The sequence below is a fragment of the Vulpes lagopus genome, chromosome 24, assembly GCF_018345385.1.
Source record: "Vulpes lagopus strain Blue_001 chromosome 24, ASM1834538v1, whole genome shotgun sequence".
Taxonomy (NCBI): domain Eukaryota; kingdom Metazoa; phylum Chordata; class Mammalia; order Carnivora; family Canidae; genus Vulpes; species Vulpes lagopus.
Genome location: NC_054847.1, coordinates 58,341,913 through 58,463,499, shown reverse-complemented (window position 1 = coordinate 58,463,499; position 121,587 = coordinate 58,341,913). Strand labels below are relative to the sequence as shown.

The 121,587-nt window shown below is 55.6% G+C and overlaps 3 protein-coding genes and 1 pseudogene across 10 annotated transcripts; 3 read left to right on the top strand and 1 right to left on the bottom strand.

Annotated features, from left to right (window-relative positions):
* The first annotated feature begins 7,171 nt into the window (after nt 1-7,171).
* Nucleotides 7,172-57,346, top strand: SLC66A2 (solute carrier family 66 member 2). Of its 4 annotated transcripts, none has more exons than XM_041739410.1 (6): nt 7,172-7,306; nt 7,814-8,097; nt 14,190-14,323; nt 22,111-22,164; nt 40,639-40,855; nt 55,665-57,346. In XM_041739410.1, the coding sequence occupies exons 2-6, from the start codon at nt 7,895-7,897 to the stop codon at nt 55,870-55,872; spliced, it is 816 nt and encodes a 271-aa protein (XP_041595344.1). In that variant the 5' UTR covers nt 7,172-7,306; nt 7,814-7,894; the 3' UTR covers nt 55,873-57,346. The 4 variants fall into 4 exon arrangements, with proteins under 4 accessions (XP_041595344.1, XP_041595345.1, XP_041595346.1 ...); XM_041739411.1 differs by having other exon boundaries at nt 7,245-7,359; XM_041739412.1 differs by lacking the exons at nt 7,172-7,306; nt 22,111-22,164 and having other exon boundaries at nt 7,409-8,097.
* Nucleotides 14,192-17,520, top strand: LOC121481846 (annotated as a pseudogene).
* A 3,291-nt stretch (nt 57,347-60,637) lies between the features above and the next one.
* KCNG2 (potassium voltage-gated channel modifier subfamily G member 2) lies at nt 60,638-121,233 on the bottom strand. Its single transcript, XM_041739408.1, has 4 exons — nt 121,198-121,233; nt 100,808-101,164; nt 96,375-96,474; nt 60,638-61,776 (listed from the first exon to the last, which is right to left on the bottom strand). The coding sequence occupies exons 3-4, from the start codon at nt 96,403-96,405 to the stop codon at nt 60,899-60,901; spliced, it is 909 nt and encodes a 302-aa protein (XP_041595342.1). The 5' UTR covers nt 96,406-96,474; nt 100,808-101,164; nt 121,198-121,233; the 3' UTR covers nt 60,638-60,898.
* LOC121481843 lies at nt 67,786-71,309 on the top strand. Of its 5 annotated transcripts, XM_041739407.1 has the most exons (4): nt 67,844-67,925; nt 68,508-68,572; nt 68,784-70,068; nt 70,338-71,309. In XM_041739407.1, exons 3-4 carry the CDS (start codon nt 69,472-69,474, stop codon nt 70,833-70,835), a joined length of 1,095 nt encoding a protein of 364 aa, XP_041595341.1. In that variant the 5' UTR covers nt 67,844-67,925; nt 68,508-68,572; nt 68,784-69,471; the 3' UTR covers nt 70,836-71,309. The 5 variants fall into 5 exon arrangements, with proteins under 5 accessions (XP_041595339.1, XP_041595336.1, XP_041595340.1 ...); XM_041739405.1 differs by having other exon boundaries at nt 67,786-68,935; nt 69,088-70,068; XM_041739406.1 differs by lacking the exon at nt 68,508-68,572 and having other exon boundaries at nt 67,804-67,925.
* Nucleotides 121,234-121,587: the final 354 nt, after the last annotated feature.

Sequence of the window (121,587 nt, the reverse complement as noted above, 5' to 3'; positions counted from 1 at the left end):
GCTGCCTGCTGCAGGGCTGAGTAGCTGCCCCTGTGCTCCAAGCTAGAACAGACCAGAATTGGCTCCTTCTGCTGGACAGTTGCAAGCCTTCAGCAGACTCCACTATCCCAAAATAGTCCCGCAAGCCAGATTCTGCCCCTGCAGTGGTCACTAGTGTCAGGGAGAGTCCTGGTGCTCCCTGATCTGCCCTTGTCCCAGAGTCCTCTCTAGGGCAACCAGCACCTTGAGAGCAGGTGTCCCCACTGTTGGCTGGCGCGCCGCTTCCTGGGATGGCCCTGAGTCTACCTTGTGTCCTGCCCTGGGCTCTGCCGATGTGGCTGTGGTATGAAGGTCACCCTTCCTGCAGAAAACGAGACCCATCTGCTGTCCCAGCTCGTGTGAGACAGATGCTCATGAGGTCGGTGTCCTCCCACTGCGTCTGCAGCTGGGGCCATGGGGCCGTCTTCCCTCACACGTTCTGTCAGAGCCTGGCGGTGGCTCTGCCTGTGTCCCACCAAGGCCTCAGGTACAAAACTGAAAACCCAAGGGAAACATGACGATTCTTCTCTTACAGGTGAACAATTTACAGTCATGATCCTGATGAGGAAAAGCAGAGGAAAGAATCCAGTGGGCCGGGGTTGGGGGTGGGGGCCGCATGTTGGGCAGGGTGCTGGCCCTGGTGTGGGGGAAGGCCCAGGGAATCGAGGGCTGCGGGCAGGCGGTCAGTTCACAGACACTTTGTCCTGAAGACCTCGAGGCAGCTGGCTTAGGGGAGGAGCAGGGCTCTGGGTCTTGGGCTGGTGAGCTCAAGCCCCATGGAGTAGAGATGACTAAAATATAAACCTAAAAGATTCTCTTTAGTATAAATTTACTCCTTTTACCATGTTTTTCCAAATGTAAAAATCGTGCCACTTTGTGTGGCTGCTCAGGTAAAGATCATCAGATTTTCTTTTTTTAAGATTTTACTTATTTATTCATGAGAAACAGAGAGGAGAGAGAGAGAGAGAGAGAGGCAGAGACACAGGCAGAGGGAGAAGCAGGCTCTATGCAGGGAACCCCATGTGGGATTGATCTGGGACTCCAGGATCACGCCCTGGGCTGAAGGCAGAGCTAAACCTCTGAGCAAGATCATCAGATTTAAAGAACCTGAAGGAATGTGAATAAAAACAGAAACTAAAAAAAACAACAACAACAACAAAAAAACCAGAAACTAAAGTTGCCTGAGGCATTTCTAGAGAATATTGTCATTTAAAACGTAGCCCAAGGGGCGCCTGGGTAGCTCAGTTGTTGAGCGTCTGCCTTCAGCCCAGGTCATGACCCTGGGGTCCTGGGATAGAGTCCCACATCAGGCTTCCTGCATGAAGCCTGCTTCTCCCTCTGCCTGTGTTTCTGCCTCTCTCCCTGTGTCTCTCATGAATAAATAACAAGAGAAACAAAAACAAAAAAAACATAGCCCAAGGTGGAAGGCCTTCAGGAAGCAGGGCCTCATGGGAAGCTGGGCTTCGACCCCGCAGGGACTGTAGGTCCTGCCCTCCACTTTTTTTTTTTTTTCAAAGATTTCATTTATTTTTTATTTTTTAATTTTTTTTTTCAGTCTGGAACTTTTTTTTTTAATTTTTTTTAATTTATTTATGATAGGCACACAGTGAGAGAGAGAGAGAGAGGCAGAGACACAGGCAGAGGGAGAAGCAGGCTCCATGCACCAGGAGCCCGACGTGGGATTTGATCCCGGGTCTCCAGGATCACGCCCTGGGCCAAAGGCAGGCGCCAAACTGCTGCGCCACCCAGGGATCCCTCATTTATTTATTCATGAGAGACACAGAGAGAGGCAAAGACCAAAGACCTAGACAGAGGAAGGAGAAGCAGGCTCCATGCAGGCAGCCCAACAAGGGACTCTATCCCAGACTCTGGGATCACACTCTGGGCTGAAGGCAGATGCTCAACCGCTGAGCCACCCAGGGGTCCCCCGCCTTCCACTTTCTACCACATTCATATTAACAGGGCCTGGTGCTTGTGGTAGGACTCCACGTACGTGAGACACCCGGAGCAGCTGGATCCCCAAATAGAGCAGACTCGCGGTTCCAGGGCTGGGAGGGAGGGTGCGGGGTGTGCGGTTGGACTTCGAGGTGAATAAATGTTTGGGAGCAGATGGGGAAGGAGCAGGCCCAGCACTGGGAACTGGCAAAATGTCATCCAACTGTTCACCTTAATGGAGCTGAATGTGTGTTGCATGAATTTTGCCCCAATTTAAAAAATATGAGACAAGGGGGAGGTTCATAAGCAGAAGTGTGTATTTCTGGAGATGGAGGGCCCTGTGTGCACATGCAAGTGTTTGCACGCATATGTTCGAGTGTTTGCACAGAGGCATCTGGGACTGCATGTGTTTGCACTCAGGTGTGTGTGAGTGTTTGCACACAGGCATGTGTGTCTGCACGCGTGTGTGCATGTGTTTGCACACAGGCATGTGCGAGCGTCTGCACGTGTTTGCATGCTGGTGTGTATGCACTAGTAGCTTAGCGCCCAGCGTTGCCTTTGCCTGCTGTCCTTGTGTGAATTTACACATCTTCTCTCCACAAAAGTTAGTAGGGCCGAGCCAGCAGCGGTGAGGCCAGCTGTGCTGGGCCTTGTGGTGGTGCCCATGCCAAGTCCACACAGATCGCCTGCGCCTGCTCACCCTCCTCCACGTGCTGAGTCCGCCTGGAAGCACATGTTCCTCTGCCACTCATGCCTTCAGCCGACTCCGTGATCCTTCCTCCTCTTGAGACAGGTTCCCTTTGCAGATGCCTATTTCTGCTTCATACAGCTCATTATACATCTCTGCTTTTTTTCAACTCCAAGATCTTATATTCTTTTTTTCAGTGGATTTTTAGCCAAGAATCTTAAAAAGAGTCATGTTCCAATTTCTTTTTTTTTTTTCCTTCTCGTGTGTGGCTGGTGTCTTATTACTCAGTTTGTATCTGAAACATTCTCTATTCCAATTATTAAGGAAGCATGTTGAGCATGAGACAGACAGCCTCTTATGCCTCCTCTGGTCTCTTTCCTGCTCATGACATGCCAGCTGTGCAGCAGGACCAACTCAAGGCAGACCCTCCATTTCAGTTTTTGAAAAATAAGTAGAATCCTTTCTGGTCTTTGAGCCCGTAGGTTGCACAGGCCTGGACTCTGCTTCTGTAGTAACTGAGCGCGCTCGTTCTGGTATTTTCTCTTTAGATTTGGTCAAATCCAGACTTTGTCTTTCTCTTTACTCAGTTTAGCTTCACTATGGGTTACCTTTCTCTCAGAATGTTTTATAAAATAATTTGAACAAACTTGTGACTCTGGGCTGTTCTTGCATCCTTCACTTACAAGCGTTTCTGGCGTTGGCTTGTATGCTAATGTCCTTCCGCCCAGCCTGTTACTCCAGTCCCTGGTGTGTGCAACGCCCAGGTGCCTCCTGGGTAACAACACCCTCTGCAGCCGCAGACCACTGTCCACACCAGTGTCACCACAGGGCTGCGAGCTGCAGGCCGGCTTCCTTGGTCTCACCAGTTTTCCTGGGCTGTCCGTCTCCCTGGTTGTCTTTCTTTCCTCCCTCCCTCCTCCTTCCTTTCACGTTATACGATCATTAATACATCTTTAAGAACTGCATGTATTTTTCTGAAGATATTTTAAAACTCAAAACACACTCTGTTGCTCAGTCACTAGTACCTTTCACACTTTCTGGTTAAGTTTCCAAAGGAAAAGCTGCAAAGCAATTAGTTCCAACAAGGCAGGAACAGTGCTGAGCTCTCAGGTGCAGCATGAAGACCAGGCCCCGCCTGGTCCTGTGGGCTGCGTCACCAGGCATCTCTTTGCTCCCTCCCCAGTAAGGCATGGAAATGGGCCTGAAGCAGGGTTCGTGAAGATCTCCTACATGGAAACCGTGTTGTTTTCTATTTTCAGGCAGTTGTTTTCTATTTTCTCTTGGCCGATTGATGAAGCTTTTTAAACATTTTTTTAACAATTTTTATAATTTTAGGAAGAGAGCGAGCACATACTCGAGGGAGTCGGCCCCACACAGCATAGGGACTGAGGTCGGGCTCCATCTCACCGTGACATCATGACCTGAGCTGAAATCAACAGTCCAACACTTAACCGACTGAGCCTCCGGGTGCCCCATGACTGATGGAGCTTGAAATAGTTCTGGAATGTTCCTGGCATTACCTGTCAACCCTGTGGCCCTGCTGCGGGGGTGAGGGGGGGGTCCTTCCTCTCCTCTGGGCCGGCTCCCACTATCCTGTTGGTCTTTCACTGGGGCCTCTGCATTTGCTTCTGGTGGCTGCTGTAACCAATCACCACAGACTGGCTGGCTTATTCCCTCATAGCGTTAGGCCAGAAGTCCAAAATCCATTTTATGAGACCAGAATCAGGGTATGGGCAGGGCTGTGCTCCTTCTGGAGGCTCCTGGGAAAACCCTCCTCTTCCAGCTTCGGGGCCTGCTGGCATCCCCTGGTGTAGGGTGGCCCCCATCCAGTCTTCATGCCTCTCTGCTCCCTCTTTACGCAGTCTTCTCCATGGTGGGTCACACTTCCTTCTTCCTTCCACTAACAGGGACACATGATATGACACTCAGGGCCCACCTGGACAATACAGGATGATCTCCCTATAGCAAGATCCTTAACTTAATCACACCTGCATTTTTAAGGAGATTTTAATTTTATTTTTAAAAAGTTTTATTTTTATTTATTTATTTTTAAGATTTTATTTATTCATGAGAGACAGAGAGAGAGAGAGAGAGAGAGAGAGAGAGAGGCAGAGACAGAAGCAGGCTCCACGGGTGGAGCCCGACATGGGACTTGAACCTGCGACTCCAGGATCACACCCTGGGCCGAAGGTGGTGCCAAATCACCGAGCCACCCAGACTGCCCTAAAAACTTTTATTTTTAAGTCATCTTTACACTCAACATACAACTCAAAGTCACCCCAGATCCAGTCACATGTTCCACCATCTGAATTAGCCAGGTGCCCTGCATTTTTTTTTTTTTTAATAAGGTAGCATTCATAGGTCCTGGGAATTAGGATGATGCATTTGGGGGCCATTTTCTGGCCTAGCATAGCTTGATTGTCTTCTTTTGTTTGGGAACGCAGGAAGCCTTGGGTCATATGCAGCATCTCAGATGAACTGTCGTCCTTTCTGCTTGATGGATGGTTCTAACCAGGCAGTGCCACTCTGATTCCAAACAGTTGATGTTTATTTATTTATTCATGAGAGACACAGAGAGAGGCGGAGACATAGGCAGAGGGAGAAGCAGGCTCCCTATGGGGAGCCCAATGTGGGACTCAATCCCAGGACCATGGGATCACACCCTGAGCCAAGTGCAGATGCTCAACCACTGAGCCACCCATGTGTCCCGACAGTTGGTGTTTAGAAGGACACTAATTAACTCTCTAGTCATCGGCTCACTTTACTGGAGACCTTTTTGGGTTGAAGTCCTAGACCAAGAATGCTGGACCCGGGATCCCTGGGTGGCTTGGCGGTTTAGGGCCTGCCTTTGGCCCAGGGCGCAGTCCTGGAGTCCTGGGATCGAGTCCCATGTCGGGATCCAGCATGGAGCCTGCTTCTCCCTCTGCCTGTTTCTCTGCCTCTCTCTCTCTGTGTCTATCATAAATAAAAATACATCTTAAAAAAAAAAATAAGAATGCTGGGCCCTGGCAATGCTGTCTGGTGTCGGTGCTCCACCTGACACACTTTGATGGAGCTGGAACAACAGGTGGCTATGGGCTGGTGATCAATTTGCTTGCATCTGCCAGGACTAACAGGATCAGCAGCTGTGACCCAGATACTCCTATGGCCTTACTACAACCTCCAGAACAGACTGAAACATTCCAGGGTCTTCAGAGCTCAGGGGAGGTGGTGGCTACAGAGGAACACCCATTTTCCCCCCTCTTAGTCCTGCCATGGCTTCCTTGTCTGTGTCTGTGGTGTTTTCCCCCCATACATTCCTGACGCTTGCTTCCTGGGGATATTTTGAGTAGCAATGACTCAGAAATCCCTAAGGTCAGCCTCAGAGGTTGGAGGGGACTGAGTGGGCCTGTGTTCTACTGAGGTCCTCCTGGTTACCCCAGGCTTACTTGGCAGTTAGTCTCACGTTGGAGCTGTTCCCATGATTTCTCATAAAACCTAGGGTAGGAAGCAGGAGGACAGGCTGCACCTGGGGTGGGAAGGCTGCAGCCAGTGTGGGGTCCCAGGGTCACCCTTTGTCATCACCAGGCCTTCCCTTTTGGGAGGTTTCAGGGCTGTGGTTGTTGAGACAAAGTCCTGGGGCCCTGTGGTTGGTCTTCTCTCCCCCCAATCCCACCTGCAAGGGTCCTGGGTCCATGGGCGGCTGGCTTCTCACCAGGGCCCTCGCTGCTCCTCCATCCAACCCGGGCCTGGGCTTCATGCACGTGCAGTGCACCTGCAGCAGGGCTCTGGGGCGCCCCTTGGTCAGGGAACTCCGGAGATCCTATTTTATCTGTCAGTGGGGACTCTGTGCCCTGAGAGGCAGTCCTGGCGCTGCCCTGGGCCACGGCACATGTGTGGAAGTGACAGGGGCCCAGGGCCCCAGAAGGGCCGCACTTCACCTCACCAGAGACCAGGTTAACCTCCTGTCACCACAATGTCTGACTGCTGCTGCCCCGCGGCTCACCGCGCATCCAGATGGGGAGCCCCCCTCACCCCGCGAGCCTTTCCCGCCAACCCCGCCAACCCCGCCAACCGGGGGAGCCCCTCACCCCGGAACCGCCCCCCAGGAGCCCCGCCCATACTAGGGGAGCCTCCCACCCCGGAAGCCCCTCCCACAGCCCCGCTACCCCAGGGGCCCCGCCCACACTCCGGGGCCCCCCTCGGGAGCCCCCCCACTGCCCCGGGAGCCCCCTCATCCCCACCGCGACTCGTTAGAAAGTGCCGCGGGGGAAGGACCGCTGGGACTACCTGGGGGCGCTCGGGCCCTGCCGGGTCCCCAGGAGGGGGGTCCCGGGCCCCGCGCAGACCTCGGCCAGAGACAGGGCCGGGTCCTCTGCTCCCCGTGGCGCGCCGCGTGCACAGCGCCCCTCGCCCGGGCACCGGTGTGGACGCGTTCACGCGCGTCCCTGGCTCTGTCGGGGCGGCCTCCCCGGGCAGGCGCTCCCCGACCGGGGCGGCGAGGGCCGGCGGGGCCACCGTGACCCCCAGCCCCGACCCTCCCCGCCCGCCCGGCGCTCTCTAGGACCTAACACCGCCCGGCCCGGGGGGCGGGACTCCCGTATTGTGACGTCACGCGGAGGCGGGGCTGCGGCGGCTGGACGGACAGACGGACGGAGGAAGCAGGACGGACGGGCGGGGCCGGCGGTAAGGGTTGGGCTCGGGATCCGCAGCCGCGTGTGGACGCGGGCGCAGCGCGGGTGTGTGTGTGGGGCGTGCGCTCCTGGCTGGGGTGCAGGGGTGCAGGGGTGCAGGGGTGCAGGGGTGCAGGCTGTCCCAGCCCCGAGCCCTCGGCCTCCGTGCGCCCCCCCGCCCGGCCGTGCGTCCTGGCCCGGGAGCAGCCACCTCCCTCCCCCGCGGGCGCGCTCCCCGGACTGAGCATGCTCGCCCCGGGTGGAGCGTGCTCCGCCCCCTCGGCCGTGTGCGGCCCCCCCTCGGGAACGGAGCCTCCCCCCGACCGAGGGAGCCCACAAGCCCTGGTCCCGCGTCCCCCGCCGTGCGCCCCGCACCTCCGTCCGCTGGGGGCCGGTTGCGCGCGGGAGCTCCCTGGGGCGCCGGTGCCGGAGGAGGGGTCGTGGCGCAGCTCTGGGAGCAACCCGCTGACCTCGAGGCTCCCCTCCCCCGGCGTCCTCACCTCCTGTCCTGTCCCGCCAGGCTCCGCACCCGGCGGCTACAGCGATGCGGGGGCGCCGGGAGGCCTGAGAGCAGAGACCCGCCCGCCCGGGGGACACCGGAATGGAGGCAGAAGGCTTGGATTGGCTTCTGGTCCCCTTGCACCAGCTGGTTTCCTGGGGGGCAGCCGGGGCCATGGTCTTCGGAGGGGTGGTGCCCTATATCCCCCAGTACAGGGACATCCGGAGGACTCAGAATGCTGAGGGCTTCTCTACCTACGTGTGCCTGGTGCTCCTGGTGGCCAATATTTTACGGATACTCTTCTGGTGAGTCGGGGGCTTCCAGAGAGACGGCTTTCTCTCTGTGGGGATTCCGGGTGGGGTGGTGGCCGCAGTGTGTGTACTTCTAAAAGGAGCTGGTGACGTGCATGACACTATTTCCCGGGGATGATGGTGGGATGGGAGTGGACAGTCTGACCTGTAACCTTCATATCTGCAGGTGTCACTCGTATGTCATCGTATGTGTTCCCACAGACTCCTGGATGTTGGGCAAGGTCCTGGGACTGGGTCCCTGCCCTCAGGGTTTCCACGGGAGTGGGAGGGAGAAACAGAAGTAGCGATGAAGACTAGCAAAAGATGAAGAGCTGTAGGAAGGGGGCTTCATCCTGAACACTGAGCCCTTGGGAGGGGACCTCGGGGCCTGACAGGAAAGAGTGCTCAGGAGCCATGTGCAGGGAAGGCTGTTCCCTCCGCCTTCTCTGGTGTGTGGTTTTGTTTTGTTTTAATAGGAAAGTCAACTTTCTGGTAATTCTTGCCACTCCCTGCTCAGCTTCCTCTTATTATCATTTGCATTGTGGTGAGGAACTCACTGCTAAAGCCAGACTTGTCTGGGAGGGGGAAGTTTCAGAGGAAATGAAATGATGTCTTATAGCTTTTTTTTTTTTTTTTTTAAGATTTTATTTATTCATGTGAGAGAGAGAGAGAGAGAGAGAGGGGCAGAGACACAGGCAGAGGGAGAAGCAGGCTCCATGAAGGCAGCCCGATGCAGGACTCAGTCCCGGGATCCCAGGATCATGCCCTGGGCCGAAGGCAGAGGTTAAATCGCTGAGCCACCCAGGGATCCCGTAACCTCATTTTCTTTAAGAGAGGGAGGGGGGTGGTGGAGGGGCAGGGGAATATCCTGGAGGGACTGGGCGTCCAGTACAGAGCTGGGGGGGAGGGGGAGCTAGATCTCATGACCTGTAGATCATGATCTCCACTGGACACATGACAGACTGAGCCACCCAGGTGCCCCTCCTCTTGGCGTTTTGGTCGCTGAGTAATCCTGTTTTTTGCTAATTCATTTTTAACTCAATCTTGCTGAGGTATGATTTAACTAGAATTGACCACTGTGAGTGTGCAGTTTGGTGGGTTTGACAACGTCCCCTTCCTGTCACCAGAGCTTTGCTCTGCTTCTTTCCATCCCATCCAGCTGTGGCTCCAGGCCACCTTGCACCCATTTTCACTGTGTTAGTTTTGCCCTCGTCTGGGGCTTTTATTTTTATTTTTATTTTTTTTATATATATATTTTTTTAATTTTTTTTTTCGTCTGGGGCTTTTAAAGGTGAGGTGACGAGGCAGCTCCTGCCAGGAGGACTTATCGCGTCACCAGGTTTTTCTCTGGGCAAGGCTGCCTTGGAACAAGGGGTCAGCGCTGCTTATATGTTTCCTTGGCACAAGTTGAAAACTCACATTTTGAAGGTTCCTCGTTTTCCTGTGGCTGAGGGCAGAGACCGCTCTTCAGGGTGGCACGTGGCTTCTTCCTTGTGAAACAGCCTTGATCTTGTCAAGGCTGACCGGAGGCAGGTCCTGAAGTCCAATGGTAGCTGAACGGTGAGCTGAGTACCCCGAGGGCTGCTCGGAGTCCCAGACTCAGGTGGAGGAGCAGATTTTCTCTCACAATGGGGGGGCCTGAGGTCAGCTTCTCCTGGGGAAAACCCCAGGTGTGTCCTTCAGTGCGCTCACCTTCACCATCACAGCGAGAGGATAGAATATGTGACGCACACCCACGTACCTTGGGTGGAGAGGTCAGAAGGGGACCCCGAGTCCTTGAATGTGGACCGGGAGTTCTCTCCCCCGCGGGCCTCAGACCAGCTTTGCGTTCCCTCCTAACCCGGTGTGGGCGGCTGGTTGTGTGATTCTGAGCTCTGTCTGTTGGCGAGTCTGTCTGTCCTTCCCCGAGTCCGTGGCCTGGGCCGCCCTGGGTCACCTCGGTTGGCTGCCTCTACCAGGTTCTAGGAGATGTGGCAGCTGGCGGTGCACCAGTCCCTCCTCGTGTCTCCCCGGCCCAGGGGTGCACTTTTCCTGCATTTCATGTAGTCTGGTACTTGGGGTTCCTGTGTGAACCTGGGATAGGCCGGGCTCCAATGAGGGCTGTAGGTGACATGTACCTCTGTGCCCCAGCCTGGATCCTGCCCCTCTGATGGTGATGCTCAGCCTCCCTTTTCTGTCTTGCTCCTGGGTCCTCCATGCTTCATGGATGGCTCCCGTAGGACTCAGTAGGGTTGGAGACTGGTCTGGAGGCTGCGGGGCTTCACTTCAGTGGAAGCATCGTGTGGAGGGGACCATGCACACATGTATAGGTGATGGAGGCTCCAGGTGACATGGAGCAGGGTCTACACCAGTCGTCCTGCTTAGAACTGAGGAGTGCGTTTCCTGGAGTTGGCTGACACCTCAGCTCTAGTCCAGGATCTGCCCACAGATGTGGGGTGCAAGACTTGGGAGCAGCTTCACAGTCCTGCAGCGAGGCCAGCTGGGCCATGTAAAGCCTGGGTTTCTGAAACTTGTGCACCTCTACTTCCTTTTGTACAATTCTCATCATCCTTTTGTAAAACAAGCATTCGGCAGATAATAGTCTGTGAAGTGCTGATGTGTAGGATTTTGCCTCAGAAGAGCAGCATCAGGAGAAGGGATTCATGGAGCCTTGGAACTGATACTCGCAGGCTTGTGATTTTGTAGAGGATGGGAGGGCGGAGGCCAGGGTGAGTGGACAGCATTGCAAGGCCTTCCTGGCCAGAGCCTTGGGCAACCAGGGAGATGTCTTGAAGCTCACTTGCATTGGGTGGAAACATTGTCTCAGAGATATAGCAGCGTAGTCACCTGTAGTAACACTGTGTCAGATGCAGTGACATTGTGTCCAAAATAAGTGGCAGGGCCTATTGGAGATGTAGTAACACTGTATCACAGGTGCCCTGACATTGTGTCACAGGTGCAGTGACATCTTGTCAGAGGGACTGCACCGCTGAGCACATAGTGACACTCGCTAAGATGGAGCAGTGTGACACAGGAAAGTAGATACACAACTTCTTTCCACTTGAGCTTTCCCATAACTCTGAAGACCTGAGGGGTGTTCCCTGTGGAAAGCAGCTCAGACGCGGTGGCTTGCCCTCCGCAGCCTGTACCGTCCTGGGGGAGACAGGTGCACACTGTTCCTGGGCGCCCTTGCTCTGGCTTGTCCCAGTGGGTCCATCACCTCTCCTGAGACATGCGCACCTGCACTCTCCGGCTGGAGAGGAGAGTAGACATTGCCGTCAGTTTAGGTCATTGGCTGTGAAGGAAGAAAAGCCTTCAGCAATTTAATATGTGAAAAATGGTATCTTTCTATTTTAATTAACTGTTAAAAATCACTGATGACCTGAACCTTGTTTCATATTTACTTTGTCTCTTGTGTATTTGTGGAAAGTTGTGCTTTTTGCAATTTTGTATCTCATTTAGCTTGTATTTCTAAAATCGGTTAATTATTCACCTCTGCTCCCTCCCTCCTGCTTTAAATGGTCTTGTTTTTATTGTAAACACTGAGTTCACCTGGATTCAGTTTTGGTATATGGTTTATGGGAACATGTAAACCTTGATTTTTTGGCCCACGGTTTTTCTAGTCATCATTTCTGTTGAGTGTTAAAAAAACAAGTGGCCTTTCTCACAAAATGGCCCAAGTTGCACATCCTCAACCTTAAAACTGGAAATAAGCTTGTGGTGAGGAACCCCAGAGTAACTTATTCTTCCCAGCCTGCGCAGGATGGAGGTATCCCCGTCTCATTTGGCAGACATTGAACTTGGGCTGCGCCTTTGTCTGACCTTTACCTAACAATGAGTTGACCTCGGGTCAGCTAGGTAACCAGTGGGATCCAGTTCCTAGAAATGACTAGAAAGGTCCTTAAGTAGAGGTTCTAGCCGCACGTTAGAGAAGAGACAAGGCTCAGGCCCTGGAGCCCCTGCGGTGGAGTCTGTGAGCCCCCCAGCCCATGCCACTGGCTTAGGAAGCCCCAGGGCACCCGCAGCTGCTCCTGGCTGCACCTCCTCATTACTCCAATCTGGCTTATCAGCCCGTTCTGGCTCTGGCCTAGCATTTCAGCTTCTTTCCTGTGTTTCCTGGAGCAGCTCAGATGGAGCAGCAGGATCCTAGGTGACATTTCCTGGGGAGGCCGGAGGACTCTGGTGGTCGTGGAGCTGTCCACTGTCTGCATCCTGGCTCCTCTGCCCTTCTGGGCCCAAGTGGCATGAGCCCGAACCTCTGTGACCTCCGGCCTGTTCTGTCTTTTGCTCAGGGGATGTGCACCAGGCACTCACCTCTGGGACCAGTGCAGAATGCTTGTCCCGGCTCAGGTGTCTTGGCCCTTCACTCCCCACGGAAATGCTGGCTTTTCCTGGTTGCCTGACCTCCCTGGGGGTCCTTACTGGAGGGTGGCTCCCCTCTAGGTGGCACCTTCTCACCGCTGGGCCAGCTTGCCCCAGGTGGGGCGCATCCTGTCAGGCATGCAGGGCCCTGAGAGGCCCTCAGGTGGGTTAAACTCCTGCAGCGAAGTGCGTTCACAAACTTGGGCTTGAAGAAGCTGCCCGAGGCACCAGGGCACACACGAGGGTCAGTTCCTCTACGTTAAGGAACATTGTTTTTTCCTTACCGTGTAGGTAGATCTTCTTACCGTGTAGACAGACTTTTGCAAGACGTGCTCTTGGGCTGAAGGAACGGCCGTGTCGAACCTCATCCCACAGAAGCCTGGCCGCTAAGGTCCTGTCGTGATTGCTCACTGCTTCAGTGTAATTCTTGTGGCCGCTGGCCGGCAGGTGGTGTCTCTGGGAGCACCTATGCCCAGGCCCAGGCCCGCGGGGAGCTCTTCCCCACTCTGTGTTGTGGGTACGCTCCTCCTGAGCCTTGGCTGTCAGCTCCTGGTAACCATCTCTCTGTGGGGGGAGCAGGGTGTAGACTCAGGCCAGAGTGAGGGACAGGAGGTGGGGCTGAGGGTGTTTCTTTGCATCTTCTGCTTTTCAGCAGCAGCTGGGAGAGTGGACTACATGCAGGGCCTCCTGGCTTCGGTGTGTTGACCACCGGCTCGAGTTTCAGGGATGTCCCTTCAGGTAACATTGTAGCCAGACCTGGTGGGTTTCCTGCCCCAGAATATTCAGGCTAGAACTGGGGTTGGGGCCTCAAAGGATGTCAGGTCAATCCAGGCCTAGCCCTGGAGAGGGGCCTGGGTCAACGTGTCATGGTGCCAGTGGTTCTGGTGGCCATAGCGGAGACCCAGCTGGTGTGTGGAGAGCAGTGCTATTCTCAGCCCCCGGGGCTTGGGGTCTGCTGATGGGTCAGCTTGTGCTGGTCACTAGGCTGTGGTTCTCACCGTCAGGAGCTTGAGTGGACAACACACTTCACCACTAGAAAAGCATCAACAGGAAGGCATGAGAGCTGGGCAGGAGGCCTGGGCAGGAGGTGGACAGTGGGTAGGAGGCCTGGGCAGGGGTGGGGGTTAGATAGTGGGCAGGAGGCTTGGGCGGGGGCAGGAGGTGGACAGTGGGCAGGAGGCCTGGACAGGATGTCAGGGCCTCAGGGGGAGAGGGAGGCTGTGCCCTCAGCTGCCTTCTCCTCCTCTGGTTGGGAATGCTCTGGGTCCCCAAAGTCTGCTCATACCATGGGCTGCTCTGGCCTCTGACCCTGCTGTCCCTGCTCATCTCAAGAGGAGGCAGGCTTCCTATTGCCCCTGGACTCTCCCAGGGAATCAGGTGGTCTTGGAGCCATGAGCTTCCCAGTGGGGGCTGGGGTCTCTGTGGCAGGCACCTGGCTGTGTGGCGAGAGAGCTTGGAGACCCACTCACACCGTCATCCGTGGCTCCCGGGGGCGGGGGGAATGTGGCTCTCGAGAGGTGTCCATGCAGAGGGCTGTCATGGAGTTTGGCCCAACTGTCCAGGAGTGCTCACACCCCGCCTGCCCCACCGTCTTCTGTGGACTGTGGAGGGCTCGGCACTCAGGGCTGCTGGCTGTGACAGATGAGAGTGCTGGGGGCCGCTCAGGAGGTGGCCGTGGGGCCTGGGTTGGGACCTGGGCAGGGAAGGGCCATGAGCCCCAGGTGTCCAAGGGCCCTCCTGACACCATGGTCTCTTTACCTCCCCAGGTTTGGAAGGCATTTTGAGTCGCCGCTCCTCTGGCAGAGCATAGTCATGATCTTGACCATGTTACTGATGTTGAAGCTGTGCACTGAAGTCCGCGTGACAAATGAGCTGAACGTAAAACGCCGTTTCTTTGCAGGTTGGTGATGTGCAACTTTGGGAATAAAGCACTAAGTCCACAAGCCATGCTTGCCCTGGGTGTGGGGTTGGCTGCTACCCCAGCGGCTCTGGCTGCCGCAGACGGATGTTTGTGATTTCCTTGTGCTCCGTGTTTATTTAAAATGTTACCACTGCTTCCCTGGAATTTGGGCAAATTATTAACAGTCTGTGTTCCTGGCCCCATGATGGTCACGTGGGGCTGCTGAATTGGGGTCGGGTGCTGGCGTCTCCTTGGCCCGACCAGGTCAGAGGACATCACCCAAGAGGACGATTTTCTCTCCGTGTGTGGCTTTGCCTCGCAGGTACTGGGGGCCTGTGGCCGAGGGAACTGGGCTCTCTCCCGTCCCGTTACACGTTCACCCACAGTCATGTTCATGGTCTGGCGGGGTCGTGGCCTGATTGGGCCCTTGGGGGGCAATCCAGCCAGACGAGGACATGCCGCTCTGTGACCCTGAGCCTTGGGGAATAGAATGTCCTCCGTGCTTTTGCCTTTTCCTTTAAAGAAGCTCCTGCTGGGCTGTTGTGTGTCTGAGGGTGGAGGGCGGAGGCCTTCCTCCAGTTCTCCAGCAGGAGGGGGAACACAGCCCTCGCTTTGATCCATGTGTGTTTACTGTCCACGCTTCCTCCCACGACCGTTCCCACCGGTTTGTTGGGCATGAGGCTCCTGGGGATGTGAGCTCCTGCGTTTCTATCCCTGAGCCTCTGTTCTTGCCGTGCAAGCGGATCCTTTCCTCTGTGTGGCTTCTGTTTTTAGAGTGAGGTAAAGGGAGGCCGATGTCAGTTTTCATAGAAAATAGGTCAGCCTGTGGCTCTGACGGGCAACCCTGGCCCAGGAGCATCCCTGCACCACGGAGACCACCTGTCTGCTCTGTGACCGTCTCCTCTTCGGGTCTGATCTCATTTCCCTGCTGTGAGGGGATGCAGGGCTGAGAGCAGGGCTGACCCCAGCCTGGGGGCGGGTGGCATTACCTTCTCTGCCCCCATCCCCCATGACCCAAGGGCCCTCCCTCACTGCAGTGCCAAGGTGCCGTGGGCTCGGTCGTTCTGCTCACCCACGGATGAGGGATGGGCAGAGGATGCATGCTGTCAGCTGTGCCTCAGGCTCTGAAATGTGAGACTGGGAGTCTGATCCTGTTGGAAATTGCACGAAGGCTCTGGTGAGTGGGTGTCACATATGGTGGCTGCGTGTGTCCAGGCCATGGCGTGGGGTCTGGGTCCAACATCTTGGTGACCTCGTTGAAATGCAGGTCTTCCGGTTGATTTGCAGGTGAGGGTGAGCAGGGCGCTGGGTTCTCGCTCCGTCTTACTGTCTTCTGTTGTGTATAAATCCCTCCAGGAGGAGTATTTCTGATGAACTAGAATGGATTCAGTTAAAATAGCAAATCCCAGGTTCTAGGGACAGGGCTGCCACCTGCATCGTAACAAATGACTCTCTGTGATGAGCAGGTGCATGGAGCCCAGGTCCGTTCATGGCTGGGAGCCAGGGCTGCAGAGATGATGAGGCAAGGCTGTTGGGGGGTGGTTGTCCTGGACTGTCTGGGGGCCCCGTGTCAGTGCAGGCCTCAGAAGGGAAGGGGATACAGGAGGTGGTCAGGGATGGACCTGCGGCACATGGGGCAGGGGTGGGGGCCCAGTGTACAGCAGGCTTGAGGGGCTGGAATTGTCCTCATCCCCCCCGGGGCCCTCATCTCCCTGTCCAGCCAGCGAGGATGAGGGGGCCTGAGCTTCAGCAGCTGATTCTGCCGACAGGTCAAGAGAGCAGGATGCGGGCTCTTGCCTGGACCCTCAGAAGGACTGCACCCTGGTTTTGGCCTGGTGAGGCCATGGGGCCCCTCGTTCCCAGATGCTGAGGTGATGAGTCTGTCCTAGGCCGTCAGGTTCATGTTGACTCATGGCGGTGGTGATGCACCCCTGCGCGGGGTCCGTGAGGAGACGCTGACGTGAGGCTAGAGTTCTGTGGACAGACACGCGGGCAGGGTTGTGATGGGCTCGGCCTTGCCCCTCGGCACAGCAGCCCCCGGGATGGCGGGCCTGCCCCTGCCTGGCTGGATGCCTCTCTACGGACTGTGTCTCATGATCCCTGGGCCCTAAAACTTTGGGTGGAAGACCCGCCCCTAAACCCCACATGCTGGGACTCGGCCAGATATGTGAGAATTCCTGAGACTCACCTTTAGTTCTCGAATTTAGTTTGATTTACATACTTTTGTGTGAGATACACAGCATGTCCCTAAGGGAAGCTTTTCAGTGAAATGTGGTTTCCTTTTCTTTCCTCAGCCAGAAGTGGGAGGGTGGGTTGTGTGGGTTGTAGAGACCCTGACTGCTTCAGGCTGGGAGCTGCGGGGTCATGGGACCCAGTGCTGGGCCTCCCTGGGGAAGGTTGTGGCCCCCACTGCCCAGCGCTTTCTGAGGGGCGTTGGAGAGATTGCCCTGTCAAGTACTCGGTGTGGGGATACTGGAGTAGCCGTGTGCCAGTGTTCTCATGGAGTAGGCGGACAGCCTGAAACACTAATGGAAGCTTCAATGTTTTATGAGCGTCTTTTATAGAGGTTTTTAATTTTGAAGGTCAGCAGTTTAGCTTGGAAGTTGAGATTAAAGAAATAAATGGAATCAAAGGAGAGCTCTTTTACTATACCTGCCAACATGGGCTGCGTGTGCACCACAACCGTGAAGAAGGTAGCCTGAGTCATCATCAAGAAGTACTACACACATCTGGGCAATGACTTCTACACCAATAAGCACGTGTGTGAGGAGATGGCCATCATCCCCAGCGAGAAGCTCCGCAACACGATCGCAGGCTATGTCACATAGCTGATGAAGCAGATTCAGCGGGGTCTGGTGAGAGGCATCTCCATCAAGTTGCAGGAGGAGGAGAGAGAAAGGAGGGATAATTACGTGCCTGAGGTTTCAGCCCTGGATCAGGAGATCATCAAGGTAGATCCTGACACTAAGGAGATATTGAAACTCTTGGACTTTGGAAGCCTGTCCAACCTGCAGGTCACTCAGCCTACAGTTGGGATGAATTTCAAAACACCACGGGGATGGTGCAGCCTGGGTGGCTCAGTTTTAAAATAAAATCTTTTAAAAAAACCAAAAAAACCACCACGGGGTGTTGTTTGAATCTTTCTGCTATGCTATAATATCTTCAATAAACCTTGGACAACAAAACAACAAAAAAAGGACTCAGAGGAGAAAAAGCAGGGTGTTTATTTATTTATTTAAAAGATTTTATAAACCCTCGTGTGTTTGCATCGGTGAAAAAAAAAAAAAAGATTTTATGTATTTATCCATGATGGACACACAGAGAGAGGCAGAAACACAGGCAGAGGGAGAAGCAGGGTCCATGCGGGGAGCCCGACCTGGGCCTCGATCCCCAGTCTGCAGGATCAGACCCCGGGCTGAAGGCAGACACTCACCAGCTGAGCCACCTACGTGCCCAAAAAAAGCAGGTTATTTAAAAAAAATAGATATATGAATTCTTATCTGATTATAAAGAGCAGTACATGCTTGTTGACATTTTGGGGAAGAGAGAGGAACGTAAGGTAGAAGCAGATAGTATCTGTGCAGGCGTCCAAAGTTGATAACTGGGAATGCAGGGACATGGTTGCAGACTATCTCCACCCACAAAGTTGGGATCTTTCCAAACTGAGGGTCAAATTCTTTTTTTTTTTTTTTTTTAAAGATTCCATCTACTTATTCATGAGACACACACACACACACACACACACACACACACACACACACACACAGAGGCAGAGACACAGGCTGAGGAAGAAGCAGGCTCCATGCAGGGAGCCCGACGTGGGACTCGATCCCGGGTCACCCAGACCATGCCATGGGCCAAAGGCAGATGATAAACCGCGGAGCCACCCGGGCTGCCCCAAGGGTCAAATTCTTAAACCTGCCTCAGTCCCCTGGGGGTTCTTTCTGGGCCCTTGATCATCCACCTTGGGCTGCCAGCCATGCCTGCGCCTCTGAGGATGGCCGGGCTCCCATGTTTTAGGAAGAAATGTCCTGGAGGAGCTGCTGTGCAGGCACCCGTAGCTGGAGTGAGGTCAGGTGTGACCTCCATGGGCTCATCTCTCACGTTTCCTTGTGGAGAACCTGAGACGTGCCAAGCCTCGGTGCGCCCCCTGTGTTGTCACGTCCCTGCAGCCACGCCCAGGCCCTGTTCACATTGTCCACCTGCAGGTTTTGGAGCAACTTCCAGAACCGCTGTGTCTGCGGGTGGTTCGTGCTGCATCTCTGCAAGACGAGGACTTTGGAAAGCGCCGTAACACCACCATCAGCTGTGGAAAGTGGATTTGATCATGATCCAAGGTGTGGTGTAGACATCCATGTCCGGTGGTGGCCTCCTTCCTGCTTGCCAGCGGCTCTGTCCTTGGGTCAGGTGGCAGGCAGGACATGGCACCAGCTCTCTCTCACCCACAGCCCCCCCCCCTGACATCCCTTGGTTCCCTGGAGCTGCTCTGCTGTCACACGGGGCCTTGACTGGGGGGGGGGGGGGCTGACCGTGTGCCCCCGGGGGCATGCGGGGAGCACAGGGAGGCCGAGCCCCCTCTGCACGTGGGCCATGTCCTGCGTCTGCAGGCGACACTCAAGAGGCCCTGCATGGAGGGGCCTGCTTGGCTTCTGCTGGCTGCTCGGGCGTCACGGCTTCCCATCCCCAGTATACCACCTGAAGGAACATGTACAACAGACACAAAGCCAGGTCCCAGGGTTGGGTCATGTCTGGGTTTGGCTCATGTGTTCTGCCCGGGGTGGTACCTCTCTCAGATGTGTAGTCAGCTGGGATGCTGTGGTGATGGGCACCCAGCACGTAGACCCATCTGTCGTGAGCCCGCAGGTGCACCCGCTGGCTGGAGGGCTCCTCTGGGCACACGCGTCCCCTTGGACGTGCTATTCACTTATCCAGTGGTGATCTCTGTTGATGAAAGCGAAGTGATCGCTTCCTTCTCTTTATTTGCAAGTTCTCAAAATCGTTTCCTTAGCATCTTGTGACAGTGATCACATTGTTTTTCTGTCCCGAGCATCCAGATGTAAGATCGCATATTGGATGGTGAGGCCTCATTTATGCCTGTGTGCCTCCAGGACCCTCTTCAAGTCGGCTCCTGACCTCTGGCCCAGACGAGTGGTCCCTTGGACCCCTGACCTCAGGGCGACGTGGAGCTCTGGGTGCACCCGGAGCTCTGGGCGAACCCGGACTAGGCCTCGGCCATTTCCCCAAGGAGCCCTGGAGGCCATGCTCTGGTCACGTTATGGGGTTGAGGGTGTCCTTGGCTATCTCAGAGGTGGGAGACGCCATGCGGACCTTGGTTATCTCAGAGGTTGGGCACGCTGACCCCTCTTGCTGAGTCTACACCCTCATTGCGTGGCTGATTTCCATGTGCTCCCCCAAGGCCCCAAGGGTGGGGAGTGGCAGGACTCAATTCCCCGTCTCCTCACCAGGGTCTTGGTCAGGGAGCTCCAGGAGCACTGTCTTACCGGGGGTCCCAGGACGACGCCCTCACCATTGGATTGCCTTGCAATCAGTGACCAGGCTCCCTGTGGTCTCAGGGATTGGCACCTCCGTATGGGCGTGCCACCATCGAGCTGGGCTGGTTCTGGTTTGTTCCATCTGTGGCTCAGTCAGGTGGTCACTAGGGAACGGAAGTGTCTGGGGAGGTGGGTGGGGGTGGAGGATGGAGGTGAGGAGCGTGCTGACCGCGGTCGAGGTGGTGCAGCTCTGAACACCCTGAAAACCACTGCCCATTATGCTTTAAACGGATACATTTTTATTGTGTGTAGTTATGTCTGGAGAAAACCGTAAGAAACACGGGGGCGGGGGGATCACATCCAATTCTGAGGATGGACACCGAGGACCGCCCCCCGCCCCAGAAGGTGTTCATCTGTGAGCCATTCTGCATTTTAAGGGTTGGTTGGTGCCCCGGAACGTCAGGCCCCACATCCTGTGGGTCTTGCCTGGGCCTCCTCCTGGGGCCCTGGTCTCCGAGTCATCCTGTGGCCACTGCCCCCCCGCAGCCCTTGCGCACCACTCTGGGGGGTCCCTCCGTGCAGTGGATCCAGGGAAGCCCCTGGATGCAGCTCACAGCTCTCTGGTCTGCCCTCTACTTGTCCTAAACCGGTGGCCCTCCCAACAGAACTCATGCCAGGACTTCTTTCTGGTCGTGTTCTGTCCCGGTTTCCGTGGCTGCTGGACGAGTAGCCCAGCATGGGGTGACTTGGGAAGATGGTGAGATGCTCACGCATTGCTGTCAGCAGGGACCACCCCACAGCCATCTGCCGGGTCCCTTTACTCTGTCCCTCCCTCTGTCCCTTCTCTCCCCACTTGTGTGTGGGATGACCTTAAGTGGCCTCAGCTTTGTACCACGTGGTGGCCTAGCTCTGCGCGCACAACTGTGACCTGGGTGGGCGCTCTGTCTTTAATGTTGTCATGGCAGTCATGCAGCATCGCACCTGTGGCCTGGGCCTATCCCCCTGGAACCAGCAGGCAGGGACGGGGATGCCTTGGGCAGCGGGCAGTGACCAGGCTCCAATATTGTTTTGGATCCTCAGTGCCTGGTTTGCAGGACACGTTCAGCGCTGAAGATGGTGGTTGTGGATGGTGCCCCTGTGGCTCTCCACCCATCCACCCTGCCCAGTCCTGGGCCTCTGCCACACCCAGCCGTTCTGGCGGGTTCCCAGGCTCTGCCCGTGTCTGGGCATGGTGAGGCCCGAGGAGGGGACAGGGTGTGGGTGCCGTCCAGGCCCGCATCCCCTGCGTCCCCTCCCCCTTCCTCTGTGGAGGAAGTGTCTGCAGAGGTGAAGTTGGTCTCAAGCAAGAAATAGAAGGAAGGGCTGTGTCAGGCCAGGCCTGGGTGTTCAGAGCCCAGCACTTCCAGGCTGTGGTGCCAGGGGCATGGGAGTGTGGGCGGCGGGGACAGCAGGACGCTGTCCAAGGAGCCCTTGTGGGCTGGGCAGCCAGTTCCCTTGGACAGGGCTGGGGCACCTGCAGGCCCCAAGCCGTGGAGCCAATCCAGTGTTCAGCTGCTGACATGCACACTGTCCTTTTTAGAGGTGGAGCCTCGCCACCTGGCAGATAAACCCATGCCCCGAGTGTAGGGCACCTACCATCATCTTCCAGACAGAGTCCCGGCTGCAGCCTGGAGGCTCGGAGTCTGGGTGGCCTCCTGGGCAGCACGGCACAGGGGTGTAGGGTCTGCGGTGTAGCCGGGCCACGGGGGAGCGGGGTCCCCCAGGATAGGGTCCTCTGGGGCTTGCTGGTGCCATTCTGGCACCGTGGACTGCGGCCTCATGTGTGAGCTACGTGCCTTTCGGGTCCCAGGCTGAGCTGGCTCCCCTTCCACATGGGTGTTTCTGTGCGTCCCCAAGGACGCTTGCTGGAGCAGCCCCCAGAGAGCCTCCTGGGGCACTGCGTACTCGCGTCTTGGGGTGAGTAGAGGTGGCCTGGGCTGCCTGTCAGCGCAGCTGGACTCCATGGGCCCTGACTTCAGAGGAGGGGAAGACGAGGTAACCTTTCATGTTCGCCTAGATCTCCTCCTCCTTCTCCAGGCACTTCTGTTGGAAGGAGGCTAGGTTTGGAGGAAAAATAGTTTAGAAAGTGAATTTCCTAATAACCGGGAAACCAAGACCTTGCCCTTCTGTTGCAATGTTTTTAGTTTTTTTGTTCTTTAAAAAAGAAACGCAAAGAGGGCGGGAGCCACAGCCGCTAATGAGTGTTAAAACCAGTCTGTTTCTGTCTCTTCCTTCTTTCTGTTTCTTTAAATGTAGCTGCAGATAATAAGGACGAAGAAGTCAAGGTGCCCCCCAGGCGGTTGTATCTGGGTACGTACTACCGCGCGGGGCTGCCCCAGGACCCCTCACCTCCCCAGCCTGCTCAGCCCTTACCAGCATGCTCCCAGCCTGTGACTCGGTTTACTAAGTGTGGCCATGTCTCCAGCAAGCTAACCAACCCAGAGCCTGCTGTTCTGAAGCATGAGCTAGTTCCTAGAGCCTGCCCAGCGTGTGTGAGCGCTGGGCAGAGGGTGGGGGGGAGAGAAACCGGGGACGCGGGAGTGAAACAGGTGAGGGTACAAGTTTGTGTTAGATTCATCCCCAAATGTTTTACTCCTTTTGATGCTATGGAAAATGGAACTGGTTTGTGGCTTCGTGTCAGGTGGTTTAGTGAAATCTTATAGAAATAAAGTTGAGTTTCACATATGGATCTTGTGTTCTGCAGCTTTGCTGGCCTCATTCATTAGTTCAAATAGCTTTTTGGTGTGTTCCTTGGGATTTCTCTGTGTACAATCATATCCTTGGGATGCCTGGGGGAATCAGCAGTTGGCTGCCTGCCTTTGGCTCAGGTCATGATCCCGGGGTTCTGGGATCAAGTCTCACGTCAGGTTCTGTGCAGGGAGTCTGCTTTTCCCTCTGCTTGTATCTCTGCCTCTCTCTGTGTCTCTCATGAATAAATAAATCTTTTTTTTTTTTTTTTGAAAAAAGATCATGTCCTCTGTGCAGAGAGGTAGTGTTGCTTTCTCCTCTGCAATCTGGATGCTTCTTCTGATTCTTGCCTCGTCCCCCTGGAGTCAGAGGTGGCTGCACTGTGAGCCTGGACCTGCTTGTCGTGCTCCCGGGCTTCACAGGAAGGCGTCTGTCACCACCAGGCACAGTGTTGGCGCGGATCCCACGTAGCTGCCTCCTGTTACATGATGCAGGAACCTTCCTACTTTGAGTTTGTGGAGTGTTTTTTTTTTATCATGAAACGGTGTTGAAGTTTTTTTTTTTTTTTTAAGATTTTATTCATTTATGCATGACAGACACACACACACAGAGAGAGAGAGAGAGGGAGAGAGAAAGGCAGAGCCAGAGGGAGAAGCAGGCTCCATGCAAGGAGCCCGACGTGGGACTTGATCCAGGAACCCCAGGGTCATGTCCTGGGCTGAAGGCAGGCACCAAACCACTGAGTCACCAAGGGATCCCTGGTGTTGAAGTTTGATGCTTCCCTATCTGTGTTGAGATGATTGTGTAGTTTTGTCTTTCATTCTGCATTGATTGACGTTGTATGTTGGACCAACATGGCATTCTTGGGATCAACCCCATCTCGCCGTGAGCTAAGATCCTTTTTATAAGTTGCTGGATTCCACTGCTAGGACTATGTCAAGGATTTTTGTGTCCAGATTCATAAGGGATATGGTCTGCCTTTGTTTTTTGTTTTTTTTTTTCTTTTTAATTCTTGTGAGGACTTTGGTTTCAGTATCAGGATAGTACTGGTCTGGGAAGACGGGTTGGGAATGGAAATGTTCCCTCCTCTTCTATTTTGTTTTAAGTTTGTAAAGGATTGCTATCAATTCTTTTTTTTTTTTAATTCTTTATTAAGACATTTTTTTTTAATTGAGGACACTTGGGGGGCTCAGTGGTTGAGCACCTGCCTTTGGCTCAGGGGTGACCTGGGGGTCCTAGGATCGAGTCCCACATTGGGCTCCCCAGAGGGAGCCTGCTTCTCTCCCTGCCTCTCTCTGTGTCTCATGAATAAATAAATAATATCTTAAACAATTTTTTAAATTGAGATATAACTAACATATAACATTAGCTTCAAGTATATAGTAAGTTTAGTATCAGTCATCAAAAAATTTTGTTTATGATGACTTAAGATCTCTCGCTGAGCTGCTTTCAAATACGCGGCATAGTATCATGGCACAGTATTGTCAGCCACAGTCAGCGAGCTGTGCCTTCCATCCCCGTGACCTGTTTATTCTGTAACTAAACCTCGTACCTTGTGACCCCTCACCCGTTTTGCGTAGCCGGAATCCCCCACCGGTCTGTCCTCTGTATCTGTGGGCTGTCTCACTTCTTTAGATTCCACTTATAAATGCAACCATCTGGAGTTTGTTCTCCTGACTGACCTGGCTCCCTTAGAGTGAGACCCCCTCTGGGTCCCTCCCTCTGTCCGCAGATAGCAGGACATCTTCCTTTCTGATGCTGAGTACGATCCTGTTGTTCATACACACCACGTGTTCTTGGGGTGCTTCCCAATCTTGGCTGCTGCAGATGTAGGGGTGCGTGTGTCTGTTTGAATCTATGTTTTTGTTTGCTTCGGATAAACCCCTCTTCATGGAATTGCTGTTGTAGGGTATTTCTATTTTTAGTTTCTTGCAGAACAGTGTCCGTGCTGTGTCCTGTGGACACAGCAGCTTGCACTCCCAGCAGCAGCACACAGGGCTCCCTTTCTACCACATCCTCGCCAGCACCTGCGGTTTCTTGTGTTTTTGAGAAGAGTCCCTCTGGCAGGTGGAGGTGGTGTCTCCTTATGTGCTTTGATGGTTTTCTCTGTTGTGTGGCAGCTTTCAGTTTGATGCAATCCCAGTTCTTTACTTTTGCTTTTGTTTCCTTTGCTTTTGGCGTTAGATCCAAACACTCAACATGAGACCAGTGTCAAGGAGCTCCCTACATTTCCTTCTAGGAGGGTTTGTTTTTTAATTGAAATATATTTGATATATAACATTGTGGAAATTTAAGGTGTACAGCATGCCGATACGTTCATATATTGTAATATCACTATTGTAGTGATGATTGGCATGTCTGTCTTACCATGTAGTTATAATTTCCTCATAGTGGTTGGAATAATGACGTTCTAGTCCCTGCGAGCATGGTGGTCGCTGTGCCGTGTTTTCCCTATTCACTGACTGTGGCTGGATCTCGAGGGCCTGTGTACGTCTAATTGCAAGTTTATTGATTCTTTGGTAGAATGAGCCAGTGAAGCTCTCTGGGCCTGGACTTCCCTTTGTGGAAAGTATTAAAATTTCCAGGTCAGTCTCTTCTTATAAGTCTATTCAGATTTTCTATTTCTCCCTGAGTTATTCTTCACGGTTTCTTGGAATTTGTCCACTTACCCTCATTTGCTGATGAATACTTTTCGTCTTATTTTTGTTTCCTGTGCAGTGGTTCCTTGTTCATCCCTGACTGGAGTAGCGTCGGTCCTTTCCTCTTTCTTTTTTCTCTTGGTTGTTCTAGCTAAAGGTTTGTCAATTTTATTGGTTTTCTTTCCCCCAAAAGAACCAATTTTTGGTTTTGTCGATTTTCTTTGTTGTTTTTCTATTCTCTACTGTGTTTATTTTAATTCTAATATTTATTTCTTTCCTTCTGCTTACTTTGGATTTAGTTTGCTTTTCCTACTTTCCTAAGGGAAGAAGGTTAGACTATTGGTTTGAAATGTTTTTTCTTGGGACGCCTGAGTGGCTTAGCGGTTGGGTGTCTGCCTTCAGCCCAGGGCGTGAACCTGGAGACCCAGGATTGAGTCCCCCATTGGGCTCCCTGCATGGAGCCTGCTCCTCCCTCTGCCTCTGCCTGTGTCTCTGCCTCTCTCATGAATAAATAAATATAATCTTTTTAAAAAATTAAATATTTTTTCTTTTTATTTTTTTTTAAGATTTTATTTATTCAAGAGAGACACACACACAGAGAGAGGCAGAGACAGAGGCAGAGGGAGAGGCAGTCTCCAAGGAGGGAGCCTGATGTGGGACTGGATCCCTGGTCTCCAGGATCACACCCTGGGCTGAAGGTGGCACTAAACCGCTGAGCCACCCAGGGAACCCCCTTTTCTTTTTAAATGTGGCATTTTTAGCCATAAAGTTCTAACAAATGCTTCCAGTGCATCTACAAGTTTTGGTATATTGTGCTTTCATTTTAATTGGTCTTAAATATTTTCTAATTTCCTTGAGAATACTTCTTTGACCCACTTTTTATTTTTGTATGTTGTTTAATTTGCACATATTTGTGAAACCCCCAGATTTCCATCTGTTATTGATTTCTAATTCAGTCCATTGTAATTGGAGAATATTCTTTGTTATTATTCCAGTCATTTTATATTGGGGCTTGTGTCATGGCCTTGCAGAAGGTCTGTCCTGGGGATGCCTGTAAGCCTGACATGCACTGTGAGTCCATTAGCTTCACGGAGTTCAGGTCTTTCCTTTGTCCCTGTCTGGTCGTCATACCCATTACTAAGACCATATGTGGAAATCTCCCACTATTTTTGAATTATTCAGTTTTCTTTTCACTTCTGTCAGGTTTTGCCCTCTGTTTTGGGGGACAGTTGTTAGGTGCATCTGTGTTTATGTTTATAGTTTTATCTAACTGATGGATTGGCCTTTTATGGTTATAAACTGTTCCTCTATTTCCAATAATTTTGTTTTGTTTTAAAGTCTGTTTCTTTCTGATCTTACTATAGCTATTCCTGATCTATGGTTGCTGTTGTATGGTGTTTTTTTCCCATTCTTTTACTTTTTAAAATTTTTAAAAAATATTTTATTTATTTATTCATAAGACACACACACACACACACATACACGCACACACACGCACACACACACACAGAGATTGGCAGAGACACAGGCAGAGGGAGAAATCAGGTTCCATGAAGGGAGCCTGATATGGGACTTGATCCTGGGTCTCCAGGATCACACCCTATGCTGAAGGTGACACTAAACCACTGAGCCACCCAGGCTGCCCTCTTTTACTTTTTTTTTAAAAAAAGATTTTATTTATTCATTTGAGAGAGGGAGTGCAAGCAGGCAGAACCACAGGTAAAGGGAGAAGCAGACTCCCCATTGAGCAGGGAACCTGACCAGAACTTGATCCCAGGGACTGGAGGTTACAATCTGGGCTGAAGGTGGGCCCTTCACCAGCTGAGCCCGCCAGGCACCCCATCTTAGTGATCTTTTAAACCATATATATTCTATTTCCTTAGTGGTTGCTTTAAGGGTTAAATATGTTTCTTAGCACTATCTATTTGTACTAACTTAACTTATACTAATTTTTTAATCAGTTAAGAGAGGAAAGAAAAAATACCCACTTACTCTATCTTTTATAATTACGTACATAATTGCCCTTACCCTCTTTGTTTTTTCATGTACATCAACATTATTGTCTGATGTCACTTGCTTTCAGCGTGAAGAATTTATTTTTAGTATTTCCTGAAGTTGGGTCTGCTAACAACAAATTCTCTAAGTTCTTATTTGAGAATGTCTTTTTTTTTTTTTTTGCTTTTGTTTTGAGAAAAAAGTTTCCTGAATGTAAGAATCTCAGTTGACAGTTTCTTTTCAGTGTTTCAAATATAGTAGTCATTTTTTTTCTTTTTGATTTCAAGATTTTTTAAAAATTTTAATTAATTAATTAATTTTTTAAAATTTATTTATGATAGTCACACACACACAGAGAGAGAGAGAGAGAGAGAGAGAGAGAGAGAGGCAGAGACATAGGCAGAGGGAGAAGCAGGCTCCATGCACCGGGAGCCCGACGTGGGATTCGACCCCAGGTCTCCAGGATTGTGCCCTGGGCCAAAGGCAGGCGCTAAACCGCTGCGCCACCCAGGGATCCCAGATTTTTTTTTTTCTTTTCAACTTGTAGACTATGTGTGAGGGTGTAGACATCTTTGTATTTATTCTGCTTGTTGTTGGTTGAACTTTGTGGGAGTGTAGATTAATGTTTTCATAAAATTTGGGAAGTTTTCAGTAATTGCTTCTTTGAATATTTTTCTTCTCTCTCTACCCTCAGTGCACCCATTTTGCATATATTGATATGTTTAATTTTGTTTCACATTTCTCTGTGGGGTCTGTTCATTTTTCTCAATTCTATTTTCTCATTGGTTATCAGATTGCATCATCTCTGTTGACCTGTCATCAAGTTCACTGACCCCTCTGCCAACTCAAATCTCATGTGGAGCTTCTGTTGTGAGATTTATATTTCAGCTATTTTAATTTTCCATTTCTGAATTTTCATTTGGTACCTTCTCTTTCTATTGATTTTCTATCTGACGAGACATTGTCGTTATGCCCTCCTTTACTTTATGATTTCCTTTAGTTCTTTGAACATGTTTATAACTGTTTTGCAGTCATTTCTGCTAAGTCCAGTGGCTGTGTCCCTTCAAAAGTCATTTTGTTTCCTTTTATTTTCCTTCTGTGTATGGGCTACTTTCCCATTTCTTTGCAATTCTCAAATATTTTGTTGAAACTGTGTGTTGTAAAATATTGTAGGAACTCTGGATCCTGGGCCCCCACCCCTTTATGGAGGGAAGCTTGCTTATTGTTTAGTGAGTTGCCTAGACCTGTGCCAATTCCAAACCTCTCCTCTCCCAGCCCGGCCGTGGTGCCAGCTAAGTCTTTGACTCTCCTGGGTCCCATCAGGCTCCTGGGTGGCCTCCTTCCGTTGGAATCACTGACCTGTTAGCCTCCACAAAGGGCTGGTAGTTTGCTCCATTGGTTTTGGTAACACCCTGTGGTGTGCACTTTCAGGTCTGATCAGTTGAAGCCAGGCAAGGGGATCTTGAGGATTGTCTTTGACGACTGCTGTGTCCCCAGGAGGCCTCTCCTTGGTTGCTTTAACAGCAGGTGTGCTGTCTCACTTGCTCTCACGGAGCCCCTAGCTTCCTCTTACCTGCTCCACTACCGAGTCCCCCACTGTTCTTGTTGGTGCCTTAAGCTTGAACTTGCTTGTGCTCTGTTCTAACCAAAGTTAGTCCCTGTCGGGAGAGCTAGTTCTATGTGCCCCATCCTGAGGCAGAGCCTCTGAGCCCCTCCTTGGAATGCATGCACTGAGGGGATTGTAACCCCAGGTCTCCTTGGTTTGCTCTTCCCAGTGTGGACAAACTAGGGTAGGACAGTATTCTCTGCTCACTGCAGGGGTTGAGCCTGTGTCCTATGAATGGGGCTGGGAGGGGCTGGGGAGCCCTGACTTCTGTGCCCTTCTTGCCTGGAATAGACTAGGAGCTGAGCTGAGGGATGAGAAGTGCTGGGCACCTGCTGCTCCTGGGGAGAGACCACAGCCCTACCAGGCCACAGCTCAGTCTTTTCTAGAGTAGAGTTTCTCCATTGCTGTGTGGCCCGAGGACACTTTACAGTGATTTTACATGGTTGATTTTTTTTTTAAGATTTTATTTATTTGGGTAGGAAATATCAGAAAGGGAGACAGAACATAAAGACTCCTAACTCTGGGAAACGAACTAGGGGTGGTGGAAGGGGAGGAGGGCGGGAGGTGGGGTGAATGGGTGACGGGCACTGAGGGGGGCACTTGATGGGATGAGCACTGGGAGTTATTCTGTATGTTGGCAAATTGAACACCAATAAAAAATAAATTTATTATTAAAAAAAATAAAAAATAGGGATCCCTGGGTGGCGCAGCAGTTTGGCGCCCGCCTTTGGCTCAGGGCATGATCCTGGAGACCCGGGATCGAATCCCACGTCAGGCTCCCGGTGCATGGAGCCTGCTTCTCCCTCTGCCTGTGTCTCTGCCTCTCTCTCTCTCTCTCTGTGTGTGACTATCATAAATAATAAATAAGAATTTAAAAAAAGATTTAAAAAAAATAAAAAAATAAAAAAATAAAAAATAAAACTTGAAGTAAATACAGAAAAAAAAAAAGATTTTATTTATTCATGAGAGACATACAGAGAGAGAGGCAGAGACACAGACAGAGAGAAGCAGGCTCCATGCAGGGAGCCTGATGTGGGACTTGATCCAGGGTCTCCAGGATCACGCCCTGAGCTAAAGGCAGCGCTAAACCCCTGAGCCACCAGGGCTGCCCTACATGGTTGATTTTTAGAAGACACAGCAGTTGTGTTGTTTCGCTGGGAGACATCACCCCGGGATTGCCGTCCACTCCTGCTTGCAGTTTCACTGACAGGATCCCTGGTGGCCAGAGTAGCAGGAAGTTCCAGGCTGGGAGGGCAGGTAGCATTTGTCTTTATCTATAGCTACACCGAAGGATGGACTTGGGGCCTTGCCTGTCCTCAGTTGGTTTTGTGTTCAGGGGCTGATATGGTGCTGTGTTTGCCTCAGTGAAGGTCACGTTCTCCACTAAGTGTTTAGAAGTAGCCTTAAAACTTTAACTGTGAAGTGAAGTTGCTGTTTTGACTTAGGGAAGAGCTGTGTATCCCAGCCCATCTGGGTCAGGCCCTTCTGGTACTTTCTGCTCAGTGCAGCCGGGGTGCTTGTGTTGTGAGGCAGCACGGAAGCTGCTCAGGGAGTTGGGTGAGGTTTTGTGGGCCAGAGCAAGCAGCCTGTTTGTGTGTCGGTGGCATGAGAACTTGGGGCCGCAACTGGGGACCTCTTGTCCAGTGTCGGCTGGCCCACCCACCGGAAATTGTTAGTAAAAAACCGCCCAGAAATCCTATAGGATGAAAGGAAAAGGCTCCTGCAGTTTAGGAACGTCACCTCTGCTGGGGGTCAGCCCGGGTCACAGTGGGATCCCTCTAGGGCAGCATTTTTGAACTCGGCCCGGTGTTCCTGCTTGCTGGTTAGCTGTACTCAGTCCCCCGGGTGGAGTGGGGCTTTCGGGTCCCCGGACCTCTCCTTTGCAGCTGCGGCCTGCTGGCCTCCTGGCCTGCTGGCAGGGGTGGTGGTGCAGGTGAACACTTGGGCAGGGTGTCAGTCCTAGAGCCAGGTTGCCGGGCTGGCTGCCCTGGGCTTTCTCAGGTGGCCCCAAGGCTCCCCGTGCTCAGCCGGGGGGCCTGGCTTCCCCCCTTCCATGTTGGGGTGTGCACCCAAGGATGCGGGGTCAGAGATCAGGGCTGTGTCCCCAGACTGCGTCACTTGGGGAGTCACAGACATGAGCAGACATGCCTGGGGGTGGGAGCTGCCAGACAAGCACTGTGATGAGAGCCACAGTTTAGTTTGATCCAGGGTTTTGAAGGAAGGAGTAAGAGTGGTTTTGTTTTCACGGAGAATTGATTTTTAAACACGTAAATATTTTTTGGAAGACTGCAAGGTTGCGGTGGGAGTGCAGGCGTGTTTTCTTGAGCTGGGAGAATAAGTTGCCGACTTGGTGCTTGGTGACACTCAAGTCTCTGGTGTTGCTTCTGGAAAGCAGGATCTGAGCCTCCATCGCTCGTTGGTGTCCCGATCAGAGGCACCTGCCCCCACCTCACCTGTTTGCTCAGCAGCACAGGAAGGGGTCTGTCAGAGGCCCCCCAAGCCATTAGCTGGGAGCCGTTCTGGTTCTGTGCTCCCAGGGGTCAGTTCCAGACCTTTGTCCTGGGGCCCCAGGGGCTGGTCTGGGACCCGCAGCTTCTGCGTGACAGAAGCCCCCACTGTGGGCTCCGAGGAGCATGTGGGGCCTTTGAATGGGGCTGTTCACATGCTTTCTCCAGCAGCTCCTGGCTGTCACTGTAGCCATTGGGGAGGGAGCACAGCCCACCCTCCATCCCCCACCTCTCAGGGCCTACTAGGCCTAGACCACCCGGGAGGGGGGTGGGGCTTTGTGTGACCTGTGGGAGCAGAAACCTGCTGGGGTTGTGCTCGGGTTACATGTGTTCCATTTCTAGCGGGGTCTGCAGCAGGGTCTGCAGGGGGCTCTGCAGTGGGGCCTGCAGTGGGGTCTGCAGTGTCGCCCGACAAGGACGAGCCAGTCAGGATATGACCCCCGCCCGCTGGGGTGGAACACAGAGCAAGAGGCATGGGGCCTTTTCAGGGGTGACCACCACCTGCCCCTCCAGGGGTCGGGCTGCAGGGCCGGGGTGCTGCCGTCTCCCCACAGTGGTGGGGGCTGCACTCAGCCTCTCACTCCCTGCCCGGCCAGGCCCTCTGTGGCCCCACGAGGCCCGAGGGTATAAGGACAGATACCCAGGCCCCCTCGTGGACGCTGGGCTTTTCCAGCTCTCCAGATGGGAAGTAAGACCAAGTCAGCAGGACCGTGTGATGGTACCCAGGCGTCCAGGTCCACTCTGAATGCCTGGGCCGCGGGGAGGCTGACAGGGACCCCTGCCCAGGGGTGGGGTGTCCCAGGAGGGTCCTGCAATCTCCCTCTGCCCAGGGTGGTCCCAGGAGGGTCCTGCATCTCCTCCTGCCCAGACAATCCCCTGTACTGTGGCCAGAGTGCCACCTGCTCACCGAGGGCCTGTCGTCTCCTCTGAGACAGGTGGTGGGCAGGAAGCCGGAGTTTCAAGGGAGGCTGCGCAGGGGTGGGGTGAGCAAAGCCAAGCCCGTCTCAGGGTCATGCAGCCGGGGTGGTGGTGCCACCTCTTGACCCTGGGCCCCTGGAGGCAGCATCGCAAGAGGGTCTGGGCTCGATCCCATGCATCGCCGCAGCAGGGGGCTCTGCCTCGGTTTCCCCCAGTATTGGGGTTGGGTGCTGACTGTGGAGAGGGGCCGGGTGTGTGCTTATCTGCTTCCTGGCCCCGGGGAACGTTGGCTCCAGATGCCAACCCCGGGTCACCAATAGGGCTGAGCCCTTTCGATGGAGCCGTCGTGGGCACCCCGAGGGCATCAGGATGCCCTGCTGTGTGGCCTCTTCATCCTCCAGAATGAAGGCAGTCAGCAGCGATCCCCAGGGACACCTGGTGTGTGCTCCCTCTCCCTGGGAGGAGCGGTGACCCCAGTGGATGGGGCGAGGGATGGCTTGGGGGGCCCAGCTGTGTGACCCTGGGACAGCTGGAGAGTGTGCAGGTGGAACAGGGCTGCCCTGTGAGGAAGGCTGAGGAAGGTGGCAGAAAACACCAGGATTTCCCCCAAAACACCAGGAAAACTGGGTGGGTTTGGGGGTCAGTGGGGGGCACAGAGCCTGGGGTTTCCTTCCTCCTCCTGGTTGGCCTCTGGAGGTGTGGCCACCTTACAGGGCAGGTTCCTGTGGTGACCTTGGGCCAGTGTGGTCACCGTGCTTCCATGTTAGGTGACCCTAGAGCTCGGCGGGGCCCCCAGCAGATAGACATAACAGCTCTCATTCCAGAGTCTTCAGCTGCAAAAAATAGCTTCTGTGCCTTCTCACATCACATTTGATGGGTGGTAGGTAGTTAGAGTCAGTCCCTGGGGAGCCGTCTCCACCCAACCTCCTGCCTCAGAGAGGGGGGTTGAGGGAGAGACAATGGGGGGCAGATGGGGGAGCTGGGGGAGAGACAGGGGATAGATGGGCTGGGGGAAAGATGGGGGGCAGATGGAGGCCCTGGAAGAGAGATGGAAGGGGGGGGCCTGTGGAGAGATGGGGTAGGGCTGGGGGATAAACGAGCTGGGGGAGAGGGGCCAGGCTGAGGGAGAGACGGAGGGGGGCTGGGGGAGAGATGGGGGGCAGATGGAGGGCTGGGGGAAGACGGGGGACAGATGGGGCCTGGGGAGAGGTGGAGGACAGATAGGGGTATGGGGGAGAGACAGGACCCATGGGCTGGGGGAGGGGGAGGCCTGGAGGAAAGATGAGGGGAGGGGGGCAGGGAGGGAGTTGGGGGCAGGGGGGTCGAGCACAGAGAGGGCTGGGGCAGGGGGAGTGCAGAGGAGTGGGGACATGTGCTGTAGGGGCTCAGGCCTGAGTGGGCCTGTGGGAGGGGCTCTTGGGTGGGGAGGGGGAGGTGGTCTGTGCTGGAGCACCTATTTGCCCTGTGGGGGCGCGGCTGCACTGCCTACTGGTCTGACACTGGGCATGCAGGTGTGTCTTGTTGGGGGGGCCCGCGGGGTCTGCGAGGCTCTGGGTGTCCATGAAGCCCAGGGACCCCGCTGCTCCCGGCTCCTGAGGGGGGCCCCTGGGGGTGCACAGGTCGGTGTGATGTCACCCTCACCAGCCTCCTGGAGCCCCTGCGGCCCCGTGGCCCCTCCCCACACAGGGACCAGGGAGTGGCCAGGGAGGCAGATCAGTTCTGAGAGGCAGTCACGAGGGGAAGAGCTGATGGTGGCCGAGAGGGACCGGTTGGCCCCCAGTCCTGGGAGCATTGTTCAGGGCTCAATGCCTTATCTCCGGGTCTTGTCTGGACAACATGTTGCGTCTGGGTTTGGTGTGTGGGTCGTGAAACTGTCGAGGGGATGCAGTTCAGTCCACATGGTGGGTTACCTGGGGCACCGCCCCTTTCTATCCCAGTCCTGGAGACCCCCTCCTGACACATCACCTGTACCTGCACCTGCTGGGGGCTTGCCCTAGGGGTGGGGCAGGTGCTGCCTGGGGGCTGCCCTCCCCTGGGCCTCTCCTCTCTTAGCTTCTTTCAAAAATTAATGAGACGACCTCTGATGTAGAAACCTCTCAAGTATAGAGGTTTGGTTCTGTGTGAACAGATCAGGAACCTATACTTTTCATTAAGCATCTAAACTCTGCAAATCTCATTTCTGTATTTATCCGGTATTACCCTCGCGGACATTCCGCTTTATAGGAGTCCCGCTTCTCTCTCCCTGCCACTCAAGTGACCGTGGTGCATCCCACAAGGTGGTGGTTGGATGCGTTGCTGGGTTTACTTTAAATTGCTCAGGATGCAAATGACAGCACCTCACACTTGAAGTTTAAGAGAAGTATTTTTTTTTTTATTTTTTTTTATTTTTTATTTTTTTTAAGAGAAGTATTTTTAACTTCAGGATTGGAAAATGTACTTACTAGACTGGGTATTTCTCTACCTCTTTACATAACACATCACATACATAGAGACTATTTTACTGTATTATGTATTAAAATTAGCTTTTTGGAAAAAATAAATAAAATTAGCTTTTTGGGATGTAATTCACGTACCGTAAAATTTACCCTTGAAAAGTTTTTTGAGATAAAATTCGCATCAGATTCACCATTTAATCACCTTAAAGTATACAATTCAGTGGTTTTAGTACATTTGCAATGCTGTGTGATCATCACCACTAATTATAGAGCGTTTCTTGGGCACCTGGCTGGCTTAGAAGAGCCTGTGACTCTTGGGTTTGTGAGTTCAAGGCCCACATTGAGTGTAGAGGTTATTTATGTCAAAAAAAATTGTCTACTTAAAGCACATTTCCATCACCCCAAGAGAAACCCTATATAAGCCCCCATGTCTCCCTTACCCCTACCCTGGGAAACCACTTAGGCATTTCTGTGTGATTTGCCTGTTCTGGACGTTTCCTGTATGGGAGGAATCCAGGATGTGGTCTCTGCTCACTGGCTTCTTCCACTAGCAAAATGTTTTGCAGATCAGTTCACGCCACCATGGGTGCCATCGCTTGATCCTCCCCAAGGCCAGGTGGTATTTCCAGATGTGAATCTACCACATTTTGCTTATCCACTCATCCATCATGGACATCTGGGTGGTCTCTGCCTTTCTTTCTTTCTTTCTTTCTTTCTTTTTTTAAGATTTTATTTATTTATTCATGAGAGACAGAGAGAGAGACATAGGCACAGGGAGAAGTAGGTTCCATGCAGGGAGCCCAATGTGGGACTTGAGGTGGGACTCAATCCCAGGACCATGGAATCACACCCTGAGCTGAAGGCAGACGCTCAACCCCTGAGCCACCCAGGCATCCCAATTTCTACCTTTCTGAGTGAATATTCGTGCATGAGGTTTTACATGACACGTGTTTTCAGTTCTCTGTGCCTGTACACTGGAGCAGGATCGCAGGCCACGGAGCGATCCACGCCCGGTCACCAAGGAATGTCCAGGCTGTTTTCTCTTTTCATTCCTATCAGCTGCACATCAGGTTTCTCCACACCCTGCCCCCAGGCCTCTTACTGTCTTTACTGCTGTCATCACAGCTGTGAAGGCATCTCCGTGTGGCTGTGACCCACATTTCCCCAATGATGGGTGATGGGAGCATTTCTTCGTGTGCTTCTTGGACATCCGAACATCTTCTCTAGAAAAGTGGCTATTCAGGCCCCTTGCCCGTGTCTTAATTGAGTTGTCCTTTTATTGTGCATCACATACGTGTTCAGGAGGGAAGCTATCCCAGGAGTTCTAGATGATGTGTATTCTGTAGATTATTAAAATTTAGTGTCGTTTCAGTTTTTCTGGGCACTAGTGTCACTTGGAATGTGTGTCTTCTCTGCGTGGAGCTTGGCGGGGTGTGGGGGGCGGTAAAGTGCTGGGGATCCCCCAGGTCCTGGGACTGCTTATGGCTGCTCTCTGCCCCACCCCGCCCCCGGCGATGGCCATCACCTGGTCACACTAAGGAGATGGCTGGGGGCATGCCCCAGGGGGTCTCACTTGACTTCTGGCGGTAGGGGGGCGGCCTGGAGGAGGCTCTCTGACCTCGGGTCCCTCCTCCGGGAGCTGGGCCTGATGAGCTACAGAGCCAGGCACGCAGGAGGAGCTGAGACACTGCAGCCTGGCCATTGGGCGGGCGGACAGTTGCAGTGTGACCGAGCAGTCCCTTCGTGGCTGAGCTCCGTGGTGTTGCATTGTGTGTGTGTCTCCACTGGCCGGCAGGCCTGTGGGTCGTTCCCAGGCTGGGCAGTTACCGCTGACGCTGCTCTGATCCACACGTGACCGTCTGCTCGCTTCTCCGGGTGCACACCCAGGGGTGGGCTGGCTGGACCCATGGTATGTGTGCACACCTCCCCACGGCACCGCCCCGTCCTGCGCATGTGGGTTCCTGCCGCTTCGCGTCCTCATTCACACAGTCTGTAAGCCGTTCTTTGTGCTCGCATCTCACCTCGGTTTCTCTCAGCGCCGCTTCCTTGGCTTCCGCTGGGCTTGCACGTCGTCAGGTTTGTTCCTAAGTGTTTCCTACCCTTTGATGGGCTGTGTGGTGATGGTTTTAGAATTCAATTTCTGATTGCTTGTTGCTAGCATGTGGAACGCTGTTCTGTGTGTTTCTTGTGCTTGGGATCTGTTGTAGTTCTTAGATGTAGGACTTAGAGTGTCCATAACATTTGGGAAGATTTTGGTCCTTTTTCTTTCCACGATTTTTTTGCCCTCCTCTCACCCCAAAACCCAGGGACTTCAGCCCTACACGCACATATATGAGGCCCTTTGACTTGCAAATACTTTTTCCCATTCGCGTTGCCTTTCACCTTGTTGATTGTGTCCTTGGAAACACAAAGGTTTTTTTAAAGATTTCTCAGCTTTATAGAGATATTATTGACGTATAACCTTTTTAAGTTTAAGATGTACAATGTGATGATTTAATACACTTAAATATTGTGGAATAAGTACCACAGTAAGATCAATGAACAGTTCCACCCCCTCACATAATGACTCTTTTTTGGTGGAGATAACCTTTAAGATCTATCCTCTTAACACCTTTCTTTTTTCTTCCCTTTTTAAATTTAAATTTAATTTTTTTTAAGATTGATTTATTCATAAGGGACACAGAGAGAGAGGGAGAGTCACAAGCAGAGGGAGAAGTAGGCTCCCTGCAGGAAGCCTGATGTGGGACTCGATCCCAGGACCTCGGGGATCATGCCCTGGGCCAAAGGTAGATGCTCAACCGCTGAGACACCCAGGCGTTCCTTTTCCCCTCTTTTTAAAAGTAAACTATAGGGCAGCCCTGGTGGCGCAGCGGTTTAGTGCCGCCTGCAGCCCAGGGTGTGATCCTGGAGATCCTGGATCGAGTCCCACATCAGGCTCTTTGTATGATGCCTGCTTCTCCCTCTGCCTGTGTCTCTGCCTCTCTCTCTGTGTGTCTATCATGAATAAATAAATAAAATCTTAAAAAAAAATAAAAGTAAACTGTATACCTGATGTGTAGGGCTAGATCAAGAGTTGCAGGCTCCACCAGCTGAGCCAGCCAGGCACCCCAGCCACTTTCCTATGTATGCTATGACATCGTTAACTACGGTCACCATTCTGTGCATTAGATCCCAGAACTTGTCCGTCACAGGCTCAGAATTTGTGCCCTCTGACTGCATACCCCTTTTTCCCCCCTCCGCATGCTGGCAGTCACCATTCTACTCTCTGTTTCTGTCAGTTTGGCTTTCTGGATTCCACACAACAATGAGAACATGCAGTGCTTGTCTTTCTCTGACTGGTTTTACTTCGCATAATGTCCTCAAGATCCATCTGTGTTGTCACAAAAGGCAAGATATCCCTTTTCCCCCTTTTTCAAATGGCTGAAGGATAATCTGGTGTGTGTGTGTGTATGTGTCTAGCACACCTTCGTATCCGTTCATCTCCTGATGGTTGCTTAGGCTGTTCCCAGGTCTGTTGTGAGTAGTGCTGCAGGGAGTGGGGGGCGCTGGTGGCTCTTCGGAATAATGATCGCATTTCCTTTAGCTGTATTCCAGAAGTGGAATGGCTGGATCATAGGGCAACTCCATTTTTAACTCTTTGAGGACCCCCCATGCTGTTTTCCAGGGTGGCAGCAGCAGCTTGCACTCCCACCACAGGGCATGAGGGCGCCCCTTTCTCCATGGCCTTGTCAGCAGTTGCTGTTTCTTGTCTTTTTGATTTTAGCCATTCTGACGGGTATGACATGGGACCTTGTTGTGGTTTTGACCTGTATCTCCCTGATGATGAGTGAGCTAGAGCATCTTATGTGTCTGTTGGCCATCAGGATGTCATCTTTGGAGGAATGTCTAATCTAGTCCTATGACCATTTGTTAATTGGATTGGCTTTTTTTTCCCTTTGAGTTGTATGAGTTTTGTATGTATTTGGATATAAACCCTTGGTAAGGGTGACAGTTTACAAATATTTTTCCCATTGTGTTGGTTTCCTTTAGTTTGGCCTGTTGTTTCTTTGGCTTTGCGGATGCCTTTCAGTTTGATGTACTTCCACTCATTTATTTTTGCTTTTGTTGCTTGCACTTTTGGTGTTGTATCCAAAAAATTGTTGCTAAAACCAATAATGTCAAAGACCTTTTTCCCCTTAGAAACACAGAAGTTTACATTTTTGATATTGTCCAATTTATTTTTTCTTTTGTTGTCTGTGCTTTTGTTGTCACATCTAAGAAACCATCGATAAATGCAATGTCTCAAAGCTTTCCCTCTATATTTTCTTCTAAGAGTTTTCTCTCTCATGTTTAGGTCTTTGATCCATTTTGAATTAATTTTTGTGTATGCTGAGTTAAGGGTCTAGCCTGCCTCAGTCTTAGAAACTTTTGATAAGGATTTTCTGTTAGTCATCTGTTAATTGACTTGCTCCTTGAGAACCTAAAGTAGAAAGGCTTCTGACACCTTGAACTCAGACCAGCTTCCTAAAGCCCCTGGGCCCCTATCCGTACTCGCATGTCCCCCAGTCATCCCAGTCCTGGCCCAGGTTCTCACCTCTGACTGTGTTCTCTCCACTCCACAGGCACAAAGGCAGGGATTTCAGCCGGGTCTGAAATTCGTCCCCTTACTGCATCCTTCATGGTTTCCTATTCTCCATAGGGGACCCCTCGTTTGCCCCCAGCCTGTGTTCCAGGCTCCCCACACATTCAGCCCACCCCCGTGTTGCAGCACAGCTGGCTCATACCCAGCCCTGCTCTAGGAATGGACCCTCAGTCTGGTATGACGTCCCTCCTGCCAGCCATGTTCGTCCTCCTCTGGCCATCCTGTCTGCATCCCGTTTCCAGCTCAGACTTAGGATAGTGCTCTCCTGTGGAGTGAGGGGGTGGGGGTGGGAGGGAGGGTCTGGGTGGGAGGACAGGCACGTGTGTGCAGGTTGGCTCTTCCCCTTGGGGTACTTCCCGGCCCCAGTTGGCCAGCCCTGCCGTCCCATGCCCTTGCTTATGCCTGCAGCCCCGCACGGTGCCCCGGCTCCAGGCCCTCCCGGTGTCAGGACCAGGCTGGTCTTGGGGTGCATCATGCCCCCTCATGTTCTCTCAGTATTTACCCCATTTTCCTGACCTTTCCTGAAGCTGCTTCTATCCCCAGGACTCCTACGTTTATCTGCCTGAGCCCAGGAACTTGATGTAGTTTGCTCATTTGCGAGTACTTATGATTTCGGTCTGCAGGACATGTGTGTCCAGCAAACGATAACATTCTATCAGTGAAGTGGGTAGCAATGATGAGTACGTACCTTCATCGGGCCCTTATTACAGGCTTGGCACTTGACTGGGGTCATGAGATTAACTCACGGAATTATTAGAACAGCCATAGGAGGCAGGTCATACTGCTACTCTCTTACATCAGAAGAAATGGGGCAGCCCCGGTGGCACAGCGGTTTGGCGCCGCCTGCAGCCCAGGGTGTGATCCTGGAGACCCAGGATCGAGTCCCACATCGGGCTCCCTGCATGGAGCCTGCTTCTCCCTCTGCCTGTGTCTCTGCCTCTCTCTCTCTGTGTCTATGGATAAATAAATAAAATCTTTAAAAAAAAAAAAAAAAGAAGAAGAAGAAACGGAGGTGCATGGTTGACTCATGCAGCTGTGGAGGGGAAGGGCGAGGGCTCTACCCAGGAGGGAGATTCAGCAGCTCTGGTACCACTGACTGCAGTAGCAGACTTATGGGTTTTACCATCTTTACATTGAATTAATATCTGTATCGAGGCTCCCTCACAAGCGCCTTGGTCAAGACCATGTGGAGCCCCACAGCCCATATTGTCCTCACGGTGACCTTGACTCCCTCACTCAGTTCACCTCCTCCCTGACCCCCTCACTCAGCTGACACTGTACCCTTGATAACCTTGACCTCAGTTCACATCCTCTCTCCTCATGATGACCTTGATCTGTGTGCCTAGTTCACATATCTCTCTTCCTCTTGCCCTAGACTTTGACCCTCACCACTTCTGGCACTGGAGCAGCTTCGGGGACTATGTGCAATGTGTCCTGGCCTTCACGGGCGTGGCAGGCTACGTCACATACCTGTCCATCGACTCAGCCCTTTTTGTGGAGACCCTGGGCTTCCTGGCTGTGCTGACCGAAGCCATGCTAGGTGTCCCTCAGCTCTACCGCAACTACCGCCACCAGTCCACTGAGGGAATGAGGTAGGCTCGTAAGTGTCGATCTCACTGCACCTCTTGGTACCGATGTGCCCACATGATTGGTCAGAGTCAAATGTGTACAAACCTGGCTGCTATATTTTAAGTCCTGTTTGTACAGCTTCCAAGTAAAGAACAGCTTGGGTTGGAGCGCATGGGTCCTTTGGCGTCTTGCTGCCTGAGCAGATATGTTAGCACGGAACAGGTGAGGGGAAGCTCACGGTACTGGGTCTGAGAGTCTCTCTTTTAGGTTGAACCTGAAGCATCATAGTGGGAAGGATGTGCCGAGCACAGGAGAGGGGATGTGAGGGGAGAGCTCTGCCCATAGTCAGGAGGTGTGCAGAGGTGCCCTGGCTTCCAGAGGCAGGGGATGTGTGTCATTGAGGGGCACTCTTGGTGATAGCTATGTGTGCTGTTGCCATTCACGTCTTCACATGCGCTCCAAGTAATGGGAGGCCAGTGTGGAACAGACCTTGGGGGCATTGGGGGGAGCCTTCCACTGTCCTGTCCCGACCCCATGAGAGTCACCCATGCACTGGAACAGGGTGTCCACCAGAATTACAGGGACCTTTGGATTGGCCTGTTCAGAATCTTTGTCCTTCCTGCCAGGTGTTCTTCTAGCACTTGCTTGCTTCCTGTGATGGGGAGCTCCCTCCTCAGGTGTCAGTACACCTGTGCAGGGGGGTATGTTAGAGATTTTATTTATTTATTCATGAGAGACACAGAGAGAGGCAGAGACATAGGCAGAGAGAGAAGTAGGCTCCTTTTGGGGATCCCGGTACAGGACTCGATCCCAGGACCCCAGGACCCTAGGACCCTGAGCTGAAGGCAGACGCTCAACTGCTGAGCCCCCAGGCGTCCTGTACCTGAATGTCTCATGCCCCTTTCCCTGACATCCATGCACACCCTCAGCCCCTCCCAGGGTGGGCCCAGGTGTGGAGGAGCATTGTGACCCCACCTCCCCGGAGCGTCTTCTCTGTGCTTGTCCCCCTCAGGCCCATTGGCTGCCCTTCCTGTGATGTGGCTACAGTCCCTTCCCTACCCGGTTCTCGTTGGATGGGTATCTATTCAGGTGAAGTGTAAAGAAGATGACTAGTGTGCTCCTGTGGATCTGAATGTGCTGTGGGAGGCCTGTCCAGTAGCTGGGGCATGGTGTCCTCTCCCCAGGGACCCTTGGCGCCTGCAAACTCACTCAGGCTGACCACTGACTTATGGCTACAGTGGCTTCAGTGGGCTCACGTTGCTCCTGTACTGCTGCTTCCAAGCCCCACCCGTGTGTGTGGCTGCACCTGAGCTGTCTCCTATTGCTGGTTGGATCCTGTAGGCATCTCTTACTGTATCTGCCATTTAGGGGATACCCTGGTGATTGAATATAACATTGTCTCAGTTTTTCAAGGCCAAACTTTTGTGATGGAAAAGGACTATCCAAGGGTCAGAGGCAGGCCAGAGCAGAGGCTGACAGTGACTATGGCTGGAGGCTCTGATCCACAGACACGAAGCCGAGTCCACAGATGTCTCTAGAAGGCAGAGATTCAAGCTGCTACTGCTGCTTTTTCTTTAAGATTTATTTACTTTAGAGAGAGAGCCAGTATGTGCAAGTGGTGTAGGGAAGGGCAGAGGGAGAGAAAATCTCAAGTAGACTCCCCACTGAGCATGGAGCCTTACACGAGTCTCGATCTCATAACCTAAGATCAGACCTGAGCTGAAATCAAAAGTTGGACGCTCAACTGACTGAACCATCCACGTGCCTCAAGATTCAAGCTTCTTAATATAGGCAATAACACAACAGCTTAATCCCCCAGCGCCACCAAGGGCAGGTTGCAGGGCACTCAAGAAATTACAAAAACAATTCCATTTATGGTTACATGAGAAGTATAAATACTTGAAATTAACCAAGGAGGTTAAAAGACTTGTACGACAAAAACTACAAAACCCTGCTGAGAGGAATGGAAGACCTGAGTAAATGGGAAAACATCCTGTGTTCACAACAGGAAGACTTGGTATTGCTAAAATGTCAGTACTACCCAAAGCAATCCCAGATTTTTTAAAAAAATTTATTTATGATAGTCACAGAGAGAGAGAAAGGGGCAGAGACATAGGCAGAGGGAGAAGCAGGCTCCATGCAGGGAGCCCAACGTGGGATTCGATCCCAGGTTTCCAGGATCGCGCCCTGGGCCAAAGGGAGGCGCTAAACTGCTGCACCACCCAGGGATCCTGCAATCCTAGCTTTGATGGAATCCCTTTCAAAATCCCAGTGAAGGACTCAGTGGTTGTCTCAGTGGTTGAGTGTCTATCTTCAGGTCTGGGTGTGATTCTGGGGTCCTGGGATCAAGTCCTACATCAGGTTTCCTCAGGGATCCTGCTTCTCCCTCTACCTGTGTCTCTGCCCCTCTCTCTGTGTCTCTCATGAATAAATAAATAAAATCTTAAAAAAAAAATCCCAGTAATTTCTTTTGCAGAAATAGAAAAACTAGTTCTAAAATTCATGTGGAATATTAAGGGACCCCAAATAGTTAAAACAATCTCAAAAAAAGAGTAAAACTAGAGGACTCAGACTTTCAGATTTCCAGGATAACCGCAAAGGTATAGTAATCAAGACAGTGTGTCATTGGCATAAAGACATGGAATAGAGCAGAGAGCCCAGGAGTGACCCTTACACATAGGGTAAAATGATTTTCCACAAGGGCATTAAGACCATCCAGTGGAGAAAGGACAGTCTTCTCCACAAATGGAGTTGGGGCAATGGGACATCCACATGCGAAAGAATGGAGTTAGACCCTTACCTGGCATCCTAGATAAAAATTAACTCAAAATGGATCAAAAACCTAAGTGTAAGACCTAAGACAATAAAATTCCTAGAAGAAAAAGTAAAAGCATCATGATGCTGGATTCGGCAGTGATTTCTTGGATATGACACCAAAGGCATGGGAAGAAACAAAGAAACAAAAAAGACATTGGATTTTATGAAATCAAAAGGTTTGATGCATCAAAAGACTATCCAAAGATTAAAAAGGCAACCTACAGAATGGGAGAAAATATATGCAAATCATCTATCCAATAAGGGATTAATATTGAGAATATAGAAAGAGCTGCTAAAAGATGATAACAAAGAAACAACCCAATTAAAAATGAGCAAAAGACTGGAAAACTCTTTTTTCCAAGGCAGATATGCATGTGGTCAATAAGCATAAGACGCTTGGCCCCACTAATCAGGGAAATGCAGAGGAGACTTGCTGAGGCGCCACCTGGCCCCGGTAGGACAGGTAGGAGGCTGCCCTCAGACAGAAGAGCAGCCGGTGTCGGCAAGGGTGGTGAGTGCGGGAGCCCGTGCACGGCGGCAGTAAGGCTGGGCCATGCAGCTACTGTGGAGGAGAGTACCAAGCCACCTTAGAAATAAAAAACGGAGTCACCATGTGATCTGGCAGGTCTAGTCCTGAGCATCTGCCTGGGGTGTTGGAAGCGGGGCCTGAGATGACTGTGTACCCGTGCTCACGGCTGCATATCTCACGGCAGCTGACAACAAAAGAACCCGAGTGTCCATTGAGAGAGGGACCAGTGGATCCGCAAACTGCAATGCATGAATTGCAGCATCACAATCTGTCAGAAACCTGTATTTGGTCCTTCAGGTGAGCTCGGCGGAGGCTTCAGGCGGGTGGGAGGGCAGCACCTGGAGCGGGTGCGAAGCTCCCCAGAGGCACCGTTACTGCTTCTGCGCGCCATTGGGTGGGTTTTCGAAGATCCATGGAGCTGTGCGACCACCACACCGTCCAACGTTACAACATTTCCATGACCCGGAAAGGAAACCTCGAACCTGCTGGTGATCCCTCTTCCTTTGCACCCAGCCTCCCTCCCTTGGCAGCCCCTTCCCTGCGATCTCTAAGGGTGCTTCATAACCAGAGTCATGTTGTAAGATGTCTCTCGTGTCTCCTTTCACCCAGCGGTGTTCCCGAGCTCCTCTGTGTAGGTGCCGCAGTGCCTGTTGCTGAGACCTGTATTGTGTGTTTTTCAGCCAATAGACGCCTGGGTGTTAGGGATGCCGCTGCTGTGGGCATTCACATGCAAGTGTCCGCGTGGACCTGTGCTTTCATTTCTCCTGGAACATGCGAGTGGGGTGGTTGCCGGGTCAGATGGCAGCTTGTGTCTCCCTACTCAAGCTGCCGTGCTGGGTCCACAGTGGGTGTGAGGGTTCTAACCCTTGCCCGTCCTCACTGTCCTCCGTGGCCTGTTGATTACAGCCGCCCTAGTGGGTGTCATGTGGATCTTGCTGAGTTTGGTGACATTTCCCTGATACTAATGATGTTGAGCATCTTTGCATGTGCTTGTTGGCCATCTGTGTACCTTCTCTGGGGAAATGTGTGCTCAGTCCTCTGCCCAGTTTTAAATTTGGTTGTTTATTTTTCTATTATTGATTTGTAGAGTTCTTTATATTCACTGGCGGCTAGAACCTTATCAGGTGTATGATTTCCAGTTTTTCTCTCCCATCCTGTGGGTTGTCTTTTCACTTTCCTGATATTACCCTTCTCAGCACAAAAAATTTTAAATTTGCCCAAGTCCAGTGTATTTGTGTGTGGGTGTATTGCTTATGCTCTCATCCTACCCAAGGAACCACTGACTAACCCAAGATCACAAAAACCTACTCCTTTGGGTTGTGTTTTGGGTAGATTTTGAATCTTGGAGTGCTTTTGATGGGTGGAAGGGGGAGGGAGGTCTGGGTTGAGGCTGGAGGGAGCAGAGAGGGGCACTGGGGAGGCCGTGGGAGTTGGCCAGCCTGAGCTGGTGGGCGCTGGAAGAGGCTGGGCAGGCTGGGAGCTTGGCCATTGTCTCTTGAGCACCAATTGGCTTTTGGACTTGACTCCAAACAGAGCAGGATGGGCTGAGAGGGATTTTTGGAATGGTTTGGGAGGAAGAATGAGCCAATAGTGAGGTAATGGGAGCCTGGGTTAAGATAGTGGAGGGGGCGGGGGGTCCGGGTGCAGGGGCCCCGCTGGAGTCAGGAGGGGAGAGGAATCCAGCCAGAGCAAGAAGGACACAACCTGGGGCCTGGGAGGTGACAGTCCAGGCTTCTGGCATCTATGGAACTCTGGCAGGTTGAGCCTGGTGCGTCCAAGGAGGCGGGGCTGCAGGACATCCCGGTGTGTATCAGTCGTAGCCCCACTTCTGGGGTTCATCCCTCGTGTGGTTTGGGTGATGGGAGTTCAGGGCTCAGGGCAGTACCGGGAGGCGCAGGGGTGGGCACCTCAGGGTCAGGGGGTGACCGAGAGCTTGTACCCCTGGGCCCGGGTTTCTGCACAAGGACAGTCCTTCTTGGGGTGTTTGTTTCCCGCAGGGGACCAGGCAGGGACAGCTTGAGCCCCTACCTAGGTGGGGCTGTCACGTTCCAGACCCTGAGCAGAAGCCAGCCCGATGGCCAAGGCTGGGTGAGGTGTCTACAGCCCAGAATGTTCCTCACATCAGGGGGAGCTCTCCCCATTGTGGGTGACCTCCCATCCGCAGTGGGGGGGGGGGGTGTAAAGAGAGCAGCTGTGCATTTAGAGCCCAGAGGGGCTCCGGCAGGCCCGGGTGGGGAGTCCTGGGACTGGCCTGCCTGCCCCATGGGAAGTGTGCCACCTGCCTCTGGGACGTCCCGGCCGCGTGGAGCCACTGTAAACAGCCTGGCCAGCTTTCCACAAGGTCAGGGGGCCGGGAGCTTTGCTCGGGACCAGCAGCCTGTCCCTGGGTCTGGCGTGAGGAGGGGGACATGGCTGGCGTTCCTCCCACTCAGGCTGCTCCCCCGTGGTTGCATCACCTGCCACCTGGGTCGCTGTGACTCGTTAGGTTTTATATGTTTTGAGGGAGTTGTTTCGCCTCCTGCCACCATTTATGCATCTCAGGGGGAGACTGTACCTTTTCTTGTCTTTGTGGCCATTTGCAGACGCCTGGCTGCTCTTGGAGCTTGTCCTGGGTGCGCTGGTTCTGCGGGGTCTGAGTGGGGCCTCCGCGGTGCAGGCAAGGCGGGCATCTCAGCCCCTCGTGCCCGGTGCCTGTGGCCTCCTGGGGGCGCAGACCTAACCCTGACCCTGACCCCTGCCTGACATGGCCATCCTCATGGGGCCCCTGGCTCTGCTATGTCCGTTGCCTTCCCCCCACTCCCCCCAATAGCTCAATTGTGCAGTAGCCAGAGCCCCTGCCCTGCAGCTCCAAGGGCACCACCTGCTGCTCCCTGCGCTCCTCTCCTGCCATCCAGCCCTGAGGTCCTGATGGCGCAGAGTCATCTGCGGGCTCAGCCCTCCTGTGGCCCCTGAAGTCCTCACAAGGACGATAGGGGCAGAGGCACAGCCTTGGGAATGGGAGGGCTCTTTATTACCTCGGGTGACAAATCCTTGTCCAGGGTTGACCAGGTCAGATGTCGGTGGGGACCCATTGGGGAAAGGGGGCCACTGGGGAACACAGACCCCGACCACTGATCTCAGGTCTTTTCAGCAGAAGCCCATCTCTGCCCTCGAGTACAAGGCCTGGGCACAAGCCTGGGGGGCAGGTCAGGGGCAGGTTGGGGGCAGGTTAGGGCCAGGGCCAGGTGGGCAGGTCGGGGAGGTCGGGGGGCAGGTTGGGGGCAGGTCGGGGGCAGGTCGTGGGAGGTTCGGGGCAGATTGGTGGCATGTTGGGGGAGGTTGGGGGGCAGGTTGTGGGAGGTCAGGGGCGGTCGGGGGGCATGTTGGGGGCAGGGGCAGGTCGGGGGGAGGTTGGGGGCAGGGAACCAGAGCCCCCTATGTGTGTGGCTGATACAGGATGTCATGCCCTCCCTTCCCTGCCAGCCTCAGGCCCGTGCCCGGTGGGAAGACGAGCAGCCAAGGGAGCCCCCGCGGCTCTGAATGCGGGAGGGGGGTGAGGTCGGTGTTGGGTGTTGACGTTGTGGCTGATCTTTTACATCAGGGCCCTGTCCTGGTGGCCCCAGGTGGCCGGCAGGCACCCCCTACGAGGGCAGGTCCCCCTCCCCTGAGAGCCAAGGGAGCCCATGCCTCTACCCTCTCTGTGTGCCCACCCACCATGTGGACCTGAGGCCTGTTGACCATGGGGCACGCATGGTGGGGCTGCAACACGGGAGCTGTTGGTTCTCTAGCCACAGGCCATGGAGGAGAGTGTCCCCGAGGCAGCTCAGGGAGGTGGGGGTAGGACACACCTGGGGAGGGGCCCTGGAATGTCCTGACTGGCCCCTGGGTGTGGAGGACTGGACATGGGGGGGACCTGCCATGCACTGCCCACATGGCACGGGCCCTGGAAGCAGAGCTGAGCTCAGGTGCAGCTTGAACAGGACTGTGTCCGTTGTCATTAGGACGGAAGTTCTCGGCGGGGCCTCGTTCTGTAACGTGCACAGTGTCCAGGATACAAACCAAAATTACTCGAATGAGAACCAGGAAACCTGCACAGCTCTTGAGAAGGCAACCAGCAGACTCTGCGGTGGCTGCGAGGAACCCAGAGACGAGCAAGGGCTCTGGAAGTGAATGGAAGCTGGGCGTCTCCTCAGAGATGGCGCTAAGAACACCACTTGAGCATTTTCAATAAAAAAAATACAGTAAAGCCCAACAGAAATGTACTTGGGTGGGGTGCAGGAGGCAGGGGAAGATGCGTTTATGAAAATCATACATTCTCAACAACAGAGAAAAGTAGAGAAAGTACCCAAAATCTCACATTGATGTCATCTGAGTCTGGAGGAGAGAAGGGGTGGAGAGCAGACAAAAAGAAACATCGAAAGAAACATCGAAAACTTTCCAAATTTGATGTTCAGTAAACTTACAGATTGGGCAAGTTCAGCAAATCCCAAACATGTATCCCGTCATAACCTGCTGAGCACCGATGTCACACATTGAACGCAGCCAGGAAAGCAGGATCTGTTTTGGATAATAAATCTGGATTTTTAAAATGCACAATTACCCACTAACTCAAAACAAAGGTCTTGAGGGCGGCCCAGGTGGCCCAGCAGTTTGGCACGGGATTGAGTCCCACATCGGGTTCCCTGCATGGAGCCTGCTTCTCCCTCTGCCTGTGTCTCTGCCCCTCTCTCTGTGTGTCTCTCATGAATAAATAAATAAAATATTTAAAAAAACAAAAACCTATTTTGCAGAAATAGAAAAACTAGTTCTAAAATTCATGTGGAATATTAAGGGACCCCAAATAGTTAAAACAATCTCAAAAAAAGAGTAAAACTAGAGGACTCAGACTTTCAGATTTCCAGGATAACCGCAAAGGTATAGTAATCAAGACAGTGTGTCATTGGCATAAAGACATGGAATAGAGCAGAGAGCCCAGGAGTGACCCTTACACATAGGGTAAAATGATTTTCCACAAGGGCATTAAGACCATCCAGTGGAGAAAGGACAGTCTTCTCCACAAATGGAGTTGGGGCAATGGGACATCCACATGCGAAAGAATGGAGTTAGACCCTTACCTGGCATCCTAGATAAAAATTAACTCAAAATGGATCAAAAACCTAAGTGTAAGACCTAAGACAATAAAATTCCTAGAAGAAAAAGTAAAAGCATCATGATGCTGGATTCGGCAGTGATTTCTTGGATATGACACCAAAGGCATGGGAAGAAACAAAGAAACAAAAAAGACATTGGATTTTATGAAATCAAAGGTTTGATGCATCAAAAGACTATCCAAAGATTAAAAAGGCAACCTACAGAATGGGAGAAAATATATGCAAATCATCTATCCAATAAGGGATTAATATTGAGAATATAGAAAGAGCTGCTAAAAGATGATAACAAAGAAACAACCCAATTAAAAATGAGCAAAAGACTGGAAAACTCTTTTTTCCAAGGCAGATATGCATGTGGTCAATAAGCATAAGACGCTTGGCCCCACTAATCAGGGAAATGCAGAGGAGACTTGCTGAGGCGCCACCTGGCCCCGGTAGGACAGGTAGGAGGCTGCCCTCAGACAGAAGAGCAGCCGGTGTCGGCAAGGGTGGTGAGTGCGGGAGCCCGTGCACGGCGGCAGTAAGGCTGGGCCATGCAGCTACTGTGGAGGAGAGTACCAAGCCACCTTAGAAATAAAAAACGGAGTCACCATGTGATCTGGCAGGTCTAGTCCTGAGCATCTGCCTGGGGTGTTGGAAGCGGGGCCTGAGATGACTGTGTACCCGTGCTCACGGCTGCATATCTCACGGCAGCTGACAACAAAAGAACCCGAGTGTCCATTGAGAGAGGGACCAGTGGATCCGCAAACTGCAATGCATGAATTGCAGCATCACAATCTGTCAGAAACCTGTATTTGGTCCTTCAGGTGAGCTCGGCGGAGGCTTCAGGCGGGTGGGAGGGCAGCACCTGGAGCGGGTGCGAAGCTCCCCAGAGGCACCGTTACTGCTTCTGCGCGCCATTGGGTGGGTTTTCGAAGATCCATGGAGCTGTGCGACCACCACACCGTCCAACGTTACAACATTTCCATGACCCGGAAAGGAAACCTCGAACCTGCTGGTGATCCCTCTTCCTTTGCACCCAGCCTCCCTCCCTTGGCAGCCCCTTCCCTGCGATCTCTAAGGGTGCTTCATAACCAGAGTCATGTTGTAAGATGTCTCTCGTGTCTCCTTTCACCCAGCGGTGTTCCCGAGCTCCTCTGTGTAGGTGCCGCAGTGCCTGTTGCTGAGACCTGTATTGTGTGTTTTTCAGCCAATAGACGCCTGGGTGTTAGGGATGCCGCTGCTGTGGGCATTCACATGCAAGTGTCCGCGTGGACCTGTGCTTTCATTTCTCCTGGAACATGCGAGTGGGGTGGTTGCCGGGTCAGATGGCAGCTTGTGTCTCCCTACTCAAGCTGCCGTGCTGGGTCCACAGTGGGTGTGAGGGTTCTAACCCTTGCCCGTCCTCACTGTCCTCCGTGGCCTGTTGATTACAGCCGCCCTAGTGGGTGTCATGTGGATCTTGCTGAGTTTGGTGACATTTCCCTGATACTAATGATGTTGAGCATCTTTGCATGTGCTTGTTGGCCATCTGTGTACCTTCTCTGGGGAAATGTGTGCTCAGTCCTCTGCCCAGTTTTAAATTTGGTTGTTTATTTTTCTATTATTGATTTGTAGAGTTCTTTATATTCACTGGCGGCTAGAACCTTATCAGGTGTATGATTTCCAGTTTTTCTCTCCCATCCTGTGGGTTGTCTTTTCACTTTCCTGATATTACCCTTCTCAGCACAAAAAATTTTAAATTTGCCCAAGTCCAGTGTATTTGTGTGTGGGTGTATTGCTTATGCTCTCATCCTACCCAAGGAACCACTGACTAACCCAAGATCACAAAAACCTACTCCTTTGGGTTGTGTTTTGGGTAGATTTTGAATCTTGGAGTGCTTTTGATGGGTGGAAGGGGGAGGGAGGTCTGGGTTGAGGCTGGAGGGAGCAGAGAGGGGCACTGGGGAGGCCGTGGGAGTTGGCCAGCCTGAGCTGGTGGGCGCTGGAAGAGGCTGGGCAGGCTGGGAGCTTGGCCATTGTCTCTTGAGCACCAATTGGCTTTTGGACTTGACTCCAAACAGAGCAGGATGGGCTGAGAGGGATTTTTGGAATGGTTTGGGAGGAAGAATGAGCCAATAGTGAGGTAATGGGAGCCTGGGTTAAGATAGTGGAGGGGGCGGGGGGTCCGGGTGCAGGGGCCCCGCTGGAGTCAGGAGGGGAGAGGAATCCAGCCAGAGCAAGAAGGACACAACCTGGGGCCTGGGAGGTGACAGTCCAGGCTTCTGGCATCTATGGAACTCTGGCAGGTTGAGCCTGGTGCGTCCAAGGAGGCGGGGCTGCAGGACATCCCGGTGTGTATCAGTCGTAGCCCCACTTCTGGGGTTCATCCCTCGTGTGGTTTGGGTGATGGGAGTTCAGGGCTCAGGGCAGTACCGGGAGGCGCAGGGGTGGGCACCTCAGGGTCAGGGGGTGACCGAGAGCTTGTACCCCTGGGCCCGGGTTTCTGCACAAGGACAGTCCTTCTTGGGGTGTTTGTTTCCCGCAGGGGACCAGGCAGGGACAGCTTGAGCCCCTACCTAGGTGGGGCTGTCACGTTCCAGACCCTGAGCAGAAGCCAGCCCGATGGCCAAGGCTGGGTGAGGTGTCTACAGCCCAGAATGTTCCTCACATCAGGGGGAGCTCTCCCCATTGTGGGTGACCTCCCATCCGCAGTGGGGGGGGGGGTGTAAAGAGAGCAGCTGTGCATTTAGAGCCCAGAGGGGCTCCGGCAGGCCCGGGTGGGGAGTCCTGGGACTGGCCTGCCTGCCCCATGGGAAGTGTGCCACCTGCCTCTGGGACGTCCCGGCCGCGTGGAGCCACTGTAAACAGCCTGGCCAGCTTTCCACAAGGTCAGGGGGCCGGGAGCTTTGCTCGGGACCAGCAGCCTGTCCCTGGGTCTGGCGTGAGGAGGGGGACATGGCTGGCGTTCCTCCCACTCAGGCTGCTCCCCCGTGGTTGCATCACCTGCCACCTGGGTCGCTGTGACTCGTTAGGTTTTATATGTTTTGAGGGAGTTGTTTCGCCTCCTGCCACCATTTATGCATCTCAGGGGGAGACTGTACCTTTTCTTGTCTTTGTGGCCATTTGCAGACGCCTGGCTGCTCTTGGAGCTTGTCCTGGGTGCGCTGGTTCTGCGGGGTCTGAGTGGGGCCTCCGCGGTGCAGGCAAGGCGGGCATCTCAGCCCCTCGTGCCCGGTGCCTGTGGCCTCCTGGGGGCGCAGACCTAACCCTGACCCTGACCCCTGCCTGACATGGCCATCCTCATGGGGCCCCTGGCTCTGCTATGTCCGTTGCCTTCCCCCCACTCCCCCCAATAGCTCAATTGTGCAGTAGCCAGAGCCCCTGCCCTGCAGCTCCAAGGGCACCACCTGCTGCTCCCTGCGCTCCTCTCCTGCCATCCAGCCCTGAGGTCCTGATGGCGCAGAGTCATCTGCGGGCTCAGCCCTCCTGTGGCCCCTGAAGTCCTCACAAGGACGATAGGGGCAGAGGCACAGCCTTGGGAATGGGAGGGCTCTTTATTACCTCGGGTGACAAATCCTTGTCCAGGGTTGACCAGGTCAGATGTCGGTGGGGACCCATTGGGGAAAGGGGGCCACTGGGGAACACAGACCCCGACCACTGATCTCAGGTCTTTTCAGCAGAAGCCCATCTCTGCCCTCGAGTACAAGGCCTGGGCACAAGCCTGGGGGGCAGGTCAGGGGCAGGTTGGGGGCAGGTTAGGGCCAGGGCCAGGTGGGCAGGTCGGGGAGGTCGGGGGGCAGGTTGGGGGCAGGTCGGGGGCAGGTCGTGGGAGGTTCGGGGCAGATTGGTGGCATGTTGGGGGAGGTTGGGGGGCAGGTTGTGGGAGGTCAGGGGCGGTCGGGGGGCATGTTGGGGGCAGGGGCAGGTCGGGGGGAGGTTGGGGGCAGGGAACCAGAGCCCCCTATGTGTGTGGCTGATACAGGATGTCATGCCCTCCCTTCCCTGCCAGCCTCAGGCCCGTGCCCGGTGGGAAGACGAGCAGCCAAGGGAGCCCCCGCGGCTCTGAATGCGGGAGGGGGGTGAGGTCGGTGTTGGGTGTTGACGTTGTGGCTGATCTTTTACATCAGGGCCCTGTCCTGGTGGCCCCAGGTGGCCGGCAGGCACCCCCTACGAGGGCAGGTCCCCCTCCCCTGAGAGCCAAGGGAGCCCATGCCTCTACCCTCTCTGTGTGCCCACCCACCATGTGGACCTGAGGCCTGTTGACCATGGGGCACGCATGGTGGGGCTGCAACACGGGAGCTGTTGGTTCTCTAGCCACAGGCCATGGAGGAGAGTGTCCCCGAGGCAGCTCAGGGAGGTGGGGGTAGGACACACCTGGGGAGGGGCCCTGGAATGTCCTGACTGGCCCCTGGGTGTGGAGGACTGGACATGGGGGGGACCTGCCATGCACTGCCCACATGGCACGGGCCCTGGAAGCAGAGCTGAGCTCAGGTGCAGCTTGAACAGGACTGTGTCCGTTGTCATTAGGACGGAAGTTCTCGGCGGGGCCTCGTTCTGTAACGTGCACAGTGTCCAGGATACAAACCAAAATTACTCGAATGAGAACCAGGAAACCTGCACAGCTCTTGAGAAGGCAACCAGCAGACTCTGCGGTGGCTGCGAGGAACCCAGAGACGAGCAAGGGCTCTGGAAGTGAATGGAAGCTGGGCGTCTCCTCAGAGATGGCGCTAAGAACACCACTTGAGCATTTTCAATAAAAAAAATACAGTAAAGCCCAACAGAAATGTACTTGGGTGGGGTGCAGGAGGCAGGGGAAGATGCGTTTATGAAAATCATACATTCTCAACAACAGAGAAAAGTAGAGAAAGTACCCAAAATCTCACATTGATGTCATCTGAGTCTGGAGGAGAGAAGGGGTGGAGAGCAGACAAAAAGAAACATCGAAAGAAACATCGAAAACTTTCCAAATTTGATGTTCAGTAAACTTACAGATTGGGCAAGTTCAGCAAATCCCAAACATGTATCCCGTCATAACCTGCTGAGCACCGATGTCACACATTGAACGCAGCCAGGAAAGCAGGATCTGTTTTGGATAATAAATCTGGATTTTTAAAATGCACAATTACCCACTAACTCAAAACAAAGGTCTTGAGGGCGGCCCAGGTGGCCCAGCAGTTTGGCACGGGATTGAGTCCCACATCGGGTTCCCTGCATGGAGCCTGCTTCTCCCTCTGCCTGTGTCTCTGCCCCTCTCTCTGTGTGTCTCTCATGAATAAATAAATAAAATATTTAAAAAAACAAAAACCAAAAGTTCTGAAATGCTGTGAGCCAGAATCACAGCCTGGATACGGTGCACCAGTGGGCTTTTCTGGACATGACGTCCTGCTTGCAGACTGGCGGCGCGCAGCTGCCCAGGCCTTAGGTTTTAGCTCCCCGCCTCCTGTCTGGGTTCCGCATGGCCAGTTTGACTCCCAATGGGTGGAGGGCACGCAGAGCAGTGTTTGAGCCCCTGCCAGGGCCTTGGGCGGGGGTACAGGAGACAGGCTCCTCACTCTGGTCCTCGGGCCTAGGAACGAGAACCAGCCCAGGGCGGTGGGTGTGAGGATCCCCAGGGTGTGGGTGTCAGCCCCGCCCTCACCCTGCTCCTGCCTCCACCCAGGTGTTTGCAGTCAGTGTGCATCCTCTGCGTTGGGGGCTCCATCCCCTCCTTCTCGCTGAGTGCTGGTCAGTCACCTATGTGACCAGTGGACGTGGGTCTGCTGTGACTAGACAGCGGGGCTCAGGCCCCCTGGGTGGCAGCCGGGGTGCTGGGGCCTGCGTGCCCGGATGTGTGTGCATGGGTCATGGTGGTCCTCTCCTTACTCACAGAGGTTCCCTGTCCCCGCGGCGAATCTGGGATGTTGGGGTGGGGGGGTGTGGTTGGCATTGTGACCAGAGATGTAATCATCCTCCTGTGATCTTGTGAGCGAGGGGGTCCAGCCAGCAGGGATTCCCAAGGGCAGTGGCTCCCCTGGTTTTGTCCACTCCCCGTGGGTGCAGCCTGGGGACCCCAGGGCGGGAAGGCTTGGGGGAGAAGGGCTGCACACGGCCTGCCCGTCCCTGTGGCCAAGTGCTGCTTGCCGGCATCTGCGGGCTGTGGCTGCTGCCCCTGCCTGCTGGGCCCCCTGGAACACCTTGTCGGGGTGGTCATCCCCCTCCCATTGGGGGCCACGGGGAGTCTCCTGAGGGGTGGGTGCTTCTGAGGCCATATGGTCCCTGCCACCGTGTCAGCTGAGGGGCCTTGGTCCCCGTGACTGTGCACGCGGTGGCCTCGGGCAGATGGGAAGGGTGCTGCGGGGTCCTGAGCCCCTGTTCTGTGTCCTGAGCACCCCTCACCCTTGGCTTGTGTCCCCACAGTATCAAGATGGTGCTCATGTGGACTAGCGGTGACACCTTCAAGACGGCCTACTTCTTGCTGAATGGCGCACCCCTCCAGTTCTCCGTGTGCGGCCTGCTGCAGGTGCTGGTGGACCTGGCCATCCTGGGGCAGGCCTATGCCTTCGCCCGCCGCCCCCAGAAGCCGGCCCCCCATGTGGCACACCCAGCCAGTGCCAAGGCCCTCTGAGGCATCTGGGGAAGATGAGGATGTGTGTCTCTTGCAGGGGCGCCAGCCCGGCTGCTGGGATCCCGATTGGCCTCTGTGGGTCGGGGTGGGCTGCTGGGGGCCTGGTGCCGACGTCTGTGCTCGCTCACCCTAAGGACGAGTGGAGTGGGCTTCATACCCCATGGCTGGGCTGCAGCCGCTTCCCAGGTAATGGACAAGCAAGTGTGTCCTCCTTCCTCCCAAAACACGCCTGTCTGGAACTTGGAACATGCACATGGACCCAGGAAGAGGCAGACCTCAGGCTGCTGCTGGACAGAGGGCGCCGGGAATCCTCCACTGGGTCCCAGCCTGCCGGGGTTTGGGGATTGAAGGGCGGGGTCCCCGGGGCCTGCAGCCTGGGCGACCCTCAGCAGGGGTGGGGTTGGGGAGCAAGGAAGGTGGCACAGAGAACGTGGTCCTGCCCTCTGAATGGCCCAAACGGTGAGTGCCCTGGTGCCAGCGTGTAACCGAAGGTGATGGTGGCCAGGGCCTGCAGAGCATGGCTGGGGCTTTATATGCACCTGCTCCTTGTGGAAAGGATGTCGCGAGGACGCCCATTACAGGTGCTCTTGCTCCTCTGGCCGCACTTGGCCTCATCAGAGCTGCCTTCAGTGCAGCTGTCTCATGGGACTCAGGACGTGGCCCCAGGTGGCAGTGGATCCAGGGCTGTGCAGGGCATCCTGAAGATGCTGGTGCAGACGCCACAGGTAGCAGGGGCAACCTGTGTCCATGCTCAGGGGGTTGGCACCAGAGCCCGGAGTTGCCCACGAGTCCTGGGGGTGCAGGGGCGGGTGGTCCACGTGTGCTCCCAGGAAAGCTGGGGGCCTGGGGTCAGGCCTGGGCAGATGATGCACCCCTGCCCCAGGGAGGGCCACATGTGTGGGCTGTCCCCCCTACATCCTGGGAATTGCTCGCACCTGCAACATAGGGCCTTCCACACGCGTCTTCCAGGGCAGGCAGGGGCCTGCAGGTCAGGAGAGGGGACTGTGGGGCGGGTGTCCCCATGTGCCGAGCTCTCGGGCCTGGGTGACCGTCCAGGGTGGGGGCTGGGCAGGCATCTTCGGTCGCCCTGCATCCCCCTCCCCTCCAGTTTCTACATGAGCATCTCAGCTGTGCCCAATGGCCCCAGGCAAGCTCCCAGGCCGCCCACATCTGCGTGTTCTAGATGCTTCCATGTGGCCTCCTTTCTGTTGGGCAGAGGGGCAGCTCTGGCATGTTAGCACAGGCGGTGCCCAAGCTCAGTGGTGTCTGCCCTCAAAGCTGTGTGCTGCTCCTGAGTTTTCCTGTGGACTCTTGAGTGTCCGCGTGAGGGTCCTCGCTGTGACCTGGGCTATCAGAGGCTCTGAGCACGTTTGTCTCCTACACACGAAGGGGCTACAGCTGTGACCACGCACACCTGGCTGGGGAGACTGTGTTAGCACTGTGGCTTGAACACAATAAAGCCCTCATGGATCCAGTGTGGCCTTGTGAATGGGTAGGGACAGGGCCCTGGTCAGGGGGCCTTGTGTCCGGGCCTCCCTTCACTTGGGGCCCCCAGGGAACAGCAGGCGCCCCTCCTTGGGGTCAGCACTGCCCCAATGAGGCCCGGGCTGCCGTCTCCGCACGCCCTGGACAGACCAGCCCCTGGGAGGTGGGGCCTCCTGCTGGTGACTCTGGGCCTGTGGGGATCAAGCACCGAGTGCCCCTGGAGGCTGAGAAGTGTGTTGTTCAGAGAAAGGCCACGTGGCCTGTTGAGGACAAGGGGAGCTGACGCATCTGTGTTGCAAGTAGCGACGGCACGGTCTTTACTGAGCAGCTTTTTTTTCATGGAGACAGTTTACATGTGGGGGTGACATATCAACAATATGAAAAAGACACGGTGAAGAAACACCAAAGTCATATTTTAAGTTTTTGGCTGCGTCTCCATCCTCCCCCAGCACTGGTCCCAGAGCCGGTCCAGCCAGTGACGCCACATGGCCCTCAGGTGGTGCGCATCTCCCGCATGGGCCTTGTCCTGCCTTGTGTGGATTTTTACTTTCTTTCTGATATGTGAATTAAAATTAACTTTTAATTACGTTCATGCAGTAAAAGTTCCAGCAGTGAAATGAGAAACGCAAGTAGACAAAGATGCCTTTGTGAGCACATCCTGTTCTTTTAAAGATTTTATTTGTTCATGAGAGACCCAGAGAGAAAGGCAGAGACACAGGCAGAGGGAGAACCAGGCTCCCTGTGGGGATCCCAATGTGGGACTCGATCCCAGGACCCTGGGGTCACGGCCTGAGCTGACCCCTGAGCCCCCCTGGGCGCCCAGAGTGCATTTCGATTCTTCAGAACTTTCCTGTAGCCTGTGTTCTGAGGCTCTGCTGAGGAACAGGGAGGTGGAGTGGTGACACCTGTGCTCCCCGATGAGAGGGCCCGTGCCTGGATCTGCACACAGCAGCCTGTTGGGTGGCACCAGGCCCAGTAACTGCACGACAAGGGGGACGAGCCCTCCCTCCCCTGGGGCAGCCTCTGGGATGGGACTGAGTGGGGATAGCGCCCCGCCTGAGGGTGAGGGACCAGGTGCCGCCCGCCCCCGGGACTGCCAGGAACCCAGAGCAGCTGGATGGCTGTGAACGTGGCCACAGCTCAAGCCGCAGAGAAGCCCTGTGCACACATGAGGCGGGGTGGGGGGTGCGCAGTTAATGTGGGGGAAGCCCAGACCCCTGCCAGGGTGGGATGGCAGTGGGGCCCCAGGCTCAGTGGTGGGGGGCCAAGATGGACAGCAGCCCTGAGGCCCAGGGGGTGCCTGCTGCCCCTGAGCATCGCAGGCCCAAGTCCTAATGCCCTCTGGAGCTCACGGGGCATGGTGGACCGAGGCCCACAGCTGTTGGAGCCCGTGTCCCCCCAGTGATGCCCTGGGCCGACTTGGGGGTTGCCGTGTCCTGTTCGCAGACCACATCCCCTGCCTCCCGCCCTGCTTCTGTGCATCAGCACCACACGCAGGCCTCCCTACCTGTCTTAGTACATCTTGTCAGCAGGGACCTGGCAAGTCCCTGGGCCCCTGACAAGACTGGGACAGTGAAGCCACCGCCCGAGGGGGCCCGGCCTGTGAGGGGGGCTGGTCTGTGTGCTTCCCCCCGTGGTGCATGTCCTGGTGCATCCTGGAGGGCTCGTGGGCCTTGGGGGTCCTGGGCGGTGTCAGAGCCACTGCAGCCACAGTGAGGAGGGGCACAGGGACAGATTCCTCAGGCTGTCCCCCCACACTGACCTGCTCCTTGGAGGGACGCCCCGGGGTGTTCCTGGAGGTCTTCCTGGTGACACTCAGGAAATGCAGTTTGCCCTGGAGGGCATCAGCCCTGCCAGTTGAGGAGCAGGGGATCAGATGCCCTGAGTGTGGCCTCCGAGCGCAGCATCCCCTGGGCACCCTCATCCCGCCATGTCACCAGGTAGCAGGCATTGAGCAAGCCGCATGCCATCACTGCGGGAGCGCGGTCACCATGGGGTGTATGGGTACCCGGGTCCACCCTGTGGGCTGGCAGCCGACCCAGCACATCAGAGGATGCGCCTCTAAGCCCTAAGTCCCATCTGCCTGGAGCCTGCACTCAGTGGCCCCGGCCCCCGGCCCTCTCTCCTGGCAGCTCCTCCTTTGGCCTTGGCTCCAGGTGGGGGCGCAGCAGGGAGCTGGGGACCTGCCCCAAGGGGTGCAGGAAGTGGGCTTCAAGGAGAAGCTGCAGGTGCTCCTGTGAGGCCAGGTCCGTCCAGGACAGAGTGAGGCTGCATCCCTTCCTGCTTCAGGTGATGTGAGCATCTGAGTGGGATCAATGGGGGGGGGGGGGGGGCGGGGGACACGGCCTTCACCTCCCTGTGGTTCAGGGCCTCAGCCCTGATCTTGGTGAAGTCAGCTTTCCTGCTGTCCCTACAGACTTGAGGCGGAGCCCAGGTGCTCCAGCGCCTGCAGGGAGGAGGGAGAGGAGTGTGCGCCTGTGGAGCTGGGGCTTGGGGTTTGAATCCTGCCAGATCCAGCCCTGGGTCCTCAAGAACCCCTGCCCTGGGGGCACAGTGTGGGGATGGGGCTCTGCCGTGGGACTAGATACGGCGGGCCGTGCACGCAGGGCTTGGTGCAGGCAGACGTGTCCCACCGGGTCACCTGCCAAGTCCCCGTGAGCACGGGAAAGCCCTCCCAGCCTGGGGTGGACACTGGTGTGGCCCAAGGAACTTGGAGAGGCAGGGGAGTGGTGTGGTTTATCCGGCAACAGCGGCGTCCTAACAAAAGGCCTCGAGGCAAGGCCACCCCCAGCGCCGCCTCAGCCTCTCTGGCTCTGGCTTCGCCTGGGTGGGGGATGGCAGGGGGGTGCAGGGGGGGGGCTCTCTGGGGTGGTTCGGGCGCTTCTCCCCGCGGCCATGGCAGCAGTGTCTCCAGTGTCCTGGCTCCGCTCATTAGAATGAAAAAGTACAAAGTGAGGTGATTTGGGAAGTTCCTGCCATCTGGGCTTCGAGCAGGCTGCTGGCGCTTGGTGAGGACAGGCCTCCGGGAGCTGCATCGGGCTCCTGCCCCCCTCCCCTTCCCCTGGTGGAGGCGACCCCAGGGAAGGGCCCGAGGCCAGCTCGCACACCTTGGGCACACCTTGGGCTCCGCGGAGGCGTTTTCAGGGGAGCACGAGTGAGGAGGCGTCCAGGAAAACCCCGGAGCTAGTGCAGGGGGCAGGTCAGAGGTCAGGGCCGCCCCCCCCAGCTGGGTGGCTGTGCTCACGTTCCCCTTGTCTCTGTCACGTGTTGAGGTGCCGGCGCCTGGGCCCGCCGTGGCCACGGAGGACAGCGGCTGAGGCTCCACTGGGGCCAGGTGTGGCCTGTGGCTTCCCCTACTCGCTGGGAGTTTCCGGGCAGAGTCGGATCCGAAGGGAAGTAGGAGAGAAGGGCATGGGGCTGACGGGCCGGGGAGCAGGGGCGCTTCTCACCCGCGCCCGGAGCCGGGCTGCGCTCGGGTCCGCCTGGGCTGGAGCCACGTGCAAAGGGTTCCAGAGGGGGCGGCGAGGCGAGGGCCGAGCTCCTACTGGTGGGGTGGCCTCTGCGCCGGGCCGCAGTCCTGTACACCCAGGGGCACGGGGACCCCGCCTTGACCCGCGCCGCCCGCTCGGCCAGCTGGCCCCGTGGCGGTGGCTGAGCGCGAGCTGTCCTCGCGCAGGGCTGGTGCGCGCTGCTGCTGCTCCTTGAGCTCGCAGTAGGAGCGCGAGGAGGTGTGGAAGATGGAGGTGACCGGGAAGGCCATGAGCAGGATGCCGCGGAGGATGCTGCTGAGCGCCACCACCTGCCCGGGCAGGCTGCGCGGCACCATGTCGCCGTAGCCCATGGTGGTCACGGCGATGACGGCCCACCAGTAGCTGGTCGGCTCGCTGGAGAGGTCGCGACGTGCGCCCAGCTCGCGCTCAGCCAGGTGCAGGAGCAGCGCAAACAGCGCCACGGCCACGCACAGGAAGGGGAGCAGCAGGCCGGACTCGCGCGCAGCGGCGCACCGGGAGCCCAAGCGAGCGCAGCCCCAGCCAGTGGCGCGCCAGGCGCTGGACGTAGAGCACGCACAGGGCCCGCAGCAGTGCCCGCAGCAGTGCCCCCAGCAGTGCCCGCAGCAGTGCCCGCAGCAGTGCCCCCAGCAGGGCCCGCAGCAGGGCCCGCAGCAGGGCCCGCAGCAGCCGCAGCGCCAGCCCCTTGCACTCCAGTAGGCCGCGCCCCCCGCTATGGCGCCCGTGCCCCCCGCCGCCAACCCCACGAGCAGGGCAGGATGGCCAGGATGTCGGTGATGTTGAGCGGCCCCCGCAGGAAGGCGCACTTGCTCTCCGCCTGCAGTGAGCGCAGCAGGAACTTGAAGGAGAACCAGGCCACGCACGCGGTCTCCAGCACCAAGAGGCCGCGGCACTTGGGGGAACACTTGCCCTGCGGGGAGAGGGTGGGATGAGGTGGTGGGAGGAGAGGTCATGACCCGGGGTCCTTCTCGACCCCAACCCCAGAGGGCGCACAGCTGCAGGGCCCAGTCCCCCTGCAAAAAGATCTCTGTAGTGGCTGGTGTCCCGCCTGGGAGCCCAGAGAAGCTCGGCTGACCCGTTCCCCAGCCCAACTGGAGAAAATCATAAAAAGTAACCATTAAAGCCTCTGGAAACAGGCCTAAGGACAAACAGCAAATGGAACATCTATTCAAGAAAATGTATGAAAATTCATTTAAAAAGGCCAGAGAAATACCCCCTCCCTACTCTTAGCTCAGCTTGGGAACACAGGCCTCCCTTCACCTCCCTGCACCCCCTCCTCCCTGGGACAGTGTGCTTGAAAAGGGGGGCACCTCCCGCCCAGTCCCCACCCAGGGGCACCTCCTTCCCTGTCCCCACCCCGGGGGCACTGGGATGGAGCTCTGCCCCGAGCTGCTCTAGGAACACCGAGCCCCCCGCCCTGTCCCTGGCTGGTGTGGGGAGAGGCCGGCCTGAGGACCCGGCCCACTGTTCAGCCCTCCGTCGCGTGCCCCCCCACTCCCCTCAGAGAAGCCTGGCACCATCCCCATACCCAACTCCAGAGCCTAGCACAGAGGTTTTGCCTGGGGTGCGGAGGGGGGGGGGGCAGGCCTCTAAAACAGCTCCTCATTTCTTGCTAAAGAAACTGACTTCGTTTGTAACGTGGCACAGAGGTCAGCCAGGAGGTATGTTCAAGGATCGGGGGTTGTAGTGAAGGAACACAGGAGCAGATTCACAGGAAGGGAGTTCACCCCGGGTGGTTGTGGGCAGACCCAAGCTGTGCCTCCTCGAGGGGTGGCATCTGTGTGTACACATGTTCATATGTGTATGTGTGCATGCGTGTGCATGTGTGTGGAGGGACAGGAAGACACTGCACTAAAACCATTGAACCAGTCACTAAAATAACAGTAGTGAGCCCTAAGTGAATAGAGGGACATTACTCAGGATTGCTACACTACACTGAAACGTCTAGTAGCCAACAAAACCCCACAGAGCAGCCAAAGAAACAGTGAGGTATGATCCATACATGAGAAAAAAATCAGGCAATAGAAATGGCACCTGAGAGGACCAGGTGTCAGACTTTTGAGAAGCACCATCTGTGTTCACGGACCAGAGGAAGATCCAAGGAGGAAGGGGATGTGTGATGACATCCACTGCATCAAGGGAGATTATTAATAAAGAGAAAACGTTTAAAACAGCCACATGGAAGTTTTGGAGCTGAAAAGCACAAGAACAAATACATTCACTGGAGGAGCTGCAGAGTGGCTCGGAACTGTCCAAGGAATGAACTGTGACCTGTCATGCTGAGACAAGGGACTTGTGCATTTGTCTCAGAACCCCAAGCCAGGGGTTCTGAAGACAAATGGAGGCATGTGCACAGCACGCCAGCGCCAGAGGACAGAGAAGGGATGGATGAAAGCTCACCAGATATCTAGAAGCACTTAGATAACCCACACATCTGGGGAGCTTGGTACACTCCAGGCGGGTCCTGGTCCCGCCCCATCTGGCCTGCGGCGCTGAGCTCCCGCGTCCCCCCAACGTCGGCAGTGAGAGGACTGGGGCCCTTCCACTGTCCCCCACTGGCTCATGTCCCCCGAAGCTCTGGGGGTAGAACCTCATGCCCGAGCCCTCCCTGGGGTGGGGCCAGCAGCCATGAGTCTGCATCCTCCACAGATGTCAGCTCTGGGAGGACTGGCAGTGTTGTCACTGACCGCACACATGTCATAGCAGTGACCCTGGCATCCTGAGGGCATGGCGGGGGGTGGGCCCCCAGGGCTTGTTTACCCAGAGCCGGGCCCTGATTGGTCCCGAGGCCTCTGGGACCCCAGGACAGACAGGTTCCCCCGACCTCTCGGGGTTTGCCCGCCTGTAGTTGCCCAGTGCTCAGGTGACATGGGTACTCAGTGAGTCCAGCCCCTCAGTGACCAGCCGTTGGCCTGAGACCTCTGCTTTGGGCAGGTGCTTGCCCGGTCGCAGGTGCAGGGATGCAGCTTGGCAGTTTCTGCCCCATCGGAGGCAGTGCTGCTCCAGCTCCGGGGTGGGTCCCCCTGGTCGAGGGTCTTCCCAACGGGCTTCTTTGCAGGGTGGGCGGTGTTTGAGCCATGCAGGGCTCCCCAGGCATCACTGGCCTTCCTGGCCCGGAGAGGACAGCTGGCTCCTTGCAGGTCCCAGGTATGCGACTGTTCCAGAAACTCCTGTGGCTTCTGTGCCCTTGATTTACAGATAAGCGGGGTGACAGCCTGACCGGGGGGCCTGGGGTCTCTGTGGGCAGTGCGGCCTGTCCTGGGGTCGCCAGCATGTCCAGTCTGTGCCCGTGTCCCTCTGTCCTGAGTGGGGTGGCACAGTGGGCTCTGACGTCTCCTCAGGACGAGGGGCTGCTATGTGCACAGCACCCCAGACTCCTGCCCCACTTAGGCCCTTGGGGTGCCCTGGGTGCCCCTGCCTGCTCCCAGCTGCCAGCCTCACCCCCAGACCCAGGTTCCCCGGGGACACTACCTTCAGCTCCGGGGGTGGGGTGGGCACTGGCCGCGCTCCCCTCGCAGAGGGTGTTGTGGGGGCCACCTGGCTCTGTTCACCCCAGACCCTCACAGGACAGCCCTGAGGGGCGAGGCCCAGTGGGAGGACAGTCCACAGCCTGGGAGAAAGGCAACTAGGGGCAGAGGTGCATCAAGGGCATCTGCCACTCATCCTTCTGAAAGGTTCCATAGGACCAAGGCCAGCTTCCAGGCTGACAGACCCAGGCCTGCTGGTCCCGTGTCATCCATCCAATCTCCCCAGGGCTGTGTCCATGCCCACGGGAGCTCACGGCACTAGGGCTTCAAGGGGGACCCCACCCCCAGCTTGTCTAGATCGGGGTCGCACTGCTAGGCTGGTGGCTCTGGGTCCACTCCTGGGCCTCGGTGAACCTGGGGACTCGCTGCTTGTCCACCCCAAGGGCACATCTCCCGTGTTGAATCTGGCTGAAGCTAAGTCAGACTCTGGGCAGTTACAGGACTCTCCAGGCCAGGGCCTGATGCACTGTGTATTCCTGAGCACCTCGGCACTGGCGCCTGACTGGATGGAGAGCCTCAGGACATGGATGGGGGGCTGGACAGACAGCCTCAGGACAGGGACACCTGGCTGGACGGAGAGCCTCAGGACGTGGACGCCAGGCATCAGGTGTAAGAAGCCAGGAGACAGGATTCGGGTGGAAAAGCCCAGCCACAGGCCTTCTGTCGGGAGGCAGCTGGGACCCAGGCTCAGGACGGGGAGGGGTTTGGGGGAGGGCACCAGGGCCTGGCCTCCCTCGCCTGCCAGAGTCTGAGGACCACAGCACAGGGGTGTTTGGTGTCCATGCTGCACCCCCAGCCGCCCCCTAGGCCACTGTGGCCCTGAGACCCTGCCCTGCTGTTGGTCCCATGCAGCCGTGAGTGTCCCCAGGTGGGCTCGACCATGTGCAGGAGGGATGGAGACCCCGGCCCCCTGGGGACGGCTGCCCGCACCCGAGCATGAGCAGGGACCCTGTAGGCTCACTCGAACCACCCCCACCCCCACTCCCCGCCTCCATCCTTCATCATGATCTGACACGTCTGGGCTGTTTGGTCTAAAGTGGTCAGAAATAAGCCTCCGCCCAGCCCGGCTCACCGAGCATGGAGGGTGGCCCTCGCTATCTGCTCTTCTGCCTCCTGCTGGCATCCTCTCACATGTCACCCGGGGGGTTTGGAGAGGGAAACATTAGCCTGAGGGGACAGTCCCAGCCCAGACAGAGGCCACGGGCCAACAGGATGGTTGGAACAGTACAGAGTGGATGTCCCTACGGAAATGGCCGAGAGCTGCGGGCTCATACTGCCCTGGTGGTCAAGGCTGGTGCTGGCCACTGCTGCCAAGACTGGCCCCGGGGATGGCCCAGACAACGGGGAGGTGGCATCCAGGCCGCGAGTGCCCCCCCGCTCAGGGGTCAGGAGAGCAAACCATGGAGGAGACCTGGCCTCCAGGCCCAGAGCAACGTGAGCCCGGGGCCCCAGGTCAGGGCAAGGATGCTGGACCCAAGTCCAGAAAGCCTGGGGGCAGTGGATACTGGCGGGAGGCTGGAGGAGGTTCCTAAAAGGTTTCCCCAAGTGTCCACACAGCCTGTGGAAGAGCTTCCACAGAGGGGGGGTAGGCCCAGTGGGAGGAGGAGGGCCTGGGACAGCGGCTTAGAGGCCATGGCCGAGGAGCCTGAGTGGGTCGGGATGGCCTGAGTCAGGGCCGAAGGTGAGCAGGTGTCCAGCCAGGGTGCGTGGCCCCTGCCTCCATAGCCCTGCAGGCAAAGCCTCCTCTTCCCTCCAGCCAGCAGCCCAGACGCTGCCCTCACCTACCTCTCCTCCGGACACAAGCTAGACCTCCCATGGGGTCCCTCAGGCGAACTTCCCCTCCTGCTGGAGGCCACGGCCTGCCCTTCCCCATTGACCCCTGGGGCTAGTGTCAACCTTGAAGCCTGCCTGGTGCCAGCGGGGACTGGAAGTTGCACAGCAGGTGTCCAAGAACTTAGGCTGAAGGTCTGTCCCCAGCCTGTCGTGTTTCTGGAACAGGAAATGGGTGCCTTCGATCACTCGGGGCCCAGGAACCAGAGATCAGCCCCAAAGAAAGCAGGCTGGTCACCGAACCGTGGCCGCACTACAGACACACTTGTGGGGACACGGGGCAGTCGCTGCCGGGCCTGCAGCCTCTGCCCCCGGGCGTTGCAGTGCTGCTAAGCTGACTACCGGGTTTGGAGCATGGCCTCAAACCCCAGGTGGGTGTCACCATCTGCTGTTAACAAAAAACAAGCAAAAAACCAACCAACCAACCAACCAACCAACCAAAGTGCTGGGAATATTCTGCACGTATCGTGTTGGGTGTGTCTAGGGCTTTCCTGGGAAGGGAATCACGGGCTCATCAAGAACATTTCCTCATTTGTCAGGATTGCAGAGCTGTCCCTAAGTCGCTCTGCAAATGTAACCCCCGCCCCACCAGGCCCAGGATCTGGAGGCCTTGGGTGGGTCCAGGCAGGTCCCAGGTCACTGGGCAGAGGATCTATGTGACCAATTCTCACAAGTATGTTGTAAATGCCTGTGAAGTGCATGTCCACCTCGACCTGGAAGCTCTGGTCTGGGGAACGGTGGATTCCCATCACACTGTGCTGTGACTCTCGGTGTCCACCTCGACCTGCACACTCACTGCACACCTGTCCACCCAATGACCAGGGCACCATGGCCCCCTTACAGCCAGACCGTCTCCACCTGGCCCCCAGCGATTGTGACCCCTTGCCTCTTCCACATCTCACCAGTGGGAGGACATCGGATTTAGCCTTTTGCATCTGCCCTTCCGGCCCCGTGTGCTGTGAGGCTCAGGGACGGGGCATCTGCGGTTTGTCCCTGATCTCCAGGTAGCTTGCTGCATGTATGCATCTGCTCCGTCACCAGCTTGTGTACACTTGTTCCCAGTTAGGGGCTGTTTCAGGTCAGCCACATGCTCGTCCACATGGGATCTGTGACAGACGCGCACTGTCACCTCTCCCGGGGAAGACCTGGGGTGCACGAGTGTGCTCACTCAGGAGTTCTGCAGGCTTTTTCGCGGCTTTGTGGGCATTTAAAAAACACATACAGTTTTCTCTCTTTCCAGTTGTAGCCTGTTCCTTCCGTCTGTGCACCACTGCCTGCCCAGGACTCCTGCTTTCGTCAGCTTTGCTCCACTCCTGGGGGAAGTGTTCAGTGTCTCCTCTGTCTTCATATGGCATCAGCTGGAAGTCTCTAAAATATGTGTCCTCTACCAGGTTAAGGAAATCCCCTTCTGTTTCTAGATTGGGGGAAGTTTTTATTGGAATCAAAATGGATGTTGAATTTTGTCAAACGCTTTTTCTACATCTATTGAGATGACCAGATGGCTTTTCTTCTTCAGTGTGTGTTTTTAAAGAGTTTATTGATTTACTTGAGAGAGAGAGAGCGGGAGTGCGAGCATGGGCGGGTGGGGGGCAGAGAGCAGCAGCCTCCCCAGGAGCAGGGAGCCCAACGTGGGACCTGATCCCAGGCCTCCGGGACCATGACCCGAGCTGAAGGCGGACGCTCTACCCGCAGAGCTGCACAGGTACCCCTCCTCTTCAGTGAGTTAATATAATAGATTATACGGTGATTTTCAGATGCTGAGCTGGGAACTCATCCTGGTCGTGAGGTGTTACTCGTTTTATAAGTTACAGGACTTGATTTACTGATGTTTGTTGAGGAATTTTGCATCTATGTTCGCGAGATGTTGGCTTGCGTTTTACCTTTTCTTGCAACGTCCTTGGTTTGGTACCAGGACAGTACTGGTCTCACAGGGCAACTTGGGAGTGCTCCCTCCTCTTGTATTTTCTGAAAGATATTGTGCAGAACTGATGATATTACTTCTCTAAAGTTTTGGTACAATTTACCAAAGCAACCACCCAAGACTGGGGTTTTCTTTTTGAAAGGTTTCAAAGTATCAATTAAATTTCTGTAGCTAAAAAAAAAAAAAAAAAAAAAAATTTCTGTAGCTAAAAAAAAAAAAAAAAAAAAAAAAATTCTGTAGCTAGCATAGGATTATTCAGATTATCCACTTTTTTTTCCTTTTGAGAGGGAGGGGGGTGGTGGGCTGAGTGGGGAGCCTGACGGGGGAGCTCAATCTCATGACCCGAGGTCATGACCCAAGCAGAAATTGAGAACCAGACGCTCACCCAACGGAGCCACCCAGGTGCCCCTGGATTATTCACTTCTTGGGTGAGTTTTGGTGATTGAGCATGTTTTCAATTTAAATTTTTGTTTTACAAAACTAATACATGCATATAATTTTTAAAAACCTACCTGGATTAATACTAACAGGGTTATAGGAAAAAAAAGAATATTCTCACCCCAACTCATGTCCTGGAGTCAATAATCTTCAATTTGAATTGGTTATTCTGACAGTTCTTTCCGTACTTTCAAATAACAGGTCTATCTGGCCGTTCCCAGGCACACGAGCCTTGTCCACTTCTGCTGACTTTGTGTTAGGATCTGGTCTCCTTACACCTGCCGCTGCTGCCCCTCACCATCCTCACACCCACGGTCCCCTTCCTCCAAAAATAGCCATGTCGCCTGTTGGGGGTAAGAGCAGTAACTACTAAGATAATGTACACATGTCACTACTGGCCTGGGGCATAGTCTATTATTACATCTTTCTCCCTCATAAGATGTTTTTCCTGAGGTTTTGTGTCCTCACCCCAACATCGCTTAAGGGCTTCTGTTACGAATTCCAGATGTGCACACATCATGGTGCCGGTGGGTTCCATCCGCCCCCAGCCCACCTCTGCGGGCACATACACTCTGCTGCTGAAGGCCACCATCTGTAGCGTCCCCGCCGCTGTGCCCAACTTGAACAGGTGTCTCTCGCCACCATGGTTTACTCCCACCTTCTGTTGAGGCGTATCTTTTGGGAGCCTCCTAAGCATGGGTGCTGGGAGGCAAAGTTTGGAGCCTCCGCGTGTTTGCAGAGCCTTAGTTCCGTCCTCACCCTTGATTGCTATGACGGCTGATGGCGAGCAGAGCAGTTCCCCCGCGGAACCTCGAGCCGTTCCCCATGATGTCCAAGCTTTCCACGCAGCTGCAGAGGTTTAACATTCACACGGAAAACTGCACCCGTCATGTCAGCACTTTTGCACATGGAGCAGATCCACCAGGGGGCGCAGAGATGGGAGCCAGAGCAGCGCTGCGGGGTCCAGTGCCCGGTGATCATGCTCCGAGCACACGCGACCCGGTCTCCCCGCCCCGCCACTGTGAGGCTGTGGGGCACAGTCTCCCGCAGCAGAGGTCGCGCGTGGCGCTGCCCCGGCCTTGTTCTCACTGACAGCATCCACCAGTTGGTGGCCTGGCCACGGAGCTCCGCCGATCCCATCACACTGTGCTGTGACTCTCGGTGGACGAACCAGCGTGTCCGCGGCGGGGTGAAGGCCACAGGACGGGACTGGCTCCTCCTTGAGCCACAGAGTAAGGGCCCCCAGGCGCCACAGCCTGAATGCCGTCACCTGCACGCAGGAGGGCCCCCTCCAAGACTTCCCCCGGCCTCACCTGGTGCCGATTCAAGTCCTACAGCGGGCCGTGTCCCTTTGCTGACCCTGTGGTTTTTGGACGCTGCCGCCCGGCTCGTCATTCACAGACCTTGTGCCACTGGCAGACCCGGGCAGCCAAGCCGTGTCCGAAGCTGTGTGTCCCCCGCCTTCACGGGCCACACACCACAAAGGGTAGGTCCTCCTTGTTGACTCCCTCGTTTGTGAAGGACTCTGAGCAGATTTTCTCTTTAGCCTCCTGAGGGAAAATATTTATTAACTCATTTCACTATGAATTTACACAATCCGGCTTTGACCTGAATTGAGATTTATTCTTCCCAATTATCTATGGAAAAAGGCTTTTGTGCAAATAGAAGAGTAGGAGAATATCACACGTACTTAGCAGAACAGATTGTTCAACATAGAGTCGTTTTCGTGGGAATAATGAAACGTGCTCGTTTCAGGTTGTCTCCACTGAAGCATGGGGTCGATTCACGTTCTGTGGGGTCTTCGTGAGGAGAGAAAGTCTCCGCAGCCTGGTCTTGCAGAGGTCCGACCCCACAGCTGCTGGTTTCCTCTTTGAGCAGTGTCCTGGGCGGGCTCCACCCAGGAAGGGTCTCCACACAAACCAGAAGAGACCCAGGCCCACAGCACCTCATGGTTTGTGTGCTGAGAGGGGAGTGAGAGAGTGTCACAGCTGCACACATGCCTGTACCCTGGACATCCGTTCACTTGCTCACCCCGCGCTGTGGGGGTGTGTGGGGGGTGCAGCTGGGTCCCCGGTGTCCTTGTGGAATGTGAGCGGCGGCAGCCATGTGCACACGCACAACACGATCTGCAGCCACTGCCCTTCATTTGGTTCGCTAGTTTTAGTGGTTGCTCCTGAGGGACCTTCATGGCCCCTTGCTCTTTGCTGGAAGGGACTCTGCCCAGGAAGTCGAGCTCAGGCCTGGGTGCACTAGAGCTTTTCACGATGTCACTCTGGCTGGGCCCTGACACTGGGGCAACAAGCTCCTACCCCCGTGAGAAACGCCTGGGGGGCCGCTAGGGCCAGGACGGCCGGAGGTCTGCAGCCCCTTGGCCCGAATGCAGGTGCCCCATGGACGCCTCCGGTGACCCAGGCTTGTGCCAACCTCAGAACCACTGGTCAGGAAGCGGCGGCCTCGAGGCACTGGGTTTGGTGGAGTTTGTCACACAGGAAGACAGTTGGTGTTGGGGTGCGTGCTTCTCATTCAGTTCGTCCCGTGTTCTCTGGAATTTATGAACTAGTATTCTGTCTGCATTTCTCTAGATTTTTGAGGTTATTTTGTAAGGTTCTTTTTTTTTTTTTTAAGATTTTATTTATTTATTCATGAGAGACAGAGAGAGGCAGAGACACAGGCAGAGGGAGAAGCAGGCTCCATGCAGGGAGCCCAATGCGGGACTCGATCCCAGAACCCCGGGGATCATGCCCTGAGCCAAAGGCAGATGCTCAACCACTGAGTCACCCAGGGTACCCACCCTTTTTAAAGATATTTTTTAGGTTCTAATATTTTATTGAGAGCATAATAAATGTATATATTAACCTGGGGAGTGATTTTCTCATTCAAGAACATGATGTGTCTGTCTCTCCTTATTTACCCATTTTTATGTCTCTTAGTAGAGTTAACGTTGCTGCTTCTTTTATTGGCATCGAACCTTTCTTGCTAAGATTATTCCTAGTGAGTTCATGTTTTGTTGTTACAGTGACCAGAATAGATGTTCCACTAACTTTTCTATTACTGATGATATATGGAAAAGTGACTGAACTTTGCATATTTATTTTGAAGCCAGCTTCCTTAACAAACTCATTTATTTATAATAACTATTCAGCTAATTCTCTTGGATTTTCATTTGACCTGCAAAGAATGCAGCAAATTCGAAAAGCCTCCCACTTGGTGATGGCGAGGGCTGCAGGGCCTAGTGGATGCATGCGCATCACTGACATGTGCGGCCTGCATGGCGGTGCATAGGGTGCATGAGGAATGGGCCGCATGGAGGTGTGGGAAGTGGACCTGCTAACCCCCCGTCCAGGTATCCCGAAGTGCGCAAGGTCTCAGGGCCGCGCCTCTGTTTCCACAGGGCTCTGTCTACCATCTATATGAATCCTTTAATCGCTTAGAACTTCATGGGCCAAAAGAACATTTATGTTTATTTTACCATTCATATTTTATGTTTTTTAGATGAAGAGCTTGATTATGCCAGTTTTACTAAAGGCTTATTAGAAATAAATGCTATATTTTGAAAAACGTTTCTGTGGTTTTTCTTGTCTTTGGTAATGAGATGCAGAACAGAATCCCCACCTGTCAGCCTGGGGTTGGGGGAGGGACAGGTCACAGATGAGGGTCAGGGGGTGGGGCAGAACCCACAGGTGGTTACACGGAGCTGCAGGAGCAAAGCTGGGAGTAAAGCTGGAAACAAATGGAGCAGAGGGCCTGGACTTGCCCCTAACGTGTGAGCCCTGTAAGGAGCTGGTCCCGGGGCCACCATCAGACGTCGGCCAGGCCAGGCCGCCTCCCCAGCACGTGTGACCCCGGGTGCCCTTGGGAGGCTGAGATCGGAGAACATGTTCTGCAATGGCCTGGCCCACGGCTGGCGGTTACACCTGCATCACCCACGGCCGTGTCTTCCCTTGCACTAAGCCCCCTCCCAGATGCTGAGGCTGCTCCCTGGGCAGGACCCTGCCCTCTGCCTTCACTGACACCTGCTGTACTGTCATCACTCACAGCTGTCCAAACAGACGCTAGGACTTGGTACCACAAGGACCCACCATGGGCCATTCTCGCTGCCCATGCAAGGTGAGGAGACAAATGGCTCCTCCTGGGACGTGCTGCCGTATGCTGTGCTGCAGGCGGCTCCCAATGCCCATGGTGATAAGACAGGTGCAGAGGCTGCAGATGGAGGGGCTTGCACAGAGGAGGCCTGGAGGTGGGAGGCAGAGCCCCTGGAGAGGCCACCCAGGGGCTGGGATGATAGGAGCAAAGGATGGGACAGAGGGGCAGGGGAGGCGGCTGCGGGGGAGGCCAAGGAGGGCCAGCAGGTGGAATATGCAGGGGCACGGGGAAGACGCAGGGGGCAGGGGAAGGGCCCTAATGCGGCAGGTTGGCTGCGGGTCCCCTCCTGAGGAGTCTGTGACTGTACTGGGAAAAGGTGCAAGGAGGGAACAAGCACAGCTGCTCAGATGTTGCCATGTCCAGGGCCTAGGCGCTGCCTTCCAACATCATGGTTGGGCGTCAATGCACTGTGCCCTCCACGCTTCCCACAGAGAGCGAGAGACAGTCAGGGACACACGTCGAAAGCAAAGGATGTTCTCCAGGCAGCTTGGGGACCACTGGGGCTGCCCTGGGGGCCGGTGGGGGACAGACGGGGGAGGCAATCCCAGTGCCTGGACAGGACCCGACTCCGGACAAGACCCGACCTTGGACAGGACCTCCAACCCCGGGACAGCACCCAGCCCCGGACAGGACCTGACCCCAGACAGGACCCCTGACCCCAGACAGGACTCAACCCCTGATAGGACCCCCGACCCCAGACAGGGCACGAGGTTGACGGCTGTGTTCCCTAGCCCTGAGGCCACACACCAGTTCTCGGGGAAGCACCCAGCTTATTTCTCGAGCTGGACATTTCCAGTCACACACTGTGAGTCTTCCTTGGACAGGGCTCAGAGCCCAGCCTGTGGGGACAGTGCCTGCCCTTCAGGGGTCCAGGACCCCCAGGGTATGGGTTTCACCAGCGTGTTTCCTGCCCAGGTCCCAACCCCAGGCCCTACCAACCGCTCAGTCAACATGTTCGATTAAATAAGCAGCACAGGCTCATTCGGGAATAGCCAGTAGGCTGAGTTAGAATAGTTAATGTCTCATTATTATCAACATCCCTTCCTGTTATATTTAATATTTCAGGCTTAAGTGGAGCCTAAAATAGTCTGAATTCTCAGGTCTCTTCCCCCAACTGAGTGACACCTGATGAGCCTGTGCTTGGAGAAATTTAGGTCCCTCATGAATATGGCTTGTAAGTCAAAATAGTTCAGTCCCGTGACAGAAATGCTGGATGGCAATGGGATTACACAAATGTGCAGAGAGTTTCTATTTTCACTTGTGATAAACGCTGCTCATTCTCGGAGCTGCTCCTGCGCTAGCAGCTGCAGGGGGACAAGGGAGTCTGTAACCTGTGCTGACAGCAGGGGAAGCCTGGGGGGAGCATTGCCCACCTTCTCCCCGTGCCACTGGGGGACAGGCTGGGGGGCTCCCCCTGGCTGAGAGGGAGGGGGCAGTTCCACGCACAGGAGGGGAGGCACAGGTGGATGTCGTGGTGGGCGCACCCCACAGATGGCCAGCGAGGTGCAATGTCCCACCCCAGCGGCCTCCTCAGTCAGCTCCCCCTTCCTCTGCAGCCAGCTTGCAGGAAGCAGCTTGCCTTCTCACCACCCACCCCATCCCCGAGTGCCGGGCATCCTCCTCAGTGCAGAAAGGTAAAAGTTGCTGCCACTTACTTAATTCTGTGTGCGAAGCATAGTCTGATGTGATTTGCATGAATTATTGTTATCTCAACAGCTCTGAGATGCCTGCAGGTACAGGATGAGGTACTAGGGCTGGCAAGGTGGACAGGTAGGTCTTGGGCCTTGCAGCTGCCCTGCATGCAACCTCCAGAGCTTCCCACACCTGGTGTCGTCTGCAGAGAAACAGCCCCTGTGCAAATGATGGTAGAGGAGCCCTGGGGCCAGACTGCGGGTCTGCGCCCACGCGCTTGGGAGTCACCCCCCAGCCCAGTGGGAACACACAGGACAGCCAGGCATTCTCCTGGATCAGTGAGGGTGGCCCCGTGCTCCCCCAGCACCCAAGTGACAGCAGCCACGGGAGCCCCTCTGGGAGCCAGCACGGGGCAGGAAAATGCCAACTACAGTTGACGAAGAGCTGGGCGCGCAGGGCGGATGAGTCTGAGGGTTAAAGTCTTGGAGGCCTCAGCCATAGGGTGGGCCTGAGTGTGGCCAGCTTTGGCTCTGGGAGCCTGACTGCGTTCTCACATAAGACGCGCCAAGGAAAGGATGTGTCAGGTTGTATGTTGTCAGGGAAATGCAGATGTGCTTGGTTTTTTGTGTGTGTGGTTTTTTTAAGATTTTATTTATTTATTCATGAGAGACAGAGAGAGAGAGAGAGAGGCAGAGACAGGCAGAGGGAGAAGCAGGCTCCATGCGGGGAGCCCGATATGGGACTCGATCCTGGGTCTCCAGGATCATGCCCTGGGCCGAAGGCGGTGCTAAACCGCTGAGCCATCTGGGCTGCCCCTGAAGTGCTTGTTCTTGAAGACTTATTTTAGAGTTAGCATGTGCACATGTGTGTGGGGGGAAGAGAGAGAGACAGAGACAGCGACAGAGAGAGAGAGACTTTCCGACAGGCTCGTCATCAAGCACAGAGCCCGATGCGGGGCTCGATCCCAGGACCCCGAGATCACGACCGAAGCCTAAATCAAGAATCGGACACTCAACCGACAGAGCCCCCCCGCACCCCTCCCCCGGCCAGGCGCCCCTGCAGGGAAGTGCAAGTAAAGCAACAATGACATAGCAGCACACACCTGTTAGAATGACCAACATCCAAAATACTGATGACACCAAATTCTGTAGAGGATGTGAAACCACAGCACCTGCTGCCTGCTGTGGCCCGAAAGCAACACACTGCAGCCACCTTGGAAGATGGTGTGTGGGGTTTTCACAAAACACAAATGTTCTCTTATCCTTTGATCTCACAGTCACACTCCTAATTATTTATCCAAACGACCTGAAAACTACATCTGCACACAATAGCTACAGCAGCTTTATCCATGACTACCAAAACCCAGAAGCCCACGCAGTGCCCTTCAGTAGGTGGTGGATAAATAAACTGGTCCATGCAGACGAGGTGACGTTATTCAGTAGTAAAGAGAGATATTCTAGAGCCAAGACAAGATGCCGAGGAACTTCGAGGGCACATCAGGAAGTGGAAGAAGCCAGTGTGAAGAGCTACATCCTGTGTGACCCTAGGCTGGGGCAGTGAAACCACCAGTAAGACGCCATCGTGGGGAAAGGACGGCACCAGGACAGAGCCCAGGTGGCAGCTGTGGGCTAGGGGGTGAATGACATGTCCCTGGGGGCTCCGCAGGGTGATGGGTGCACGCACGTCAGGGTGGGGGTGTGGACAACGGCAAGGCTGCACATGTCAGGGCAGGGGTCTATGGGAAATCTCCGTCCCTGCCTCTCAATTTTTCTGTGAACCTGAAACTGCTCTAAAGAATGCTCTTATTGGGATCCCTGGGTGGCGCAGCGGTTTGGCGCCTGCCTTTGGCCCAGGGCGCAATCCTGGAGACCCGGGATCGAATCCCACGTCGGGCTCCCGGTGCATGGAGCCTGCTTCTCCCTCTGCGTGTCTCTGCCTCTCTCTCTATCTCTCTGTGACTATCATAAATAAATAAAAATAAAAATAAAAAAAGAGAATGCTCTTATTAAAAGGAGACTCTTGTAGCCTGTCTTCTAGGCGTTTGAGTTCAAGTCTTGTTTTTCTTTTTTTTCAGACTGAAGCACAAATCCAAAATACAAATCCCCCATTTTTTCCTGTCAAATTTGTGCAGAAATGGAGGGGGAACGTCCTGAGCTTTATATTTATCGTATAAATACGATACGTTGGCGTTCCTGGCCGTGTCCAGAGCCTGTAAGGGCCTCACCAAAGGGTCTCTTCAAAGTGGGGCGATGATTGCCTGAGGCCCTGGAGCGGAGTGTGGAGCACCGGCCTGGCCCTGGGGGTCTGGGATCTGGGGGTCTGGAGCCCTCGCAGCCTGGCGCCTGAGCAACCGGGAAGGGTGGGAGCAGAGCTGAGGAACCCGGTGGTGTGAGAGCACTCCTTGGGGCACCCATCCCACCCGGTGCCTGCCTGCCTGTCTTAGCAGCCCTGGAGGCTATCGTCCTCACCCTCCAGAAGAGCAAGGTGAACCAGAATGAGAGCCTCCACGGGCAGGCACATCCCGTTCCCCATGTGGACCCTGGGTTTTGCTGATTCCTGGGTCAGATGTTGGCAAATGGGAAGATCAACCAACCAAATCCACTCTCTTCTGTGGCTTCCTTAGGTCACCAGGAGCACTGCTGCTGCTGTTCTGCACCCCACATCCCTGTGCCCCTGGGGAAGCCCGCAAGGCCTGGCAGGTCCCGTCAGTCTTACCTTCCTCCATCCAGCAAAGAACAGGCCTCACCTGGGCCTGTGGCTGCCTGGCCAGGACAGCATTCTCCTTTACTGAGTGTGCCCCACTGACCAGCCCTGCATGCTAGGGGGATGCCCCGTGGTCTGGCCCGAGCCAGCGCTGCTTTCTGAGGCCACTGTGGATGGGAAAAGCCCCTCTTCCCAGGAGGAAAGCCCCGGTGCCTGTGCTCAGAGCTGGGGGCCTCTTCCACCCGCCAGCTATGTCCGCTAGGGCGGCTGTAGGAAAGCCTCAGTGGGGCTGAAGCAATGGACATTTATTTCTCGCAGCTCTGCAGGCTGGATGCCCAAACTGAAGGCACCAGTGGATTCAGGAGTGCTGAGGGTTGGCCTCTCTTCACACAGCGTCTTCTCACCAAGTCTTCCCAATGAAGGGCTGAGGGTCTCTCCAGGCCCCTTTATAAGGACACTCATCCCATCACGGGGCTTCCACCCTCATGACCTCATCACCTCCCAAGGCCCAACTTCCTCAAACCATCACCTTGGACATTAGGCCACAGCCCCAAAGTCTCCTGTTCTAGCATCAGCTCTAGAGTCTGTAGCCAAAGTCCATGGGATCTGGACCAAGGACATGTGGGTGATACTCCAGGGGTGATCCATGAGTCCCTGCCGCCATGAGCCTGTGTGCAGACCAGGCCCGTCCTCCCCAAACACCACGGCAGGTGGGCACAGGTCAGACATTTCTGTCCGACAGAGACATAGGCTCCGTTGCCTTGGTTCTGGTTCTGTTTCTCTGCAAATTCCTAGCTTGGCTCAGAGTGAAGCTCTGACTCTGAGAATCTGGCACAACTCCACGGATGGCTGCTGTGCCACATGCCATAGAAGCTTTGTCACCGGCTTTAGATGCTGCTGCCAAAATGTTCCCAGCAAACTTGAGGCTGAAATCACAGTCGTGGAATCTATAACTAATTATACAGGCCTTGATTGAGTCACGCAAACATGCAAGAGAAAGGCGGCCTGAGCCCGGCACCAGCACAGGGTGAAGGGACATGACAGCTGTGACAGGCACACCCTCCTTGAGATACCGTGTCCTCTGACAGCCTGCTATGCATGGCCAGTCCCCAGGGCCAGCCACCAGGGGAGTTCAACACTCTCTCCCAGCGACACCCCAGCTGCCACCATACAAGAGGTATCCAGCAGCTGTTAGCTGGAGCGCAAATTCCCGTCCCCCGTCCTCAGCAGTTCTGAGGCCTCCCCCAGAAGCCTGAGATAAACCAATGTCTCACGACTGCCAACATCCGGCACGGCCTCAGCCTCACCCGGCCATGTCCGGCCATCCAGGCCCTAAAAAACATGTCACTCTGTGGCCGTGGTGGCCTTGTCACCCCAAACTCACAGGAGAGTCAATGCCTGCTTCCTGATTTTTCCCGCAGTAATCAGGGTGCATGCTCACGGGGTAGCCGCATGCTGTTCTCGCCTCTCAGAGCCTCCTACACCCTGAAGGTGAAGGCCACAGAGGGCCTCTGGCTCAGGCTCCTACTGAGATGCAGGGCAGGATCCTCAGCTGGGGGCCTGCAGTCTCCACGGCAAAAGCGGTAACCCCCCCCACCCCCTCACTCCACGGTGGCACAGATCCCATGCTCTGGCCAAGCACCCGGCACTAGAACATCTACTTGCCTGCTGAGAGAAGCCCCTGCAGGGTGGTTGGAAAGCGGAGTGTCGTGGGATTAGCAGCACCGCCGTTACTTCTTGTAGGAGCTGTGGGAAAGTACGGTGCGCATGGGGCATATTCCGGTTTAGAAAATACTTTTTGGGGATCCCTGGGTGGCGCAGCGGTTTAGCGCCTGCCTTTGGCCCAGGGCGCGATCCTGGAGACCTGGGATCGAATCCCACATCGGGCTCCCGGTGCATGGAGCTACTTCTCCCTCTGCCTATGTCTCTGCCTCTCTCTCTCTTTGTGGGACTATCATAAATAAATAAAAATTAAAAAAAAATACTTTTTGGGGTCAGAGAATTGAACGCACCTTTCTGGCCATGGACATTTGTCCCTGCAAACGGGGTGGGGCCATTGAGCACATGCCCCCCAGGCCTGGCTGTGAGAACATTTAGGGCTCAGGATGGCAGCGAGCCACCAGCGGACCCAGCACTAGGGACGAACCCCATTCGTAGCGGGTGTGCAGGGGTGTGTGTGTAGGGTGCGCGTTGGGGGGGGATGCAGAGGGCACCCACTTCAAGGTACAGGCCTCTGGGATCAGGCAGGGTGGGTTCTGTGTGCCACGCTGGGGGTCCTGCAGGTGGGAGCCAAGATGCTGGCAGCCATGGCCCTGGGGGCTAGGGGCTCGGAGGACCGTGGGTGGGGCCTGGGTGGACCCGAGATGCTGGAGTGCAAGGTAGCATGACTCCTCCTCAGGTTTGGAGAGCTGTCAGCCACACGCAGCCAGGGTTTTGCCTGCAAATGATCCTGGACTGCAGCGTGTTCCCTGAGTTTGGTCGGCTCTGTCCTGTGCTTAGACACACGCCTGACAGCAAGGTCTCCACCCCACATGCTCACCTGCTGGCAAGACCATAGCACTTTTCTGGACATCCTGCAGGGTGCACGTTTGACCCACGGCGCCCAGCGACCACTTTATGTGGTTTTCACACTTGCTCAGCCTGAGAGTGTGAGCACAGCACAAGCAGTCTGACCACAGCGCTGGCCAGGATGGCAGCGTGCCCAGTCCCCTGGGGACACTCCTGGATCGAGGCCCCGGTGTCATCCTGGGTCCTCAGGAGATGGAGCCCCAAGAGTGAGAGGCAGAGGAAGGAGACCATGAGAATGGAGGAATGCCATAAGCAGGAGCATGCATGCCCTGACGGCTGGAAAGCTGCAAGGAGAGGCAGGTGCCCTCCCTGGGACCTCCCGGGGTCTCTGCCTGGGGAGACTGGGGCCAGGACTGTGAGGGGAGACATGTGGGTTTTCCCCCAGGCAGCCCATGAGGTTTGTCACAGGAGCAGCACCTGCGGGTGAAGGCCCCTACAAGGGACCGAAGTGCCACCCTGTCACTGTCAGAACAGAGGTGCTGGGGGCCTGGGCTAAGCCCTGGGGCAGTGCTGAAGGGGCCAGAGGAGGGGCCCTCGGGTCCCCAAGCCCTGGCTGCACTCACAGCCCTGGGGTCATGTGGGGCACACACAGTGGCCGGGCCCAGCCCCTGCCCCTGCTCAGCCTGGCCTAGGGTCCTTCTGGGGCAGCTGGGGTCACGGCCCTGGTGGCTGTGGGTGCTCCTGCACCTATGTCTGGATGCTCAGGGGCCCTCCTCATCCTAGAAGGATGGAGTAGGAGGCAGAAATGAGTAAGGAGGGGGCAATGTGTCCCCTACAGCCTTTCTGGAGAAGCCCCTCAAAACCCCCAGGGGCTCCCAGGACTCACTGTCTCACTGTGGTGGGAGAGCTAAACCTTGGGAAGGACACCTCCTGGCCCAGGGTCCTCAGGGTGTTCTGAGGTGGTGCCTGTGATCCTGGGCGTCAGAGCCTATTTCAGGTTTGGCCTGACTGGGCAAAGGGCTCCAGGCCCTGCCCATACAGGCTCTAGACCCACCCGTCTGGGCACTAGCCCCAACCCCAATCCATGCCCCACCCACTCATCTTCAGGCCCCGCCCACACAGACTGCAAGACCCACCCACCTGTCCCCAGGCACTCCTACTGAGGCTCCAGGTGTGTGGTGCAGGGGTGGGCCTCCCCCCCAACCGCAGGCCAGGGTGAGGCATCACCCCAGGACTGTGTCCCATGGGGAGCACAGGGATACTCGGGGCTGTAGACCAGGAAGCCAGAAACTCTTCTGTGATGGGACAACTGCAGAACCAGGTGAACCTGGTCTCCCCACGCCTTGGGCTGCACCCGCGTACCCTGTGCCTGCCCCGAGGCGACCAGCACCAGAAGGAGCGGAGTACACGGAAAGATAGACAGACACAACTGTCAACCACCCTGGGGGCAAAGGGCCAGCCGCTGGGTGCCCCCCAGGGCCCCGGCCACCCTCTCCTGCCCACACAGCTGAGCCGCTGACTTCCCACGTGTGAAATATGCAGAACGTCATGTTTACCACCTTTGCCATTTGTAAGTGCACAGCTCAGCGGCATCGGGCACGTCCACACTTAGGCACCGTCCTTTCCCTCAGTCCAGAGCCCCCGACCCCTGCCCAGCTCCTGTACCCACCCAGCCTTCTGTCATCCAGATTTGGTGATTCGAGGTGCCCTGTGCGAGTGGAATCAGACGGGATTTGTATTTTGCCTCGAGCATCCTTCAGCCTGTGCATGTGCTCACAGCCCCGGGAATCACACACAGCCCACCATGCTCCAATCCCTTTCATACGCGGGGAAGACAGTGGTTTCTCTCCTTTCCGCATCTCCAGGCCAACACAAAACAATAACTGTGGACACCATTGCTGCCAGAGAGCAAACAGGTGACTGAGGGAACTATTTCAGCTCACCTACAATTCTCCAGGACACGCCCTTCTCTCCCAACACGGTTTTCCAGAACACACTGGGGCCTTTCCTAGGAACATCCAGGTGAATATGGTGCAGAAGGAGCAGGGCGGGCATGCTTGTCACCCGTAAAGGCCCACGGATGTCAGAGCCAGGGGCCCAAAGCCTGCCAACCCATGCCTTGGAGGACTCAGTTGGGAGCCTTCAGAATGAAAAAAAAATCTCTTAACCACTTATTTAAAACCAGAAAACACATAGAGAAAATACTTTAGCCCTGTGACTTTCAAGTTAAATTCTACTGGGAAAACCCCAACAAGAAAAGGCGCAATATCCCAAGTTTCTCTGTTCCCTTCTGCCGTCCATCCCATCTGCCCCGTGCCTGGAGAGTCAGTGGTGCAGCTGCCGTGGAAAACAGTGCAGAGGTTCCCCAAGAAAGTAAACCTAGAATTACCATACAACCCAGCAAGTCTACACCTGGAGGTTCACCCAAAATAATTGCAAGGACTCAAGCAGGTGTTTTTACATGAATGTTCACAGCAGCGTTACATGCCGTGACCCTGGAGTGGGAGCCACCCACCTGTCCATAGGTAAATGAACAAATAAAATGTGGTGGATACATAACAGTGAAATAGAATTCAGCCTTGAAATGGAAGGACATTCTGGCACCTGCTACCACATGGATGAACCTGGACGTGGTGCTCCTCCTAGGGAAGAAGGGACAGTTCTGGATACGGAGGGTGGTGATAATCGCACCACGAGACGGTATTTAAAACCACTGAACAGCACATTTTACAATGGTCAAGGGAAAGTCTAGGTATATCTTACCACACCCAATACACCATGACTGACAACACTTCCTCTATTCAGCACCTGCTCCGTGCTGGGCCAGGTACTCCACAGCCCTCCCTTGCCTCTTCACTGTGTCTCTGGGTAATGGGAGGACCCCAGCAGGTGTGCTCCGCAGACCCTGCGACCTCTGAAGGGCTCTGAGGCTTTGATCTCAGCTCGCGGCCCCAGGAGGGGGTTTGGGTCTGCCCATTGCTGGAAGGCGGGAGCAGGGGGCTGTGGAGAAGAGGAAAGGCAGGGCAACATGTGACTGTCCCTCACAGACTGCACCCTCCTGTGTCCCAGCCCTCTTGCCCAGACGGCACACCTTAGGGCCCTCCTGAATCCTTCCTGAATGTTCTGTGGTGCCCTCAGTGCACAAACACTGACATGCCTCAGGTAACTTACAGCCTCACCTAGGAACATCTGCCACACAAGCTGGCATTCGCACAGACCACAGTGTGGCAGGAAGTCTGCCATTTGCTCAGAAACGTGCCCCAGCACATCAGCAGAGCCACCCCTAGGTTTGCCTGAGCTCTAAAACCCCCCAAGAATGTGGGGTCACGTACCCCTGGTTCAAGATGGCAGCACTTGGGATTACAGCAGGCAGCTCTGCAGGCCGTCATGAACTGGCCAGAAGTCTTCACTGCCAGGCCTGACGGCGCAGCCTTGGGGAGGGACTGCTGTAGGCGAGGCCACCTTGAGGAGCTTGAAACCAGTCAGCCCCCAGCTGGGGGTGACCTGTGGGCCTCCTTGGGAAGGCTCACTGTGGGTGCTCTGAGCAGAGCAGGGAGGGTGCACCAGGCCGCGGGTCAGCTGCATTGCAAGGGGTGGGGGCGTCAGAGGCTAGTGCTCAGCTTGCTCTCCCAGGGCCTAGCTGCCTCCAGGCCCCGCTGTCCCCCACCTCCGCTGTCCCCCACCTCCGCCCTGGCCACAGCCACCCCAGCTGGGAACCAGGTCTGCCCGCGCCCAGCTCCACTCCCACTCCCCCACCCACCCTGCAGGCCGCTGCTCACCGGCCTCTCCTCCGCGCGGATGTGGGTACTCAGGCACAGGCCGACCGCTGTGGCGGCCACGAAGGCGACGGACACGCAGGCCAAGCTTGCAGGCCCGGCGGAGCGCGGGTTGTCCAGCAGGTCCAGCAGGTCCTGCAGGCACCGGCCCGCCCCGCGCCCCCCGGGCTCCCCGGCCCCACGAGCCTCGGCCGCCTCCTCCTCCTCCTCCTCCTCCTCCTCCTCGCCTCGTTGGTGCCCCAGCAGGCAGCTCGGCGCCCAAGGCCAGCACACCCGGGCCCAGCAGCCACAGCTTCCCCGCGCAGCAGCGCCACGACTGCACAGAGGGCCAAGACGAGCTGGTCGCGGCCCGCGTCAGTCGCACACGCGCAGGACCTCATCGTGGCCTCGGCGGCCCGCGGGCGCTCCAGGCGCGAGGGGACAGCGGCCAGCGCCGCCCAGCCAGGTGCACCCTGCAGCCGCCCACGCTGATGGTGACACGCCGGCCGCCCGCGGGCTCAGGGCGCAGGGCCATGGCCCAGGTGCCGGCCACGCTCAGGACACAGTGCCTGCAAAGGAACAGGGGCGTCAGGCCGCGGGGCACCCGACAGAGCGGTGCGGAGCCGGTCGCCCCACGCCCGCAGGCCACCCCAGAGCCGGCCCCTTTGGTACCGCAGATCCGTTTAGGACGCTCTGGCCTCAGCTCAAGTCCCTTGCGCTGGAGGGATGGCGGCCCTGGTGATGCCCCCCTCAGGCCAGACTCACCTGCTCCTCCAGTAACGGCTCAGGGGGAAGGGCAGGGAAGGAGTTTCCAGCAAGCTGGGGGACAATGTGCGCACTGGCTTTGGAAAGCGGAGCTGGAGGTTCCATGTGAGAGAAAACGGCCAAGCTGCATCTTGTGCATACTTGTGCCTCTGGTCGGGAAATGCCTCATGAACACCTGTGTGCCAGAAACCACCCCTGAGGACAGGGCTCCTTGGAATTCCAGTCTGGGGGACAGAGGGGAGCTCTACAGGAGACAAGAGGGTGCTCTGGATGGCACCCAGAAAGGTCCAGGGCAGCTGGGAGGGCTTCTCAGAGGCAGTGGCTAGCCAAGAGGTTGGGGGAATGTGGAAGTTGTGTTAAACGAGCAAGATCTCACCTACTAGAAAGCAATTCATCATTTAGTTCATGGAAACTTGCTGCCAAGATTTCCTGCTGCTTCCTCAAAGGGAAGACTGAGGGATCCGAGGCCCTGACTTCCAGCTTATGCCACCCCAGACTCACTCACCGAACCTCCCTAGTGACGTGACAAGGCCCACAGCAGCCACAGCCATCCATCAGGGAAGCCCTGTGGGGGCGGCACACAGCACTCCTAGGCACACCCTCCCGCCTCTGCCTGCAGCTCCCTGGGTAGCTGGGAAGGTGGCTCCTCTGCGCACAACACACCCCGGCGCCTGGAAGTGCTGAGGTCACACACAGATGGGACAGGAACCGTACATCAGGCTTCACCAGAGGGACCCAGAGGGAACCCACCTTCCAGGAAAGACTTGCTGGAAGCCCCCTGGGCCCCACCTGCTTTGGTCCCGCCCCCTCTGACCCCCCTGGCACCGCACTGAACCTGTGCAGCAGGACAGACCTCCTCTGCAGCTCAGATGTGTGCCCCACATTATCTGTAGGTGTGTGGATCATCATGAAAAGAACTGAATGATCCCCTAGACCCTCAAACTTTGGTAAACAGTTTTTCCCCCAGAATATACATTTAGAAATATAATTAAATACTCCATCACCCTAAAAGTGTTTGAAAGTCAACTTCCTGCTGACTTAAGAGAAGATGCCGTCACTTGTAGCAACTTGAACACACCCCCTTCCCAACATGGGACAGAACGGACATCTAAATGCCATTGATTTTAAGAGGATGATAGCTCAACAGAAAAATGGGAAAATTGTCCCAAAGTTTATAGGAAAGGAAGAAATAGGGTTTACACATCATAGAAAGACACTCAGCTTCATTCCCAACAGCACAGAGACCCTCAGATCAGCAAAGGTTCGTCCTGGAACATACGAAGACATCTGCTCAGGTGGTTGCGGGTGGGGGGGTGCTGGCAGGCTCGCTCACGGCTGGGGCAATAAGTAGCTGGCTGCATGAACTACCAGGCCCTTGCTGGGCTTTGCCCTCTGGAAAGGATCTACTAGGAGAAAACCCAGCTGCCGCTCCAGGCAGATCAGAAGATTCCTGCCTGGCTCCGGCTGGGAAGTGGGGGCGTGGAGCTTAAGGCCCCCCTCCCCCCCCACACACAGTGGTTTTGAGGTTAGAATTTCGGTTTGTGAGACTATGACATCCTCTCTGGTGGGAGGTAGTGGTGGGTGCGTGCTGTCCCTGCCGCATGCGTTAGCGCCACACGCTCAGTCCAGAGCCGAGGCTCTCCAGCTGCCTGCGGGCATGTGGCAAGCCCTGGTGATGCTGTTCATGGTTGTCACCCAGCGTGACCGAGAATCCCCAGTGAAGACCACATGTGCTGACCCCGGCAACACACTGGACATCCCCACAACCCAGGGTTGGAAAGCAGCCCGCACGTCCACAGGTCCACCGCGGAGGGATGGTCTCACTTCCAGTCCCCACATACCCCTGGCCCCATATCCCCGGCCCCCATGTCCCCCTGGACCCATTATCCTGGTCTCCAAGTCTCCCTGACCCCACGTACTCCTGGTCTCATGTCCCCCCCTGACCCTATGTCCCCCTGACCCCACGTCCCCCAGGTCTCATGCTCCCCTGGCCCCATGTCCCCCTGAGCCTGAGCACACACTGGGTGGACTCCTAGCTGCCAGCACCTGTGTCTCTGCCTGGGTTTCTCTGGCCGCCAGGGCCTCCCGGCCTGCCCAGCATGGACCAAAGATGCTTGAGACTCAGTGTCCGCAGGGCTGAGAAGCTGGGGTGAGGGCCCCAGAGCTCTCTGGTCCCACCAGGGGCCTTGCTGGCTGACTGGCTCTGCACTCCGTCCCTGGTCACTCCAGATTGGCATTCCTGGGGTTGCCTCCCAGGGAAGCTACTTGGTCCTGCATTGTTTCCTCTGATCCTAGAGGATCTGCACTCGGACATCTGAGACACATGAGGCCAGCTCTGTGTTTGGAACATGGGTTTCCTGGAGCTTTAAAGAAGCAGGAATGTGCAGAGAAGAGTCCAAAGGAGGCTGTCACCTGAGGTTTCAGGCATGCATGCCTTCGTCCTGGTAACGGAGGGCTGTTCAGCGCCTGTTCCACGCCGTGCTCTTAGATTCAAGAGTGGAAGCATCTGCTCCTTGTAGAAAGAAAAGCAGTTTGAAACCACTACCTGGGGCTGCTTTTCTGGGTCTTTCTGTAGGAATTACTGCTATTTAATGAACCGTGCCTGCGAACCTCACGATGCCAATGTCCTGCTGGTTACCTTCCTGCTCTGTGCCGTGTCATTTGTCATCCAAATAGAGACACTCTTCAGATGGCACAGGGTGCTGCTAACATCGACAGGGAATGCTGGTGTCACCCTGTCCCCATGAGCAGAAGGGACGGGAAGGCACAGGCTGTGCTGTGGAGGGTGCTCTGGGAGAGGCTGGAGCTCATGCACGTGGTCTGCTTCCCCCACTCATTCCAAGGGGCTGGCGTGGTGGCCTGTGCACAGGTGACGCTGGAGCTCATTCATGTCCAACCCACGAGAACCAGGCCCAGAGGAGCCACGTGGGGTGGAGGATAGAGAGGAGCCCGACCCGGGAGGCTCTTTCCAATCCCGGGCAGGGGCCCGAGGACACCGCTGGGGTGGCCGTCTGAGGGCCTGCCAGGCAGGCCCTCCACAAATTCGGCATTGCTCATGTGTACCACCAACCTGAAGAGGCAGGTCCTGCTGACAGCACTTTATAGATTGCACACAGGCCCATGGAGGTGACATGGTGGCCAGAGCTGGAGCTCTGGGCCTGGTGCCTCCCACACATATCTCTCCCTCTGACCCCTGCATCAGAGGGACCTCACATGGTCCTGCTACCCTGTTTGCCTCTGTCTTTTCCCAGACCAGCTGATATGTGATGGCGTTTGGTTCAGCCAAGAGTTCCTTAGGACAGTGGCCAACAACACGGATGCAGAGTCTGTAGGCAGAGCCGTTCTGGGAGGAAGGGTCCCATGTATGCAATCCCCATGCATTCCCTGCGGCCTGGCAGCTTGTGTTTACCATTGGCAGGGCCTTGGCACACCACTGACCAGGCTGCCCACCATGGGCTGAAGCAGTCAGGCCGGCCGTGGGAGGACAGCAGTAGGGCCGCCCTGGCTCCTCCAGGGTGGCGGCCACAGGCTCCACCTGTCACTCGGGCTGCTCTGGCAAGTGGACACCTCCGGGCCCCAGGGAGCCTGTCCATCCCTGAGTCTCCCACAGTGTTTTGAGGGGACAGAAATTCGATGCCTTCTCGGAATTTGAGAAGACCATGCTCTGGACACTTGAGAGCATTTTCCTGGCTTTTATGTGTGTTGTAGGACGTTTTACTTCCTCACTTTAAAATACAAATGTATTTAGGAATGCCCGTACTCCCCCGGTTCACACCCCAACCCGAGCCCCTGTCCTCCCCAGGTTCACACCCCGACCCCTAATCCCTCCCCCTGTTCACCCCCGACCTGCGCCCCTGTCCTCCCCAGGTTCATGCCCCGACCCCCATGTCCATCCTCCCACAGCCTCAGGCCTTTGGTCCCTCTGTCTGTAGCACTCTTCTCTCTGTGGCATCCGCTGCACATCTGCTCCTGCTGCATAGAAGGCCCACGAGGGTGTGGCTGTTGTCTCTTGTGCCTGCTGCTGCCATATCAAACACCCCAACAGTCCCTGGAGCATACTGGGGGGGTCAGGAAATACTCGTCGAGGGATGAGCTAAGGGACAAGTGAGCCCCGGCCTCACTCCAGACAGCCGGCATGTCTGGCCCACGTGTCCCCTGCCCCTGACTGGTGGCCAGGCTGTCCTGCCCATGAGTGCCAGCAGGAGGTTCCTGGGTGAACTGGTCTGAGCTGACACGGCCCGAGAATACGGCCCAGGTCGCTTCCCCAGAAGAAAGGACAAGTCCTAGTGGGGCAGGAGCCTGCGTCCTGAGGCTGCGGTGCACAGAGAGCACAGGGTCTGGGGGTGGGGAGGTGGGCAGGCCTGGAGTCCACCTGCGGCTCTGCCCCCGACGGGCTGGGACTCCACAGAGTAGCTCTGAGGGGCTGCAGCCTGGCGTGGCGGGGGGACCCTGAGGGGCACGTCTCTAGGGACGCTGGCCCAGGGAGGCCAAGGCATGGTCAGGGACCTGGCACGCCCACCCCCGGGGCTGTACACTCTCCTCAGGGACGCTGCGGGGCAGGCGCCTCAGTATCGGGAAGTGTCCTCTTCATTGACTGACATCGACCCCTCAGGGGTGAGTCAAGCCGTCCGTGCCCGGGCTCCTGGATGTGATTAAGTGGAAAGAAAGAGCAGAGATTGAGTTGAACACAAGGTGCTCCTCAGGGAGCGAGGAGTGCAGTGTCTGGGTGGCAGGCGGGCCCTCTGAGAAGGGGGAAGGCCAGTTGTCCAGGCCTGGCACCGAGGGAGCAGGGGTCGGTGTGGTGGCAGCCCATGACCTGTGATGGCTATGGTTCAGCCCCACCGCGCTCGGTCAGGAGCCCCCAGGCTCCTGCCCCCGGGGCCGTGCAACTACTTGCTAAGTCACACCCACACCTGTAAACCGGGAGTAGTGGCACCTGCCCTGAAGGATCCAAAGGTCAGGTGAGCGTTTCGGACAGTGTCTCAGGTGAGTCCTCCACAGCTGTTAATGCACAGTGTTGACACGCGTGTACACACGTGCACTGCTGTGTTTCAGAGGCACGATGTTTCTGGTCTTTTACTGCGGCCTGTGTAGTAGCATCAGTTCTCGCCAGCTCAGTGTGGCTGACGTCCCGGTGGGGGCGGCTTCCCTGTGGAGTTCTGCAGCAGCGCGTGGAATAGGACTGGGCCGCAGCTGGGGAAGCAGGCGGCGGATGCCATGCCACGTGGTTCTGGAGGACAGGCCTTCACCAGCTCCCCGTCCCTCAGGAGCCTCATCGAGGGGCCCGGGGGGCCATGTTGTGAGGAGGCCAGGAGGGCACAGGGGCCACGCGTGGCTTTCTGACTACGAGGCAGCGTCCACCACCTGCCGGTTCCTGCCTGACCCCCAACCTGCAGCCGAGGCCCCAGGCCTGATGGATCCCGCACCCCCGGGCTGTCCATGTGAGCCTCTTGACATCGCCACTGCCGCTGGGGAATCTGCCACATGTATGGCGACCCCGATGCTGGTGATGGGAGAGCCTGGCGGCTGCCATGACCACCACAGATCCACAGGCCCCCTGGCTGTGCCCGCGGCCTGCATGAGTATCTGTCCCCGAAGAGCCCAGGCCCAGGGAGCGGGCGGCTAGCGAGGACACCTGGGAGCCAAGAGGGGACTCCGGCCCACCAGAGGGCAGGGCAGTGTCACCCATGCCCGTAACACCTCCTGCGCTTAGTAGGTGCTCAGGGAGAAAAGTCTGGGTTTTGAATAAAGGAATGAAGGCTAAGGTGGACAAGGAGGTGCTCTGGGGGCCCCCGGGGGTTTCCCACCTACAGATGTGTGACAACAGAATGAGATCACCCGGGGTCACAGAGGATCTGGGCAAATGTAACAAAGACATTTATCATCATGAACAGACATCACCCTGAACCTCTGGACATGCTCGCGTGGGGACACTCGCTTATGTGGAGGCTGCCTCCCTGGGGGGGCTGGTGCCCTGGAGGTTTGAGGGCTGTAAGCAGATGCAGGCCCCGCCAGGGCTTTGTGCAGTTGCTCCAGGGACGCGTCTTCCTTCAGCAGAGATGGCTTGGGCAGGTTTCCAGACCCAGGCTTCCTCCTGCGGCCCAGAGTGCCCCCCCTCCCCGGGGATGGGTGCACTGCCTGCCGTTGGCTGGGTGCTGCCCCTTGCCCACGGGGCACAGAAAGCACGGCAGTGACTCATAGCGATGTCTGAGGTGCCAAGGATGAGACCCGCTTATGCTTAAAGCATCCGCGCAAGGGAAGTCACTGTCACACCAGGTGTCCACGCAGAAGCCGGTGGAGGGCGAGGCCCCAAGCTGCACGGGTGGCGACCTGGCGAGGATGAAGCACAGAGCAGTGTGTGCTCTGCTCAGCAGCCACTCCTGTCTTCACACAACAGATGATGAGCACAACAGTGAAAGCCTTGGCAGTTGTTCCCATCACGGCTTTGGTTCTGGTATCTTCACGGAGCAGACCCCCTCCTGGCTTTTCAACGGCAGCTGCCAAGGCCATGAGCACCTGTTCATGGGGCGAGGACCCTGGCCCTTTCCCACGGCCATCTCCTTGTCCCGGCCTGTCAGGTCTTCCCCGGGTGCAGTCTGCTTGGGGTGGAAACCTTTAACCTCCGAGATGACCTGTGTTCACAAGAGCAGATGCCCAGGACCACAGGGACATGGTCTCCACGAGAGACGCCCCCTCTAGCAGCCGGCTCGTGCAGGGCTGTGAGGGCGCAGGGCCCCTGACGCGAGAGCTCACAGCCTAACGTACCCTTCATTCGAGATTCCCACTGTCCTGCGACATAAGCGTCATGTGAGTGATGATGAAGATCACCCACCAGTTAAAACAAGAGCCAGAAGGAAATAATTCCAAATAAAACATGACTCTTAGAAGATTCTCATAGTTTTAAAAATTGGTACTTATTGGGATCATTCCTATAATTCCTTTCTGATTTTTTAAAAAGGTTTTATTTATTTATTAGAGAGAGCGAGCAAGTGCAGGTGCAGGGGGCACAGCCGGGAGAGAGGGAGAAGCAGACTCTCCGCTGAGCAGGGGGCCTGACGTGGGAGGAGGGGGCACCACTCGATCCCAGGACCCGGAGGTCATGACTAGACCCCAACCGGCTGGGCGTCCTGCCTCAAAGATTTTTTAAAATTACAGTGTAAATGTTGAGCTTGCAGAGATCTCGTGTATCCTTCCCTGGCTGCCAGGCCCTTGCATCTGCGGCCCAGCCTCCCTGCAGGTGGGGACGTCACACGTCCCCACAGTCAGACGTCAACCCTGGGCAGGGGTGGGGGCAAGGCTCATCTCCCCAACACCCCCCATGATCCCCGGCAACTGCTAAGCTGCCTTCTGTGTCCTCTGGTCAAACCTGGGACTGCTGGGGAGCCTGTGACTCCGTCTCAGGGTTGGAGACAATGCTTAAATAAGTAAATAGATGAGCTGAGAACCCTGCACCCAGGAGGGCAGAGAGGTGGGCTGGTGGGCAGCCCCCAGGACCAGAGCCGCCTGGCTTCTCGACACGGTGATGGCTCGGGGCTGGGGGAGGCCACAGTCTGGGTCCCCACCCCCAAGGTGAGGGATATGGGGTTATTTCCAGGATTTCATTATTTTGAACAAAGCTGCTATAAACGTTTCCAGAAAGGATTATTTTCCCTTCTGGGTGAAGTGGCCGGTGGAGCAAAAGTTTTCACTTTGATAAAGTCCAATGTATCATTTCTTACTGCCTCTGCTTTGGTGCTGAGAATGAGACGCCGAGTCCAACAGCCCGAAGATCTTCTACTTTCCCTTAAAGGTCACAGGGCTCACATTTTGCGTGCAGCTCCGGGATCTGACCTGAGTTACTCGTTGTAGGCGGGAATGCGGGTGGAGGCTCCGTCCCGTGGCCTGCGCGCTGCTCCAGCCTCACGGGTTAAGCACTACCTTTCCTTCACTGGGTCATTCTGAGCCTTTTTCAAACACCACCCCGGGGGCATCCGCAGCAGGTTTGGGTTCAGGGCGTGATCCCCCCCCCCCGCCCCTCCCACTTATGTGCGCTCTCTCAAATCTATCTTCAAGAAAGACAAAAATGGAAACCGAGTTGGGCAGTTGGTGTCCCGTGGGCTCTGTGTCCCATCCACGGAGTGGCTAGCATCTGTTCCGCGCCTACACGGCCGGGCTCCAACCTCCTGTTCCTTCCAACAGCTTCATGGACTCGAGGTGCCTTGCCCATCTGTGTACATTCCAGAATACATTTCTCCTTAGTTACAAAAAGCTCCCTGGGTTTTCAGAGGACCTGTGCTGACCTCAGAGCTGGTTCAGCCGGCCAGCAGCTCGCCAGTCCCACTGGAGCCTCATGCAGTGTGCACACTCAGTGCTGCTGGTCTCTGAGATGTGACTGTCAGCAGGGGTGGCGTCCCTCCGTGTCCTGGCCCCGGTCTGCTCTCATCCACTCCATCAAGTACAATTTGCAGCCAACTTCCTGTTGACTGATGTTTGCTCCACTATTTTGCAGCCCTTGGTTGTCAACCTGCTGAGGTCATACAGTGAAGGGGATTTCTTGTCAGCAATAATGGTGACATGTCGGGTCATGTTTTTCCATCCATTCTGTCTCCGTTCTGTCAATCTCTCTGCCTTTTAATTGGTATTTGTTTTCTTTATACCGTTTATGCTTTATTTTATTTATTTTATTTTTTTTACCATTTATGCTTTGAAAAATTATTGAAGTGGTCTTTTTTTTTTTTTTAAATTAAGAAGCTCTAGGGACACCTGTGTGGCTCAGTGGTTGAGCGTCAGCCTTCGGCTCAGGGCATGACCCTGGGTCCCAGATCTATTTCCTGGCGGCTCCTCAGGGGTCAGCCTCGCAGACCCAGATGCTTTTATCCATCCTCCTCATTGGCGCTTGAATCCATCCACTGAGTTTTTCACATCATTTATCGTATTTCCATTTCCTTCTTCTTCACATCTTCTCTTCTTTCCTTGAGACTCCGTTCCTTTGTTGAGACTGTTTTCTTGTCTGCATCAAGTGTGTTCGTAATTACTCATTGAAGTGTTTCTAAAAGGCTGCTTATGTAGTTCTAATGTGTGTGTCAACTCAACATTGGTGTCTACTGACTGTCTTTTGTTTGGTTTGAGATCTTCCTGGTTGGTGGTATGACGACTGATTTTCCAATGAAAGCTGGGAATCTTGGGCATTATGTACAGGACTGTGGCTCGAATAGAAGCCTTCTGTTGTAGCCACTCAGAACACATTCCACATAGCGCATCTGACTGTACAGCTCAACATCCTCTGTTGTCACTGAAGCCATCACAGGCGCATCCCTCCCACGTGAGCCGCATCACAGAAAGGGCCGTTTCCTGATGGGAGGCAGGCAGAGTGCAGGGGGAGAGCCAGTGCTGTGTGATGGGATGCGGGACGTGCTCTGGTGGGAACAGCCACATGCAGGAGGGTCTGGTGCTGAGCATGGAAGTGTAATGACTCAGTTTATTGTAAAACACGAGGAAATAGAGGCCCGTGAGTCTGCAGACATGTAGATTAAAGAGACGTGCAGAGGAGGGAAATCAATGTTTGCCCCCCCACCCCCTACCGGGGACTGCGCCTGCCCTGCGCTGGCTCCCCTGTCATTGTGACAGGGATGTGGCTCTACAGGGAGTACATGTGGGGTTCAGTCCTGAATACAGCCCACCGCTTAGCATGGCCGTGCTGACCCCATGGGCCTTGAATGTGACACAATGTGCAGTGGCTGACACCACCAACAGTCTCCTGGCTCTGCCCTTAGGACACCCGGTAATCAGACCCACAGCCCCACATCCCTGTGTCCAGGCAGTAGGGAAATTAGGAAAACACAACACAGAAAGGCCACTCTGCAGAACAACTGGATGCTTCATAGAGTCAAAGACGTGGGAGGAATGTTCTAGAATCAAGAGTCAAAGAGATAGAGACATAGTAGCCAATGAACTGTATAAACCCAATTAATCTTATCCAAAAATTCTACACAAGACAGTTTTGGGACAATTGGGGAAATCTGTATTCAGATGTGACATGCTCATTGCCGTCAGTTTTCCTCAGTGTTATGTGGTATTGTCACAGACAGGGGCAACCTTCTTCTGTAAGCCAACCCCAGATGGATACTGTTCCACGTATGTATGAGCACATGCACCCATTCCTGTACGTACACACACAAACATATAGGCAACCAGGTCCCCGTGTACCATGCGTTCAAGTTTTGTTTACATGTGATCTTATTCACTTAAAAAAAGCAGGAGAGAAACAGCAAGAAAACAAAAACAAAAACAAAAACAAAAAACGAAAAAACTCTTTACCAACAAAACATGACTCTCGTGATCTTACTTTCTGTGTTGGGCATTCGTGCTCTTGATCATCTGCTGTGGGTCCCAAGGGCGTTTCTCCCCGGCCCGCTCCATCTAACATTACAGCCGCCTCTGCGGCCCCAGGATGGAGGTGCAGTGTGGCCCCGGCTGAGGACTCAGCTGTGCTGTGCGTGATGTGCCCTGTCAGATTCCTATGCACAGGTCTGGGCCAGACGGGACAGCTGAGTCTACACTGATCTGCCCACCTTCATTGGTTGTGCTCTCTGGCCTGCTCAGCCTTCACCCATCAGTGGACTGTCCCTAAATCTGCTGTGCCCCTAAACGTGTGCCCCTAAATCTGCTGTGGCGGCTTTGGTTCATAGCTCCTGCCTCCTCACTCCCCAAACCACAAGATGTGTCAGAGGAAAATGGTGAGAAGCACACGAGAAACTCCCAGCGGTGCCGACGGTCACATCAAAGTGCAGTGAGAGGGTAGCCCCAGTGGCTCAGCGGTTTAATGCTGCCTTCCGCCCAGGGCAGCTGGGATCCTGGAGTCCCAGGATCGAGTCCCACATCCAGCTCCCTGCATGGAGCCTGCTTCTCCCTCTGCCTGTGTCTCTGCCTCTCAATCTCTCTCTCTCTCTCCCCCACTGTCTCTTGTGAATTAATGAATAAAATCTTAAAACAAAACAAAACAAAACAAAACAAAAAAACAAAAAAAAACAAAGTGCAGCAAGAGGTCAGGCTACACGCCACAAACCCTGAGCTGGCCGTGGAGCCGGAGAAACACGGAGGCAGCAGGACAGTCACACACCATCCTCCATTACCGGTTCTTAAGGAAATTAGGCTTCTACCCTCCCCGATGGGGAGTGGATGCACTAGCGGTGGGAACACGGATGAGGGGACCAGCTGGATGCCACGTTCTGGCTCATGGCCCCGCCTGTGCCCGGGGGTCAGAGTGGGCACACGGTGGGCCTGAAGAGGACGGATGCCAGAGTGCATGAAGCTCCCGCTCGCCCAGGGCTGTGTCCCTGGACTCCTGCTGCCAAGCAGGCACCCCAGACCGAGTCAGGGGACACCTGTGGGTCTCGGCCTCATGCATGTGCATCTGGGGCCCATTGCCCGAATCCTGTGGGGTCAGGGTGCGGGTAGCAAACCCAGGGCTGAAAGACATGATGTCTAGCTCTCCTCCAGGTAAGAGTGGACATGGAGGGACCGGTGGTGTTTGGAGAACAGTGCAGTGGGGAGAGGGAGGAGGGAAGGAGCAGCAAAGACTTAAGAAGGGGGAGGCTCAGGCTGGTGTGGGAGGGGGTGCAGAGGAGGGACCCAGGGGGGCAGAGGACAGAGGGGAGGGAGGGGATGGAGGAAATGAGGGGAGGGAGGGTCCGAAGGGCAGGGGAAGGGGGGCACAGGAGGGAGGGGAAGGAGAGCCTGGGGGGCAGATGTGGGAGGCAGCTGGGGACTCTCTCTACACGTGGTGGGCGCCTGGACCCCCACAGCCTTCAGTGTGGGATCCTGGGCTGGACCCCAAACAGTGTGGCTCTCACTCCGGCTCCGGCTCCACAGGGTTTGCTGCTCTGCTCCACGGATGGATGGGCAGACATGGATACAGACAGAGGGAGGAGGGAGGGAGGGTGAGGTGGGCTGCAGCCTCAGGGCTCACAGAACAAAGGCCAGGGCGGGCGGACCCCAGGTCATTGCTTTGCAGCTCTCCCTGAGGCTCTTGAGGTCAAACTGAGGGAGCACCTGGGGTCCCCTACTGGCGTCAGGGGTGCAAGGCAGCTGTCCTGCAGCCCCAGCATCCGAGCGGCCCTGTTTGTGGCCTGGGTCCTGCCCAGGTCCTGCCTCTAGGCCCACTGTTCTGCTCACTCCTCTTTTCAGCTCCAGGAAATCGGGGTGTTAGCAGCATCACATAATCAGCACTGTCTCGGGGACTGGTTTCATTTACCCACTCAGCCTCTGGTCCTCTGAGGGGGACGCTGTGGGAAGACCTGCTCCTTACCCCAGGCAGGTGTCCCTGCACGCTGGCCCATCTAGGTGGCCGTCCACTGGGGCGCCGTCCCATCCTGTCCTGTCACGTCTCTGCCAGCGTGTGCAGATCCCTGAAATAGGTCAAATCCTTGTCTTATTACTTTTTAATTTTTGTTTAAAGGATTTATGCAACTAATTTGACAGAGAGTGAGCCAGTGGGGGAGGTGCGGAGGGGGGGACATGGACCCCCCCACTGAGCTGGGAGCCCGATGTGACCCTTGAACCCACAACCTGGAGACCACGACCTGACTAAAAACCAAGAGTGGGATGTTTCATGGCTTGAGCCCTGGGCACCCCTGGACCTTGGCTGGGCGGTGATGTGTTAGAGGATGTGAGGACACAGCACGTTTTCAGTGTCTGATCTTGTCATGGTGGATCAGCTGGGGGTCCCTGGACGCTGTGAGCTCTACCCTGTCACCTGGGCCACCACCCCCCAGTTACAGACCTTGTCCTTCCAGGGGCACGTTAGGATTTATCCCATCTGCTTACCACCTACACCACGATGGCTGTTGTACATCCTCCCCCCAAGACCACTCTCCCATCTACCCTGGGAACTGCCCTGTCCCCCTGCTTTGCCCCTTCTTCTCCCCGTCTCCTGTCTGCTCAGGTTGCACACTATGTGATGTGAGAAGCATTGCCTCCAGGCTCCAGCACAGGCCCCCATCCTCCTGGGCCCTGGCCCCGTCCCTCTGGGGCTCCTGCTAGTCAGCCCCACACGGCCCCCAGCATGGCGTCCACTCCCTCTCCCCCTGGATGGGGGTCTCCACCACCTGGCCCCGCACCTGTCCTGTCCCGTGAACCCAGAGCCATCTCCTCCCCTCCCTTCCCCGAGAACCAGCCCAGGAGTCACTGTGCCGCCCACCTGCTCGGCCTGCCTCAGTCTCCCGGGCGGGGTGGGGCAGATCCCAGGTGTGCCCCTGGCCCCTCCAGGCTGGTGTAGAGATGGCCTGGCCCCAGTCCACGGCCCCGTGAGAGTCTGCGATCTGAGCACACGTCCTGGTGTGGACGCAGCACCCGCCTGTGTTTAGAGGAGCCTGTTCCAGGCAGTCGAGGTGCTCGTGCCCCAAGGTAAAGGGTCATAGTTGGTACACTGTTTGCAGACGGACTGTCAACCCCACTCGTCTGTGAGGCAGCTGTTTATACCCGCGTTTCTGCTGGTGGAGCCCAGAGAAGAGACTCTGAGGCAGTGGGTGCTGAGCAGGGGGCAGCTGGGCGGCGCATCCCGCTGGGTCTGGGCCCCAGGTTCGAGGAAGCGGCATCCTACGCGGTGGCTCACACCCCTGGGGGCTGAGTCTTTCCTCCTAGCATTTCCCAAGTCCACTCCGAGCAGCTATCACCTGTGATGGACTGTGGGACACGGGGCCCGGCCCTGGGGGACCCTCCATGACACACGGACCCCAGGGCACGAGGTCCTCGGGGGCTTCTTCCCTGCCCATCAGTTTCCAGCCTGTAATGGTGACACACATGACCCACATTTAAAAAAAGGTCTTTGGGGCCTCTGGGTGGCTCTGCAGTGGAGCATCTGCCCTCGGCTCAGGGCGTGATCCCAGGTCCTGGGATCGAGTCCTGCATCAGGCTCCCTGCTTTATGGAGGATTCTCCGTCTCCCTCTGCCCTCCCGCACCCCACCACCCATTTGCACAAGTGCTCTCTCTCTCTCTAAAATAAATAGTAAAATAAAATAAAATAAAATGTTTAAAAAAAAACAAAAAAGTGCTTTTATGGCCTAAATAATTTCCAAGATGGACAAGTCTGGGAGCTGCTGCCCCTGAACCCCTGCCTGTCATGGAGGGAGCCCTCGCTGGGCCAGGACTGAGCTGCCACGGCTCTGGCACAGCCAGGCCCTTGAAGCCGAACACGCAGCGGGAGTGGACAGGGGCTTGTTTGAAATCCTCAGGCAAAAAAACAAACAAACAAAAAAAAAAAAATGAAATCCTCAGGCAGTTTAGCAGGTCCCCTGCCCCAACGCCTGCCCATCAGTGTCCCCGGCACCCAAGAGGGAGGAGGGCTGCTGTCACCTCAGATGCCAGGCTCCTCCAAGCTCCAGCTCCGGCTCTGGGGTTCCCTGCTGTGCTGTAGGTCAGGGGCCCTGGGCTGGAGCTCAGGGCCTGAGACCCCTGTGGTGTCCCCAGGAGATTGGTGGGGCCCCTTCGCATGCCATGGAGAGTGCACAGGGAACAGTGAGCAAAGTTTCCAGGTAATTGAATTTTACTTTTCAATCATGACAATTCTTATTTAGTCATTTCCTTTTCAGATCAATGTTGTAAGACAAGCAATTAATTAATCATTGCCATGCCTGTGGGACAGCATGGAACACACATCACTTAACTTTCTGAGAGGAACTGCACACACTGCGGTCACCAGGCCAAGGTGCCAAGAGCACGGCCATGGGGGCGGGGCTGGCGGGGGCCTCCTTTCCTGACCCTCGCTTCCTCACAGGGGTTCGGCACCCCCAGGATGCCAGGTGCTGCCCGCTCTCTGTAGAAGCAAGTCTTCACGTGAAGTTTGGAGTGACAATGTCCACGTGAAGGGCTTAGGGTGCAAACCTGCCCTGTGCAGGTTTGGGGACCACACTGTCGGCCTCGCCCCAACCTTCCTGCAGGCTCATCCCCCAGCAGCCGAGGGGCACGTCTCAGTGCTCCGAGCCATGGCCTGCAGCCTCTGCCTCAGGGCTTTTCCTCTGCGGCTTGTTGAGGACTCCCTATTCACCCCGCGCAGGGATGCCAGGGACGTGACCCCGCAGAGCAGCAGGTTACACAACTGCATGGACCTACACTGGCCTTTTGTATGGGCTCCTCTTCCTGGGGCAGATGCGTAAGGAGACTTCTGGAAGGAAAGGCTTCCATGGTGGGCAGCACACGGGTGGGCAGGGCATTTGTCGTCTCTGCTCTCTCCACTATGGTTTTCAATCCTGCTTTGGTTTTTTGTTTGTATTGTTTGTTTTAACATTTTATGTATTTATTCATGAGAGACACAGAGAGAGGCAGAGACGCAGGCAGAGGAAGAAGCAGGCTCCCCACAGGGAGCCCAATGTGGGACTCGATCCCAGGACCCTGGGAGCATGCCCTGAGCTAAAGGCAGACACTCAACCACTGAGCCAACCAGGCATCCCTACTTTTGACTTTCTTCTTTTTCAAACAGAGGACCCAGCAACGTTAGCAGCCGGGAAAGGAAGGAAACCATCTGATCTTTGGGGGAGTCCCATCCTGTGGTTCTTTATATGGTGAGACAGAAGCCCTTGACTGTGGCACTGTGACTGGCCTTTGTGTGAAGCCTGCACCAGCCTTTCACCCCCAAGGACTTGCTGCAAGTTGGCATCAGTGGGCATCGGGCAGCAGGTGGCTCCTCAGTCACGGAGCCCCTGCAGTTCTCAGGCAAGGAAGCTGCTTTCCACGGGGCTGGGGGGGGGGGGGGTAGTTCCCTCGGCAACAGCACAGAGCTGTTCTCTTGTAACTACACATCAGCCGGTTCGGAACCTGAGGTGGGCAACATGCTGTAACATGTCGCTGTGAACACACTGATGCTAGGATGACCTAGGAGGATGATCTTTCCTGTCACTCGAGCTTCTTTATCGCCCCCTTTTTAAGCCACGTGATTATATTCAAGAAATTAACTTTTGAAATGGAAGAGAAAAACTATGAGACAGTTGGCAGTGTTCCATGCAAATAAATCTGGAAACACAGAGGAAATGCGTAGTTTTCTCAGGAAACACAGTCTATCAAGGTGGATCCCATGAGAGTCAGAGATGTAAACACACCAATGTCCCTTGAAGAAACAAGGAAGATGTAAAAGAACCACTGCATGGAAGGTGCCAAGGCCAGACCCAAGAGACCAGACAGTCCCAACATGCAATGAAGTGTCCCAGGGCCTCTGCATCCCTCTCATGAAGCAGGAAACACTGATATTTAAACCCAACACAATTACTGCAAAGAAAGAAAACTACAGCCCAATATCACTTACAAAATCAGTGCAAAAAAATCTAAGCAAATATTATTAAACAGGAAGAACTCAATGTGACTTTTAAAAATACTAGAAAAAGTAGCATTCATTCCAGAAACGCAAGTCAGGGTCAACAGCAGGAAATCCCCTGATGTTGTACACGACAGAAATAGTCCTAGGGGGTAGACAGTCACGATCATCTCCATGGATGTTGGGAAGCACCTGACGCTCAAGAAGTTGAGGAATAGCTCACAGGCAATGCACCACCCATTAGGGCCCAAACCCGGAGTCTTGTCCAGTGGAGACACATGGAGGGCACCCACCAGGACAGGGAGTGGGGGACACACAACCTGCTGGCACCCAGCACCATCCCCGGGGACCCACCCATGCAGTAAACCTGTCTCTGCTTGCTGAGCAGGTGACCGTGCACTTGGAAAATCTCAGGGACTTATGGTAAAACACTTACATGTTGGAGGAAAGAGCTGAGCAGAGTGGCAGCCGGCAAGGTGGAAAGCTTCCTCCACATGAACAAGGGCCAGCGGACGCGGTGGTTGAGAGGTGTTTTCACAACAGCAACGAGCGGGGACTACACGTGCAGGAATGTGTTCCCCGGGGAAGCACTCCAGAATCACGAGGGTAGAACGGAGCGCACGGGGTGCACGCTCCCCTCTCGCCAAGGACAGCACAGCATTTAGCCCGAAGGTTTTCCTCCCGAGGTTGATCCATACGTTCAATTCGATCCCAGTAAAAAACAGAGCAAGCCATTCTACAGAGTTAGTCCTGCGACACGAGACGCCAAAGGTGCGAGAATAGCCAGGAGCCCCTGGAAAGGAAAGCTGGCAGGTGAAGAACTCTCAGGCCTGAGGGACAAAGGACCAAACCACACCGAGAAGTGGGGTGAAACCGTGAAGAGGCCACTCCACGGGGACAGCAACGGCTCTCAGACTCAAGGACCTTTTAGCTCAGCCTGAAGCAGGGGAACTGGGGCCACCAACACCCGGACATCGTTTCTCACCCATGAGACTTGGGAGCCTGGGGACATGCGGCCGCAGCACTGGCCAGCTGTGGGGACTGTGGCTCGCCCCAGGGCTGGAGTGCGGGTGGGCGCCAGCCGGGAGGGGGACCCACGAGAAGTGCCCGGGGCCGCTCGCCGCAGATCATGGGGACCGGCCTCGTGACGGGGGGACCAAACGCTGGACGACTGAGGCAGGTCCACTCAGCTGCAGGGGATGAGGAAGGTCAGCTTGGCCTGGTGCACAGGGTAGACCTCCTGGGTGGACCGTGGGGACCGTGCCAGCAGTAAAGGCAGATCCAGCATGACACACTTGGTGTGTAAGAAGCACACATGCATCTGTCTGCTGATGCAGGGGGAACTGAGGACGGGTGAGCCTGAGGAGGAGGAGGGAGGATGGGCCACCATGGGGCAGAGGGCATGGGCCCCTCTGAGCACCTTCCTGTCCTGCCAGAACTCCTGGGAGCCTGGCGGTCTCCATGTTGCCCTCACATCCTGCAGAATCAGTGCAACTCCGCCTCACATGGTCCCAGGGAGGCTGAGGGCCTGGGTGGTCATGCTCCTGCGGCCAAGCAGCCCCCACCCCACGGACATCTGGACATGCAGGGAGGGCTGCAGGCCTGCGGGGGGCTGTGGGAACCTGAGGGGGCCCGGGGCACAGATGCTTATGGGCAATGACACTCCTTGCCTGGGTCACGAGTCATCGTCACCTAGGATGTGACCCAATGGCAGCTGGGTGAGGAAGCTCTGAGCTAATCCTGCTGCATTTCTCTAAATCGTTTTTTTTTTTTTTAAATAGATTTTATTTATTCATGAGAGACACACAGAGAGGCAGAGATGTAGGCAGAGGGAGAAGAAGGCTCCATATAGGGAGCCCAATGCAGGATTCCATTCCAGGACTCCAGGATCACACCCCAGGGCGAAGGCAGGAACTAAACTGCTGAGCCACCAGGGATCCCTATTTCTCTAAATCTAAAATACTTCAAACAGAGAAGTTTTTTAAATCTTTTCCTGCTTCAACCCTGGGCACCGGGATGAGACAAGCCTTGCATCTGGATTTGACAAGTTTTTTTTTTTTTTTTAAAGATTTTATTTATTTATTCATGAGAGACACATGGATAGAGAGGCAGAGACCAGGCAGAAGGAGAAGCAGGCTCCATGCAGGGAGCCGGACGTGGGACTCCATCCCGGGTCTCCAGGATCATGCCCTGGGCTGAAGGCGGAGCTAAACCGCTAAGCCACCCAGGCTGCCCTGGATTTGACAAGTTTTACTGAAAGTGTCACACTCTCCCCCAAATATCAGTGCCGCGATTTCCCTGAAGACAAAGCCTACCAGGATGTTCAGCCCGCCTCTAGGATGACTCATCAAAATCGTAACAGCGTTTTTTCCAGAAATAGAAAAAAAAAAACCTATTCTAAAATTCACATGGAACACCAGGGACTCTGAATTGCAAAAACAATCTTGAAAAGAATGACACAGTTGAGGTCTTATGCTCCCCAATTTAAAAACATATGAAAACGTACAGTAACCACTGTACTACTGTAACCACTGTAGTGTAGTGGTTATTACTACAGTAACCACTGTAACCACTGTCAAAGTGTGATCCTGGCTCACAGACCAGCGCATCCCCACCTATCGATTTAACAGAAGTCTGGAAATAAATCCTCACATCTATGGCCAGTGGGAGTTACTTATTTATTCAGATACTTTATTTATTTATTTGAGGGGAGAACATGCACACAAGTGGGGGGAAAAGGGGTAGGGAGATACAGACCCCTCACTGATCAGGGAGCCTGACAAAGGACTTGATCTGGGGAACCTGGGGTCACGACCTGAGCCGAAAGCAAACACTCCTCCACCTGAGCCCCCGGGTGCCCCATGGTCAGTTGATTTTAAGCAAGGTGCCAAGACCACTCAATGTGGAAAAAACCAGCCTTGTCAACAAACACTTTGGGGAAACTGACATCCATGTGCAAATGCGTGAACATGAACCCCTTCCTCACACCACATATAAAACTTAACTCAAAGTAGATCAGTAATTTAACTTCAAGAACTAAAACTATAAAACTTTTATTTATTTTTTAAAGATTTATTTATTTTTATTTATTTATGATAGACCTATATAGAGAGAGGCAGAGACACAGGAGGAGGGAGAAGCAGGCTCCATGCCGGGAGCTCAACGCGGGACTTGATCCCGGGACTCCAGGATCGCGCCCTGGGCCAAAGGCAGGCGCTAAACTGCTGAGCCACCCAGGGATCCCCTAAAACTTTTAGAAACAACATAGTGTCAGAATTTTCCAGCGTTGAGTTTGGCAATGGTTTCTTATCTATGACAGGGACGCACAGGCAACAAAAGGAAAATCAGATCAAAGACCTTTGCGCAATTAAAGGCATGTCGACAGCGAGCCCATGGAGTGGAGGAAACACTTTCACGTCATGGATTTAGTAAGGACTTGATATTGGGAGAATGTAAAAGCTCCTATAGCTCAACAAGAAGACCACCGGTTCAAAAATGGGCAAACAACTGGAATAGACATTTCTCCAGAGAAGACACACATATGGCCAATAAATACCCGGAAAGGCGCTCGATGGCATCAGCTACTGGGGAAATGTAAATCACAACCGCCGGAGACCCCACTTCTCAACAGCTGGGATGGCTGAATCAGAAAGATAAACAACCAGAGGCATAGGTGAGGCCCTGGAGGAACCTGCACCCTGGGTGCCTTGTGAGGTGTAAGTGGTTGCAGCCGCCGTGAAGATAGTCTAACGGATCCTCAAAAAATTAAACAGAAGTAATGTGCAACCAAGCAACTCTACCCCTAGGCGAACACACATGGCCTCCACCAGGTGTTCACGAAGCATCATTCACGGCACGTCATTCATAGCATGCCGTTCACGGCAGCCAATGGTGTCTGTTTCTGACCGGACACACCGATGTTTGGGAGCATCTACCCTGGCCAGGTGGGCCCTGCGCTGCAAGGGGCTGGACCGTGTGTCCTCAGTGACCCAGCAGCCCGGCCAGACCTGGGGTCCATGGCCTCATGGCCACCAAGGGGCTCCTCTCAGTGGCAGGGCTGCCAGAGACTCATCTCTGGCCAATTGCGGAGTGGCTTGCCCTGAACGCCCCATGTGCCCTGAGCTCTGCCTGCAAGGAGGTGCCTTCCAGACACTTCCGCCGGGAGAAGCGTCTCTGCCTTGGGTTGGAGCTGTTCCAAGTGACGGGGCTGGTGCTTGCGTCCATGTCTCCTGGCGTCAGGCCATCTACCTGCTCCTGAAAGCACAGGGCACCCTCCATGGCACCATCAGGACCCTGGATGAGACACCTTCCTACGGCTCTAGATCATTTGTGTGTCAGTTGCTGTGATTTTCAGCAGAAAACAAAAGTTTTGAAAGAAATGCTGTTTCCCATCAGCAGCAGGAAGTTTGTTTCTCCCTTCTCTTCCATCTATAGCTGCTACGGGTAAGAATGAGTTACATAGGGCCAACTTCCTGCTCCTGCAAAGTCACTCCCCCCCTCCCCCCCTTCAGCAGGTCAGGCGTGGGGCCCACGGGGTCCATGAGTGCCACCCCTTTACCCATGACACCCAAGACCCTCCTGGAGAGTGTTTGTGCCAGGTACATGTTCTCATCCAGGAGCTTGTCCTTGGGTGGCCCAGGGGCACTAGGGACAAGGAGCCCAGTGGACGGTGTCCCAATGGGGGTCCTCATGTCACTGGACCTGGGGAGATGCCACTGGACTGGGGGGGGTTGGAGGGATCTCTGTCTGTGGTTGTAAAGCCCCGAGGACCTCATGGCAGAAGCATCATGAGGGAGGCTAGGAGCATGTGGGGAGGGGCCCCGGACCCCACAAGGCCCCGACCACTGTAAACAGAAAAGTATTCCATGTACATAGCACAATAAAGAGTGAAATAGATAGGATTACACCTGAGCAAGGAGGTAAGTCTTCTTCCCTACAAAGGCTGCAGGAACTAGGAAGCATACCCTGCATTCGTGGAGTGGAGACTTATGGTACCAGGTCATCTACACCCATAGAATGACCTGGACTCAACGCCCCCTGTCCAAGTCCCAACAATATGTGCTTGCCGACACAGAAAATCCACCTCCGAGTTCACATGAGGTCTCCAAGCAGCCAAAACAATCTTGAGAAGGAACAAAGTTGGAGATCTCGCACTTCCTGATTTCACACTGCAAACGGGGGGTGGTCCTGGCATCAAGGCAGATGTACGGGCCCTAGGGATGGAGCGGGGGCCGAGATCTGTACACCACATGTGGTCACACAATTGTCTGCAGGGTACCAAGGTGACTCTATGGAGCTGGGGAGCCAGACATCCATGCGCAGAATGAACGGCTTAGACCAGTAAGATACTGCAGGTGAGGGAATTACCTCGAAATGCATCAAAGACGTGAATGTGAGAGCCAACACTGTAGAACCCAGGGTACATCGTCACGGCGCTGGACTGGTAATGAGCTCTTGGATATGACACCAGACGAGTAAGGAACAGAGGAGAAGAGAGGTTACATGTACTTTTTTTTTTTTATTAAAGATTTATTTATTTATTTATTCAGAGAGAGAGCGAGAGAGGCAGAGACACAGGCAGAGGGAGAAGCGGGCTCCATGCAGGGAGCCCGATGTGGGACTCGATCCTGGGTCTCCAGAATCACACCCCGGGCTGCAGGCGGCGCTAAACCGCTGCGCCACCGGGGCTGCCCCAGGTTACGTGTACTTGATCAAACACCAGCCTCCGCAGAGTGAAGAACTCGCAGATCAGACTGGAGGCAGGGAATGTTCAACACCTAGAATGCTGCACAAGCCCGGGGAATCCGCAGTGACACAGAAGTCTTAGAATGGGCAAAGCGTGTGAACGGGAGATTTCCCCAAGGAAGACACAGGGATAGCTAGCACGTGCGACGGGACGCTGTGATGGCCCCAAGCCCTGGAGAGACAGACATCGGAATCAAAGACACGGCTTCATATGCTTTAGGATGGTTTTGAAATAAAACAAATAAACAAACAGCCGCAGGAAGCCCCTCAGGTGTTGGCGGGGGAAACTGGGAGCCTGGGGTGCTGGGAATATGATGTGATACGGGTACCACGGACACGACATGGGGGTGTCTCAAAACATTAAGACCCGAACTGCCATCGGAGCCCACAGCTAACCCACATCCGGGTTCTTATCCACAAGAACCCAGATATTTGGCCACCCATGTTCATAGAAGCATCATTCACAGCAGCGGACATGGTGCTTCCAAGAGGAGGCAACGGCCAGGAAGCAGCTGCCAGGGCTGGGGATGGGGTGGCAGGTGTGCATGGACTGGATTGGGAGCAGGGGCCCAGTGGGAAGGCAGAGAGTGGCCCAGAGGGGGCCACGGGGGGCCTGAGTGTGCTCCTATTCCTGCATTGGATGCTTACTGACCTCATAGTCTGCGTGTTTTACAGTAAAACCCTCTCCAGAGCCATGTCATCGCTTCTGATCTCATCGCTGACTACCGTACGGACCACGGGGATCATGTCCAACGGAGCATGCTGGATTCCTCCCAGGGCCTGGCCCGGTGCGGCTTGCTTCCCCTCGCCGGTGGCAGTGCGCATGGCGGCCCTCACGGGGCTCGGCGCTTGGCTGGGAGGTCCGGGTCTCAGGCTGCCCGCTCACAGTTCCCAGGACACACGGCACGGCCCACGCTCATATGGGCACTGCAGGACAGGCCTGGGGGTCCAGTCCCCGTCCCTCTCTTCTGTGCCTCCCGGGTCCTCGTGCAGAGGTCACCTCGGGGTCCCCAAGGCTCCAGAACCTCCGCATGGTGGCAGAGCTCAGCCTGCACCAGTCCTGCTCCGACACGGCAACCCCCGGCCCGTGGCTCCCAATGCTCACGGCCCACACAGCTCATGGGTGACAAGCTCACAGCAACCGCACTGTTCGGATGCCTCAGGATTCTCGCAGTTCCCCGCCGCTCAGGGGTTTCCTGTGGCTGCCAGTGGAGGAGGGGGGCTCACCACAGTCCCTCCGGCTCCTCTGAGGCTCTGGATACCCGAGTTTGCCGCCTCTGTGCTGGGCCCTGGCCCTGCACATCCCCCCTGCCCTCCCCCGCCTCTACCAGTGACAGGGAGCTCTCACTCTGGGAAGTGCACCATCCTGTTTGTGGCCTCAGGTCCCTCTTGCAGGGTGGCTGCCACCCACCACCTGGGGACCCCCACAGCCCTGGGGTGGGGTCCAGGATGAGAACTGAGGGAGTGCAGGAACGGCGGTAGGGCAGAGGGACCGGCAGAGGGTGTGGGCGGACGATGGGCAAGGACACAGGACAGGACATCCTGGGAAGCTCATGTGCCCCCTGACGTGACCACCCAGCACCTGCTGACCACGCGAGCCTGTGACAGCCATGTGACAGCTGTGTGACAGCTGCAGGGGACAATGTGGTGTGAAGGGGTCAAGGGGCCGCAACACCACCTGCCCATGCCTGGGCATTTGCTGCAAATCCTGTAGGAGTGCAACCATCAGTCTGTGCTCCTTCCTGTCCCCAGGCTGGGCTGCCCCGCCCCTTCCTCCCCTGTGGGGAGGTCAGCAAGGGCTCCCCAGCTTCCCCTGTGGGGCTGTGAGGACCTCTGCAGGGGGATCAGTTTAGCACCCATGACAAAGAGCTGAAGACACAATCTTCAACCACAACCACTTGTAGTAATAGCCTTGCGTTCAATTTGAAACAGGTCCTTTATCCACATTCGGAAAATAACCAATGGGTTGAAATAACTCAAATGTCTCATTCCCACACCATCCACATGGTGTTAATGGCCCGCATGGCCACTGACCTCGGGGGGGGGGCGGGCAGAGAGGGGGACCCCAGAACTGCAGATGGCACGTCAGGTGCACAGCCCCCATGTGTCCAGGGCCCCGGAGCTGACGGCTGAGCAGGACACTCGCTGCCACCCGAGGCCACCTGTAGGCCCAGTGGCAACGAGCAGCCCCCATCCCCGCCCCCGCACCCCACCCCTGTCCTCTGGGTCACCCCCCGCTGCGCGGCCCCCTCACAGGTCAGCGGATCACCACAGAAGAAGGTGGTCCAGCCAGGCCGCAGCTCTGCACCTTAAGCGCATGCAAGGACACGTGCTGGTCTTTCCCGTTCCCGTCTGTGACTCACCTGAATTAGGTGAGGTTCATCCTCGTGAAAACTCATGTTCAGTTAGAACCCAAACCCCGGGAGGGCGAACCTCGGGTGTGCGACACAGTGGAGGGAGGAGAATACCTGTCACCCCATCACCAGCGGCGGGCAGCCCCGGGAGCCCCTGCTTGAGGCCCCCTGTCCCCACGCAGAAGCTGCTGGGCTCTGGGGGCGGGGCTCCAGGGGTCCACCCACAGCGAGGTATGAGACCTCCCGGGACAGGGTCATGCATCCTCAGATTCCCTGGCCACGGCTGCCCTCTGCTCTGAAGACGTGGACGGGAACAGGACGGCGGAGGACCCGGTTGGGGGACAGGTTGGGGCTGTGCTGTCTGCTTACAGAGCACTGGGTGGACTGTGTCAAACCCCACGCCTCCTTCCTTGTCCCAGGAGTCCAGGCACAGACGATGAGGGATCTCCTCCATCCACCTCACTCTTGTCCACACTGTTCCGGTAGCTTCTCCTTCCAGAAGGGAAGCTGTCCTCATCTCAGCTGTGCGCATCACTGACCGTATTTTATACTCATCTCCACCACACACGGAGCATCCTGACGTTCAAAGCCGAGCTCTGAAAAGCCTTCCTCCTCCCCAACTAAGGTCCTTCACAGTAGTAGACAACATTGACCACAGTACCCGGAAGGGACAGTCCACGTCCCGCTATACCCTCCCCCCAACAGCACCTGGAGTGGACAGTCCATCCTTACCATCCCCCTCACAGCCCCTTCAAATCCAATCCTAGCCTCACAGGTGACTTTCAAGGTGACATTTAGCACTTTTACGAAGTTTTATATGAAATAGTTGCACATGCGTCCTAAAGATTAAATTTATTTTGAAATATCAGTAGGTTCACAAGTGGTTGAGGAAATATATAAAGGGCTTCTGTGTCCTCTCCTGGCTCCCCCACATTTCCACCACTAGGACATCTAGCACCAGCAGGTCCCTCCCTTCCCTGCCTCCTCAATTCCTGGCGATGGCTAATCTGTTCACAATCTCTGTAATTTTGTCGGTTCAAGAATATAATGTAAATTGGAATCATCAGAATGATGGGCTTACTTGACTCAGCATCACTCCCTGAAGATCGGTCCAAACCTCTGGTGCATCAATACCTCTCTCTTTCTGAGCCTGAGCAGTGTTCGTGGCAAGGACGTCTCACAGGATGGCTGTTCACCACAGGACATGTGGGTCATGTCTAGCTCTGGACTATTACACACATGACCACAGCAAGCAGGTGTGCAGGCTGTGCACGTCAGGTGTCATTCTGTGGGACGGATGCCCAGAGAGGAGCGGCTAGGCCGCAGGGCAGCTCCATGACTGACTTGACGAGTGGTCATGTCTGTATGTCCTCGCCGGTATTTGTTGTGTGTATTTTCTCATTTTAGTCACTTTGACAAATGTGTGGTGATACCTCCTTCAGTGTTGACTTGCACTTCCCTAATGGCTAATGCTGTGGGACAACTTTTCTTCCATCCTTTGTATATCCTCTGTAGTGAAGTGTCTTTCCACATATTTTGCTCATTTATTGTATATTTTATTTATTTGTGGGTTTTTTTGGGGTGTAGCTATTGAGTTTTGAGAATTCTTTATGTATCACAGATTTTGTTCCTTTATTGGATGTGTAGTTCACCAATACTTTCTCTCACTTAGCTTTTCCTTTTCTGGTCTTAAATGGTCCTTTGACAAGCAGTTTTTTTATTCTGATGAGGTCAAGTTTATCAAGTCTACTTTTTATGGATCATGCTTTTTGCCTCAGGTCTAAAAACTGCTTAACCCTAGGTATGAGTGGTTTTCTCCTATTTTCTTCCTAAACATCTTGTAGCTGAACATTTTACACTTAAAACTGTGATCCATTTTTGAGCCGATTTTCCTATGAGATGTGAGGTGAAGGATGAGGTTTCCCCCACGTCTAGATGACCAGCTGTTCCACCATCCTTGTTGTAAAGGCTGTGCTGCTCTGCTCACCTGGCTCTTCAACTCTGTCAAGAATCGGTGGACACTCTGGGCTGGGTCCGAATGGTTTCATCGTCGTGTGCATTTGTCTGCCCCTCGGCCAGCGTCATAGGCCCTGGCTCCTTGATCTACATAATGAACATGAATATGAGGCAGCGAGGACTCACACTTTGTTTCTGGGTTTTGAGATTGTTGTAGCTACGATGTCAGCACTCGTGCCTGTCCACATGGATTTCAGGATCAGCTGTCTGCATCTACGGAAATTCTGTTGGGATCTTGAGAGAGGTTTTATTGACTACACAGACCAGCTGGAGAGAGCAAACAGCTAGACTGTAGTCTTCCAATCTATGAACATGGCCCGTCTTTCCTTCTGCTTAGGAGATTTGGGGGACTTCCCCTGGTTATTTCCCATGTAGACAGTCCTGCTATCTGCAAACAGGGATGTTATCCTTCTTCCTGCCTGACTGCATCCCTGTTATGTCCTTTTCTTTTTTTTTAAGATTTTTATTTATTTATTCATGAGAGAGACACACACACAGAGAGCAGAGACACAGGCAGAGGGAGAAGCAGGCCCCATGCAGGGAGCCGACGTGGGACTCGATCCCGGGTCTCCAGGATCAGGCCCTGGGCTGAAGGTGGCGCTAAACCGCTGAGCCACCCAGGCTGCCCATCCTTTTCCTGTTTTCTCTAATGTCCAGGACCAGGTTGAGCAATAGTGAGAGGGCACAGCTTTGCCCTGTTCCTGCTCTCGGGGGAGGGGGGATCACTCACCCTTTCACCTCGCACGCTCTTAGCTTCAGGGCTTCTGTAGATGCTCTTTATCCAGGTGAATGTCTATGCCCTGTTTTCTGGGAGTTTTCATGACAGGTGGGTGTTGGATCTTATCAAAGGCTTTTCTGCACCAACTGAGGAGACGGTGTGTCTCTTCTGTGGACACGGTGAACTCTGAATGTTGAACCAGCCGTGCATGCCTGAAGTAAATCTCATGCGGTCCAGCACCTTCATACATCACTGGATTCAATCTGCTAATATTGTGTTTAGGATTTTGTGTCTAAGGTCATGGGTGATATTGACCTGTGGTTCCTTTCTGGGTATTCTCAGGGAATGTGACTTCGTGAAGTGGATCAGGAGTTCTCTCCTGTTTGTTGAATGGTTGATAGAATTCACTCCTTTTTGAATGTTTGGTAGAAGAGCGCCTGGGTAGCTCAGCAGTTGGGCACTTGCCTTCGTTCGGCTCAGGGTGTGATCCTGAAGTCCCGGGGTTGAGTCCTATGTCAGGCCCCCTGCATGGGGCCTGCTTCTCCCTCTGCCTGTGTCTTTGCCTCTCTCTCTCTCTGTCTCTCTCTGTGTCTCTCATAAATAAATAAATAAATAAATAAATAAATAAATAAATAAATAAATAAAATCTTAAAAAAAAAAGATAGAACTTCCTAGTGAGATCACCCAAGCCTGGAAATGTCTTTTCTTAGGAGTTTTAAAAGAATTAATACCATTTTGTAAGTTATATTGATTTGAGACTGGTGGGGCTCGTTTCTGCTCAGGGACAGGACAGCCATGCAGGGCTGACTGAACATGGCACCAGGCTGGCCTGAATGCAGGTGCCGCCGGTGGAGCAGACACCAACCATGAGCTAGCTGCCGGCGCCACCAGCCCGGCAGGTACAGTCTCCACAGGGTGGATGAGGAACTGCAACCCAAGCAGTGAACTTCCAGGGCCTGGGGGGCCAGGGCAGTCAGCGTCGTGGGAAAAGCCCTTGTGTTTTCTAAAAGAAGTGATCAGGCTTCCCGTCTAGGGCAGAATGCCGTGGGGCACCATATGAGATAAGGCCCCATGGATGTAAGGCCCTCCTCACTGGAGGGAGGGTAGGACAAAGGCCCCCAAGGCACTGCAGTGCCCGGGCGTCTATGGACCTGGGGGCAGTACACCGGGCTCTCTCGTACAGATGCAAGGTCGGATCTGGGGCGGCAAAGAAGGACCAGCTTTTCTGGCCGTGGTGTGAGGAGGGCCAGCCCCACAGGGGCCATGGCCATGCGCCCAAAGTGACAGAGAACAGTCAGGGAGGGGCCACCGGCCAGGGACAAACTGGGAGAGTAGATTTTGAGTCAGAAAATTCGTCCTCGGGATCCCTGGGTGGTGCAGCGGTTTAGCGCCTGCCTTTGGCTCAGGGCGCGATCCTGGAGACCTGGGATCGAATCCCACGTCGGGCTCCTGGTGCATGGAGCCTGCTTTTCCCTCTGCCTATGTCTCTGCCTCTCTCTCTCTCTGTGTGTGTGTGACTATCATAAATAAATAAAAATTAAAAAAAAAAAAGAAAAAAAAAAGAAAATTCGTCCCCGTCATCAGCTTAAGATACAGGTGGCCCTGAGCTCATTACGCAGTTTCTTATCTATAAAACTAAACACAACTGCTTCAGGATGTTTGTGAAGGTTAAGTGCGTCATGTGCGTGAGAAGTCGTAAAGCTCAGATGCCTGTCATGCTCCCCTGGGGAGATCGAACGCCTGCGAGAGTGACTCAGGCAACACACCAGGGGCAGCAGAGATGCTGGAGACGGCCTGGAGTGTGTCCCGGGTGCGAGGAGAGCCCCTGCGTGCAGCCCTCGCCACAAAGCCCCCGCGTGCAGCCCTCGCCACAAATCTGCATGTTCAGGCCTGGGGCGCAGGGCCGGGATGGCCAGGGGAGGCCCATGGGCCTGAGCCTGCCATGCTCTGGGCTCTTCCTCGGCTCTAGCATGAAGGCTGGGGAGTCTCCCCAAAGTCCTGTCCAGGTGGCCCCAGGGTAGGGGCTGATTCCAACACTACACTTAGGAACAGATGAGCGACAGTCGCCCTGGTGGCAGCCTGATGCCCTACATGAGCATCCAGGAACGTGTCAGCCGCTGGGATCCACAAGGGAAAGGAAAACAATGCAAACTCCTATTTGTTAGTAATTTCTAATTCTGGCCCCAAAGCAGCGCTGCTTTCACCTTCACTCACTTGAGGAGGCTCATGAGCCCTTACTTCTGGCCACAGCCTGAAAGACGTCACCACACGGTCTCAGGAAACTGCCGGCACCAGAAAGGGGAGCAAGAGGTCACTTTGCTGGTGGAAATGCTGCAAGGGCAGCAGAGAAGCCTCCTCCTATAGGTACTAACCATGCCAGCTCCTGGGGGGACAGATGGCTTCTCCCTCTCCAGGCCTGAAGGGTCCAGAATAATCCCCAAGCCCAGGGTTGTGCACTGGATGCACTCAGGAGACAGACACCCATGAGATCTTACAAGGCCTACTGATGGGTGGCCTATGGGGCAGGACCGCTGTGTGGGACAACAGGGGGCCAAGCACGGATGGAAGGCTTCTCAGGCTGCCTGTTGTCTTGGGAGGTGACCAAGCTCTCAGAGGTCACAGGCTCCCATGCTCGGTGGAGACAAGGCTCAGAGGCGCCCTGGGTGAGTTTTCAGGTCATGCATGTCCCCCCTCACACAGACATCAGGAAGATTGACTCGAACAAGACGGTGATGCACAGACAGCCCAGCTCAGACCTCGCAGGTCAGACCCTGTGGGGACGTCCTCTGGGTGTCTCCTCAGTGCTGAGCCAGGGCTGGAGGAGCATCTGCTAGTCAGGACATGGCTGGCAACTTGCCTAAGCTCTCCGCCACCCACCAGGCTCACATGTATGAGTGTGCGGATCTACTGTATGTGCCCACAGCTCCTCCCCATGACCGCACTTGAGACTTTAGAGGGTAGAGACACATTTTCTCACTTTCTGTGGACCCAGCTCACTCCGCACGCTGTCTCCTGACATAACACATGTGCGGCCCCACCACAGACAGCCCTGAGGACGGCGGACCCTGCATGGCGGTGCTTATGTGGCTGGGTGGTCCCGGGGCTGGAGGCAAGTCCAGGGTCACGACGCATGTGGTAGCCTGTGAAGAAGCCCACACCAAGATGGGGCACACAACGGGCCACAGACAGGCCGACCCCAGAATGAGAAGGCAGCGCTGGGGGCCAGCCTTCCCGGGGGCAGCACCGGTCTCTGGGAACACACACAGGTAACCGGTACCTCCTGTACACAGACATGTGTGTGCATGCACCTGCATGCACAACTGAAGGCCCAGGGACAGTGGCCGACAGCAGCGCATAGGCTTGCTCACTACTGCTTCCTGTGAGGCTATCTCATGAGACTGAGCGTCCCCTATAGCAAAAGGACGCTGGCTGTGGGGATCTGAGGCAGAGGATAGAGTTGATGCCAGCGTGCCGTAGAGGGTGGTGCGTGAAGGGGATGCAGCTGCACAACTTCCCTTGAAGCAGTGTTTTTCTTAAAGATCTATTTATTTATTTGAGAGAGGGAGAGAGAGAGAGAGAGAGACAGAGAGAGAGAGAGAGAGAGAGAGAGGGAGACAGTAGGGGGGGAAGGGGCACAGGGGGAGAGTCTCTGGCAGATTTCCCACTGAGTGCCGCACCAGATGCGGGGCTCAAACCCACCTCCCAAGCCAGACGCTCCACGGGCTGCACCGCACAGGTGGCTCCTGAGAAACCACTTGATATGTATCAAGAGCCCCCAGGGTCCTTATCTTTTGACCCAGTGCAAAGTTTCAAGCATTTATGTATGAAAACATGTATTAGGGGGTACTTTGGGGCATTTAGAAAGTTGGGAAGTTAGAAACAGTCCACGTGGCCAACCACAGAAGGACACGTGGACACACACTGACAAATCCACACAGAATACATGCAGCAGCACCAGCAGAAACATGAGACATAAGTGAAGCCGACACATGCAAACACCGCCAGAGGAGGACGGTCCTCGTAGTCGGGGGCCATCACCTTGGAGGGCAGGTCTCACAGGAGGTGGACAGTGCATGCTTCCCTTTAACCTCTGTCTCCAAGTCTCCCGTGGTGGAGGCGGTGATAGGCAACTCACACCTGCATGTGTTGCGTCTGGAAACAGGAGAAACCACCTCTGTCGCACCCCTGGGCTCAGAGCTGCCTGCCTTCCCGGGTCACATGCCTTTTGCTGCAAAATAATGTCGCAGTTCCTGGGAAAGGGCATGAGCCCAGACATGACCGATGGGCCCAGATGCCAACCTCACTGGGAAGGGTGGCCCCATCCAGACACTCCCGCTAGGCCTAGACGCAGCTCTCCCGCCAGCAGGTCTGCCCAAGGCTGGGTCTCAGGGTGCGGCACCCAGCTGGGGTGCTTCGAGGTCCTCGAAGCAGAAGCGCCGCACCCCGCAGGCCCCAGTGGTGGGCTTCCCAGGAACACAATGTATCGCAGCTTCCAGAGGACAGCCGACTTGTTTACCCCGAGCGCCACCCACCGGCTCCTGCGCCCCATCTTCTCCAGACTCTGGAATTCTCTCCCTAATCTGTTGAGCATTGAAGCAGCCACCCTATATATTCACTATCCTTCCTCATCTAAAAGATGTCCTTTCCTTCTGGTGGAAAATAATCAAGGAAATTTGTTCACAGTCAGAAACTATGCGTTTCTTGAAGGAAAGGTGAACCAGCCGCATGTGAGCTGTGCTCAAAACCCCAGAAAAGCGGCCAGACGACCAGGCACCGCCTGCTCCCAACACCACGCTCGAACCTCACAGATGCCAAGAGAACGGTTTTGGTTTCCCGGTGACTAATCCACATAATGAACATTAACTTTTAATGCATTTTATTTCACCAAAACATCTCACTCTCTTGCATTAACTGCTATGACGTTAAATAAAATACCCTTGTCACGCAGTTCATTTTCCTGTGAGCGTACCCATGAGGGCACGGCCACACCCCAAAAACACAAAAGAAAGGGGAATCCTCTTCCTGGCTTTTACCAGACACGGGTTTACGTGTCTGCTCAGAGGATGATCAGACACCCGCTGGCCGCACATGTGACTCTGCCCCCTGAGTGCAAACCCAAGCAGAGGGAGGAAGGGGGCCCTGCAAGGCGCTGGTCAGCAGGGGCCTAAGCACAGCCAGGCCTGACCTCAGCGCCCTGCCCTGGCCTGGACTTCCTAGCAAAGAGCTTTCGGAAACTTCTACACTTAAGTTCGCTGAGAGACCTGAGACACACGGTGTGGACGGGGCGGTCCAGGATTGTGAACTCCCAGGAGAGGAAACCACACCCCGGAGACAGGAAACTGGGCTACTTTCTCTTGTCTGTCTTGCTACCACGATGCCAGTTCCAGCCACAAACCAGAACTTCTAACCTTCAAAATGATGAAAATCACTCAGAATTAGTGTTGAGAATCTAACTCCCTGGGCCTCCCCAACCCCCCAACCTGGAGCTGAGGGGTGTGGCTGGGGGAAGGCATCAGCCAACGACTTCACACCACCCAAGGGCCGTGTGGGCAGCTGCCGGGCACAGAAGCCCCTGGACGCCGCAGTAGCTGGGGATGGACCCCCTGTGCCCCAGAGTCCCCCTCAAGTCCCCCCAAAGTCCAGCCCCCAAGTCCCACCCCCCCTCCAGTCCTGCCCCTGAGTCCTGCTCCTGAGTCTCTCCCAGTCTCCACGCCCCGAGTCCCCCCCAGTCCCTCCCAAGTCCCGCCGGGACCATCACACAGTGTCCAGCTGGTGCTGCTCCTGTATAGACACAAGCCTGCTGTCCTGCGGCGATCAGACTACTGGACAGTTCCTGAGATTCTGCGGCCTGGAACCCTTGCCTTCAACTTCACGTGCCCACAACTACTCAAGTCTAATCTAAGATTTAAACTTCATTGTTCAAATACCTGAGAAGGTTAAAAATACCCGGGAATTTAATTAAATTCTGGGAACTGCCATGGTGAGCTCTGGCCACTGCCTGCCCTTCTCTGCCTTCCTCACCGTGCCTTAGGGTCCGAGGGAGGCAGAGGGAGAGCTGGCACCCAGCAGGTGCACCAGCGGCCATTGGGACGGACGGATCGATGGCGGATGCAGGAGAGGGCTCGACGCCCTGGACAGGACAGAGCTGGGGTGCATGCACTCCTGTGAACTCTCTCATTATCTTAGCTTCGCTAATTGAAAAGAGCCACGTGAGGTCTCCTGCACTGCTTGTACCTTATACTTTGACGAATCTTTTCCTAAACATACAATCACATTAAAATATTGGATATTTCCATTTTGAGTGAACATATTATGGTACAAGTTTCCCTCTGAAAGTCAGAAAGCTATGGCACAGCTCAGCCTGGCTTTTTGTTGCTGTGGGAGAACACGAGCAGTCACACGTCTGCCACCAGTTTGTGGCCCACAGGCCCAGGACATTTGCATTGGCTCTCACAGGCACATGCACCCCCAGGGCTCAAGTGGTATTAATAACAGAAGCCGCAGGTAACCAGGTTGTGAGTCTGACTTCACCTGTCACACGAGGAGGTGGACACATGCTGTTCACAGGGCTCCTTTGGGAGCAGAGCCTTGGCAGCCTTCGGGGGTGCGCCCACTTGACATTTGGTTCGTTTGCTTCTCAAGGTGGTTTGTGATGCAGGTTTGCTCTTACAAATAGATCTGTTTGTTGAATGGAGCCTCGGGAAGACTGAAGGTGCCCACAGGTAAGCTGCCAAATGAGGAGCTGGCCCCAGAGCCCAGGGACAGGAGGCGCTGGACACCTAGGTCTCAAACCCTCTCAGTAGCCCTGAGCACCTCTCTGGCTTTTTTTTTTTTTTTTAGATTTTTAAAATTTATTTATTCATAGAGACACAGAGAGAGAGAGAGAGAGAGAGAAGCAGAGACATAGGCAGAGGGAGAAGCAGGCTCCATGCCGGGAGCCTGACGTGGAACTCGATCCCGGGTCTCCAGGATCGCGCCCTGGGTTGCAGGCGGCGCCAAACCGCTGCGCCACTGGGGCTGCCCCCTCTCTGGCTTTGAAGGGCACATCAATCACTGCTAAGAGGCTGTGGGGGGCCCAGGAGCCACTGTATCCCTGGCCAGGTCCAGGGCCGTACTCCATAGAGAGGGACAGCCAGGTGTCAGGAGCTGGCCCCTCGCTGCCAGCCAGGGGGTCCCCGATGCGCCCTTACTCCGGCCACCATGAGAGAGCGAGCCATCAGGCACTGGGGCTCTCTGGCATCAGCCCTAAAATGTCCCTATTCCTTGTGAAATTCTCATTCATACACAGATGTGCAGGTACACAGACCCACACGGCCACGCTCCTCCGACACCCATGTCATCCAGAAAAGCCCACCTTCCCCCCGTCTCCGAGGTCCTGCCCCCAGCAACTCTCCCGCGGTGGCCCCCCCATCCCCCAGCTCACACACGCCCTGGTGCCACCCCACCTGCTCCCCTTCACTCCCACCCCCACATATCCGCACCCACCGCAGAAGCTGAAACTCCCTCCTACTCCTAACACTCCTCAGCTCGTCCTGCCGTCCTGCCCTCCGGCGCCTGAGCCTGAGCGGAACAGCAGCCGGAACTGTGGGACTGGAGGAGGAAGACACTGCTGAGTCTCCTCCCCAGACACCCGGACCCCACCTGTCTCTGCGAGGCAAACCCCAACACGTTATCATTTCCTGCCAGCCGATAAGCTCTGGACAACCTACTAACTGTGGCACATACAGCTGTAATTATGATAATTTAGCGCCTGGCCATACACTGGGTAGAAACTCTTAATTATAACTCCAACAATTCATCAACCAGCTCATATTTTGTGAGCATCTGGCATGCCCAGGACTCTGTGCCAGGCATAGAAGATCTCGGCGTGTGCAGAAAAACTGCACAGCCTCCCGTTCTGTGCCAGCTAACAACGCGATTCCCTCCTTTTCTTCCCATGCCTACAAAAACACTAATTTTTTTCTTGAATTATGGAAATCTCAAGGTTTAAAAAAAACTTTTGCAAAGTGTAATATATACATTGTAAATGGAAAAGGATTAGAACACTCTTTGGCACTGGCCTTGGAAAGAATCTTAAAGTTGTTTTCCTAACCTGTCTCCAATTAAGATACAAATATGTCTTTTCTTAGCCACAGTGTATAACTCAGCATGTGTGTGGCTGGTAAGCCCCAGGGAAACACAGCCCAGTGGATTCCATCCACTCCAAACACCCGCCAGCAATGCACCCCCCTCCCCAGTTCACCTTTAGGAGCATCCAGAGCAGTCCCATCTCTGACTAACCGGGAATTATTAAGGAAGCAAAGCCTCGGGAGGACAGCAGTCACCTGCAGAGCCCCACAGGCTGGGGCGAGGGTAGGATGGCCTCTCCTCTGCTCAAGCCTGGCTGGGGTCTGTGGGACCCCTCCAGGATTTCTCAGCAGAAGCACAACCACCTCCTGACACTCCTCTGCTGGGCCTGGATTCCCTCGCACAGGACCACCATGGAGGGCTCACCTGCCCACCCTCCTCCCCAGCCATTGTCTGAGCAGGGCTGGCCACCAACCAGTCCAAGGAGGTCAGCCGTTCCGAGACGCACCAGCAGAGTCAGAATCCATCTCACAAATGCCACTTGGTCCAAACACTGGCCTTGAGCAGGCGCTGGAGGAACCCTGGGTCTGCGCAGCCCAAGGAATTCTAGAGACCAAGTAAATTCATGGGAGCCCAGACACAAGCGCTGGGCTGGGGTTTCTGTGGAGGTGACGAAAGGTGACAAAGGGAAGTAGTGGTCCCTGACCGTGGCCCTGTTCCGACTGCCAGAAACCAACCCTCAGGACCACGGTGGGAGGGGAGGGGGCCCCACGGTCACCCCTGAACCTCCAGAGTGCAGACCCGCGCAGGCGCACGGCTCCCGTTCCCCCCTCCCCAGCCCCGGCTCCCACTACCCTCCTCCCCGCCCCTGTCCGACCCCCCGCCCCCCTGCTGCCCGCACCCCCTCCCCCCGCGTACCCCCTCGTGCCCCGCTGCCGCCCCCGCCCCGCCTGGGATCTGCTGCCCGCACCAGTGCAGGCGGCCCCTTAGGGCCGGCTCCCAGGCTCCCCAGGCTCCCCAGGCTCCCGAGTTCGCAAAATTCTCCGCTAACTGCGCTGGGGCTGGGGTGGGGCTCACCATTCAGGTCTCGCCCTGGCTGACCGCAGGAGGCCGGCAGGGAGGAGGACCGTGCGCGCGCGCGCCAGGTGTCGTGTGTGCGCGCAGGGGTGGGCATGAGGGGTGGCGCTCACCGCCCCACGACGGGTCAGCCACAGGGGGCGGGGAAGGGCCCCACGAGCTGCGCACTCGCCCACGTCCCTCCTGCTGCCCGCGCGAGGCAGGTGCGCCCACCCAGCAGGCGGGGGCGGGCGCAGGGGGAGCCCTGGTCACCCCCGGTGGCGGAGGCCGCTCTGCCCTCCCGGCCTTCCTCTCACCTGGGCTCCGGCGGGTCCGACGCGGACAGACGGGTCGGAGGTAGGAACCCGGCTCGGGATGGGGCCGCCCGGCCCTCCATGGAAGCGCGCCTCCCTCCGGGCGCCCTCCGGCCTGCCCGGGGCCTCGGATGTCGGCGTGGGGCTGGGGCGGCTCCGGGTCCCCGGGCGCGGGGAGACGGCCTCAGGTGCCCCTCTCGCATCTCCGTCGCCCGCACTCCGCGGCGCAACCGGGTAGGAGGCGTGCGCGCGGGGCCAGCGCCGCGTCGGGACAGGTGCCCCCTCCCCCGCCCCGCCGCCAGCTGCGGCCCGGGCCCTCCGGTGTAGCCGCCTCCCGCCCCTCGCTCGGTCCCGGCCGGGAGAGACTCCAGCGTGGACCTCCGCGCCGCGCCCCGGTCCCTGCGCCCGCCGGGAGCCCTCCCTGGTGGACCCTCCCGGCTCCCCGTCCCCACGACCCCCGGGGTCGACCTCCCGAGCCCACGACCTTCCCCAGCCCACGCTTCGGCCCCGAGACCCTCCGGTGCAGACCCCGGCTCCGCCGCGCGCGTCCCTTTACCTCGGGGCCGGGGCTCCGCGGGCCAGCGGGGCGCTCGCCTGGCCGCGGCCTCCTCGGGGCGGAGCGCGGCGTCTCCGGAGCCGGCAGCGCGCGGAGTCCGGCCCAGCCCCGCGCCCCGCCCCGGCCCCCTCGGCCCCCGCGATGCGCGGGGGGGGGCAGGTCCCCGGGGGCGGCTGGGTCTCCTCGCAGCGGGCGCTGGGGGAGGTGCCACGAGCCTCGGACCCGCTCCTCGCCCGCGCCTGGCTGCGCTCGCGCACACACACCGTGGCGGCTCCGGAGGCAGAGACCCCCGCCCCGCATCCCTCAGAACCGCTCCCCAAGCAGCCCTGGGGGAAAGGGCGCGGACCTGAGCCCCGGGAAGGCCGCTGAAGTCAGGAGACGCGGGGATCC

Coding starts and splice junctions, on each gene's coding strand:
- KCNG2 (XM_041739408.1), bottom strand. CDS start 96,405: ATGGGCCAGCGTGCAGGGACACCTGCCTGGG. Junction 61,777..96,374: donor TGCAGGGACACCTGCCTGGG/GTAAGGAGCAGG, acceptor CTCTCCCCGCAG/GGCAAGTGTTCCCCCAAGTG.
- SLC66A2 (XM_041739410.1), top strand. CDS start 7,895: ATGGAGGCAGAAGGCTTGGATTGGCTTCTGGTCCCCTTGCACCAGCTG. Junction 8,098..14,189: donor ATTTTACGGATACTCTTCTG/GTGAGTCGGGGG, acceptor TTACCTCCCCAG/GTTTGGAAGGCATTTTGAGT. Junction 40,856..55,664: donor CAGTCCACTGAGGGAATGAG/GTAGGCTCGTAA, acceptor GTGTCCCCACAG/TATCAAGATGGTGCTCATGT.
- LOC121481843 (XM_041739405.1), top strand. CDS start 69,472: ATGTCAGCACTTTTGCACATGGAGCAGATCCACCAGGGGGCGCAGAGA. Junction 70,069..70,337: donor CGGGCCACACACCACAAAGG/GTAGGTCCTCCT, acceptor TGCTCGTTTCAG/GTTGTCTCCACTGAAGCATG.